Below are 144,179 nucleotides of genomic sequence, written 5' to 3'. Positions count from 1 at the left end.
ATATTATGCCTGCGCCACTTCCTGTTTTATTGGAGGATCCATCCACATAGAGTTCCCAGGTAGTCGGTTTGTCCTCTTTGTCTCCTGCATATTCTGCAATGAAGTCGGCGAGGCACTGGGCTTTAATTGCCGTCCGAGTCTCGTACTTCAAGTCGAACTCGGAGAGCTCTATTGCCTACTGGACCATTCTTCCTGCAACATCCGTTTTTTGGAGGATTTGCTTCATGGGTTGGTTTGTGCGGACTCTTATTGTGTGAGCTTGAAAGTAAGGCCGTAGCCTTCGAGAGGCTACTACTAAGGAGTAGGCAAACTTTTCTAATTTGTGATACCTTAGCTCAGGGCCCTGTAGAACTTTACTGATGAAGTAGATTGGGTGTTGACTGACCTCGTCTTCTCTTATCAAGGCTGCTGAGACGGCCTTGTCTGCCACGGATAGGTATAGGACGAGGTCTTTTCCGGCTATAGGTCGGGTCAATATAGGAGGTTGGCTTAAGAATCTTTTGAACTCCTGGAACGCCTCCTCGCATTCGGGAGTCCACTCAAACTGGTGCCCCTTTTTCAGCAGGGAGAACAGTGGAAGGGATCTTAATGCTGATCCTGCCAGAAATCTGGAGAGAGCTGCTAGTCGGCCGTTCAGCTGTTGGACCTCTCTCAAACAAGTCGGGCTTTTCATCTCTAGGATAGCTCTACACTTGTCGGGATTGGCTTCGATCCCTCTTTGTGTTAGCATGAATCCTAGAAATTTTCCTGCCTCCACTGCGAAGGCGCACTTTGCAGGATTTAGTCTCATCCCGTGCAACCTTATGGTGTCAAAGACTTGCGAGAGGTCGGATAGGAGGTCGACCTTCTCCTTGGTTTTTACTAACATATCGTCGACATATGCTTCCATTAAGCTCCCTAAGTGGGGGGCAAACACCTTATTCATCAGCCTCTGATATGTGGCCCCTGCATTTTTCAACCCAAATGGCATGACCACGTAGCAATAGTTGGCTCTGGGCGTGATGAATGATGTTTTTTCCTGGTCTGGTTCATACATCGGGATTTGGTTATATCCTGAGTAGGCGTCCATGAATGATAGGTATTGATACCCCGAGCTAGAGTCCACTAGGGCGTCAATACTTGGTAGTGGATAAGGGTCCTTGGGACATGCCTTATTTAAGTCGGTGTAGTCGACGCACATTCTCCATTTACCATTTTGTTTTTTGACTAGCACTATATTGGCTAGCCATGTTGGATATTTGACTTCTCTGATGAAGCCGGCTTCTAGGAGCGCCTGCACTTGCTCTTCTACTACTAGGGCTCGCTCTGGGCCGAGCTTGCGTCTTCTTTGTTGCACAGGTCGGGACCCTGAGCAGACCGAGAGCTTGTGGGACATGAGCTCGGGATCTATCCCAGGCATGTCGGAGGCCTTCCAGGCGAAGAGATCTGAGTTATCTCTTAGGAGCTTAATCAACCCTTGTCTTAGGGTTTCCCCTAGGTTGGCTCCTATGTGAGTGTTTTTTCCTTCCTCTTCGCCGACCTGAATCTCCTCAGTTTTTCCCCCGGGCTGTGGTCGCAGTTCTTCTTTAACCCTTGCTCCCCCGAGTTCTATTGTGTGAACTTCTTTACCTTTTCCTCTCAGGTTTAGGCTTTCATTGTAGCACTTTCTTGCCAACTTCTGATCTCCCCTCACCGTTGCTGTCCCCGACGAGGTCGGGAACTTCAAGCAGAGGTGGGGTGTCGATACCACCGCTCCGAGTCGGTTAAGGGTAGCTCTGCCGATTAAAGCATTATAGGCCGATCCCACGTCGATGACTATGAAGTCTATACTCAGAGTCTTTGATTTTTCCCCCTTTCCAAAGGTGGTGTGGAGGGGCAAAAATCCTAGTGGCTTTATCGGCGTGTCCCCTAATCCGTACAAGGTGTCGGGGTAAGCTCTTAACTCTTTCTCATCTAAGCCTAGTTTGTCGAAAGCGGGCTTGAAGAGGATGTCTGCTGAGCTTCCTTTGTCTACTAGTGTTCTGTGTAGATGGGCATTTGCCAGGATCATGGTAATTACCACTGGGTCATCGTGCCCAGGGATTACTCCTCGTCCGTCTTCCTTTGTGAATGAAATGGTCGGAAGGTCGGAGGACCCCTCTTCGACCTGATAAACTCTCTTGAGATGTCTTTTACGAGAGGATTTTGTGAGTCCCCCTCCCGCAAACCCTCCTGAGATCATATGGATATGTCTCTCCGGAGTTTGTGGTGGTGGGTCTCCTCTATCCGTATCTTCTCGCTTTCTTTTTCCATGACTGTCCGACCTTTCTATGAGATATCTGTCAAGCCGACCCTCTCTGGCCAGCTTTTCTATCACATTTTTAAGGTCGTAACAGTCGTTTGTAGAGTGCCCATATATCTTATGGTACTCACAGTAATCACCGCGGCTCCCCCCTTTTTTATTTTTAATGGGTCTGGGGGGAGGCAGCCTTTCAGTATTGCAAATTTCTCTGTATACATCCACTACAGGAACTTTCAATGGAGTATAAGAGTGATATTTTCTTGGCCTATCGAGGCCGAGCTCTTCCTTCTTCTTCGCTTCCCTCTCCTTCTCTTTCGTCGAGGGAGGGTGCCCGAGTCGCAAACTCGGGTCTCTTAGCCTAGCGTTTTCTTCCATATTGATGTACTTTTCAGCTCTTTCCTGTACATCATTTAAAGAGGCGGGGTGTCTTTTTGATATGGACTGTGAGAAGGGACCTTCTCTAAGACCATTGACTAGCCCCATGATGACTGTTTCGGTGGGCAGGTCTTGAATCTCCAAACATGCTTTGTTGAACCTTTCCATATAGGCCCGTAAGGACTCCCCGACCTCCTGTTTTATTCCCAGGAGACTTGGTGCATGCTTTACTTTGTCCTTCTGGATGGAAAACCTCATTAAGAATTTTCTTGAGAGATCTTCAAAACTGGTAATTGACCTCGGAGGGAGGCTGTCGAACCACTTCATCGCTGCTTTTGACAAGGTTGTCGGGAAAGCTTTGCACCGCGTAGCGTCAGAAGCGTCGGTCAGATACATCCGACTTTTAAAGTTGCTCAGATGATGCTTTGGATCGGTGGTTCCATCGTAGAGGTCCATATCGGGGCTTCTAAAGTTTCTCGGAACCTTTGCCCTCATTATGTCCTCGCTAAACGGATCTTTCTCTCCTAAGGGAGAATGTTCTCTATCGTCGTGGGAATTCCGACCTTTGAGGGAGGATTCTAACTTTAAGAGTTTTCTTTCTAACTCTTTTCGTCGCTCCATCTCCTCTTTTAGGTTCTTTTCAGCTTCCCTTTGTCGTTCCCGCTCCTGTTCTAGCTGCTCGAGGCGGCTATGGATTAATCCCATAAGCTCACTAGCGTGGGAGGGTCCTTCTTTATCTGATTCGCGCCCCTCCGAGGAGTTCACCTTCGGATTTTTGATTCCGGAGGTGCCTTCCCTATGTTGATCATTGGCTTCCTGGTGGAGGGTCTGATCTGCCTCATTGTTTCCAGTGTTCAAATTCTCTTGTTCGGAATCTGTCTCCACATGACCCTCTTCAGGGGATCTTTCCGCCATCACTGGTTGATCTCTCGGGTCCCCGGCAACGGCGCCAATGTTACGGTGGGTAACCAGAGATTAGTGGGCCGGATGGCGTTGGTTGGCCCAAACGTGTGAGGGAGGTGACTATCGAGTGAACCTGAAACTCGGTGTTCCTCCGTCCGACTTGTACGTGTGAAAGAATGGGGGGTGGTACCTGCAAAGACACTCCGATGCCTAAGTTAGCAAGAGTGTGAGCAAGTTTAGAATGTATTGGACTTAGTGATACCTGAGGGATGTCAGGGTATTTATAGTGGTAAACCAATAACCACTGCTGAAGTAGTGCCACCTTTTTAGGTGGATAACCGTTCCCATATCTTAGGGAGGTTAAGATATGGCTCTATGAAGTGGTTGGAGAGTTTCTAGGGGCAGTTACTCATTCGAATGAGTGTTATCTGCCAGCTAACCCTCGTATCCGACTTCTTTGGAGCAGGCCGTGCTCAGTACCGACTTCTGGGGATGAAGGCTGGTACTGGGTGAGGGCCAACCCTTTGGGTTGGGCCTTTTTGCTTGGATCCTGGACCTTTATTATTGGGCCAGGGTAGGAACAACGTTATTACTAGGATTATTTGTTGAAATTATCAGTACGTACTACAAGTGGCAATTCAATAACTTAATTAAAGGAGTGAAAGACATGTATTTATTCGAAGTTCAAAAATAAGAAAAACGTTACGGAATAATATTTTTTATTAATATTAACTAATATTTTTTGTCAATACCTTACTTATATATTATTAGGATGAGGATTTAAAATTTAAGATTTGAAACGAAAATGCTATTCATATATTAAAATTAATAATTAAAATTAGCTATCAATGTAGTTATATATAAATATATATATGATTAATTTATTTTTTATGTGTATTTATATTTTAATAACATGTATTTTAAATTAGTGACCGATTTTAATGATTAATTTTAATGTATACGTAGCATAATCAAATTTTAAGTATTGACTAAATAACTAAAAATAATAAATTTTATTTATCATAAAACATTCTTTGAGAAATAATGTTCTCACTACTGTATTAGTAGTAGAATTACAAGGAAGTTAGATCATTTACCGATTAAGTAGACAAAAGCTAATTGGCAACTTAAATTTGGATGAAAATTAAGAGATTTGATTTATTTATTTGAAATTTTGTAAGCTATACTGCAGAGTGCAGAGTAGTCAGCAGTAGTGAATCATCCTGTTAACTTGTTAGACTTGAGGTTCCCTTAAGGGTAGTTAGAAGAGTGTTAGGAAATTAGCAGATTTTGTGAGTTGTAATTATTAATTAGTTATCAATAATATTTTTAATGGTGTGAGATTTTATCTAATAATAGAGAATTATTCATTTTTTTTTATTAAATAAGTGCTAACCAAATTTTAATAAAAGTGCTGACTCCCTAAATTTTCTCTATTTAAATAATTCAAGTATGAGTGAGGTGAGACACACTTTTATTAGTTCCCTGCCTGTTTCTGTTCCCTTTTTTATTAAACTAACTTAGGGTGTACATGGCTCGGGCTACACTGAATTTGGTTTAACTCAGATCCGATCTGAAATATAGATTGGGCCTAATTTTTAGATCCTAATCCGATTCTAGACTCGATGAAATCTATACATCTTCGTATCGAGTAAAAATCGGATGAAAATCGGGTCTTTAGCATGTAAAAATTACCTAATTTTCAACCATTATTTCACAATTTACATAGTAAAATTCACTTAAAAAAATATAACAAGAATCAACCATTTTCTAAAATTAAAACATAACCATAATCAATACTAATATTGTCTAATAACACCAAATATTTAAATCAATACAAATAAAACAATATTATGCATTAGTCTAAAGTCTTATGCATTTTAAATATAAAACATTAATTTATAATCTTATAATGACTAATAACACAAAATATTAATATTTACAATATTTAAATTCCAGATAAAAATAGCCATCATCCATCACTAATAAAACAAAATATTAATTGTTTATGATGATCGGGCCACCGAATTGAGTTCGGGTGACCCGAGCCATGGCCCGGACCTAACTTAAACTAATGACCGGATCTATTTTTGAGACCCTTATCCAATCCTAAACCCGATAAAATCACACTAAATTAGCTTATAAAGTGTTCGAAGTCGAGTCGAACCTTCGAATCGGACCATATACACCCCTAAACTAACTAACTAAAAGATACAATTACTTTCATCCGAAGAAGGAAAATGATTAGAACGTCATGAAATATTCTCAGATTACAGCAACTCCTACCTCAGAGTCTAGCTACTACGTATCATAAAGTTTCAATATTATATTCTATATAAGTATATAACCATACTATATATACTAAAATCATTTATTAGTATATATTAAAATATAAAATATATATTAAAAATAAATAAAATAATATATATTTATATATAAATATATAATAATTAATCTTAGTAATTAATTTTAGTATATAGATAATAATTTTAATTACCATAACCTGTTCAAATTTTCAACATCGATCGACATTTATATAATCCAAAATATTTCTGTCTGGAAAAGGCCATGACGTAGGTATATCAACTCTTTTTGTTATGGTTAGTTTATATCTTTCGACACATTCCTTCATTTTCTATGTTTTAAATAGTATTGAGCCGCTTTCGGCTTTCTGATATAAGCTTGGTTTGGCATTTTCAGATATTTCTAGTAGATTGTGAATATATGAATACATATACTAAAATCAGTTATCATATATAAATATATATATTATTTAATTAATTTTTAATATATATTTTATATTAATAAACAATTTTAGTATTGATTTTAGTATTCATATATCTATTTTATAATCGAAAATATTTTATAATAAAAAAAATCAGTCAAAAATAGTCATAACTACTTATTTTATTTAACATTTATTAATTGTTGTGGTTGTTTTTTTTATTTTCCTAACATTATTCTTTTATAATATACTGTATATATTATTATTATTTTTTTTTTAATTACCGGGTCAGCCTCTGATCCTTCTTTACGAAACGTAGTCGCCTAAACTATTAGATATCCCCAACGTAAAAAGAAATTAAAATAAGATATTCTACAACTTTTAAAAGTCCCCCCTGAAACTACGATGAAATATTATACGACTACTTTGGGTATGAAGGGAAGTAGGAAACTAATCTCCATTCTTCCTTTTTGGACTTTGGTCAAAGATCGTCATATTATAAACCACGATATGAGAAACGCTTCATTTCCGATTAAATTACCAAGGAATGGAATAATCTGTGTACTAAAGTATTAAACTACTCCTTTCCCGGAAAGAGAGAAAAAATTCTGTTCGTGCATCAATCAGTTCATAGGCATCCACAGTTACACACAATAGTGTTCCAATTTAAAATTATGGCGTGTGTATAGGACTAATAGAAATGTTAGGGGATCATTAAAATGTATTATTTTTGTTCATTACTTTTAGTAATCGATCCAATTCTTTTAGTTTACTAATTTAACAATATACTTTAATCTACATTTTTAAACATTAATAGTTAACTGATAATTAAAAATAATAAATTTTAATAACTCTCTAACATTTTTTTAAGATTCATATAAATTTTATTCAACTTCTTTATGTAAAGCCAATGTAATTATATTCTGATTAACATTTTAGATGCAAATGAAAAACAATAATGGCATGAAGGCATATCAAATATTTTGGTAAAATTAAACCCATTACATGATCAATATAATGACTAGAATCTTTTTATTTAAATATTTTTTATATATCATATTGTGTGAACTCTGGAAAATTTTTTCAAATTTTATTTTATTAGGTATCTCATATAGTCATATTCAAGAACGAATACTAATTTGTACCTACTATTCCGTTGCCCCCGTCAACTAAACAAGTGAAAATTACATTCACAAGGCTACTTTGGCCACTTGGCCCTATTTTATTGTCTTTATCACAAGTGCATATATGATTTTTTCCTTATCTCATAGACAATGTCAATAAGATAGAGACAAATTAGTCTCCGTTTCACTGTCAACAATATACCTAATAAAATTCAAGTGGCTAAAATTACCTAACTGTTTTTAACTATAACCAATTTTATGTGAATAGTTAAAAAAAAAAAAAAAAAGTTTGCCAATGACTATTGCGAAGACTGAGGACTAGACTTTACTTTGTTAGTTATATACACTAAGTATATACGCGTCACAACACGCAGCCAATACCTTTTCAAACATGAATTTCATATTTTCATTGGTTTGTCAGACTCAGAGCTAAAAACTCGTTTGACGCGATAATGCAATCATTCGGTCGATTCTACACTCTAATTTCTGAAAGTGGTTTGTGCTTTTATCAGCCTTTCACGTACGCTTCGCTTCACTTCCAAACTCAATTCTTCATTTGCTTGTTGGTAAGAAAGGAAACTAAGAAAATCAATGAGTCATGCCGAAATGTTTTGTTTTGTATGACAACATGCATTAATAATCCTTTGATTATTTCAACGCTATTTTTCTTACTTTTTAGTTTTTACTAAATAGTATTACTTAAAGGATTAGCTAATTTGTTTTCTAAAAGGGACGTTAAGGTTACAAATTAATTTTTTTTATTGAACATAAAATTTTTTTAAGTTTTTAATATTTTTATTTTGTATTTATTAAAAAAATATTTAAAAGCTTCTACTAATAATAATCTTATTATATACTTTTAGGCACATGTTAACCAAATCTTTATTTAAATTAAGTAGATAGATTTCATAGCTCTAGAATTAATTTTTGTCATCGATAGGATCTATCATTATTTAATAATCTAATTTGTTTTACAATTCTGTCCCCATCTTCAATCCCATACCTAACAAAACTGTATAGAGTAAACTCAAGGACGAAAGGCTTTGAGAAATGTTTCAAAGTTTCACTTCTTTTACTATTATTGAAATGGACTACTTCCGATGCGTCTTCAGGGGTTTGATTTTAGAGAATTTTGAAGGAGAAGAAAAGATTTTAAAAGATTAGACTCCTCTATGCATGAATTATGATTTTGAAAGAAAGAAAAAGATTTTAGAGGATTAAACTCCGTTATTATTCAGAAGATGAGGAATTTGAAAGTTCTTGTAGTTTTTCAAATCTTCCAAACTATCATTTTCAAGTTTTCTCGTAGAAGTTTTTAATTATCTGCAATGGTACTTGGTAAGTAATGACAAGCAAATATTATCATTTTAGATTAGTATTTGACTAACAATTATATACACCCATATTTACAAAAATGCACACACATAAAATATATAATTTATACACATAAATTAATACAGTTTGTATTTATATTTATCAAAATTTGTGTAGTCAAAATTACTAAAATTTTTTGATTAGCTAGCGTGGTAGGCAAAAACATAACGTACCCTTAAAAAATTAACCACTAAAATAATTATCATATATTTTATACAAATAACTAATTTTTAGTAGACATATAAGCATATCCTCTAACATAACTTTCCCGTTTTAAACAATTTCATGTAAAATTGAACTGTAAAAAAATAACCTATAAGCAACCATTTTCCTCAGCATCAAGCCCAAATCCCAATGAATATAATTCATATGAAGTTTATGAAGTTCTATATACACTGTGTGTGTGTGCAATTCCTTAATTGTCCATATCCGGATAATCCAACAAGGAATGCTTGACCTTGATGGAGATTTTGCCATCTTGTACACAGAGCCTGGCTCCAGTGACCATCCAATGTCCAGGCATGTCTTCTGGACCCCTGACAACTTCCTTGGTGTCCACAAACCTCAACATCTTAGGAGGCTTTGTCGGCACAGGTTGGTCGGTATTAGACTCACCATGATAACCTACTGCGTTAGATGCATCATCTTTTAGCGGCTTTGGATCTGTCTCAATCTGATGCAACCCCTTACTAAGCCTTGTGCTCAACAATGTTGAAAAGAACCCAGATTTTCTTACTATCGATGAAGTACCACTCCATTCCCCTCTGCGACTTATCGACGACGATAAAATTGAATATTCAAGCCTCAAAAAAAGAACTTTCTTTCTTTTAATAAGCCTAACCTCAAACCAGGCCTTTGTCACGATGCATGCATAGCCTCCAGTATGAGAATTGCATTCTACTGGGGCAGTGCACACATGTGAAAACATTTTGGAGCTAACTGGTTCAAAGTAGGCTTTGTCAAGTGAATCATCTGCATACTCAAGGTCGTGGTTGTCGAAGATTTGAATAATGCTGGGAAGATTGGCAAGATGTTGCAGATGGATTCCCAGGTGGTCACTCTTTCTGCCTTCCAAAAACAAGCGAATACCTGTTACGGGCCTACGTCCACTGTTAACCTGCAATGCATGTCTTAAACTTACAATGTAATGGTAAAAGCAGTGATGGACCAATGATCCCTGTTCATCAAAGACAGGGATTTAAGTTCAAAGGTACAAAGTACAATTTGATATGCATCTTTTGAGTCTTTGAGAGCACTTCAACTAAATTATATCCATTTTTACTGTCACTCACATCACATCATAAGCATACGTACTTTACCTTTGCAGTATTAACATAAAGCTTTGAACCCATGAATGAGAATTGGAGAGCTGGAGATTTGCCTTTTCTACGCCTGGGACCAACTCCAAGAGCCCATTCCCGAGGCAGCTGAAATTGTAGAAATTGATGAAGTTCCTCTGTAGGCGGTTTATCTGCAGGGTACATTAATTGATTGACACTTGAGAGTTTGACACTAGGTCCAGAAAAAGAACTGTTCCTATATTACAATCCATAAATCAATACAATTATATCTTATATAATGACTTCCCATGTATACAGGCATAAACTTTACTCACGAAAGAGATGAACATCAGTATCTAATTTCCAAATTAAATTTCCAAAATATCATCCTGCCTCAACTAAATGAATATCCTAGAAAACCCTTTACTACCTTGCCAATTAAATAGTAAATACTAATGATAAGCAACAATGCTATCTTTATAGCAATTATGCAGACTTTGTGGAATTTGCTCAGGAAATATGGACCTATAAATGCAAAAATACTGGAGTCTAAATTTCAAATTTCTTCTCCTTTATACCCTAATAGGAAAACATCAAAACTTTCATGGTCCTCCAATTCTATAAGCTCACTGTCGCATGTCTAAACTGCTTCCGATCCAGATAAGTTATATACATGGTTGTTCCTTTTAGACAGACTACTATCAATGCCTAACATTATTTCCTTGTATTGCACAAAATTAACCATGGTAACTACAAGCAAGTAGCAACAACCTTATCGACCTAAATTATAAATAACCAATAAACTACTAGAGAAAGGCCCAACAACTGTTCAAGGAAACATGCTTTCTCACATGTAATATATAAATTCACCGCATGCCTTAGAAATCCATAGCCTCGATCAGAAGGCAATAATGATGTAATAGGCACTAATGACATTGATATGACATTAGGTGACTCAGATATTGTCGATATCCACTGATTATGGTGTTGCCCAATGCCAACAATACCTCCCCTTCGAACTGAGATGCTTATGATATCCTGTTTGAATAGAAATTTTAATAACCAAAGTAGTTTAGTGTAAGAAGATACAGGGTGATTATACTGTGCGCAAAGAAACCATTTTCAAACTGTCATAAATATAACACTAACCTCATTGTTGGAGTGGCTTGTTACATTTGGTCGAACAGAAGCAGCGAGAGCTAAATGCTGTTCCCAGGGCATATACTGATCATCCTGCAAACAAATGAGACAGTTGAAAACTTAGACTTCCTTGCATATTGTAAAATGGTATTGTTTAATCACATTATTATTTTAACCAAAAAGCGGGTAATTGTTCAAGCAGACTTGTCATTCCAGTAACTTTTGCTTCTTTTCATAAATGATCAACACAAGGAAACTTTACATGTGATACAACTACAAATACAATTATGTCAAATTGATTGCTTCTTTATTGATTGAAAAGGTGGCCTAAAATTTGATAAAGTAGATTTATGAAAACACTGACTATATTACATACCTAAACAGAAACAAATTCAGACTACAACTATTCTATGCTATGTTGGTGACATAGTTTCCATTAACAAATTATACCACTCAAGGACATCTCACTAAAGAATTTCAAACCAAGGATGTGACCAAGATAAGTTGGTTGATCAGGCAAAAGGTGTCTTCAGGTCACAAAATATCTCTGAAAGAGATTAGTCACTAGAATTCAAACCAGCAAAAAAAACTAATGTTGGAAGTAAAATGGAAGAACTGGTTTATGTTGTGGGATAACAAAAAACATTGTCACTAGTGGACCTTTCTGAATTTACTTTTTAGAGAGTAGAGCCTACCGTGGACTAGTAAATTTGACAACTCTCATAATGACCCTACTGTTAATTAACAAAACAAATGGCAAGAATAACACATTTTTCAAGATTACATGTAGCTATTTAAAAGTTTAAAATGTGGGAGATGCATTTGATCCTCTGCACCTGTAGTTTTCCTGATATTTTAACAGTTTTTCCATTAGAACTTCTATTTAAATCTTCCAAGAATCTCTCATTAGCTAGTTGCTGAAGCAATGTCTCCATCTCATTGGGGCCAGCATCTGAAGTTTTTAACTGCTTAATGTGAACCACATCCATTCCTCCCATTTTTATGCCAACCACTATATGAGTACCATATTTCTGAATGAACCTGAAAAATCATGTCTGACTTAGTGCACACCCAGGTTCAAGGCAACAAATAACACAAACTGAGGCTGTTCAATTAAGCACAAATACAGTTAAAAATTTCATGTGTAATCACAAAACAGGAATCAGCTTGCCCAATATATTGAAGAGGAAAGAATGATAACTTTCAAGGTAGCTAATTGACAGACAGAATCTGCTTTACATAAAATCAACAGGAAAGTTCAAGAAAAAGAAAGCTAAGACATGTTTCCAAATTAGATTCTTGTTTATAAATGAATACATTACACAAATTAATCATTGTTCGTCATCAAAATCGGCAACTTGTAGAAGGCCACAGTTACTAATAAATCAGGACATCTAATAAGAGTTTATTCATAAATTCATCATTTGTTTATTCCTCCCTAGTCCCTTTCACAAATATAAATCTTCCATATTATTATAAGTTGTCAGTCTTGGAAATCAAAATCATCTGGTTTTAGAATCTTAGAACTTCAACTCGTGAGGGCATCAAAGTGCTACTGCTACTTCCACGATTATTGAACCAAAGATATGTTGTCTTTTAAAATTTTTATATTTCGATTTCTGCTAGCGAGGAAGTGTGGCTGCAAACAACATTTTAGTCAAATAGATTCCATTATCTTAACAATAACAACTTTATATTACCCGTATAGAGAACAATAACAGCAATAGCAACAATAATAGAAAATTGAGGGGGGAGCAAGAAGAAGGAGAATTGTACTTACTCAGCAAGGGCAGCAGGGTTCCATGAAGTAGGCACTGCTCGTTTAACATCTTGAGAAAGAGTTAAGTGGGTTCTATTATTTGTATCCAACTCAACGTTATACAAAGTTATGAAGCAGCCATCAAAGGCTAGGCTTTTAGTGGAAGCTGCATCTTTCTTCCAGCTGTTTCTCATGTCAAACATAGCATTGAATAGGCCTGATGGGATCTTCCCAGATAAAGAGAGTTTTTCATTAAAAAACTCAGACATCTGCAAAATGAGCAAGCTTTTAGGACATTGCTTGACTTCAGAATTTTATCTACTTAAGTAATTGCCTAGAGGATGTTATTTTCTTCAATACAACGCAATCAAACCCTAACTAGTATGGCTTGAATTGGAGTGCTAATTGAAGCATTGGTAATAGGCGTCATCAAGTAGTAACTTCAATTTAAGAAGTAGTGAACCTGTTGGAAGGAGAGGAGGCCAGAGGAAGCTCTGAATCGGTCGCCTTGGTGGCACTTGACGGAGGTGGGAACGTCGGGAACGATAACGCCGGCAGGGAACAGCAGGTCCCTGGTGTGGTTGTGGTCAAGTTGCAGGAGCCTGTCCTTGCAAGCACTAAAACGGATGTCCCTGCACACGTCATATCCAAGTCCAATTGCCTGCACGGCTTTCTCGGCGGCCGATTGCGGCGACAGAGTCCCTAACAGTGCAGCATGATCCGAGCTTACAGGCATTCCTCAATGATGGCTATGCTGATTAAGTAATTATGGTTATGAGTTCGTTCATTTAATAGCTTCAGCATCACTCTTGCAGGTTCCTTCATTGCATTTGCTACAAAGTTTCAACAAAGTCAACGTGCCTATCCATTTGTCAAACATCCGGAACGCTGCTGGAAATTGTCCTCCCTCCCTCCCCCCTTGGCCCCTGCATTTCAATTCTCACTTCCACACACACACACTTCTGCTTGCTAACTTTGACGCGTCACGCGTGGAATAATAGCCTTTTTTTAAGCAAATATTTTTTTCATCTTTTATTAATTATTTTTAATAAAAATTATATTCATTCTTCCGTAATACTAGGGGTGTTTAAATCCAAACTGATCCAAATTAAACCGCACATCTAATCCGATCCGATCCAAACCGAAAACCGATTAAAACCGCACTGATTCGGATTTGATTGGATTCTATTTTTTGTAAATCGTTGGATTGGATCGAATTTCGGATCTACTTTTTATAATCGATCCAATCCAATCCAAACCGCACAATGTGCTATAATATTATTATTTTATTATTATATTTACAATTATACTTATAATATGTTCAATTTGTTATACATTTTTCTATTATTCATGTATTATTATTATTTAATAAATATTTTATGTTGAAAATGTTATTTATTTATTTTAACTAACTTATAATTTTATTTCTATTGTTATGTTATCGTTAGTTTTTTAAGATATTGTTAAGACTTGTTATGTCATTTTTTATTATTTAAAATTTGATGTTGAAACTTGTTATATGTATTTAATTTTTTTTATTTAAAAAACCGTAAATTTAAACCGATCTAAACCACTTGTAATCGGATCGGATTGGTTTTTTTTTTTTTTGAGATAATACAAAAAAATTCATAAAAAAATGCAAAAATTTATTAATATAATACCGAAATTTTTGTATCTAACAAAAAAAAAATTATACATAACACATAAACATGTAGATATAATGCAAAAATTTTTACACATGATAAAAATTTTTGTACATAATATCTAAATTTATTGGTACAGTATAAAAATATTTTACACAACTCAAAATTACTTCTATTGTCACTATTTTAAATTCTTTATTCATAAATTATTTTGTTGTTATTGTTCTGAGTTTTATATTGTATGTAAAAATTTATATACAATACATCAAAATTATTATACTCAGTTATTTTGTTATATACATATATATGAGAAGAAAAAAAAGAAGATAACGACAATAATACTAATAATAAAAAAGGATTAAAATTGAATAGATTAGTAGAAAAAATCAAATGCAAAGGCATAAAAAAAAGAGGATGAAGATAAAAAAAATATTAAAGATGATGACAACTACGAAAATAATATAAAAGAAGAGACGTAAAAAGAGAAGAGAAAAATATGTAAAAATAAAAAAATAAAAAAAAATAAAAGAAGAAGGAGAATACAGAAGACGAAAAAGGTAACAAGAGACATGCTTAGATTATTTTCCATACTTAGTTAGACTTTAGTCACCAAAAAAAAAATACTTAGTTAGACTTTGTTGCATAAAATGTTTGGCTATCTAATATTTTTATTAAGCTAATTTTTTAGTAGATAAATATAGTTGTAATCCATTGGTATGAATAAGTTGGGTGCTTTTATTTTAATGTGAAAGTAAAAGATTTGAGGGCCAGATTTTCTGAAAGAATTTTATAGGTACACAAATCTCATCTGATCCCTTATTTGTGATTTTAAAATAATAAAAATTTATATACACAAATCTAAATCTCATATTTCTGATTTTGAAAAAATAAAAAATATAACCATAAATTTTATCTTCAAATTTTTTGTATCTAAATTTGGCTCTCAAATTTTTTTAATTTTTTTATATACCTCTCATCTTTATAATACTGCAAAATACATTTTTTTAAATATTAAAAAAATATTTTTATTAATCTTAATATAAAAATAGAATATACATAAAAATATTCACAAAAGAATCTATCATAAATGGATGAGTTTAACTTTTTTTTTTCTGTTATCTTTAAGACAGATCAAATAGTTGGATAATTTTTTAAATAGATTAAATATAGAGTAATTACCTAAATCAGTTACTGAGGATTTTAGAATCGGACATTTTAGTCTTCAAGAAAAATTAATACACGGATCAGTCCCCAAGGTTTTACTCCGGGAGACAAATCAGTCCTCAGTTCATTTTCCGGCAGAGTAATTACCCAGATCAGTCCCCAAAGATTTTAAAAACGGACATTTTAGTCCAAAAAAAAAACTAATGTACAAATCAATCCCCAACTTTCTCTCTGTTAGACATAATAGTCCCCCGTCCAAAATTAATAAAATTATTATTATTATTATTAATTGCACAATAATATTGTACTATATTTTTTATATTTTTTAGACAAAAATAATGATAAATTTATTCATTAAATTCTTATAATAATAATAATAATAATAATAATAATAATAATAATAATAATAATAATAATAATAATAATAATAATAATAATAATAATAATTATTATTATTATTATTATTATTATTATTATTATTAGAGATTATTTTACAAAAAAATCAAGGTTAAAATCATTTGATATTTTTGTATTTAATATAATCAAAAGATGTACTATTTTAAAAAATATGTTTGTATTAAAAAAATATGTATTTAATATAAATTCAAATTAAAATATTTTGTTTTAATACATATTTTTTTAATATAAACATATATAATTTTTTTTACATAGAACATCTTTTGATTATATTAAATACAAAAATATCAAATGATTTTAACTTTGAATTTCTTGTAAAATAATAATAATAATAATAATAATAATAATAATAATAATAATAATAATAATAATTTTATTATTATTATTATTATTATTATTATTATTATTATTGAGTGACTATATATATATATATAAGAATTTAATGAATAAATTTATTATTATTTTTGTCTAAAAAATATAAAAAATATAGTACAATATTATTGTGCAATTAATAATAATAATAATAATAATTTTATTAATTTTGGACGGAGGACTATTATGTCTAACAGAGAGAAAATTGGGGATTGATTTGTACATTAGTTTTTTTTTTGACTAAAATGTCCGTTTTTAAAATCTTTGGGGACTGATCTGGGTAATTACTCTGCCGGAAAATGAACTTGGGACTGATTTGTCTGCCGGAGTAAAACCTTGGAGACTGATCTGTGTATTAATTTTCTTTGGGGACTAAAATGTCTGATTCTAAAATCTTCAGGGACTGATTTGGGTAATTACTCTTAAATATATGTAGTACGTTTTATTGGAAATCTTATTCTTTGTATATAGAGTTTTTTTAAATTGATATTAATCAAATCGGACCGTCTAATATTAAAATTTTTTTAATTTTTAAAAATGTAAAATGAATAGCCTAATCTATGATTTTTTTTTCAAAAAAAATTAAATAATATAAATTGATAAATATGATTTTCAAACATCACTGTATACCACAAAAGAAATCTGTGTCTCCAATCTCTTAAATTATATAACTTTAGAAATTGCATCTTTATTCTGAGGCATTTTACTCAAATAAAATGTTTGAAAGGATTTTTTATTTAAATACAACATTTGCCATTTCTTTATATGAGTGTCCTGTTTTTATTATTACGTAAACGTGGTAGGTAACTATAGTTTCCAATTTAAATATAAACCGTGGGAGGTAGGGACGGTTTACTTGTAGGAAACGTTGAGCATAAACTGCGGTTGCTATAAGAAAACATTGTGAGCATAATTTAAAAAATTATGTGACAAACGAATAATAGTAAATTAATTAATATTTTTGCAATATAATTTAAAAAATTAATAAATGTCAAATCAAGTACTCTATATAATTAAATATCAAATTCAATACTCTACGTATAATTAATAGTTTAGATAGTTTAGAAAATTAATATATTAATGTTTTTAAACGAACTTTCTTGCGTCTTATATATATGCCAATCAAATAAATTGGCCAATATTTTGAAACAAATAATATTGTAGTAGACAAAATTAATAATTTAATTTAATTTTAAAGTAAATATTTATGTACTCAAATATCAAATATAATACTCTACATAATCATGATTTTAAAAAATAAAAAAATTATTACAAAGCAATTTAAAAAGAATAAGTTAACAAAATATTTATAGGACTTTTTTTATTCAATCGTTAATAGGTAAAGACATATCAAAAAATAAAAATATATATCAAATAAAAATATCGTTTTAATAAATGGTTTGTTATAAGGTTAATATAGTCCAAAAAAATTGGACACTAAGAAAACGATATTTTTATTTGATATATACTTTTATTTTTTTATATGTCTTTACCTATTAATGATTGAATGAAAAAAGTCCCATAAATATTTTGTTAACTTATTTTTTTCTTTTTAAATTGCTTTGTAATAATTTTTTTTATTTTCTAAAATATTGATTATGTAGAGTATTATATTTGATATTTAGTACATAAATATTTGGGTAAAAAACAAGAATAAGCCATGGGGAGAAAGAAATTACGTGAATCAACCAAAACAAAATTCGTTTCACCAATCAACTAATGCACAAATATATGTAGTTCGAATTGAGGCAATTCGAATTACTATGAAACGTCAGACAAGCAACGTTGACGGAATGCAACAGGGTGTATGTTGGAGTTCCCGTCCTGTGCAATAGCGACAAGCAACGTTCCCCCATACTTGCCATACAGATGGGTGCCGTCAATACTAACCAGCGGCTTGTAATGACGGAATGCCTCGATACACGGTGGAAACGTCCAGAACAGTCTGTGAAAATAAGCTCGAGACTCGTTCAACTGTCCACCAACTCGAACAGGGCTCGTCCTAAGGACTGCAACAGTACCAGGCATCGTCAATTGGACTCCTAACACCCACCTAGGGAGCTCGTTGTACGACTCATCCCAGTCACCATAGATGAGGGCAACAGCCTTCTGCTTCGCCAACCAGATCCTCCTGTACGTGGGCCTAAACCCAAAGTGTGAGGCCGTGGCATTTAGGAGCACCTTGATGCTGACGGATGCATCAGCCCTAACCATTGGTATAATGAATACCGATATCACATGATAATCCAAACTCCTGTGGTCGCTGGAGATAGAGGTGGCCAGACACGTATGAGGTCCCTTGTACCGTTTGACCTCCCAAATGCCCTTGCGCTGCCGGAGACTCAGCCGAATCAACCATGTGCACCCATTCCCGAACTCAGAACACTTGCCCACATACCGGTGATAGTCAGACTCCACTACCTTGTACTGTACCCCTCGGCGGATGCTGTAAGTCTTCACACTTAACAGGGCCTCATCTTTGTCCTGAAATTGCTGACCAACCTGGAACTCTGTCAGACATGCAGACCCGTCCGCATCTCTGGCGCCAAACCCAGTAGGCTGCCGCTAAACCCCCTCCTGCCTCATGGCATCCAAGTCCAAGGATGAAAAATGTGGAGGGTACTGCTGTGTGCCAGAGCTAGAACCACCTCCCGCCCCAGCAGGCTCACTCGCTCCAATATCATCGCCACTGTCATCAGCAATCATATCAGGCTTGACATCATCGTCCTCTGGATCATCCAAAAATTACTCTCCAACCCCAGCCGGTGCAGCACACTGTAAAGAGGTCGGCCGAAATTCCCCTGTTCCAACCTTGTCGCCTACACTGCCGTTGAGATCGGCAGCGAAGGAAGGGGAGGCGACAGGCTGGATGGGTGGCTCGTACGCAGGGACGGAGGTAGAAGCAATGACAGGTTTGGAGCTAGAACTGGCTATCGTGGCTAAAGTGGTGGTATTCCGGTTTGAACCCCCCGAGCTGGATACCACATCAACCAACTTTGCCAACAGCTCTGGTGTCCTCACTTCCGGAAACTGCCGGCGACATTGAAACATGACCTGCAAGTCCTCATCACTCCCGATCGTGAAACAATCATACTTCACGGTTTCTTGGAGCACCGTGATCGGAATGCGATAGAAGAACTTCTTAACCCGTTTCACACCATCCAGACCCAATTTCATCAGCACAGAGCTAACAAGGTCATCGTACCTTAGCGTAGGCCTCACGATAATACAGAGAGGATCCTTATCAGTGAACTTCACACCGGAACGTGTCTTCTTCTTAATCGATTCTCTGTGGTGAACCAACACCACAAAACTCTCCTCACTAGCCATTCTACCCCTCTAATTAGAGCAACTCACGTCCACAACATATATATACAACTCTGCTCCTTTATAGTTTGAACCAGCCTGGTTCGAATTAGACTTGGAGTAATTCGAATTAAGCCAGTTCAAATTACGTTGCATGGCGTGCATGAGAGGAATTCGAATCAGCTTGATTCGAATTAGATAGGAGTAATTCGAACCAGCTCAATTCGAACTACATTCAATCCAGGTTCGAAACGGATTGATTCAAACTACATATATTTGTGCATTGGTTGATTGGTGAAACATATTTTGTTTTGGCTGATTCACGTTATTTCTTTCTCCCCATGGCTTATTCTTATTTTTTTACCCTAAATATTTACTTTGAAACTAAATTAAATTATTAATTTTGTCTATTACAATATTATTTGTTTTGAATATTGGCCAATTTATTTGATTGGCATATATATAAGACGCAAAAAAGTTCGTTTAAAAACATTAATATATTAATTTCCTAAACTATTAATTATGTAGAGTATTGAATTTGATATTTAATTATATAGAATACTTGATTTGACATTTATTAATTTTTTAATTTATATAGCAAAAAATTAATTAATTTACTATTATTCGTTTGTCACATAATTTTATATTACTCAAAGCATAAACCTTGGTAGCCAACAGGGTTTTATGCTCACAATGTTTCCTCATAAACCGTGGTGACCACCCACGGTTTCTACCAAATTTTTCCATGCATATTCTATGGTAAGCAACCGCGGTTTATGCTCAACGTTTCCTACAAGTAAACCGTCCCTACCTCTCACGATTTATGTTTAAATTAGAAACCGTGGTTACCTACCACGGTTTACATAATAATAAAACAGGACACTCATATAAATGAATGGCAAATATTGTATTTAAGTAAATAATCATTTCAAATATTATAAAATAACTAAATAAATAAATAAAGAAGAGGTAACAAATATAAAATAAAAAAATATAAAGAGAGAGAGAAAGAAGTATTGAACGTAAAGAGAGAGAGAATTGTTTATTGCTTTTGTGTGTGTATCTCCTCTTTGCCTCAGTACATGTATTTATAGGCACACAAAGTTTACATTTCAAACTTCATTTATTTCTTTTAACATAGGAAAAATGTGCCCTCATAAATGGGCATCCATCATCCTTATCCATCCTCGTCACAACACTCTCCTTGGATGACCATTTAGGATTATTGCCTCGTTAAAACCTTACTAAAGAAAAACCCAGTGGGAAAAAACCTTAGTGAAGGAAAAAGAGTACAATATCCTTTAGTGATGTGGACTGTCTCATTAAAAACCTTGTCAAGAAAAACCCAATGGAAAAAAATCTTACCAAGGAAAAAAGAGTACAGTCTCCCCCTCTTGTCGACATCAGTTGATGTCTCGAAATCGGCGCATCCCAATCTCATGTACCAATCTTTCAAAGGAGGATTTTGGGAGTGACTTTGTAAATAAATCTGCTAGATTGTCACTTGAGCGGATCTGTTGGACATCAATTGTCCCTTGATTTTGAAGATCATGAGTGAAGAAGAATTTGGGAGAAATATGCTTTGTTCTATCACCTTTGATATATCCGCCTTTAAGTTGAGCAATATTTGCTATATTATCTTCAAACAGGATAGTTGGAGCTATCTTCTGATTAATCAGTCCACATGATGACAGAATATATTAGATCACACTCCTGAGCCAAAAACACTCGCGACTTGCTTCGTGTATCGCTAGTATTTCAGCATGATCAGAGGAGGTTGCTGCTATCGTCTGTTTCGTGGACCTCCATGATATAGCTGTACCACCATATGTGAATATGTATCCTGTTTGAGATCTCCCTTTATGTGGATCAGACAAATATCCAGCATCTGCATAGCCAACTAATTGTGACTTGGATCCATAGGGATAAAACAATCCCATATCAACCGTTCCATGAAGATATCGAAAGATCTGTTTGATTCCACTCCAATGTCTTCTGGTTGGAGAGGAACTATATCTTGCTAGTAAATTCACCACGAATAATATGTCAGGTCGCGTATTATTGGCAAGATATATTAGCGCTCCAATGGCACTAAGATATGGTACTTCAAGACCAAGGATATCTTCATTCTCTTCTTTAGGACGGAATTGATTCTTTTCCATATCCAAATATCTTACAATCATTGGGGTACTCAAAGGATGTGACTTATCCATATAAAATCTTTTCAAGATCTTCTCTGTGTATGTCGCTTGATGAATAAAGATCCCATTTTTTGTATGCTCGATCTGCAAGCCGAGACAAAATTTAGTCCTTTCAAGATCTTCCATCTCAAACTCTTCTTTCAGAGTTTTTATAATTGTTGGAATCTCTTCAAGAGTCCCAATGATATTTAAATTATCAACATACACAGCAATTATAATGAATCCAGATGCGGTTTTCTTTATGAAAACACATGGACAGATATCATCATTCTTGAATTCGTTTTTGGCCAGATACTCAGTAAGACAATTATACCACATTCGTCTAGATTGCTTTAAACCATATAATGATCTTTGCAATTTAACTGAGTATAACCCTTGCGAATATTCACTGGATGGTTTAGATATCTTTAGTCCTTCAGGGACTTTCATATAGATATTCCGATCTAATGAGCCGTACAAATAGGTTGTTACCACATCCATTAAATGCATATGCATTTTATGATATGCAGATAAACTGACCAAATAATGCAATGTTATCGCATCCACTACAGGGAAATACGTTTCTTCATAATCTATACCGGGCCTTTGTGAAAAATCTTGTGCCACAAGTCAGGCTTTGTAGCGCACAACTTCATTTTTCTCATTTCGTTTTCTCACAAATACCCATCGGTATCCAACAGGTTTTACATCTTCAGGTGTACGGACTACAGGTCCAAAGACTTCACGTTTTACAAGTGAGTCTAATTCAGCCTTCATGGCTTCTTTCCATTTTGGCCAATCATTCCTTTGTCGACATTCTTCGACTGATCTTGGCTCAAGATCCTTACTTTCATGCATGATATTTAATGCCACATTATATGCAAATATTTCATTGACAATTGTCTTATTTCGGTCCTATTTCTCTCCTGTAAAGACATAATTTATCGAGATCTCATCATTTTTACAATTTTCAGGTACCTGAACGTCTTCTGGCATTAAAATTATATCAGAATTTTGGACAACTGCAGGTGTCTTTACTATGTCTTTTTCAACAGTAATAGTATTTACCTCTTTTCTCTTTTGAGGATTTTTATCTTTGGAACCAACAGGCCTGCCACGCTTCTGGCGTGTATTTGCTTCAGTGGCTATTTGTCCTACTGGGACATCAATTTGAATTGGGGCATTTTCCGCCCTGCCACGCTTTTGGCGTGAATTTGCTTCAGTGGCTACTTGTCCTACTGGGACATCAATTCGAATTGGGGCATTTTTCGCTGGTATATAAGATTTGGTTATCCTCTTTGTATCGGAAAATGCATCAGGCAATTCATTTTCTATTCTTTGCAAATGTATAATCTTTTGAACTTCTAGTTCACATTGCCCTGATCGAGGATCTAAATGCATCAACGATGATGCATTCCAATTAACTTCCTTTTCAGGAAGCTTATTCTCTCCCCCTAATGTTGGAAATTTTAATTCATCAAAATGATAATCCGCAAACCGGGCTTTAAATACATCTCCCGTTTGTATCTCAAGATACCTCACTATAGAAGGAGAATCATATCCAACATATATCCCCAATTTTCTTTAGGGTCCCATTTTAGTGTGATTAGGTGGTGCAATGTGAACATATATCGCACACTCAAATATTCTTAAATGGGAGACATTTGGCTGCTGACCAAAAGCTAATTGCATAGGAGAGAACTGATGGTAACTCGTTGGCCTCAAACGAATAAGTGCTACGGCATGTAAAATAGCATGTCCCAAACCGAGGTTGGGAGATTTGTTCTCATAAGCAAGGGTCTAGCAATCAATTGGAGGCGTTTAATAAGTGATTCTGCTAACCCATTTTGTGTGTGAACATAAGCTACTGGATGTTCAACACTTATTCCATTAGCCATACAATAAGCATCAAAAGCTTGGGAAGTAAATTCACCAGCATTATCAAGGCGAATTACTTTGATTGGATTTTCTAGAAATTGTGCTTTTAATCGAATAATTTGAGCCAGTAATCTCGCAAACGCCAGGTTGCGAGAAGACAATAAACACACATGTGACCATCTCGAAGATGCGTCTATTAGGACCATAAAATATCTGAAAGATCCACATGGTGGATGAATAAGTCCACATATATCACCTTGAATCCTTTCTAGGAATTCAGGGGACTCAAATCCAATCTTTACTGGTGATGGCCTTAAAATTAACTTCCCTTGAGAACATGCAACACAACAAAATTCACTAGATTTAAGAATCTTCTGGTTCTTTAATGAATGTCCATGGGAGTTTTCAATAATTCTCCTCATCATGGTTGTTCCCGGATGACCCAATCTATCATGCCAAGTTATGAATTTATTTGGGCTAGTAAACTTCTGGTTTACAATGGCATGTGATTCAATTGCACTAATCTTTGTATAATATAACCCAGATGAAAGTGAGGACAACTTTTCTAATATAACTTTCTTATTTGAATCATGAGTTGTGATACATAAGTACTCATGATTTTCCTCATTCATAGTCTCAATATGATATCCATTTCGACGAATATCTTTAAAGCTCAACAAGTTTCTTCGAGACTTGGTAGACAATAGTGCATTATTTATTATAAATTTTGTTCCTCCATGAAACAAATTTATAGCTCTTCCGGAACCTTCTATCACATTGCCTGAGCCAATAATAGTATTAACGTTTTCTTCTTTTGGCACAAGATGAGTAAAATATATATTACTTTTAAGAATAGTGTGCGAACTTGCACTATCCGCAAGACAAATATCTTCAGAATATGTCTTTGCCATTTTTCTTCAAAAATAAATAATAATAATAATAATAATAATAATAATAATAAAATGAGTAAAAGTACATGCACAATAAAATTATTCATATGAATAGTTAGCAAACACACATATTAAACTATTCCATCATTGATCAAATAGCCAATATTTCCTTTAGAATCCTTAAAAAAATTAGATACATCATAATGAGTGGTGGAATTTTCATTATTTGAAACAAAAATTATTTCCTTTCCTTTGTCATCCCTTTTCAAGGATGCTTGATAAAGATCAACTAGGTGCCTTGGGGTACGACAGGTACGTGACCAATGGCCCTTTCCACCACAACGGAAGTATTTATCCTCAATTGATTTACTTTGCCTATTATTTCTTTCTTTATCCCACTTCTGGTGAGATCCTTTGTGAACATAATTCATTTTCCTTCCATAATTTTTCTCGCTACTAAAACTTTGTCATTTACCATTTCTGGGGTAATGATTTGCCGCATTTACTTCAGGAAATGGGGCGGCGCCAACTTGGCGCGCTTCATGATTTTTTAAGAGTAACTCATTGTTGCGTTCAGCAACAATAAAGCAAGAAATAAACTCAGAATATTTTTAAATTCTGTTTCTCAATACTGCTGCTGCAGGAGCACATTCGAGACATGGAAGGTCGAGAAAATTTTCTCTAACATATCAGGCTTGAGAAAGTATCATCGTCTTTTGATAATTGTACCTTTCTTCAAGGTCTTTCCACATATCTGCAGGATCTTTTAATGTGGGATATTCATTTTTCAATTCTACGTCAAGATGATGACGAAGAAAAATCATGGTTTTGGCTTTTATCCTTCTAGGATGTATTATTTTCATCATCAATGGTATCTCCAAGATCCATGAAATCAAGATAGATTTTAGCATATAATATCCATGGTAAATAATTATTTTCAGATATATCAAAAGTATTATATTCAAGATGAAAGAGATTCGACATAATAAAAATTTGTTACCTGATGTCTTCCTAATAATTTCGTTAGAGTTTCGTGCTGATAACGTGTTATAAAATAACTAAATAGATAAATAAAGAAATATAAAGAGAGAGAGAATTATTTATTGCTTTTGTGTGTGTATCCCCTCTTTGCTTCAGTACATGTATTTATAGGCACACAGTTTACATTTCAAACTTCATTTATTTCTTTCAACATAGGAAAAATGTACCCTCATAAATGGGCATCCATCATCCTTATCCATTCTCGTCACAACATCAAACATTTTATTTGAGTAAAATGTCCTTTTAGCTCTGTTTAGTTAGAAAGAAAAAAATAAAAAAAGAAGTAAAAAGAAAAGAAATTAAGTAATTTTTTTTTCTTTAGATATATTTAGATGAAAGAAAAATAAAAAAATATTATAAAAAATAATTTTATTTTTGTATTATAAAATATATTTAAAAAAATAATATTAAAAATAAAAAGATAAAATTTTTCATTTCTTTTTCTTTTAATATTAAAAAAAAATTAATAAATCCCATCAATTTTGTTATTCTCTTTAATTTTTCTTTTCAACTAAACAATAAACAATAATCATTTTTCTTCTAATTTTCTTTTCTCTTTTTTACACCTGCACATGTTTTTAGAAAGTTAAATAATATATTTTTTAGACACTACCAGTTTACCAAAACAGAAATCGGTGTCTTTAATCTCTTAAATTCTATAGCTTTAAAAATTACATCCTCTATTTCATTTTTTTGTGATACTCATGTAGCACAAGAAAAATAATAAGCACAAATAATTACCCTGAGAGATAAAAAAAAAAATGAGAACAACCAATTATTTAAACTCACCATTTTTCTTAAATACGATATATATCAATCATTATAAAACTAGTAGGGGGCCAACGGCCTTTTGCTTTCTTTCTTGCCTATATATAGGCACGTTTTAAAAGAAAGAAAAATATGTTTGTATCATTTGTAGATATGATATAAACAAAATTTTATTAATCAATTTTTTAATATTTAAAAATAAAAAATATATAAAATGGGACCCTAAGCCCATCTCATCAGCTGAGCCCAACGATGGAGGAAGAAGAGATTAGTGAGACTGGCCCAATTGTTAGAAAGAGAGAGAGGAAAGTGCCATATTGGGCTAGGAATGAGAAAGTTGCACAAGAACCATGGCTATCCCAATTTGTATTTGTAGTGACATGGAAATGGAGGAATAAGGAGATCTTTGACCCTTTAGAAGACCAAACAATGCACAGATATGGATCAAAGAATACTTACAGAGGATCAACAAGTGCCTTTGAAAAAGTGAATCTACTTACGGGAACAAGGAAGAAAAAAGAGATACATATTCTCCTGAAGATGGATAGCTAAAAATCAACACAGATGGAGCTTTCTCTCAGGAAATGTGGAGGCTTGGGGAATCCTTCATGGATTGAAGCTAGCCTGGGATTTGGGATTCAAAAAAATCTTTCAATGTTTCGTGCGTGGCAATTGCCCGTTTTCATTAGGGCACGCAGCTACATGGCTACAAGTTATCAATAATAATTCAACATTATTATATTAATTACCCAGTTATATATAACTCCAGGTATCATATATGCCTTTAGTTTTCGATGCCAATAAAGCTTTATTTTGGTTGCCACTCCGTGCGTGCTCGAGTTTGGCGCCGCATCAAGCATTTATATTACAGATTCATAATAATGACACTAATCATTAGCACGTTGTAGCATTCAGCGTTCTAGGAGCCAATATATAATGCAATGCGACCTAACACGATTAATCATCTAACTCATAAAGTTCTTCATTCTTAATCTGCTTAAAATTTGTGTCGACCTTGGGTTCCTCATGAGATAGAATATATAATCCCCTCAAGAGTAGTATGAAGTAACTCCTTGTCGTTTTTCTCACCTCGATCTAATGACTAATGATAAAAAATTCACATGCGCATGCCTCACTACAGTTTAATTTATGTATTGACTGCACCTTTGGTTTGTCTTTTTATCTGTTGTATCAATCATCGCTGCCAGTGGTGGCACCAACTAGTTACCTTATTATTATAGTTGCTATACATAAATTATGAAAAATTCTAAACATACAAGTAACCTTAATGTTGTAAAATATGTACTGTGTATATGAGTTTAGTTGGCAATATAATGGGCGGACACTTTGACATTTTTAATCACTCATATAATAATATATATCCAATTAATTGGTTAGAATGTGAAGATCGCCGACCATCTTAATTGATTTTATAATCGCTACTTCTTTGTCACTGATTTGGCTTTCTGTGATACCAGGATGCAAATTTCTGTAGCTGAAGCGTTCAACTGATGCATGTGAATCAGGCAGGTACTGATGCATGTGTACGTATGCATAAGAGTAATGCCATTTTTACTGTTTAAAATTGTTTAATAATTTTGACAGCCACTTCCACACATTTTATGTAGCTCCAATACACTACTACAATTTAAATATTGTGTACATAATTTTTTATCAAATAATACCCAGAAATTTGATCATGGAGTTTACATAACTCTAGTGAAATACATACAAGTTAAATCGTCTAAACTAGTTTACCTACACAAGCTGTAAATGTCCAAAACTATGGGCCTAAATTGCCACGACAGAGTTCCTTTATTGTCATTGATTAGAAATTAGAAATTCTAGCAAACTCATGGGACAGAGCTGTCTCGCTCTGGCTTTCTGGCTAGTTTTGTTGTATTTTCTATTTTGTCTTCTGTACTTGGTAATAGAAAAAATGTCCCATACATTTCAGAAGGGATAAGGAATTAATTAAGAGAGTAATCAACTAGAGTAAATTAGTTGAAAAACAAAACATCTGTTATAAAAAAAAAAAAAATCTTCTACTACCTTAATTTATCGAATTTTAAAATAAAAAATATAAAAGATTAGCTTGAATTAATTTAAGTTGTAATTTGCTCCCTATATTTTTTTTTAACGAAGGAAAAGTAAAAAAATGTAAGGTTAACTATCCAATTTCTTTTCTCTTCACAAATATTTATTTCTAGCAATCTTAGGCTAATAAATATTAGTTTTTGCATCAACATTTAATCAACAATAAATTATATTTATATTTATATTTATATGTATCAAAATTTATACAATAAATCAGTTAAGTTTATTTATTAAAAATATTTTAATTATTTATATTGATTAAATATTAACTAAAATTACTAAAAAAGGTTGGTTTTCAAAATCTGTTGATTCATTTTTATGTTAACATAATTAACTTTACATATATTTAAATCGGTGAAAATTCAGTTACCATTAATTTCGCATAAAATTTATAAGTGAAAATCGTTAAATAATTAAATTAATTTGATTAAATTTTTATCTAATATCTCTGAATTATCAACTTTCTCGTAGAATTAACTGCACTTAAATTTGCACTAACACACGAAAATTAAGCAACCTTAAAGAAAGATGAAAGAAGTATGGTTAAAGAGAAGTTAAGAAAAAATGGGTGCGCCGCCGCTGTGATTGATATCATGGACACCACACCACGCACCACCACAAAACAAAAAACAGCGAAAATGACAGATACCAAAGACCAAAGGCCAACGTTCTCCTTTCCCACTATTTTTCTTTTGGTTTCCATATTTTTTATTTTTTACTTTTTTGTTATCCAAAATCAAAAGTTGCGCGATTTTGTTTGGGCGTAATGTCGGAGACCGCACCACCCCCGCGTCGTGATGTACGTGTCTATTGCCTACGAATCTGCTGCTCATCACTGGCGAGGGGCCTTCTCACTCGAATCTTCCCACGTTTATTTTTCTGCCGTCTATATTCCTTGAATAATAATTAATCATCATTTCGGAGAAAAATTTTGTTTCTCAAATAAGGATACTTTGGTATGTAAATGAACATATTTTGGATGCAGTATCTGCCCCATATTTACGTTGAATACTCATTTATAATCGTTAGATAATTTAACGAATTTAATTAAACTGACATTTTTAACTATTGACTTCATAAGATGGTTTAATATATTTGATTAAATAATTATTTAAATAATTTTTAATTATCAATTTTATATAAAAATAATTCGGTTCTGTTACGTTACCAACAATATTTTTACCAATTTCTGCCAACTCTTAGTAATAACTGTGTTTAATGGAAGTGTCTTCGTGATGTGTCTAATAAAAATATCTTTTTTATGGCTGTATTTAATAAAAGTGTCTTTATAGATATATTTTCTGGATGTGTCTCTTTATATATGTGTTTAAAATATAATAATTAATTATTATTAATAATAAATTGGCAGATAATATGTTGGTACCCTATACTTTTCTAAAATAATTATATATAAATTTTTATTTGTATTTATCTAATATATTTTTTTTTTGTTTCACGATTTTTAATTAAAAAAAATAAAAAACATGTTTAAACATATTAAAATTTTAGATATCATTTCCGTATTGTTAAAAATAAAATGTGTTTAGAAATCATATATCTTATGAGAAATGATAACAAATTAATACTATTATAATAAAAAAATGGAGAATTGACCCGTTAGTATTTACTCAAATTTAAAGGTCGTAGATTAAAAAAAAATATTATTAGTCACCAAATATTTTTATATGTTATTATTTTTTAAAACAAAAAATTATCTTAAATTTTATATAATTAAAAAATTAAAATATTTAAAAAATTAATTCAGATTTTGATATCAATAAAATATCAAAGTATTATTAAAATAAATATTTTATATATGTCATGCTTCATATATCACAAAAAAATGAAATTAATGTATCAATGTGTCCCATATTATTAATGTCTTTACTTTATAATTCGTTACCAATAAAATATTAAAATAACATAAAAAATTTAATCATTGATAAAAAATAATTTAAAAGAATATATATGAAGGACAAATAATTTGTCAAAAAATTTAAAAAGTGACAAAAAGTGATTAGATAGATATATCTAAATACACTAGATATAGTTATTTTTAAGCATAATTAGATACTAGAAAGATAATATTTTTTATATCTGAAATTTGGTGATTTTACGCATTTTTTTGTGAATGACCAAAAGTATTTTTAAAAAGAGGAGTGCTATACATACAAGTCTTTTTGACTTACAAGTCTTACAAGTTATTAGGCCTTTTAATGCGTTATTCAACGTTTCCTATTTTTAAAGCGCTACACTCAGAACGGTTCCTCCTCCTCCTCCTCCTCCTCCTCCTCCTCCTCTTCTTCTTCGTTTTTTTTTTTTTCGATTTTCATAGTTTCTGAAATCAAGCTTTGAAATCGTTTTGAAGAAGAAGAAGCAGCAGAAGATGAGGAGAAAGAGAAAGAGTTCTGAATTATGCAACGAATTTTGGGTGTATTTCTTAAATACTTTGGGTGTATTTTTCGTAATCTTTTGGGTGTATTTCTGTAATCCTTTTGAAGATAATGGAACTTCAGAAATACACCCAAAATGATTACAAAAATACACCCAAACGGTTACAGGAATGTACCCAAACGATTATAGAAATACACCCAAAGCATTACAGAAAATACACCCAAAAGATTTAAAGAAATACACCCAAAATTTGTTAAAATACATCTTATGCATAATTCAGAACTCTTTTTCTTTCTCCTCCTCGTTTTTTACTGCTTCTTCTTCTTCAAAAACGATTTCACCATGAAAAATCGAAAAAAAAAAGAAGATAAAACAGAGAGAAAGAACGTAAATGAAGAAGAAGAGGAAGACGATGAAGAAGAACGTGCAGAAACGAAAGAAAAGGAGAAGAAGAAGAGTAAGAGGAAGAAGAACGTGCAGCAAGAAGAAAAAGGCAAGAAACGAAAGAAAAGAAGAAGGAGAAGACGAAGAGGAAGAAGAATGGTTCGAAGCGTGTTTTGAGCGTTAGTTTTAATTGAACTTGTAAGGCTTACAAGCCTTAATCGCTTGTATGCCAAGAATTACTCTTTTAAAAATGAAAAAAATAGTTGTAAAGATTGAACTTTACCTTCGATTTTTTGCATGATGCAAGCATCATTCAAATGTTATCATTTAAATGCATATCAAACACATGCATAAATCATGGGTTATGCTATGCGTACACCAAAATTAGCTACTAAAGTCAGCCATCAGTATAAAATATATGTTGAAATATAAATACACATTGAAAATAAATTAAACCACACATATATTTATAAATACATTGGTGACTGATTTTAGTGGCTGATTTTGGTGTACAAATAACATTTTTCATAAATCATTTTCCATTTATAAAAAAGTTTTATTTTTTGGATTTTTGAATATTTTCTAAAAATATTTTTCTTAATACTGTTAGAGTAATTATTTATACCAAAAAAATTATAAGCATAAAATGATAAGTCATATTATCAGTATTATGCTAGTCATAATTCATGACATGTACGTGATAACAATTTCTTAATTTTCATCACCTTTAATTTAGTAATTACTATATGATATATGATATGATTTTATAACAATGTATATACTTCCCCAATTGGTTTGTGTTTACCCTAATATGAAATAGAAATATTAGGACATCATAAGAATTTATCATTTAGTTATTAATTTAATTTTTTTAGTTTATAATAATTTAATATCACATTTTATCTTATACTTTTTAATATTAATAATTAATTGATGATTAAAAATAATAAATTTTAATGATTTTTTAATATTTTTTTTTATGAAAATGTTCATGAAATCACAAAAGTACTATGAGCAATTTATTGGGTTGGTAGAGCAATAAAAATGAAAATAGTTTTTAACGTAAAATATACAAATAAATATTGTACTTAATTATTATATGATAAAATATAATTTATGTGGATAATTAAATTAAAGAAGATTATCTTGGGAGATTTGATATGGGCATATAGAGCAATAATGCGACTGATGCAAAATCCAAAATTCTAGTCAAACTAAGAGGGGTAGGCTACTTTGCATGAATATGCAAAGTGGTCCCATCTTACACTTTCACTATACAAACCACACCGTCCACCAGTACCGGCCCCTAAACCATTAACAAAAACACGCGCCTTGAATTGGAAGCGGGTGTAAGGATGGAGCAACACACGGTGCAAAAATTCAAAACAATCCAATCCATTTCCACTCTCCATTGCATGGCGCGTGCTACCACACAATCACACCATTCCTTAATATAATCCTCCTTAGCCGACCAAAACCCGCGATTAAAGATACAAGAAACTATCACCTAGCTTTTCTCTGTTTTCTTTTATTTGTAAGTTACGATTTTCCCTGCATGAGCACCTAATTACACTTACCTAAAAAGCTATCACTCATGAGTCATGACTACTAAATACTGCCTTCAAGATAATAACATAATAATAAGTTCATAATTCTAACAAACCTCGAAGCAACAGTTGAAGTTGGCTCCGTCAAGAATTTAAACAAAGAAGGAAATATGAAATAGCAAGCCGCAATTAATTAAGTTTGGTACAGACATTGTGGAACACATGAATAATATACATGAGATTTCTGATATAATCTAAGTCTAGATGTTAGATAGATAGAGAGATAGAAATAACTCCCATGAGAATGGAAGACACAATGGAGTGCAAAAAAGACGTCATCCGAAGCCTAAAATATTACTCACCCACACGTTGACACGTAGGCACGCACGCTCACAGCCACAAAGGTGGAGGCTCGTTCAGATCCACGGGAAGACCGCGCCCAGTCACTCCCAAAAACGACGTCATCTCAGAACTCTCCAGTACATGGTGGGATCCGCCCTCACTCACAGCCACTGCCGGCAGTGTCTGAGCAGCAGCAGCAGGAGGAGGTGGTGGTGGACGATGATCACGGAGGATGCTAGTTTGGAGAAACTCACGGAGCGCCACACGGCGTGATGGGACGGGGGGCCAGCACGTTCCTATGCTGAGATCGAGGGCGGTGGCCAGCGGCGGCGACGGGGGAAAGTTGGTCTTGGCCTTTGGTCCACGGAGGGAACGAGCGGCGCCGTCGTAGGCCATGGCTGCCTCCTCGGGTGTGTCGAAGGTGCCGAGCCAAACCCTAGTTTTCTTCCAAGGGTCGCGTATCTCGGCGGCATAGCGACCCCATGGTCTCTTTCTGACCCCTCTGTAGTGTCCCTCGCGAGAGCCACAAGAAGAGGAAGACGCCATGGACATGACAAACGTCAAGTTTAAAGCAGACTCAAGCTTCCTTTAATTTATTTTTGCAGGCTGATTATTGTTTCACTTTCCCTCAACCAAAAAGAACTACATTACCATCAAAGTGATAAAGTTAATATATGAGAGAAGTGGATATATATATATATATATATATATACTGAATTTTATATATAAAGGTAATAAAAAAAACTTATTTAATTTAGTTATACACATAAAAATAAAGACATAAAATTATTCTTTATTTTTTGAAAATGAAAACAAAATATGTTTATTTTTGTTTCTCTTTCTCTATTTCGTTTCCTAAACTCTATACTTTTTATCTCTAAAAGAGTATCTAAACTCAGTTTTTTAATTATCTTATCAATAAGTTACGAAAAAAAATGTAGTATGTATGATATTGTTTATTTTATTTGTTAATTTGAAACAATGTCACAGTAATGTAACTTCCTATTTTTTTAACTAACGTTATGATAATCTATAGAATATGGAAAGCCAATGATCCTAGTTAGTATCAAGATTTGACATATTTAACTGTTAAAAATTCAACTAATCCGCCAGCTTCTTTCCTCGAGAGAATAACAATAATCTCAAAAATAAACACCTGTAGCTTATCAATTTGCTGTTGGAGTTCATGAAAACATACACTAAATTTCTAATTAATTTGGACAGTAGTTTATTAAAAGAAAAGGTCATTGGTGTGGCTGAAATAATTCAACACTAAAGTAGAGTGAAAATGTGCAGGACCCACAAAGCACTCTCTCCAGTCTCCACCTAGCTCGCGTAATCGTCGGTTGGACGGCACGGCTCTTTTGTATTGGGTGCTAGCGACAACACAGTCCTCATGTGGACCGTGTGATTGTTGTTTTGGTTCCACACTGTTGATCTAACGGCTGAGGAGGAGGTGGGGCCCAATAACAATAAGAGGTGGTTAAGTAGGGAGGCAGAGCCGCCTCCTGAGTGCTGAGCGCAGGGTGGAGCTAAACTGGGGAGCGTGACGTATGCCCTATTCACTTGTACTGCATATATATAGCTGAGCGGCGCCTGACACCGTAATTGTTACCATAAATGTTAGCAGCAAATCAAATTTGAGTTCTACTAGTATTCCCCCTCATTCAAACCGTAACTTTTAATTAGAGAGGCGTGAAGAAGTGAATTAAAGTGGAGGAGAAGATGGTGGTGTTGTGAGGTGAATGAATGAATGAATGGAGAAGGAACCCCACGTGGAAACGTGTCTGAGTTGCAGGGAACAGGCGAAAAAAATAGGGTTAGTCTGGTTGGCGTGTTTGACTCAGTTGGATTGGATTTTTGAGGTGTTACATAATACACATCTCTTTCTCTTTCTCACATCACAAGCACAGGCCCCTTCCCTCATTTTGTGAAGTTGAATGAAAGGGGAATAAATTCCGAGCGGAGAACTGCGGGGACTCTGCACATTCAGAGTAGTGAGTGCAGAGAGGAACACAGTGTATTTGCAGCCGGTTTCGTATAATGACAATTGACAACGGGGACCCTCTAATAATGTTCCCGTGAATTCCCATTTACCTCTCCCTTTCTACTCTTTTCACCTTTCTTCTTTTTATTAACAACACACTCTTCATTTATCAAAGATGTGCCTCAAGTCCACTTGAGGCCCAATCCAAGTAGGAGCCCAGTTTCTTTGATGGACAAAACTTTGCTGATTTACACAAAATACACATAAGAAAAGATCATGAAAGTAATATAGGGCCATTCTCAACAGCAGTGTGGGTATGAGTATGATGATGCCTTGTCATCTGGATGTCCCGTGAATAATGAGTCCTGGCTTTTGCATATGCTGCTGACTTTCCTGCAATTTGTTGAGCTCTCAGAATGTTGTTGCGCCTTCTCCACCAGCAAACTGATCCTCCCACAAGTGCCACCGCCATGAAACTAACACCTAATCCAATGCCCGCTCTATCACCCCCAGAGAGACCACGTCCACAGCTAGGTAAACCAGGTATACCACACAGTCCTCTGTTATCCGTAAAACTGCGTGCACCCAAAACAATATCAACATTACATTGCGTTTTGCGTATTCTTTATTCTCAACATTAATCATTCATTCATAATAACATAACATACTTGAAGCTAGCTCTGTGCAATAGTCTTCCTCCTAGACTTGCTGGAACACTTCCAGACAGCCTATTCCCATTTAGGTTCCTGCATCCACACAACTTTAGTACTGATTTCTCATTGTCTTATAAGTTTCATTTTTTCAACTCTAGACAATCTTACAGTCTCTGTAATGATGTCAACTCTCCAAGACTTTCTGGGATTGCTCCTTCCAAAAAGTTATAGGACAGATCACTGCATCATTGATTATTATGCCATTTAGAAACTGCATTACTATGATAAACAAACCAAGACGATTATAATGAGAACATGTCACTTACAGTACTTGCAGGCTAGTTAATTTACTTAGTGAGGATGGGATTTCTCCATGGATGCTGTTTGTACTCAAGTTTCTGCGATTCACATGCCATAATAATAAGCAAAGGAATGGGCATATGAACTTACGGATGGTGATATATATTTTATTAGAGAACAATAGTATAAAGTAGGAAAAATGGAAAGTTGGGAACTTGGGACTATTTATTTTGATCAACTTACATACACATAAGGCATAAATTGATGAACTCACAGGGTTTGTAGATTTCGCAGTCTGGATATGTCATTTGGCAAGAAACCCTTGAGTCCTTGATTGTCAAGACCACTGTTTTCATCAACAGATCAAGCACTACTTAATCAAGATATTGAGATCAAATAATATTCATTATTCAATACAAGCACACATTTTAATGCTTTAGTGGTACCAAGAATCCCTTTGCTAATCAAGTAGTACAGGTAAGGACAAAAGAAATTACATTCCATCAATGACCCATCTGCTGCTACTTTTGTCTAATTGGCAATCCACTCCACTCCATGGATGTTGTTGAGGAACACAGGGATCACCATTCCATCCAAGCCTGGGTGGAAGCCCCAACGCCTTCTTCAATGTTTGCAATGCACTTACTAGATTAAATAACAACAGTTACCAACTTTCAGAAGTTGCTATGCATTCACATTTCACAGTACAATAAACTAAACTAACAATAGTAAGGACCAGGGATGTGCATGAATACCTTCCTCCGGTAAAGTTTTTGACTCAGCCATTATAACTTCAAATATCTCAATGGCACTGATCATAGCTCTACCTTGCTTTGGGGTCAATGTTATTGTCAGTATCCTACCATCAACACTAACAGTTTTATTCAGCACTAGTGCAGTATATCGATCCCCACTCATTTTCACAATGTCAACATCTCTGAAGGCAACATCACCATTCAGCACAATGTCAAACACCCTTTGCCCTGCATCAGTCACCAAGTTCTCAATCTCTGCGAAATGCAACCAAATAGAATAGTTTCTGTTGGGATCCACCTCCAATGTGTATGTTAAATCAGGCTGAGTATCAGTACTAACAACCGCCGACTGATAAAGCGCGGCAGGGTAGAAGTTTGGTGGCAATGTAGCCTGTTTGATTCTGGTTTCAACGGATCTAGGCTCGTCTGAATACTGACCAAAGCCCTTACTGTGTTGCCAAAACCTGTCTCCTCCCCTTGGATCCCCATTATAGTCCACGCCAAACCGTGACTGGCCATAACCACAACTCAGTCTCTTAACAGTTCTAAGCATAACTCCTTCACTCCACCCTGGGACAAAATAATAGGCCTTATCATCAATCCGAAGAATCTCAATGGAAAGAATGGCCGGATCGCCGTGACCTGTGCTGTGAAAACAGATTGAGATAGAATCATTGGTGAGGAACACAATGGCCTCAGCAAACACTTGATCATCCTGAGTGCTCCAACCAGGGTTCAATGAATGTGTTTGAGTGCCTTCAATGGAGATGTCAAATAAGGGCTCAGTGCTATTCCCAAGCTCATCAATTAGTCCAAAGAAGATTCTGATTGAGTAGTGACCCTTTGGGACTCCATCAAAGTTGTAACAATTTTGAGGGCCCTGGGACAAAGGGAAATAGCGGAGAGTTGGGAGTGGTGGAGTAATGTAACTAGGATGAGTTGCATTGGTGGATATTCCTCCGCTGTATCCAAAATCTTTGTGCCAAATGGTGCTGGTTGGTCTTGTTTCAACATTCTGTTCTGCCCCACAGCTTAAGCGCAAAGCATATGGGGCTGCCCAGTAAAATTGAAATTTGATTGCATAAGGCTACATAGTTCAACTTCAACATAAGTAATTCTAAATTCTAAATGGGAACATGGAAAATAAAGCATATAAAAGAGGTGGTAGTTGAGTACACAACAATGGGGTAGAAAGCTGACCTTGGTTAGCTGAAGAGGAGAGAGAAGCGAAACAGAGGAGGAAGAAGCAGAAGAGCATCCATGGCACAAGAAATCTAAGGAGCATTGTGGTGGTGTGCGTTAGTGTAGTGTTATCTCTCTCTCTCTCTCTCTCTACAAGATGCTGCGCTCTTTTTCTTTTCTTTTGTTTTCTTTAATTCAAATCAAGTGTATGTAATCATAGCTACTTGCTTTTTTGAGAAGAAAAATAAAGAGAAAAGAGAACGTGCAGCGTGGTCTTTGCCGCATTGTTGTTTAGTATTGTCTTCTGTTCTGTTATACACTAATTCTTGTTCTTCATATAGTTGACTTGCGCGCCACAATCTATGATTAACTCTATACACTATACAAGGTGCTACTCACGCGCATATTACTAGCTAATTATATCTTTTATTTGCATAACCGTGATGCCTTTCAATTATGTGGAAACTATATCTATTACAACTCATACTATAAGTAATATTTACGTTGTTATGATTATGATTCGCAACTCTTTATGCATGCATAATTTACTTGAGCATTTTGCATTGGTTACATATCATTAGTTGCAATTAATAGCGGCCTATATATCCAGCTAAGAAAATCTACCGTAATTAATTGGTTTAATTTCATTAATTGAATAGATGGGACCTTATGGTAGTAGAATGGTTGAGAGATGCGTTGGCTGAACTTTTTAGACATTTGACCAACTTGCAGGACGGCAGGACACATTAGCGCGCAATCGTCGGAGGACATAATGGAGGATTTTGGGACCCACCACCTTCTTCTTCTTCTTCAGTTCTTCTTCACTGGATGTGGCCAACTAGTTAGGTTTATTGGAGGAATACTATCTTGTATGTACACTTTTAATAAAGAGTAGAGATTATTAATTTTAAGATAAAACATTCAAAAAACAATTATCATATACAATGCACGAGGTTTCATAAATTTTGTTTGTTACCAAATTTTACTATTCACAAAAAAAAAGTGAGTTCTATGGTGCTCTTGTTATGGTGTTTAAATTGTCTAACTTCCTTTTTAAAATAAAAAATAAAATGTTTAAAATAAAAAATAAATCAAATAAAATTTATTAAATATTATTTATTTATCTTTTTTGATAACTTAAGTACAAAGTGATAAGTATCATAACATTCACAAAAAAAAACTCTCACTTTCTTTTTTTTTTCAAACTTTATAGATTTTTGTGCATTGATTAAAACTTTTTACATTAAATTTTTTTAGTTACTGCTATAGTATTTTATAAAAATTTAAATTTTTTAAATTTTGAATGATTTTTCTCTTATATTTTCTTTTAGTACCACTTATGAAATAAATAATGAGAAATCACATTTTATCTTTTAAAATAAAATTCAAAATTTAGAGAATTCAAATTCGTTTTATAAATGATACTTAATTTGTCAAAATAGGTAATTAGTTAATATTTAATTTTTTACTTTAAAAAATAATTTAGACAATTTAGAGGCTGATTTTTTTGCTTATAGAAAGAAGCCATGTGTATCACCGTAAAATGGAAGGAATGCAAAATATTGCACTGCTATGGGTCAGAGACAAAACGTGACTTACGTTTTATATTTGTTAAATATTTTTTAATTTTGAAATAAAATAAACGTAGCTTACGTTTTGGCTTTTAAAATTTTTTTTTTAATTTCTTTTTAGTTGGCTTTTAAAAAAACGCACCTTGCGTTTTTGCACCTGAAAATGTTGAATTTTTTTTGAAACCCACAAAACGCAAGTTGCGTTTTGTTAGTGTCAGAAACTTTTTCTTGGAATTCCAAAAACGCAGCCTGCGTTTTGTGCACATAATAATATTTAAATCCACAAGTTTGCCTATAAATACAAAGTCCGGTTTCGTTTTTCTTCATCTTCACTTCTCCTCTTGGTTTTTCTTTCATAAAGTCCTCAATAGGGTGTTTTTTTGGCAGATAACTGTGTCAAAAAAATAGAGTTAGTTGAGGCTGAAGTTATGGAAGGTATTGCAAACTTGCGAGTATATTATAACGGTGAGGTTATAACAAACACACATGAAGGAGTGACCTTTGTTTGTGAATGTCCATTGTCATTTGCCATTCCATGTACCATGAGTTTTGTCGAGTTATAAAATGGTCTTTGTAATAACATTCAAAGCCACATTTTAAAAAGGGTGAGCAATCTTTTATACAGAAGTCCTGTGCAAGTATTTGGTGGGCTAATACAGTTTCAAATAATACCCATCACTGACGATACCAGTATGCAGCAGATGTTTTATATTTATCAACAAACCCGATCTCAAGTGCCGATGATAGAGCTGTACATTGAGTTTGAACAGCAGTCGGGGATGAGTACGGTCGGCGAGGAGGTCAATGTTGATGAGCTCGGGGATATAGATTGGGAAGAAGATAATAATGATAGCGAAGAGGAATTCGAAGCAAACTATGAAGTCGATGACGGAGACTTGGCAGGCAATCCGGCAGTTCAAAATGAAGCGAATGCCGTTGTAAGCCAACACCCGTTTGGTGTTCCGTCTTTTATGCCGACTCTAGATCTCGAAGCCATGCATGCCCCAAAATTTCCTGAGTATGCGAATACGGGTATGTTATGATTATTAACTCAAGTTTCCTGTAGTGCTTAAATAATTTGCCTTGTCTGAAACTGATGCTAGTGCGCACGTCGTAGGTGAAGGCAACATTGCGGCGGAAGATGGCGAGTTTAGTGTCGGAATGGAATTTGGTTCGAGAGAGTCAGTGATGTCTGCAATCAAAAGCTACACCATCTCTAGAGGAGTTGATTACACTGTGTATGAGTCTGAGCCACAGACATTCTATGCGAAATGCAAGGGATATGGTGCAGGGTGCGACTGGCTTATCCGAGCTAGCTTGATTCGAAAAAAAGCTTGTTGGGAGATCAGGAGATACAATGGGAAGCACACGTGCACCATGAGCACGATTTCACAAGATCATGCCAAGTTGGACTCAGACAAAATTGCAGATGCCATTAGGCCGTTGGTCGAAGCAGACCCTTCGATAAAGGTGAAGTCCGTTATTGCAGAAGTTCAAGGCAGGTTCAACTACACTGTGAGTTACCGCAAGGCTTAGTTGGCAAAGCAGAAAGCTGTCGCAAAAGTTTTTGGTGATTGGGAAGTTTCTTACCAGACTCTGCCAGTGTGGTTGAAAGCAATGACAGTGAAGATGCCAAGGTCTCGTGTTGAGGAGGTTCAAGGTGTAAGAGTTCTGCACCGCGTTTTTTGGAGCTTCTATCCGTGTATTGTAGCATTCAGACACTGCAAGCCACTGGTGAAGGTTGATGGCACGCACCTGTACGGAAAATATAAAGGTGCACTTCTGGTACCTGTTGCACAGGATGGGAATCAAAACATTGTACCTATTGCATTTGCGATTGTCGAGGGCGAGACAGCAGACACGTGAGAGTTTTTCTTAACCAATTTGCGGAGATATGTTTGTTACCATTAATGGTGTGGGTATTATTTCTGACCGCCATACCTCCATCGACGCTGCAATAGATCGCGGTGCATGGTCACCACCAAAGGTGTGGCACATGTACTGCATCAGGCACATCGGGTCCAACTTCTTAAGGAGGTTCAAGGCTCTATATTTGCATAAACTCGTGGTCAACACAGGTATTTCAACTTGCTATTATGGTTCTATTCATAGTAAATTTGTGGCACCTACTTATGATTAAATGGTTTGTTCAACAGGCTATTCTAGGACGGAGCAGGAGTACAACAAAAACTACCAAAGGCTTAAAGAGTGGGGTGAGGCATATACTCAATGGTGCGATGAGATCGGAGTTGAGAGATGGGTGTTGGCATTCGATGGTGGTCATCGTTGGAGACATATGACAACAAACTTGGTAGAGTGTATAAATTCTGTCCTGAAGGGTGCACGCAACCTTCCTGTGACTGCCCTTGTCCGGTCAACTTTCTATCGGCTGAATGAGTTGTTCACTCGGAAGAGTACTGAGGCTCATGACCGTCTCCGCAACGGATTCACGTATTCAGAATTTGCAACGAAGAGAGTTGAAGAAAGCTTCCGACGTGCAGGAAACATTGTGGTCAACCGGTTCGACACGCGCAACGAGATGTTTGAGGTCCGCGAAATGCAAGATGGTACCATTTAAACTGTTAATCTTGCGCAACGACACTGCGACTGTGGCCACTTCCAGGTTGAGCGACTTCCATGTCGCCACGTGCTTGCATGTTGCGCCAACCAGCGTCTTGATTGGCAAGTGTACGTGCACGATGTGTACAAGATGTCTCAAATTTGCAAGGTGTACAGAGGCGAGTTTGTTCCGATGGGTGACCCATCTATGTGGGATAGATACGAAGGAGCGAAGGTGATCGCCAACTGGACATAGAGGCGCGCGACAAAGGGAAGACCGAAGTCAACCCGCTACTTGAATGAGATGGATTCGCGGGATATGCGTGGTCCTCGCCGGTGTACGGTTTGTGGACGTGAGGGACATAGCCGCAGCCGGTGTCCTCAGCGCGCAGGTCCAGGCTCCGCTGGAGGACATTAGTGGCTAAGCTTTTGTGTAACTTTATTATCCCCTACTTCACAGTTGTATGTGGCTTTTATGTAACCTGATCCTCTATTTTAAATTAGTTAACACTTATTAAATCAATAAATATTTTAAACTTGTCATGTAACTTTCTTTGTTGTTAACTTTCATTCTACACGGTAAACACTGAATAATAATTAAGCAGGATAATCTGGGACGTCTTTTATGCGAGCACAAAGCTAAATATATAACAACAATAATACTTAACACTACCAAGTCATAATACAATACTGAATAAAACACTGAATACAAAATATGACAATGAAAACAAAACTAAACTCTAGCAGTACAACATAAACTGCAACTGACTACTTCCTCGGCGCCTTCTTCGAATACAACGACGGTGTGTATTTGTCCGGAGGCGCAGTCTGTGTCCGTAAGTTATACGGATGACCCTGAGACACACCGGCATCCAGATCCCCGAAATCTGTCATGCTCGAACTGCCAGTGTCACATATCCAGGAACCAGTCACCCCCGGAGCACTCGTTCCACCAAGGTCATAATAGTGGTGAACGTCATCCCCCAAAACATCCTCTTCCTCCTGAGGGCATTCATTCAAGTCAAACAACTGGGTGCGCGGTGGTGCGGAAGGACCGACATGATGTACATGCCCCGTAGAGGTGTCCACGTCGAAGTCACTAGCATGACCTAATGAGGCGCGACGACCAGCAGACTGCACAGTTGGAGCAGGCGCTTCCTGCTCTCGTGTCGGAAATAGATGTGCTGTATCTATATCTCTCAGGACCTGAGACAGGCTGAGGCTGTCCGCTGGAACCAAGGGACTAAACTGCTCGCCGGGTGGAACTACCAAATACTGCTGGTCAAATGTCGGCATCTGAAACTGCTGCTCGTACACCGGCATCTGAAATTGCGGCTCATATGCCGCAGCAGCTACCTCGTTAAAGGTATCTAGCGGATCAAGTTTTCTGGACAACAAATTTCTGATACCCTACAACAAAAAAATTGATAACTATTAAAATTCTAAATAATATCAGTTAATAATTTATTCAAAAAAAGAGTTAGCAATAATAATTATTAAGTATTATTATTACTATCTTAAAAAATAATAATAAATTATTAAAAATTCATAAATATTGATTACTCATAATAACCAGTATTGTAAACAAATAACAATAAACTAATCATAATAATAACAACAAATCACTAAAAAATAATAATAACTTAATACACTACACAGTATTACCACAAATAATAAACAGTATTCTGTTATTAAATAATATTATTTATTATTACAATATACTACCTAACTATTAAAATTAGTAAAAAAAAATTTTCAAACAGTGTTAAAAAAAAACCTTTTACTAAACAGTAGTATTATAAGTTATTCTCACTATCATAACCAGTATTATAAACAAATAATAATATACTGATCATAATAATAATTACTCAAATATAACAATAATAACCATAACAATAACTATTTATTATATTGATTTTTTTTAATGACAATAACAATAACAATTAATATTTTTTTTTAATTAAACAAACATTGTTAAAAAAAAATCGTTGAGTACAGCATTATTATCATTATCATGAAAAATAACAACAAATCACTAATAAATAATAATAACTTAGTACACTAACATAACAAACCAGCATTATAAACAAATAATAATATACCAATCATAATAATAATTACTCAAATATAACACTAATAACCATAACAATAACTATTTATTATATTGATTTTTTTAATAACAATAACAATAACAATTAATAATTTTTTTAATTAAACATACATCGTTTAAAAAAACCGTTGAGTACAGCATTATTATCATTATTATGAAAAATAACAACAAATCACTAACAAATAATAATAACTTAGTACACTATCTGATTTATTATTAAAAAATATTATTAAATTATTCTCATTGTCATACCCACTATTATAAACAACTAATAATGTAATATTAATAATAATAATAACAATAATAATAATAACATAATAATAACACTACCAAAAAAAATTAACGGTTATGAGAAATAAATAATAACATAATATTAGTAATAGTAATATTACTAACCACAGTACTAATTACAAACAAAATTTAAATAAATATATATTAAAATAAAAAATTTACTTACCCATTGATGATGATCCAAATATTCAATAATGTGATCTTCAGGTTTAGTAAAATCACGAACCATTTTTCAAATGATGGTCTTCACTCTAACCAGCCCCGTTTTGCTCTTCTTCTTCCTCACTAAACCACTCAGCAAGTCTCCAAGGGTACCCCTCACCATTGCCCCTCTCTCTCAACAAACCTTTCACTTTACAAAATTTTCTTCCTGCGTTTTACATTGCACTCGCGTTTATAGCACCTGGAACTGATGTCCTGAACACGTGTCGTGCATGCAGCAGGGAGCCTTCAAAAAGCAACCTGCATTTTTCCCTGACAGCTTCAAAACACATCTTCCGTTTTGCTTCTCCAATGCTGTAAAAAAAGCAGTCTTGGTCTGCATGCAGGGGGAACAGGGACACGTTTCGCTTGTTGGAGCTACTCCCCTTCAAAACGCATCCTGCGTTTTGCAGCATGCTAATAGCTTTCAGAATTCCTCATGCAGGCAAAACGTTTCCTGCATTTTGCTTTTCCTGCCACTTGCAGGTCCACATTCCAGTATTACACGCCATGCAACAATATACTTGAACATCACCATTTTTTCCCCATTCATTAATTAATTTCTGCAATTTAGATACTAAAACAAAAAATATCTAAGTTTTTTTTTCTACGGTCTCCCCCAACCCGACAAGTTAAGGACTAATCCGGTACTGAACTCCATTTAAGGGTTTGCCGCTTGCCAATGGGTTGCTGCATGCACAAAGCGGGATTCGAACCCCCGACACTTGTTTAAGCGGACTAGTGAGCTAACCACTAGACCAACCCAACTTGGTTAGAATTTATTTTTTTTAATCAGGTCTCAGAAACTCTGAAACTGGATTTCAATAACACCAAAGCCCAAATGTTACTGGAAGATTATATGACCCAAATTACACAAAGCCCACACCAGGGACAGACAAAGTCACAACTCACAAAGCTCTTATTAGTGCGTTTGTTTCACAAGTTCGTTTTTTTATTTCATCAATAATTCAACACCATAAAACCAGAAATTATTTTTAATATGGAAATGGAGATGGTGTTTTGGTTGAATATTGATATTTGAAGTGTATTACAGTATTGTGGAACTCATTCAACACGCCCCCACGTGTTGGCCAATATGCTGCCACGTGTTGCACCACGCCCCCACGTGTTGGCTAGGATGTTGCCACGTGTCCAACACGCCCCCACGTGTTGGCCAAGATGTTGCCACGTGTCCAACACGCCCCCACGTGTTGCACCACGCCCCCACGTGTTGACCTTTTATCTACAAAATCCACCCATCTGTAATTACACTAAATAATCCCATTTCCCAAAAAAACACTAATATTTCTTCCATATACAAAAAAATCAGCCCCATAAAACCAGTACAATTTTTTCTTTGGCAAGTACTTAAGCATTGGCTTATTTAATTATTTTTATTAGCTAAAATTAAGAAAAAGACTCTAAATATATACACCGGTAGAATATGTGCATTGACTAAAATTACTGGCCAATATCAATAAACGTTACTAACATGAACTTTTTCCTTTTTGAAAATGGTATTTTCAAGAATAACTTATAAGTAAACCATTTTCTTGTGTATGTCTAGTTGGTAAAATACTTGTATTTGAAAGGGTATAGTTAAGCACAGAAACGATTAGAAACTGTTAGCATAAGTCAAGCATATATAATCTCTTATAACAGCTCATTTTGAGCACTGAAATAAATCATAATCAATCTCTCTCAAAATCTCAAACGCTCTCATCCTCTCATCTTCTTCATGGTATCCGAGCTGCAGATCCAAAATGATAACTCCACCAGTTCAAACCAGTAACAATAACAACAAAGAGGTTCATAACTTCTCAAACACGATAGCGATCAAATTAGACTGTAAAAATTTTCTGCCATGGAAGGAGTAGGGTGAATCAACAATCGAAGAGTATGAATTAGATGATCACATTAATGGAGTCAATATTCCACGCCAATTCAATTCACCAGAAGATGAGAAAGCTGGACGAAACTCAGCAGAGTACAAAACCTGAAAGAGACAAGATGCGCTGTTGAAATCTTGGCTCTTAGCATCGATGAATGACACTTTCACTACCAGAATGGTAGGTTGCATGTTCTCGCATCAAATTTGGGCGCGATTACAGGTATTTTTCACTTCATAAATTAAAGCCAAGGTTCATCAATTAAGGAGCAAATTGACCAACACAAAGAAAGAGGGATCCATGAACGAGTATCTGCTAGAAATTAAGAAAACGGTCGATGCGTTAATCTCAGTTGGAGAACCAATCGATGAGGCAGCACATGTTGAAGCAATCTTGGAAGGATTAATCGAAGAGTACTATTCATTCATCACGTCAATTAATGCAAGAGACAACCCTCTCTTTGTCAACGCATTGGAAGCACTACTACTTGCTCAAGAGGAGTGGCTTGAAAAGTTTAAAAAGATCGATCCAATTCATGCCAATCTTGCTCAAGCTGAAAATCAGAGAAGGTTCAAACAAAGCAAAAACAATTATGGTTACAATAATCATGCAGGTAGAGGAATTGGAAGAGGATATAGCTATCGAGGAGGCCATAATAATCGAGGTAGATGTAGATTCAATTCAGGTTCAAGTTCTGGACGAGGAAGAGGCCAAAATGGTTCAAGATTCATCTGCCAAGTATGTGGCAAGTCAGGACACATAGCAATCAATTGCTGGCACAGATTTAACAAAGAATTTGGAGGAACTCATAGCAGACCTCAAGCCAACATAGCGGTGGGAAATCTTGCAGCAACACCATCAACAGTGTATGATCCAAATTCGTACCCTGATTCGGAAGTCACTCATCACATGACACCTGAGGCATCCAACTTCTCTGAGTATGAGAACTACAATGGTAATGAGCAAGTGATTGTAGGTAATAGAAATTCTTTACAGATTTCTAAAGTTGGCTGTTCATTTCTAAAACCGTTTTCATCAAATCATTGCTTTAAACTACAAAGACTGTTGCATGTTCCTGCTATCAAGAAAATTTTGCTTAGCGTTCACAAATTCGTGTGTGATAATAATGTTTGGGTTGAGTTTCATCCTAACAAATGCTTGGTAAAATCACAGGATTCCAAGGTGACTCTTCTCCAAGGAACAGTTAGGAAGGGTCTGTACTCCTTTAGTCCAGCTTGCATAAAGAATTCAGTAAATAGTGTTGCTGTGTATAACACAAGTGTGATCAAATCCTCTAATTTTCAGCTATGGCACCTCAGATTGGGCCATCCCTCCACTAATATAGTGTCCAGAGTTCTTAGAAGTCACAATATTCCCTTTACTCCTATTAAGGCCCAATTTGGGTAAATAACTTAAATAAGTTCTTTTGGAAAAAGAGCTTAAAGTATAATGACTTTTATTAATAGCAGCTTATAAATAAGGTATTTTTTGTTTGGATTTTTAACTATAGAAGTACTTATTTTAAAGTTGTAGCGTTTGGATAAATAACTCAAAAAATATAATTTCTTTTACACAAGAGAATGGATATTAAAATAACGATGATAACAAATACCTTCCATTATTGAAGGTTGATTTTACATAACCAAATCACTAATATTATAATCGATCAAGCAATTGATTCTTTATTTCTTCTCTAATTAGTTCTATTTTTCTAGCGCTTTCAGCATTCGGTTCTTTCCACGTAATATCATTAGAAACTGATTATTCTACTTTCCCTTCACCTCTACCCATAAGATCAAAATTTTCATGAAATTCTTCAAATTATTCATCACTTGTGTCATTCCGTCAAATAAAATTGTGTGAAACCATACAAGCACCAATAATTCTAACTTGTGTGTCTAAGGAAAACGATGGCATGGCACCTAAAATTTTTCATCTTGCTTTACAACATCCAAATGAGCGTTCGATTGTACATCTAAGGCTAGAATGATAGTACATAGTAGTTGAATACTTCATTTCTTCCTCTTACTCTGGGACCCAATCTAAAATGCAAAAGATGGTATCTGTGACCTTTATAAGGACCTAAGAACCCCATAAAACACGGATAGCCAAAATCTACCAAGTAGTACTTATCTAGCAAAAATTTAGTGCACCACAAAATCAGTTAATAAAAATAAAGAGTTTAATCTAATATAAATAATATTAGTCTCAAATATGCTAACCTTTAGGAGGAAGAGGGAAATGAAGACTTTATCTACGCACAGCTTGATTGAAAATTTTAGTATCGTGTGCAGACCCCTCCCAACCTGCCCATACAAATGTGAAACACATATTAAAATCACATACTACCATCACATTTGTAGTTGTGATTTTCTTTCTACCAATGTATAGAATTTTCTTGTCGGCAGGAACAACAACAGGTATATGAGTTCCATCTATTGCACCAATGCAATTTTTAAAATATGGATAATATCTTTCATCATTTTTAATTTCCACTGGTCTATTTGTGAATTGTGGATCAATTGGTTGAATAATATGTTGAGCAAGCTTGCAAACAGTATCCAATACACAATGAAATTGTCTAGAAATAGTTTTCCTGAATGTTGGAATCTCTCTTCTGCATTACGTATTGAACCTGGTTGTCTAATGATATTAAAAATATACCTACTTGTTCATGAATTCCAATCCCTTTTGTTGTCTTCAGATTGCAAGTATTTTGTAAAACATCACAGAGATAAAGGAACACAATCTTTTTCATCATAAATTGCTGGTAGTAACGAATAGGATGCCTATTTAAAAGTTCATTTACCCAACTACTTCCTGTCAACCTTGAAATTCTTCGTGGATTTTTCATAACGTACTTTAGAAAATAATCAACACAAGTTACGATTATTATTAAAGTCATTGTCTTCTTCTTACGTTTGGCTGCGACTTTTTGTTTGTTTTCAAATTCTTTGTCTGACACATTTGTATTTGATATCAAACTTTCAGTTGACAAACTTTCAGTTGAGCTGTTAGATATCTTGTTATACAAATATTTTAAACTAATATCAAATAATAAACACTAATCACACTTGTGTGTCAACCACAATCTTCAAATAAACACTAGTTCACATCTTAAATATAAAATAGCAAACAACCATAGAAAATAATAAAAAAATATAATCATAGAAAATATTTTTTGAATAACACATAATTATATTAAAAAGAGACATTTTAGCAAAAAAACTTTAAGAACCAGACACATCTGCTAAACTATGTGTCTTCAACCAACCAAGTTGTAAGGCAGAATCTTCTAGCCCCATAAAAATCTCTCTATTTGACTTTTTTGCTATTAGTCTTGTAGCTATAAAGAATATATCACTCCCCACTTCTAGCCCAGGTAATTGTTTGAGAACAGCTAAACAAGTAGATATACTTGGTACGTTATTTCTATGAGCTATTTCGTAGGCCTTTTCTTCTTCAAACACATTAATTATACGTTCTAGCTGAGTTGAAAGTTGAGAGGCTCCAGACCCTTTTCCAACCTTTCTTCTCTTTTGTCTCATTGCACTAGGAGGCATTGATTCATCATTTAACTCATCTTCTAAACCTGCTTCCTCATTACCATTATCTTCGTTATTATATCTATCGTTATAACTATCATTTATATCTTCAGAAGGTGCCCATGCACCTACGCCAGTAGCTACAACATCTTCAAAAAGGAACTCTATTTCATCAAGATGTTTGGACCTTCCTTTCTAAATTTTGTCACATCAGAATTTTCCTATGAGACGATAAAATGACAATTAAAAATCTCTCGATAAAATTGATATTTCTGAAATAGTTTTAAAAAATGCAACATACCTGAATCTTAGCATCCCACCAATCATTACTTGCTTGTATGGTCTTCTTAATAGAATCCTAACCAAGACCGGTCTCCTTTCCTTTTAGTTTAGCCCGTAGTCCCCATTCTCTTTTTATACCCTCTCACTTATTTTTAAATTATTTAGACTCATAATTTAAACCAGTCTCTTTCAAGAATTTTGTTTTCAAATTTGCCCAACCAACTTTATTAAAATGTGTTCCAGGTCTATTTTCAGCCACCATCTCTTCTTTACATATTTTCATGAATATAACAGTATTTCGTTCATTTCAATCGGCTTTAAATATTCTTCTGGACTTGCCACTTTTATGCATTTGTTGGGGAAGAACATAAAAAAAAAAGAAATCAAACAAACATTTCGTACATGAAGAGATACATAAAAGTGGAGAGATACATAAAAAAAATTATTACTGTTTTTTATTTTTTTACTCTTATTAGAACTCTCTTCTCCTTTATTGGAGTCAAGAACTTGCTATAATTAATTATAAAAATAATAGCAAGTTGTATAAAAATAAAATTACATATAAAAAAATAAAATTAAAATTGAGATTTCATAGCATACACAATGTTCAATACAAATTTAATAATAAAAATAGAATGATAAAAAAAATACATGTAAGGAATATATGCTGGTTCAGATGGAACAGAAAATGGTGGTGGAGGGTCAATACTTCCAGCAGATGAATCATTACGTGAAAATGGTGGTGGAGGGCCAGCACTTCCAATAGATGGAACATTGCGTGAAGATGATGGTGGAAGGCTAGTGCTTCTAGAAGATGGAACCTTGCGTGAAAATGGTGGTGGAGGGTCAGTATTTTCAGCAGAAATAGGAAACATTTTTTCACAGAATCAAGAATGAAAGTAGATTTTTTTTTGTTTTGAAATCAATTTTTTTCACGGAAGTGATAAAATGACTTATCGAGAAGGAGAGAAGTCATATATTTCTACTTCTTCAAAAAGCTGTAAATTAACTTTTCGGGAAGTTAAAAGCTTTTCTTTAAAATGGTGCCAAACACGCGTATCGTGACTTTTCATAATTCAAAAATAAAAAAAAAAAGTAGCTTCTGTCACTTCCCAAATGGGATCTAATTCTCTTTGTAATTCTTGTTGTTTAGGAAAATCATGTTAGCTTCCATTTCCAATGTCTAAAACTGTAATCAAAGCTCCTTTAGAGTTGGTGTACACTGACATATGGGGTCCAGCTCCAGTGTCTTCAATAAATGGTTCTAAATACTACTTGCATTTCATTGATGCATTCTCCAAATTCACTTGGATTTATCTACTACACAATAGATCTCAATTGCATACAGTCTTTGTTCATTTTAAGACAATAGTTGAACGCCAATTCAATGCAAAAATAAAATCTGTACAATGTGATAATGCAAAAGAATATGTAGCTTTGGCCAAGTACAGGCAGACAGAAGGAATTGTTCCCAGATTTTCTTGTCCTCATGTGCACCAACAAAATGGAGGCGCTGAGTGCAAACATAAACACATTACAACGATGGGATTGACATTATTGGCAGAAGCAGCCTTGCCAATGAAATTTTGGAGTGATGCGTTTGTCACAGCCACTCATCTCATCAACTTGCTCCCAACTCCAGTGTTAAACTATCAGTCACCCTTTGAAAAGCTGATGCAGAAGGTTCCTTCACTTGACATGCTAAAGGTCTTTGGATGCTTAAGTTATCCACACACCAGACGCTACAACAAACATAAACTTCAATTTTGATCTAAGCCGTATGTGTATCTTGACCCGCAATCAACTACAAAGGTTTCAAATGACTTAATAAAGCTGGTAAGATAATCATTGCAAGAGATGTTAGGTTTCAGGAAGACACCTTTCCTTACAAGTCTTCTGCCTTTGGTTTCATCAATCCTCAAGCATCACACCCTCAACTAGTAAACTTAACCACACCCTCCATATCAATTCTCACTCTTCCTTCAAATCAAACATCCATTCACACTGATAACACTTTCTCAAACCCATATCACTCTCAACCCACCTCAGCCTCAATCGAATCATCTCACCCTTCACCCAATCCAATACCTCAACCTTTACCCTCATCCACCGCACATCAACATCAAACATCTCAACCTCCTACAATTCAAATTCCACAGCCACAGTCACAAAATTAGCATTCCATGATCACTAGGGCCAAGAATGGTATCACCAAATCAAGAATATTTCAAGCAACTCTTTCTCAAGATCTGGGGCCAAAAACCGCAAGACAAGCACTTGAAATCTCTCATTGGAGACAAGCAATGAATGAGGAGTATGCTGCCTTAATGAGAAACAAAACATGGGTGCTCACTGAACTGCCAAAGGAAAGATTTGCTGTTGGAAGTCGTTGGATTTTTCGCATCAAGAGAAATCCCGATGGCTCAATTAACAAATATAAAGCGCGCCTCGTAGCTCAGGGATTCAGTCAACGACCAGGCATCGATTTTAAAGAAATCTTCAGTCCCGTAATTAAACCAGCAAGTGTGCGGATCATTTTGACATTGGCACTCTCCAGAGGTTGAGACATAAGGCAATTAGATGTGAACAACGCGTTCTTAAATGGTGACCTTCTGAACAAGTATACATGACGCAACCTCAAAGATTCCAAATCGGTGGTTCACAGGTGGTGTGCAAGCTTACTCGCTCTCCATATGGACTGAAACAAGCTTCGAGGGACTGATTTACCAAGCTATCCACTGTACTCATTAGTCTCGGATTCCAAGCAACTAGATCAGATACCTCCCTCTTTGTCAAACAATCCAATGGTGCAGTGCTCTTTCTCTTGGTGTATGTTGACGACATAATCCTCACTGACTCTTCCTCACAGGCCAGCCATTTATGATGTCACCCAACAATTAAACAAAACTTTTGCACTTAAAGACATGGTCCCCTTTATTTTTTTTCTTGAAATTGAAGTAAATCGATTAGAGAATGGTAATTTGGTGCTTACACAGACCAAATATATTAGTGATATCCTGAAAAAGGCTGATATGGAGAATTGTAAGACTGCTCCCACACCTATGACTACAAATCTAAAACTTCTCAAGATGGTGAGTTGTTTCACAATCCCAACTTCTATCGATTCATTGTCGGCAGCTTGCAATATCTAACAGTAACTCGAGCTGAGTTGTCCTTCCCTGTCAACAAAGTTTGTCAATTTATGCAGGCACCAAGGGATTCTCATTGGAAAGCGGTCAAACACATTCTAAGGTATCTGCAGGGCACAAAATTCTTTGGCTTACACTCGTGCACTGAACTTAACATCACATGATACTCTGACTCTGATTGGGCATCGGACATTGAGGATAGGAAGTCTACAGCAGGTTATTATGTTTATATGGGAAGAACTTGATGATCTCTTGGAGCTCTAAGAAATAGCAATGCGTATCCAAGTCCAGTACTGAGACAGAGTATAAAGACATTGGTGCAGTTGTGGCTGAGTTGCTTTGGGTAAGAAAGTTCTTAGCTGAAATTCATCTTGTCACTCAACCGAAAATGTATTGTGATAACTTAGGTGCGGTCCAACTTTCTGCTAATTCAATTTGGCACTCTAGATCGAAGCATTTTAAAGTTGATCTAGCATTTGTGAGGGACCATGTGGCAAAAAGAGATATTCAGGTTCATCATATTCCAGATGACGCGCAAGTGGCTGACGTGATGACTAATGCTGTTTCATCCACTAAGTTTCATGATTTTTGCAGCAAATTCAGGATTCGAGAAGCTCCAATCCTTCGTTTGAAGGGGAATGAAAGGGTATAGTTAAGCAACAGAAACTGGTAGAAACTGTTAGGGTAAGTCAAGCATATATAATCTCTTGTAACAGCTCACTTTGAGCACTAAAATAAACCATAATCAATCTCTCTCAAAATCTCAAATGCTCTCATCCTCTCTTCTTCTTCATCATCATCTGTTAGCCACTGATACCTTTCGGTATTAAAATAATAATTAACGATGACATTGATATTCTGTGCTGAATTTATTAAAAAGTAATCCATATTTCTAATGATTATTGATGGCAAATGTTGTAATAATAATTATCAGAGATTAGAGAGTTAAGAAGAAATGTCTACACAGATTCAGTTAGCGAAGAAACAAAAAATTAGATAACTGGATGGGTAATAACTAATAACCAATGTAACGGTGATCAATCGAGCATGTCCTTGATAACACGAAACATAACACATATTATCTTTGTAGTTTTGAGAAACCAAATATATAATAAAGGAGAATAGTATGGATCTTAAGATTTACTAGTTATTCGAACGGTACGTAATTATGATCGATTATGCATGCATGCAACAATAACATTTACTCGCCATATTTTGAAACTTGGGGGGTCTTGGAATATTTATTAACTGCACTTGCTTGAATGGCCTTGCAATCGCGGCACGGTGATATAAAAGACCTCAACGCTTTCTTCCCAAACGATTTCTTCTTCTTCTTTTTCTTATCATCATCATCATCATAATCATAATCATCCCCTTCATCATAATGCTTCCTTGCTTTGCCAAGTGCTTCATAATGATATTTCCTTGGGTTCCCTCTTTGTCCACTTGGCATGCTGCTACTCAAGTGATGATGACGTGGACGAGGACGCTGCTGCTGCTGCTGATGATGATGATCATCATCATCAGTTGCTAGATATGTCCCTAAGGTACCTTGAGGAATTTGGTTCAAAGGTGATCGATTTGGTTGTGATGATTGTGGTACGAGTTGACCATTGGAAATCAACACAGCAGCAGCAGAATTCTTAGGCTCTGAAGAAGCTTTGTTGGTGGTGAATTCAAAGTCTGGTTCTGGAAGCTTATAGCTGCTTAGGTTATGGTTATGGTGATTGTGCATGTGATGTTCATTTTGATTATTATTAACAGTGGGAGTTGGTTGTTGCTGCTTCTGCTGGTCTTGGATAGAAACAAGACCAGCAAAAGAGAGTGAGATTGAGTCAAGGGAAAAATCTGAAATTCTATGATGATCGGCTACCTTATGATTGTTGTTTCCTTGACGAGTACCCATTTTATTTTGATCAAATTGGTTATGTGGCTGCAATTTATATATATATGAGGTTGGATGTAGTGTTTTGCCGCCCTCAAGAGTTGTTTGTTTTTTTGTCTTGTCTTTCCTCCTTTTGGGATAGCCATCTTCTATTGTCTTACAATAATGGGAGAGTGATACACGTGTGCTAGAAAAGACACAAAAACCAACAAATATAGTGGTAATTTATTATAAATTGTTCATATCATTTTCAAATAATCTCAAACTGTTCTATATATATATTGTGCCCCTATAGTTCTATCAAGAAGTAGCTCAGCCGATCCTTCCAGGCTGGAAAGTGTGTCGGTTATTTCTCTAATTACGCTGAAATTTTGATTGCATCATCATACATTGATACTACTCATCACCGTTTTTTCCTCTTCTAGTTTCTTGCATGCATGGTTCCATTGCTTAACCTTATTGTTTATCAACCATGATAATATACTAGCTAGGCCGTGGCCTGCATTATTTATATATTGTGATTTGACTTTTAACTTTAATTCCATTTCTAATGAAATCGGTTCAATCGTTGTTGTTGTTAGTTGTTACTATTATTATTATTATCTTGCATACTTTTTCATGGGGAGTTTGAGGCCTAACCTAACTGATGAGCGACCCTTCACATTTCCTAAGATTGGATTAATTCAACTTTTGCATTTTTTTTTTTAAGTAACTATAACTACAAGATGTCAACACTTTATCTTAGACAATGTAAAATTCTCACTCCCTCGTGCTTAAAAGTGGAACAAGCTAAGGATTTTAAGCATGAAATTTGGCTCATTAATAATGTGTAGAGTGGTGATATCAACCAATGACTACTTACTATCTATATAGTATAAGAATAACTGAACTGTGACTAAATTAATTAGCTTACTAAAACCAAGGTTCTGAAAATAGGATCAGAGCGGCCGGTCAAACCGGTTTAACCGGAAACCGGCGATGTAAACGGTCCAATCCTTCACCTATAACCGTTCGAAATAAAACCGTTGAAAAATTGTTGAATCGGTCGGTTGGGTCGGACCGGTAATCGGTCGGTTCAGAAAAAATGACGCCGTTTTTTAATTAAAAAAAAAGAAGAAGAAAGAAACGGACGCACTCCACCCAACCCCCCTCTTCCCCCAATCATTCAATTCATTCATTTCACTACTCACTCCCTGGAGAACTCGGAAGCAAAGGAACCCTAGCCCTCCATCGTCACCGCCGTTCCCAGTTCCTCAGCGCCGCTGCCGTCTCCAGTTCCTCAGCACCGCCGCTTCTTCCTCTTCCCCATGTCCGGAACCCAGTAAGCCGGCAGGTCCTCTTCGCCTCTTCATCTTAACTCACCAAACCAAAACCTAGGCTCTCTCTGCATTTTGCAATGGTTCTGCCGTAGTGCTGCCGCCGTCCGTGCTGTCGGCGCCGTCCGTGGCCTGGCCCTCTCTTGTAGCTCGGCGTTCTGCTTTCCCGTCATCCGTCTGACCTCCGTGGCTTCTCTGTTTTGTTGGCTTGAAGCAATTTGCTGCCGTATCGCCAGTAGCCGTCGTCTCCCCGGTAGCCGTCATCTCCCTTGTCGCCGTCCATACCTCCATCGAAGGTTAGTGTCTTTGTCTGTTTTGTTCTTGTCTCCATCTTCTCTCCTGAGAGCCTCAGTTTGTTGATTTTTAATGTGAAATTGTCAAATTGATAATTTTTGCTGATTTTGTGCTGCTGCTCTTTCTTTGATTTCTGAAATTTTGGTTAAAATTTTCTTGTTGCTGCTAAAAATGAAAATGAAATCATTATTGGAAATTTTGTTTAGGGATTAGGGATTACTTGTTGCTGTTTGAAATGTTTGTTGAAATTTCAGGTTTAGTGTGATTAGGGATTACTTGTTGCTGTTTGGTACTTGCTGCTACTATTTTAGTGTTTTTTAACTTTTGAATCAACTGTTTTTGAATTTTTGTTGATAGATTTATCGATTTTAGTATTTAGGATGATTATTTGTTGCTGTATTTTAATTTTAGTTGCTGATTGTTCTTGATTTCTGGCTCTTTTTAGTATATTGTGCTGATTGTTCTTAATTTCTATCTGTGTGAATGTTCTGATTTCTGGCTCTGTGAGTGTTGTTTTGTTTTTGTTTTAAGGCCCTATTTTGTGCTCAGTTTTCATTTTGTAGGAAATTGTTTGAGGTATATAAGAATTAAGAAGGAAGATTATCCCAACAGCTACTCTGTTGATTGATTCTAGTCCCCCACAAGCTTGAAGAGAGGAACCCTTTATCATTGGTTTGTTTATGGCATTGCATAATGCATATTATTGTAGTTTGTTTGTTTATTCATTGAACTTCCACAAAATCAGTTGTTTATGATCCCCTTTTGTTCAGAATAAACAATTCTTGAGTCCTTGCTTAGCTTTATGTCAGGTGGATTATGTGCTGTTAAGTTGTACAAGCATAAGATTTCTCATTGAATATAGTATATGCAATCTAATTTTGAATTGGTATAATTATACCACAAAGCTATAATTATACCACAAAGCTATACCAAAAGAACTGGATTGGTAGGAAGATCTTTATCAAAAGCTATAATTATATTTTAGGATATATATTTAAAATTTATATATTATTTTATTCTAAAACGATTTTTTCGATTAGACCACAATTGGATCGGTTGAACTAATAAACCAGTAAATCAGTGACTAAAACGGTTCGATGACCGGTCCGGTTCTCCGAACCTTGACTAAAACAACTCACTAACCGCTATCATCTTACTATGATTAAGTTAACTAGCCCTGTTTCAACAGGGTCTAGTTGCAGATGGCGATTGAATGAGTTAAATCATGCACTAGAATCAATTACACACCAATGTCATTTTTGGTGACTGAACATAACACAAAGAAAAAAGACCTAAGAAAAAGAGTAGTACTCCTCTCTAATAATAATGTCTAAATTATTAGGAGGCAGTAACCACTCTAGATACACCTGCTTGTTTAAAATAGCAGTCTTAGCCATTAAATCAGCCGCTCTGTCTGCTGTTCGCTGGATGAGCACTAAAGTAGCTGTCCAATTGCGCTGGAGCATCTCTTTGATTTTGTCAAGCAGATCAGAGTCATTCCTAATCATGCTGGTTGTGCCTCGCGAAACAAGAAGAAACGCATCAAGATTATCAGTTTCACATATGACCTCTTTGCACTCACAATCCCAAGCCATAACAAGCCCTCTCCAAATAGCATGAAGCTCACAACAGAGAACACTAGAAAGAGGTATACTGGCAGAACAACCTTTTATCCAGATTCCCATGCTGTCTCTAATAATACATCCAAAGCCAGCTAATTGCTCATTTTCAAAAACGCTTGCATCGCAGTTCACTTTACAGACATTCATTGGAGGTGATTCCCAGTTATATTTCAAAGAAAAAGGAATAATATGTTTTTGGTTGATAACAACATTAGAGAAATCTCGAGCAGCATGTTTAACTAAGTGAACAATTTTCTCCTTACTCCATGGATCATCTTGGTGGAAGATGTTATTGTTCCTATCCCTCCAAATCCACCAAAAGGCCGCTGCAAAGAGAAACTCATTTTTGTTGAGGTTAGAACGAATCCAAGACACAAAATCCAAATTAGAGTCCTCAACGGTCATTCCCAAATTTAAGCTAATCCAAATCTGACGAGCTTTTTGGCAAGTCCTAAAGCAGTGGTTAATATCCTCTAGAGCAAGATAACATCTCTGACAAAAATCAGAAGTAGAAATACCTCTTTGAAACCGGTAACTAGCTGTGGGAACTCCGTTGTTGAGGCAAAGGCAGAGCAGACACTTTATCTTCTCCGGTATTCTCAAGCGCCAAAGCCGAAGCCAATTTTCATTATCATTCCATCCAAATTTCTTCTTCAATAGCCATTCATACTCGCTTTTAGTCGAGTAGGTGAGAGTATTTGAGTTTGTCCAAAACCAACCTGTTTTATCTCATGCCTGCTTGATAGGATCAAAGAGCATCAAATCTAGTTTAACTTCTTCCGGAATCATTGTGCAAAGAATATTCCACCGCCAATGCCCAAGGTGCCAGACATCTTCTAACTTCAAGTGAGAATCAGAAATGTGCACAAAAGGAACCAAAGGAGCTAGCGTTCCACATGGTCGCCAAGCATGATACCAAAAGGATTGAGACATCCTGCCTGTACACCAATCAAAACCATCACGAAGTTTTTCTATTGTCTTATAAATCGCTCGCCAAGTGCTTGAAACATTATTAGAAAATTTGGGTGAAAAGCAAAAACTCCCAGATAAATATTTTGCCAACATAATTCTTACCCAAAGCTTATCTTTATTATGCAATAATTGCCAAACAAGCTTTCTGAGTAAAGCAAAATTTACGCATTGAGTATCTCTAATTTCCAAGCCTCCATATTTTCTTGGAGTGACAACTTTGCTCCACTTGACCAAATTTAAGCAACGCTCCCCTACCTTTCCCTTCCACAAGAATTGTCTAAGCACAGAATCAATCTTTTGACAAACCGAAGTAGGAAAAAGAGTCACTTGCATCTGATAAATAGGAAGAGAAGAAGCAACAGATTTAATTAAGCAAAGCCTGCCTGCTCTGTTAAGGAGCCGACCTTTCCAACTAGCCAGCCTATTCATGATCTTCTCTAAAGAGTCCGAAAAAATAGATCTAGCAGCTCGAGGATGATTAAGGTTCACCCCCAAGTATTTGCCTAGGTCACTAGTAAAAGGAATATGAGAAACACCAGACAACATTTCCTTCCTTCTATTAGAGATATTTCTAGAACAAATAGCTTTAGATTTTTCAATGTTAACCTTCATACCTGAAGCTTTACAGAACAACTCCAAGGTGTGCACAACATTCTGAACTTGATTTTTCTTCGCTTTACAAAAAAGGAGGAGGTCATCTGCAAACATCAAGTGAGAAACTCTAGGTCCCCCTCTAGAAACAGCCACACCATCCCAAATACCCTCGTCAACTTGTTTGGAAATGAAGCACGCCAATCTCTCCATGCACAAAACAAATAAATACGGAGAAATTGGATCTCCTTGCCTGAGCCCTCTGCGAGGTTGGAAGCTGTCCAATCTATTCCCATTCCAAAAGATGGAAAGATTTGAGGCCTGAACACAATTCATTACAAGCCGAATAATTAGAGAAGAAAAGCCAAAAGATTCAAGAGCGTGCTCAAGAAAATTTCAATCAACTCTATCATAAGCCTTTTCTAAATCAATCTTAAAAGCCATAGCTCCTTTTCTAGACTTTGTCCGCTTAAGAAAGTGAAGAACTTCTTGGGTGACAATAATATTATCAGGTGCTCCTCTACCATGAATAAATCCTCCCTGAGTTGGGCTAACAATCTCATCCAAAAATGGTCGTAATCTATTAACCAGCACTTTAGTCACTAGCTTATAAATTACATTACAAAGGCTTATTGGCCGAAAACCCTTCAATCTAGTTGGAGAGTCGCACTTAGGGATAAGAACAATCAAAGTTTTTAACAAAAAATGGCTTAACGTCTCCCCTAAGAATGCTTTCTGAACAGTACGCCATACCTCATGACCTACCATATCCCAATATTCTTTGAAGAAAAAAACTTGAAAACCATCCGGCACAGGAGCTTTGACGCACCAATGTCATTGCGTTAACCAATGTAATTATCATTGTATATAAGCAAGAACTCTCCAACTTAATCTTAATTTTAAGTGATTATTTACCGTTGAAGCCGAAATAGTTTTGTCACTTTGCGTCTGTTTTGGGTGGATTTGAATTGGCTTACAAAAAAATGCTTATTTTTGTTATCTATTTTTAAAAAATAAAAAAATTAACAGTAATGATAAAAAGAAAAAGAAAAAACAGTTTAAACTTGCTTTATTTAAAGTTTAGTATTTATGATTTAGACTTATTAATAAATATTAAATAAAACAAATTTAAATTATTTTAATTAATTTGTTTTGTCTTATAAATATTATTAAATTTTTTAATAATAAAAATACTTCTAATTTTATTTAAATAAAAAATTACTTTTAAATTAAATTACATTAAAAAACATATCAAAAACATCTATCTAATCAATATTTTGTCTTTGTTCTGAAATTTATTTTCTTGTTTTAATAAGCTCGTAAATACTTTTTAGAGCATCTCCGGTGTTTTGTTTTTCTTCAATTTTATTGAGTCCTATAAGATAGCATATAAGCATTTGTATAATTATTTATTATAAAAATTAATTTTAGATTCAATATGAAATTTATCCTCCAATATTTGGTCTTAATTCAATTTAAACTTTATATAATTTTTAATTATTTTATTTAATGTGTTATATAAATAACAGTATTGGATTGATCTTTTTTTAAAATGATACGATCTCTTTTTACTGATACTGTCTTATTTTAGATATTATATCCAATGTAAATTTTAATTTTAAACTAATTCAATTATTGTATATGTCAAAAATAATACCAAAAAAACATCTCATTAAAATTGATCTTATATTCTTTATGATGAGAAATATAATAAATATGTGAAAAAATAAATAATATTCTTTATCTCAAGAAAAAAAGAAATAATTGAAAAACATAAAAAGAAAAACTAGGAAATAATTGTAATTATTGATGATGATAAAAGATAATTTTTATAAAGAAAATAATTTAAAAACTTCCCTTTTTTTAAAAAATAAAGTATTATTGATTTTATAAAAAATAAAAAATTTATTATTTTAATAAAAATAGTTTTTAAAAACATATCTAAACATATTTAAAATTTAAGAAAACTATTTTTTTTATCAAAAGAAATTAATCCAACCAAATCTGAATCATACTGTAGTTTTTTTTTTTTTTTTTTTGGTTTTCTAGTGTAGATTTATCTAAACGCATGAAATGGAGTAGGCCCATGGATTTTTTTGTCTGTGGGCGACTAGATCTAGTAACCATGATTTTAATCTGATGTTTCTTATGGTATCTAAAAACTTGGTGTCTAATTGCTAAAAAATATTTAATAATTAATATTTAATTTAAAAATATAAAAATTAATAAATTTAAAATATTTAAAATTTATTATAAAGATGAGTTAAATAAAAAATTAAAAACTTCATTTTTTAATTTTTAGTGTACATATATTAATTAAAGAAAAAGTCTAGGAGACAGTAACTTTTTTAAATTTTGGTCAGTATGTAACCGTAAGAAAAAATGAACCATTGAATAAAATTTCACATCAATCTTCCACTATTAAAATCATCATTAATAACTATTTAATGGTTACAAATACCAAAAGTCTTAATTAAAAATTATTAGATATTTACTACTTGGTAGTTGGTATTTGCTACCAGATCGCAAAATAAAAGTGTGGGTGGGCCTTGGGGGGCTAAAAAGTAATTTGCCACCGGAATAGGACAAATGAGAAACTAAAATTACATCTTACCCACTCTTCATCCTTATCCACTTTCTTCTCCTTCATCCCCTCTAACTATTCTCAGTATAGTCAGTACAGTACTATCATTATTCATTCCATATCCCGACAAAACAATATTACAATTGTCACCGATACGAAGCATTAAAATAAATAAAATTGTAGAATAAATTTAAAAAAAATGTTAAATAATTAATATTCACTTTTATTTTATTAAAAATATTAATCTCCTAATATTATTTTTATATATTTATGTCGGACTGTAGTATAAGAGTAATTTGAGATATTTTAAGTGGCAGAGTGTTGTTGGCATATATAATAGTGGAAAATCCGCAGAGAGAGAGAGAGAGAGGAGATTGAGAGTAGTGAAGATGGTTCTGTTAGAGAAGCTGTGGGATGACGTGGTGGCAGGGCCGCAACCAGATCGCGGGCTGGGGAAGCTGAGGAAGATCACCACCTCCCAGCCCTTGAACATCAAAGCCATAACATCTGAAACTGATAACAAGTACCAGAGATCCATGTCTATGCCCGCCACACCTACAACCCCTGGGACCCCAACAACACCGCTCTCTGCCACGCCGCGTAAACCTGACAACGTTTGGAGGAGCGTCTTCCATCCTGGCAGCAACTCCGCCACTAAGACCATCGGTTCTGATTACTTTGACAAACCACTCCCCAATTCTCCTACTGTCTATGACTGGTAATAATACCCTAAGCTAACTGCTATATTATTATTTCTCAACTTTCCAACTGATTTGATTTTCATGTGTCCATGGCATGCAGGCTCTACAGTGGTGAGACAAGGAGCAAGCACCGCTAAGGAGTGGATCAGCGTCTTCCGTGGTCAAGGTCTTGCATGTAAATAGCGTCCTTTGCTTTTTAGTCTGCTTGTTTGGTCTGTGGTCTTAATCTATCTAGTTTTTTATGCTGATTATGATGAGTGCACTGTTATGTCTTGTTTTAAGTGGTATTTAACTTTACCTACTACTTAATAATCTCCTCTGTTTTAGCCAGATCTAGCCACCCTCATCATCAACTTGCTTATGAGTTGAAATAATGTTTATCTATCTATCTTATATGTTAATAAACGTGTGTTTCCTTTTAATTTATCTCCGATCTCTTCTTCCAACTGCGTAAGAATAATTGAATATGTAACTCTACTGCAAAATGAAGCTTCAGATCTTCTTCTGAATATCTGATTTCTTAGTCAACAATTACTCTCATAATTATCCTAATTGCATATTATCACAATAATTGAAGCTTATGGCCCACCGGGTTCCTCTTTTTATATTATATTATATATGTACAACCCATTTCTTTCTTTAATCTTTATTAAAAAGGAGGTTGAATAAGTCATTGTAATTATCAAAATCCTGACTAATGTTATGCAGTACTATTTATTTAATTTGATTTTTCACACATTGATTTGGCGTATTCGGACCTGCCTCTTCTATAGTTTATCCATAGCACTAACAAAAAGACAAAAGCAGATAAGAACGAATGCTTTATTTAGAATTAAATATTATCCTTGTCTTTATCTTTGGGACACTGCCTAATCTAACCGCTAGAATTAATTATGGATGGTTTATATCTTCGGGCGATAAATAATTTACTCTGAACTCGTCAACTTCATGCAATACTTTTCCCGGTAACACCAAGGAACGCGCAAGAAAAATCACATCTAAATATTTTATCATTATTTCAGTAACATTAATAATATATAGAAAAATATTTATAAATATTGGGGAAATAATTAATATACTTTAATAATTATTTTGTTAGCTAGCTTGTAGTAAGTTGTAAGGAATTTGCTAAGAATCTTGATTCTTTAGCTTTGTAACAAAGAACCTAGAACAGGAATCTTGTGTAAATAAAAATGCTGTCCGATTCTCTGTTGCTATCGCTAGATGGGCACATGATATATAGCAGTCTCAATCGCAAGAACACTTACGTGTATCTTTGGGATTTTAATGAACACTATTCACGAACCCAAATCTGCATACGGAGAAGGGGACATATATATAGCAGATTCCTCTTCTTGCACACCATATATGAAGCAAAAATTTTTTCACAATCCATAAATCCAGATTTAGAATTTTTGTCCTAATTAAATTTTAGCATAATCAAAAATAAAATTTTTACCATAGCATAATCAGTTAATTACAAACAAAATACATAATCAGAATTCATAATAAAAATTTGTTAGTAGAATTAAAATTTTTTGGCATGATTAGTGAACAAAAGCAGAACCAATTTAAAAGCAAAATCAAACAAAGCAGAAATAGAACACTAAAAACAAAATCGAAACAAAGCAAAAATAGAACGTACATACTAGAAATAAGGAGAACTAGTCCATAATCCAAAGGCAACGAGTAACGGAGGTCGAATATATCTTTCACTCACTTCTATCATTTCTCTCTTTTTCTCTCTCTCTTTGCATTCTCTCTTTGCATTCTGCGACTTTTTTTCTCTCTTTTGTGAGGTCCAAATCCAAATTTTTGGGGTATATTCTTGCACCTTTATATCTTTATCCTAATCAAGTTTTGATGCCAATTTTTGAGGTAGAGAGTATAGCTATCAAAGTAAGAGAGAAGAGGGAGAACATAATTCTCGTTTTTATGCAAAGAAGCAAACTTCAAATAGTAGTTTCTCATTCGTTCATCGTTGGATTGGCTTGAAATTTGAACTGCGTGTTTCTATCATCTTGTTCTTCATTTTGGACGGTGAAAATATTGATTGGAAGTCTGCAGCGGGAGAAATTGGCTTTGCAAGAGAGAAAATAGGTTTTTCGGTTTTACACAGAGCAGCAATCTTTGAACAAAAGTTTCTCATTCTTACACCGTTGGATCGATGAAAAATTTGGACTGCAGATTTTTCTCATCTTGTTCTTCATTCTGGACGGTGAAGATTTTTATTGGAAGTCTGCAGAGGGAGAAATAGGCTTCGAACAGAAGCTCTGTTTTTTGGGTATTTTTCATCTTCTTGCTTCTCATTTATAAGCTTTGGTGCTTTGATGTTTTGGCTGGTTATATGCACGATTTGTGCTTTGTTTGAAACTCTCTTGTACCTCATTTGATTATAGTGAAGCTATTTCATTGGTTTGGATGACTTGTGATTTTTACCTCTCACATTGAGGGGATTTTCCACGTTAAAATCTCGGTGTGTTCTTGTTATTGCTTTACTTGCTATATTTATTTGTTTCTAGTTGCTGTCATATTGTGTTGTGGGTGCTTCCATATTGTTCTTGTGTTGGATATTTGTGTTGTTTCCGTTACTAGGCTCTTTTATATTGGCATCAGAGCTTGTTCGTATTTTTTAGGCTTGTGATTTTATGAACAATGGAAGCTAACACTAATACTAGTAGGATGATTACTCTGAATGGTCCTAATTATGATTTGTGGAAGTCAAAGATGAAAGATTTGCTTTATGTTAAGAATTTTTGTCAACTAATTTTTGGTACAGAGAAGCCTAATGATAAATCTGATGATGATTGGACTTTGTTGCATAGACAAGTTTGTGGATATATTAGGCAATGGATTGACGATAATGTGTTGAACCATATTATTGGAGAGACACATGCTCGAACTCTTTGGATTAAACTTGAATAGTTCTATGCTTGAAAAACTGGGAATAACAAGATATTTTTTATCATGCAGTTGTTGGCTTTGAAATATACAGATGAGATATCAATGACAGATCACTTGAATAACTTCCAAAGAATTATGAACTAGTTATCTTTCATGGATATCAAGTTTGATGAAAAGGTTCAAGGATTGTTACTTCTTAACTCCTTATCAAACTCGTGAAAAATTCTCAGAATGTTATTGTCCAATTCTACTCCTGATAGTGTAATCTCTATGGATCTTGCCAATAAGAATGTTTTGAATGAAGAATTTGTTGGTCATCAAATTTTATCAAAAGAATTTGTTGGTCATCTTTCAGTATTTATGATGCTGGAAATGATTAAATGACCGAGGTTTTGTGTTTTTTGAAAAGTGGGCATTTCTTTTAACAAAATGTTTGTTATTACTGTTTTTTTTTTTTTTTTGCAAACGCATTCAGACCAAAATTTTTGTAAGCAAACTTCTTGAATGAGGAGTTCTTTCGTGAAATTGTGAGTTTTCAAAAGCAATCTCATTTTTGGATACATAGCCTAAACCCGACTTGTTTGATGCAGGTTCAGTCTTTGAAGTTGATGCAGTTTCATAAAATAATATTTTTCAAATTCCTCTTCATAGGAGAGAACGTGTACCAGACCAAATTTATTCATGATAGATTTTGTTTTTGAAGAAGAGGTTATAAATTTTGTTGAAAGATTATCAAAAACTACATTATCTTTTGTCACATATCCTAACCCATATTTTTCAAACAATGGTATTTGATTTGCAAGTAATTTGTCCAAGTTGCTGGAACTTTGAGCAAATTTTGCTAAATCATTATTCAATCTTTTAATCATTTTCATTTAATCTTTCATCTTCAGCAATAAGCTCTTATGAAGGATCCATAATGTGCTTTCCTTTTAGTTTCTCAAGTTCAAATTTCAGAAATATGTTTTCTTCAATAATGTCTAAAGCACATTCAGTTTCCTTCACCTTTTCTCTCAAAAAATTATTTTCAGCTTTTAGTATTTATTTTTTAGATTTGCATTTATTGTATTTGTTCAGCAGTTTTTTTAGAATTTAGAGTGAGATCATCTATGATAAGATGTAAATTATCTATGGACAAGTCATAGTAATTTACCTCATCAAGTTGATCCTCACTAGCCATAAAATAGATTTGAGCTTCGCATTCATAGTCTTCTTCCTCATTCGAATCGTTCTCAAGGTCCTCCGAATATGCCATGAGCACTCTCTTCTTTTCTTTCTTTTCTTTGTCCTCCTTTTTGAGTTTCGGACAGTTGTACTTGAGATGCCTAGCCTCCTTGCAGTTGTGAAAAATTACTTTGCTCATGTCCTTCTTGTACTCCTTTGAGCTTGAGCCATTGTACTTGCCTTTGTTCCTCATTAGTCTTCTAAGTCTCCTAGCAAAAAATACAAGTTCATCATCTGAAAAAATGGTCACTAGACTCACTTTCTTTTGATTCAACTCTTAACTTAAGGGCTATTCCCTTTTTTTTTAAGTCTTGGTTTGTGTGTGTGGTTTCATAGGCAAGGAGTTTCCCTTTCAGCTCATCATATGTTATGGGACTTAGATTATTACTTTCGGCTAGGACAGTGGCCTTTGTTTCCCATTCCTTTGTGAGGCTTCTAAGGATTTTTCTCACTAGGGTTTGTTCTGAGTAGGTTGTGCCCATAGCATCGAGGTTGTTGATTATGATTGAGAATCTCTCAAATACTTTATCAATACTTTCTCCATCCTTCATGTTAAACATCTCGTATTCTTTTCGCAGCATATCAATCCTTGTTTCTTTGACTTGTTTAGTGCCTTCGTGTGTAACCTAGAGTTTTTCTCAAATTTCTTTGGCTGTCTTGCATCTAGACACATTTCGGTACTCTTCAAAGCTGATAGCACAATGAAGTAGGTTGATGGCTTTAGCATTCAGCTCCACTTTCTTCTTGTCATCATCTGTCTATTCAGTTTCTTCTTTTAGAGTCACCACTCCATTAGCACTTGTCTTTATTGGAATCTTGGGGCCGCTTACAACAATTTTTCATATGTTGTAATCAATGGATTGGATGAAGATCCACATCCTCTCTTTTCAGTAGGCATAGTTCTTCCCGTTGAAGAAGGGAGGCCTGTTGTTTGGCTGGCCTTCTGTTAGAGTGTAGGCAGCTGTGATTATGCTTAAGTTGTTCGCCATTGGACCTTTGCTCCAGGCGGTGAAGCTTAATTCTTGAGACCTTGGCTCTGATTACCAATTGAAGGTTGTAGAAGGCTTAGAGAAGAGGGGTTGAATCTATGGCCTTCTTTTACTTTAATGAATTTTGCCTTTGCTTGCAAACTTTTACTTAGAATCAGTTTGAACTGTGCAGCAAAAATTTTATGAGACAATTTAGTTTTGTCTCATAAATAGCAGAAAACAAAATATTGAGAAAGAGAAGAAGAATGGCACCAGCATGTATCCTGGTTCAATTGCCTTGTGCAATGCAACCTATATCCAGTCTCTACCACAACTGTGGTGAAATTTTCACTATAGTTAAAGTATTACATACACCAATTCATAGGATTCACACAATCATTTCTCTCTCAAGTTCTAACCTAACTTGACTTAGTTATGCTAATACCTAACTCTTCACTCTAAGTGCTAACCCAACTTAGAAAGGGGTACCTCACAGGTACAAGACACAAGACTTAATAAACAACCTAAAGAAATCTGAAATCACTTTAGACTTTTCTCTCAAGTGTATCACTCAGTCTTTTATCACTCATAGGCTTTTTCTTGATTCCTCTCTTTCAGCCTTTTTCCACTCAAGAAATTACAGAAAGATATACATTGAAAATGAAATGCACACTGTAAAACATGAAGGAGATTGATTCTCCAACAGCCTCTGTTGCTATAAGTTGAACCGAATTCAGTTAACTCTGATTAAGTTCTTCATCTTGGCAGAATGCTTCTTTTACTAGAAAATACTATCCAAAGTTGATGAACTCTTCATAGAGAAACTCTTCAGAACAAACTCAAAATTTGGTTCTCTCTCCTTGTCTTCAGAAAGAAGAAAAATTTTCTTTTGTACCTCTTTCAATGTTGTTGAGTTGCCTTCTTCCAAGTCAACTCCTCGAGCTGTGTGCTTCACCAACTTACCATTTCACTATTTTCAATCAATTCCTAAATTAGAAATTTTGAATCTGAGCCTTTTTGCTTGACCGAAAACCTCAGGGTAGCAATAAAAAAGTTGTTTAGTGGTAAACACAGATCTGAACCCTTGAGCTAGAGCTTTGTCCCCAAAAAACTATTTTGGCCTTTGAATCACAGCAGTGATTATCAGAAATCACTTTCTCTATTTATCCCAAATTGGAGTAGTAGAGAGTTGGAGGAGTGAAGAAAGTAAATTGCATGCAAATGGAAATAAATCAGCTTTAACTTCTGACATAGCTTAAATGGGTTTGATTTGGGTGATTAGACCTTTGCTTTCTTTAATTAAGCTTTCTATTTCTTTTTTCTTTGATGAAATGAGCAAGAAGAAGAACGGAGCTTTCTCTCTCTTTTTCTCTAAGGTTCTGATCGAAGCAAACTTGTGAGGTGTATTGGAAGGCTTAGCTTGAATGGAGTTATCTTGGGCTTGTGTTGGATTTGTTTCATTTAGCCCAGCTGAATTCTTTGCTTTGAATTCTTTGGGCTTTCTTTGTTTAGACAACCCACCAGCAATGGTTTTTGTTTTCTTGCATTTGGGCTGTTGTTTCTTTTAATTTTGGCCCGCATCACTTTATCAAACATAATTAAAAACTAATTGGATGATTAACCCAATAAAATAATGTTTGTCATCATCAATTGAAATTAGTTAATTTCTTAACTCAACAATTATTGTGGTCAAAAGGGACATGTGAAAAAATTTTGTTGGTAGCTAAAGAAGGAGAAAGCCAAGGCAAGTAAAGACAAGAGCACAAATAAAGATGGTGGTAGCAATGAAGACAAGGTCAATGTAACTCATGATGATTTTCTTCTTGTTGAGGAGTTTGAATCTGTTAATATTGTTGATAATAGCACTAGTTGGATGATTGATAATGGTTCTTCTATTCATGTTACATCTAGGAGAGATTTGTTTACATCTTATACTCTTGGTGATTTTGGTGATATGAAAATGGCTCATCAAGGTGTTGCAAAATGTGCCGGTATTGGACAGGTTTGCTTAGAAACCTCCAACGGTACCAAGTTGACTTTGAAATGTGTGAAGCATATTCCAAATATTCGGTTGAACTTACTTTCTGTTGGTAAGTTGTGTGATGAAGACTTGGATAGCTCATTCTCTCGTGATAGTTGGAAGCTCACTAAGGATTCCATGGTTGTTGCTAGAGGTATATGATACTCTACTCTTTATTTAACTCAAGCAAATATTGTGAAAGATGTTGTTAATGCTGCTGAGTTTGTTGATGAAACTAATTTACGGCATAAGAGATTATGTCATATGAGTGAGAAAGGCATGAATATGTTATTCAAGAGGAATCTTTTATCTGGTTGCAAGGTTGCTTTGTAAAAGTGCAACCATTGCTTTGCTGGAAAATAAAACAGGGTTTTTTCCAAGAGCAATCCACCTTCAAGGAAGCCGGAGATACTTGACTTGGTGCATTCTGATGTATGTGGGCCGATGAAGACAAGAACACTTGGAGGATCTATTTATTTTGTAAACTTTATTGATGATCATTCTAGGAAATTATGGGTTTACACTTTGAAGACCAAAGATCAAATTTTGAATGTATTCAAGCAATTTCAAGCTTCTGTTGAAAGAGAAACTGGAAAGAAGTTGAAATGCATTCGTACCGATAATGGTGGTGAGTACTCAGGTCCATTTGATGCTTATTGTAAAGAGCATGGTATAAGACATCAGAAGACTCCTCCGAAGACTCCTCAGTTGAATGGCTTGGCTGAAAGGATGAACAGAAGATTAGTTGAAAGAGCTAGGTGCTTATTGTCACAATCTGGATTGACAAAATCCTTTTGGGGTGAAGCTTTGAGCATTGTTGTTCATGTCTTGAACCGGATTTGAAGTGCCAGCGAAGGTATGGTCAGGTAAAGATGTTTCTTATGATCATTAAGAGTCTTTGGATGTAAAGCCTTTATTCATATTCCTAAAGATGAGAGATCCAAGCTTTATGTAAAGACTAAGCAGTGTATTTTTATTGGCTATGGCATGGATGAATTTGGTTACAGGTTTTATGATTCTATTAGTAAGAAGGTGATTCGGAGTATAAATGTTGTCTTTATTGAAGACCAAACATTGAAGGATGTTGATAATGCAGAGAAGCCAATGGTTCAGCCTAGTGATGATTTTTCTGACTTGGATATTACTCCCTCTATGGCTATGGTGAAAGATGGTAGAGTTGAAATTCAAAATAATGAGCATAATACAAGTGCAGATGAAGATGGAACAGTTGATCTGATACTTCATGAAGTTGGTGATGATGATCAAGATGAACAACCAGCTTTAGAAATTCAAAATAATGAGCATGATACAAGTGCAGGTGAAGATGGAACAGTTGATCTGATACTTCATGAAGTTGGTGATGATGATCAAGATGAACAACCAGCTTTAGAAATTCCTGCAAATGCACTTAGAAGGTCTACAAGAGAGAGGAAGCCTTCGTCAAGGTATTCTCCACATGAGTTTATTTTGTTGACTGATGGGAGAGAACCTGAATATTTCGGAGAGGCTGTTGAAGATGAAAGCAAAACTCAATGGCTTGAAGTTATGCAAGAAGAAATAAAGTCTTTGCTTGAGAATGATACCTATGAGTTGGTGAAGCTAGCGAAGGGTATGCGAGTTTTGAAGAACAAATAGTTATTCAAAATCAAGAATGAAGAACACAATTCTAAGCCTCGATATAAAGCCAAATTGGTTGTTGGAGGCTTTAGTCAGAGAAAAGGTGTTGATTATGAGGAGATTTTTTCTCCTGTTGTGAGGATGTCATCCAATCGTACTGTGCTTGGATTAGCAGCTTCTCTTGATCTGGAGATTGAGCAAATGGATGTGAAGACAGCTTTTCTTCATGTTGATTTGGATAGAAAAATCTACATGGAGCAACCGGAGGGCTTTGTTGTTAAAGGAAAGGAAGATTTTATATGCAAGTTTAAGAAGAGTCTTTATGGGATGAAGCAAGCTCCAAGACATCGGTACAAGAAATTTGGATCTGTTATGGGGAGCATAGTTATCGTAAGACAACTTCAGATCATTGTGTATTTGTGCAAAAATTTTCTGATGATGATTTTATCATCCTTTTGCTTTATGTGGATGATATTTTGATTGTGGGCAATAATGATTTGAGGATTAATGAGTTGAAGAAACAGTAGAGCAAGTTCTTTGCTATGAAGGATTTGGGTCCTGCCAAACAGATTTTGGGCATGACTATTCCTCGTTATAAAGATTCCAAGAAGCTTTATTTGTCATAGGAGAAGTACATAAAGAAGGTGCTTCAAAGGTTCGGTATGAATGATGCCAAATATTTTGCTAGTTCTTTTGCACATGATTTTAAGTTGAGTGACAAGTAGTGTCCAACCACTGATGAGGAGAAGCAAGCAATGGATGAAATTCCTTATGCCTCAGTTGTTGGAAGCTTGATGTATGCTATGGTGTATACTAAACCAGACATTGCTCATGCGGTTGGTACTGTGAGTTGTTTTCTCTCTAATCTAGGTAAAGAACATTGGAATGCTGTTAAATGGATTATGAGATATCTCAAAGGTACAACTAACTTGATTTTGAGTTTTCGTAGTGAGAAATCTTTGCTAGTTAGCTTTATTGATGTAGATATAGCAGGAGATATTGATTCTCGAAAGTCTTCTTCAGGTTATTTGGTCAAGTTTGTAGGGGGAACTATTTCATGGCAGTCAAGATTACAGAAGTGTGTTGTACTTTCTACTACAGATGCAGAGTTTATTGCAGCAACTGAAGCATGTAAAGAATTGTTGTGGATGAAGAAGTTTCTTGTAGTACTTGTTTTAAAGCAAGACCGTTATGTGTTGTTGTGTGATAGTCAAAGAGCTATTCATCTTGCCAAGAATTCTATTTTTCATGCAAGATCTAAACATATTGATGTTAGGTATCACTGGATACGAGATGTGTTAGACTCCAAGTCGTTGAAACTTGAGAAAGGTCACACTGATGATAATTGTGCTGATATGATGATGAAAGCATTGTCAAGAGATAAGATTGAAACATGTTGTTTTGATCGCCGGAATGGCGAGGGCCTCCACCTAGTCGAGAAGGGGGGATTTGTTGGGCTTTTTTCTCTCCTTTGTGAGGCCCAAGTCCAAATTTTTGGGGGTATATTCTTGCACCCTTATCTCTCTACCCTAATCAGGTTTTGGTGTCAATTTTGAAGTAGAGAGTATAGCCACCAAAGTGAGAGAGAAGAGAAAAAATAGAATTCCCGTTTTTATGCAGAGCAGCAAATTTTAAATAGCAGTTTCTTATTCGTTCACCGTTGGATTGACTTGAAATTTAAAATGCGTGTTCCTATCATTTTGTTCTTTATTATGGAGGGTGCAAATGTTGAATAGAAGTTTGCAGTGGGAAAAATTGGCTTCGCAAGAGAGAAAATAGGTTTCCCAGTTTTACACAAAGCATCAATCTTTGAACAGGAGTTTCTCATTCTTTCACCGTTGGATCGATGTAAAATTTAAATTGCATATTTTTCTCATCTTGTTCTTTATTATGGACGGTGAAGCTTTTTATTGAAAGTCTTCAGAAGGAGAAATAGGCTTCGAACAGCAGCTCTGTTTTTTGGGTATTTTTCATCTTCTTGCTTCTCATTTGTAAGCTTTGGTGCTTTGATATTTTGGCTGGTTATATGCACGATTTGTGCTTTGTTTGAGACTCTCTTGTACCTTATTTAATTATAGTAGAGCTATTTTATTGGTCTGGACAACTCGTGGTTTTTATCTCTCACATTGAAAGGGTTTTCCACGTTATAATTTCGGTGTGTTCTTGTTATTGCTTTACTTGCTATATTTACTTGTTCTTAATTGCTGCCATATTGTGTTGTGAGTGCTTTCATATTATTCTTGTGTTGAATATTTGTGTTGTTTCCGTTGCTAGTCTCTTTTAGAATCGGTGAGGCTAGAGGTGAGACGAGGGAAACTAGATGCGAGGCAGAAGAGGCAGCGGCGAGCTGGAGCTAAATGAGGCTAGAGGTGAGAGAAACTGGATGCAAGGCAAAGAGGGATGGATGAGAGCAAGATGCTGGAGACGAGAAGGGAAAAGAGTAGATTGAGGGTTCTTTTTGGAATTTAAAAAGTAAGGGCCAGGCGTTGTCATTGAGGTTTTTGACTTTATGTGTGTTGTTATTGAAATTTTTGTTGTCATTGAGGTTTTTGACTTTATGTGTGTTGTTATTGAAAATTTTTTTTTGTAGACTTAATTATAAAATTCAGTATGTTATAAAAATTTAATTAAAAAAAATATAGAAACTCAATTAAAAATTTGATAAAATTATAAGTAAGGATAGAGGAATTAAACTTTATTGTTGTGATACAAGAAGATTCCCATAATAAACAATTTAGGTTTCTTATAGAATTTTGTAAGTTATTTTTGCCTTTAAATTTCATCAAGGAATTTAGTTATTGAAAAAGCTAATTTAAAATGAAAAACGCTTACAATAAAATCTTGTCCTGTTGAGTGAATTCAACTAAAGTGTGAGACATGAGCTCTTAACGAATGTTAACCGATGATGGATTCTAGAATCTGACAAATAAACATACACTAAGCACATTTCTTTTCTTTGGATTTATAACCTCATTTATGCAATAAAAGAAGTTGCTTAGTCTAACTTAATCTAATACCGTATGAGGTAAGATAGCTGATTACCGTGTCTTGCACTTATACATCTTAACAAATTAAAGGCATGTATTTACTTTTATCTATATTAAGTATATATTAAAATTAATTATTAATATAAAATATATATTAAAATATAAAATATATATTAAAAATAAATTAAATTATATAATAACTAATTTTAACGTACAGATAATATTTTTATTGGCTGTTGCTCTGACACTATGAACTCTCCAAAATGAATATTTACCAAACCTAATTGCTAAAAATCACAGCGGTAGCTAGATCAAATAAAGGAGGTTTCATCTATCAAAAGTTTTATCTTCCTCGTCAAGTTGTCAGATTTAATAACATAATAATATTAACCTTGAGGCATTATAGACTAATAATATTAGCTAGAAGTCAGGAACTTTGCATATAATCCAAAAAGCATAAAAATAAATAAATAAAGCTTAGTAGATTAGCATGAAGAGTATACATGTATGGTATGCGTATGCATCCTAATAATAATAATAATAAGTCCTAACCATATCTGCGGTGCTGCCAAATTCCAGGACCCCCGGCGGCCAGTGCTTCTAACTCAACTGGTTTCATAATACAATGTTGCCCATTATACCCCTGCTGCATCTCCATTGCTATCTTTCTCTCCAACTCATGATGCCTCTCGAATCTTCTCCTCATTAGATTCTCCCTCCGACTCATCATCGTCAACTTGTTCTTTTCTCTCTTCTTATTATCGTCCGTTCTTCTTCTGCTTCCACCAATTGGAACCGGTATTGCTTCCAAACCCATTAACTTCGCTACAACCCCTGGCTTGCACCACACGACACTCTCTCCAGCCACCGTTGTTGGCAAACACATCTCCCTTTCAAAATCATTGATCTCTTCTTCCATCAACATTCCCCCTAAACTCCTCTCGCTGCAAACCGATCTTCTTCCTTCCACTGTTCCGAAAGAGGATCGGTACATAGCATCTCTACCGTCAAGCGAAAACCTTGGATACTGGTTCAACGCGTTCCTCGCAGACCTCAAGATGTCGCTGTTGTTCACACAAGACATCCTTCCCCTTCGTATGGAACTGTATTCGTTGAGCTTGGCCTTCCTCGCCATCTCTTCCTCCATTTCAAGTTGCAGTATCAGATCCTCCAGTGTTGGAGAGCTTTGCTTTGAAGGGGAGCTTATGTTGTTGTGTTGGTTGAGTGTGGAGGTGGAACCGTCGTTGTTGCACAAGGTTCTGAAACCTTTCTTCATCTTGGCACCAAAGGAGTTCTTGAGGAGAAAGAAGGGCATGTCCTTCATGAGAGAAAGAGAAAGAGAAAGAAAAAGAGAACAAGTGGTGCATGGTTGTCAAAAAGAGTTGGTTATAGAGAGGAGAGGATGCTACAGGAATGCATTGAAACTGAAACGTGAATGGAGTGAATAAGAGCGGTGTGGCGTGAATGGAGCAACAAGTGCAATTAGATATGAGACTTAATAGCAGTCACATGATAGATAGGGAAGTTAAGGGCTTCAATTCACGTTCATTCACAGATTCTTCAAAAAAGCATTATAGTATTGTGTGTTTATAGCAGAGTATGTGAAAGATTACCTAATGCATGCCTTCTCAGATACCATTTTTTCTTCTACTCTACAATTGGTTGGGAGAAATCAAGGCCATTTATTAAACAGAAACTATTGAACAGCCACCCTCTCCATCTTTGCATCTATTTTTAGCTTACTACTATAAAATATGTCGGCAATTTTATAAAGGAGTATTAGGGTTAGCAAGTTTTATAATTTGTAGTCATCAATTAGTTATTATTAGTATTTTTAATGGTATAAGATTATATCTAATAGTGTAGAATAACTCATTTTTCTTTTGCTGATTAAATACTCTGACCAAATTTTAATAAACTGCTTGTCCTTTAGACTTTTTCATTTTATAATTCTTATATAATGCATATCCTCCATAATGTATTTTAACTACAAACAAATTTATGCTCATTCATTGCATAACTTAATAGAGTAGGGTAGATGTAAATTCTGGAGTAAGTAGTTTCTCCTAATCCTCCATAAATGATTTGAAGATTTTCTCTACTATTTTTACAGGGTATTCATATATACCAAGACGAATTTATCCAGTATCTTTCCCCTTTTTAACGCTGCGGTTTAAAAGGAGACCGAGATTAATTGACAGAAACTAAGAAATCAAAGTCCCAATATTATATTTGGTGTAAAGTGTATATAATTGAATTATATTATAATATCTTTTTTTTTTGGTGACTATTATAATATCTTGTTTAGTTTAAAATAAATATAAAGATAAAATAAAAATATTTATTAAAATATATTTAGTTATTAAAGAAAATATTGTTAGTTTTAATGTCTCTAAAAATTTCAGTATTTTATGTTTTTGTTTTCAAAGTTTTTTTGTAAATGTAAATGGAATTCAACTAACGGCACTGAATTCTATTTTTAAACGGGATATCATGATTGAAATCCAAAACTCTCGTTTAAACCGTCCATCTAATTATGCTAGTAACGACTTTCAATTGCATTTTGCATTATCTAGTTGCTCCATATCAAGAGCATGCATAAAATTGATCAATATGTCTTCGGTACATTTCGATATTTGAAAAAAAAAAAATAATAAACCACATTTGTAATGAAAAAAACAAACCGTAGTGTTTTACCACACACAAACACAAACTGACGGACAAACTTACCATAGCCACCGATGTGACATGAATGGCCACTGAATGCAACTTAGTAACATATTTATGTGAAGATTTACGAAACGTCGAAACCTGTTGTGTATCAAAATACCCTCTACCTGTGGTTTTTCTTTACTGTATTATTTACAAACTAAGATCAGCCCCCTTCGGCTTATAATATGAGGAAGGCACTTACTAGATAAATGTTGAAAACTATCTATGATTTCTCCGTGTTCCGTATAATTATATGTTTGTGCACTTAGCAAAGAATGGTTCAGATGACTGTTCATCATTCAGTTCGAGCGAACTGAATTCTACAACTTCCTCTTATAAGCCATGAGCTGTGGGAGAGAAGAATAGCAATGTAACAGTGGTAAGAATAAAATGTTGGAATAAAAAGGTTTATTACCCATGGAACATAGTCACTTTAGAGAATTTACCAGATAACCACGGATGAGGTTACAACTTTTCAGTTCAGCCAACGTTTCTTGTTCTCCTAGAGCACGTACCTTATCTTTTTTTGGATCAACTGTTCTTTCACCTCTTATAATATTGACTTGCGGCTCTCCCGGCTCTTCTACCAAGCATAACTCAACATCATCTGGCTGCTGTGCAGTCTTAACTGCAACATACTGCAGAAAAAAACAGTGAGTGACGATATGTGATACAAAACATTTGAGTATCACTTGATCTGAAAAAAGATATAACCTTGCTCAGTGAACTGACTGACAATGTAGGCTTGCACTGAAGGTATGGCTCCTGCAAATTTGGTCCTCTTTGTTTATCCATAGAGACAACCACAAGAAAGATATCCGACTGAAACAATATAGGCCAAATGTCGGATCTTATCATATAGTTGCAGTATCAAGTGCCCACGCAAAGAATGATTATAAGAAGGAAAAGAAAAATAATTATAAAACATGAACTTAGCAGCCTTAACATTAATCTGAATCTGAGCCCTGGTTTAAAAGCTGTCAGATTGAAACCTCAAACAGGTGACCATGTGACCATGAAGCCAAGCATATAGTCTGGTACTAGAAACAATCAAAATACTAAAAGAATAAATTACCCTGTCATCATTTTCTTCAGAGCTGTGAAGACGATCAACCAACTTGGAGATGCGACTGTTTTTGGAATTTTTCCCATTGGCAGAATTCTTGCCATTTCCTCGGGTGTGACTCCGCTGTCCATTCTTCCCCCAGGCAAGTGTACTACCAGATGAAGTTATGACATCTCTATCCCCTTCAGGAGTATTTTCCTCTCCGGCTACATCAGCCTCAGTAGAGGCAGAATGCTGAGGAAACTGTGTTTCTCCGCCTCTTTTGCATCTTTTTGGTCTGTTTTCAGTCTGCTCATCACAGGAAGATGAGCCCTTCCCCCCTTCATTATCATTCACACCCTCATTGTCATCGGATACTTCTTGTTCACCTGCATTTCTGAAGCGTTTTCTTCTCCTCATATTTGAGGTTCGATAGTTACCTTGTGACCTCCTTACAAAAGCCACTGCTGCTGATTTAGCATTCCGTTTCTTACCCAATGCTTCTGTCTGTCGTCTAAGAGTCTGAGCAATGGAAGCTTGAATCTTCTTAAAAAATATAAACACTTGAATTATTAATAATACAAGCTGGTGTAAAAAACATAAAAAATAAAAACTTGCAAACAAAACATAACACAGATGAGCAACTTTAATTTCTTGATCTTGCTAACAAACTCGACAATGCCAAAGCACAACTGCTGCTAGAATAAGAAAAGGTACAGTTGCCATAAAATTTATAAACATCCATATTTCAAGAAAAGGCGAGTCAAATCCCACCTGTTTATTGTGAGTCACCTCGTCTTCATGTAATGCCAATTCCTAGTACATAACCTTGTTAGTGAGTTATTCTTTCAGAGACATTTTTCAATCATAGATACAGTATGTCGACATTACCTCCTCCTCATACTTATCAATATCTGGATAGAGAGCAGCAATCAAGGCATCATAATTTGGATCATCCCTGAGTGAGCGTCGGCTAGCACAATGTGTACGGCAAGCGGGGCATTCATTGTTACTGTAGCAAATCCAATCCAGACATACTCAAAAGATGAAATATAAAACTTTTGCTGCAAAATCAACGTAGACCATTCCATATATGTGTGTTGTGTGTGTATGGGTGTGAAATAATAAAGTAATGGTGGCAGTTTGAGGACGAACCCAAGACGCATAGATTTGTCTATGCACTCTCTGCAAAAGCGATGCAGGCATTCCATTACAGTTCTTGTTTTCCGAATGATGCCTACACATAAAATAAAAATCTATAATCAAATTCAAAAAGTTTAGGATTCTGCATCCAGGATATCTTGTTAAAAGTTAAAACTCAGTCTTAAAGCAAATTGTGCATGCAAAAGTATAAAAAGGCAAAATCTATCATTTTTCTAAATAAAAGAACCTTTTCATTTTGGTAAATGAATTAAAGATGTAGTTAATCCAATATTACTACATGAATAACTTATTTAAGCACATACTATAAAATTATGAATAAGTCAAATATCTAACGTCCATACATCATTATTTGCAGAATACATACGTATGTCCACTGTAAGCACATTTTTAACGTCTCATACAATTCCGTCGTGCTGGATAACTGTCCTAGTTAAAGATCCAATTGAATGCAACAAACTTTCTACAGATGTAATGAATAAAATCACAAATATAATGGAACAAATATCTATCCCAACTTCCTAAGATAATCTAACGGTTAATTGTCCAATTATATTATGTACTGTAAAGCATAAGCCCTCCTTCTGATTTGTCCTTTCTTTATCTCCTGTCAGTTCATCTACATTAACATCTGAGCTCGGTGTTACCACATTAAAACTTAAAGCGTCAAAATGTTGAAGGAAAACTGAGGAAACAGAACAATTACCTCTTTACATTGCTAGAATTATAACAAATATCTTGCCAAGTAAGCATGCTAGACTAATTGATGCCTTACATTACCAAAAAACTATCCAGCGAAGAAGGTTCATACTGACATCCAATTCTAGAAGAACATCAATCATATATAATTACGCAGTCTAGCATATGTTAAAAATTACAAACCTAGGCAGATGGGGCACTGAACTTCCTTGCGTACATCTGCCAATTTTATAACCACATATCTGTAAATAAAAGCCAATACAGAGGTATTAGCATGTCTCTTTTTTCAACGATAGAAGAATATTATTACGAGATAGGAGGATAAGATTCCCTCCATACAAAAACAAAACACAAATAAAAGATCAATGAAATGTCGTTTTCCGATATCTCAACATGAAGAAGGATCGTTCTTACAGACCAAAATCTCATGTCTTTACTCTAGGAAGGATCATTTGTATGATAACAGGAAACACAAGTAGTTAGCTTCATCTTAATTCTTGTCAGTTAGAACGGCATGTTATCTGATGCATGCATGCAAGCATTTCACACCATTGTCTTAGCAAAGTAGCATGTCCATGAAAATATCATTACATTCTGATTTCAAATGGGTAAGATAGAAATCCTAGGTGCCAATGAAAACTAGCATTCAGTTTTTAATTGCAGAAGACTCTACATAGATTTAAGTATTGCCTCTCATGGCACCATGTTACAGTCACATACAACCAAACCAAGAATAATTGAAACGTTCAAATTATTCTTGTCTAATCTGAAATCTAATACTCGAACGATCTATCTCTACTACCAAACTCAATCGAACTTTGACCACGTAAACAAGTGGGAAAATGTAACAACAATTCCAAACAGAATAAACACACATAAAATCGTATTAAAAGTCACCAAAGTAATCAAACGATTCAACGTCGAACTTGGGAGCAACCAAACCATCCAACGCCAGAGAAGCAAGACCGAAAAGCATCACTAACAAATCAGCTAAACTATGGTAGCACACTCAGAGAGACGAGACACGGGAACCGTAAAACAAAGGCATAAGAGAATCAAATCCACATTGAAAATTCAAGCTGCAACAAAATCGATCGAGAAAACAGAAAAAGCAAACGAAAAGAAAGCAATGAAAGACAAATCGATAAGTAAAGCGACGGAATAAATGAGAAAAAAAAATCAGCTCAACATACTCCTCCTTGTCGCCGTTGCTCAAAGAGTTGCTTCGATCGGATTCTAGAGATGAAAACAAGGAAGCAGAAGAGACAAAAAAAATGATAAGCAACAGCACGAGTTATGCAAATCCGGATGAGAATGAATTTAGGGAATCGAAGCGCAAAAATCGAGATGAAAACGACACGTACCGACTTCATCTTCTTGCTTCTCGACGCTGTTGGCGCGCAGAGCATCCTCGTGCTCCTCCAGAGACCCATGCAACCGCTTCTGTGCTGGCATTGTTTACTGTTGCGACCACAGCCTATCGACGAATGAAAGACCGTAACGCTTCGCCGCCGGAGGAAGCGGCTGCGGTAGCGGTGGGGAACGGAGAAAAGAGACGGGGACAAAGTGTGACTTCAACGCCTTGACCAGAGAGAGAAAGAGAGAGGGTGGTGGGGGCAGAGGGTGAAGGATGAAGCTCGTGATTTGTGTCATTCAGAAGTAGCGTTATATAGTTGAGTAGTTGACACTGTCAACGGAGTATTGGAGGAACTTCCAATAAGAGTTAGACACGTAGGTGTGTAGGTAGTATCGTATTTGACCAAATTGGGAGATGGACGTAAAAGATCGTGGTGTTATCCTGGTCCATTTGTTGTTATTATGAGCCATGATGCAGCTGATCATTACTCTATTTTTTACTTTTTAAGATTATTTATAGGGCTGCACACCGAATCGAATCGGATATAGCCTAAAATTCTATCTGATCCGCCCTGTACTTATCAGATCGGATACGATATCCGCATTTTTTGGGTCAGATCCGATCCGATCCGTATATCGGGTATATCCGCATAATTCAAAAAAGAACTATTTTAAGATTCTATTTGGCTATTTTTACAAAAAAATATCCATAAAATTCATTTTTCACCTGTTTAAGCCTATTTACTCCTAAAATATTATCAATAAAAGTTCTCTTGAATAACAAAAAAAATAATAACACAAGATTTAAGTTTAATTATTCTAAGTTGAAGTACAACATAAAAAATTAAAAACAAGATATCATAAAATTCATAAAACAACACACTAAAATTCATATCACATTAGGGTTTACTTTCTTAAATTATACTATTTATATGAGACGTGCGGATATGCGGATTTGCGAATTGGATCCACGGATATCACTGCTAAATTCACAATATGATCCTACCATAGTGCACATCGGATCTGATCCGATCCGATGACTTTGCGGATTGGATAATATTCGCAAAATTCGGATTGGATGTAGATAATTACCGCAAATATATGGATATTATCCGATCTATGTGCAGCCATAATTATTTGGTTGGGCAGGCCTTAGTGTATGAAATTTCTTCCTGAGTTACCGGCAAATATTAATGCGGCATGAAAAAAAATTGTTATTTAAAGTATCAAAAATGAAAATAAAATATTTTAAATTCTAATTTTTTAATTTTAAATTTGAATTATTAATATAAAATATAATAAATATTGACAGACGAAGATATGGACACGGTAAAATAAATAAATAGAGCAATGACAAACGACGAGTCAACGGGTTCGAGTCTCATATAAAAAAATTTTAAAAAAAAAACGAGTCAATTGAGAAGTAAGAGAGAGAGAGAGAAAAATAGGATCTGTTTTTAGTAAGCTCAAGCCTTTTGAACTTTTTTAATAGACACAAAATATAAATTATAAATATACCCCACATGGAAGTTTAATAGTAATTATTATTTTTTTATGATTACCATAAATATTTTTTAAATTCAACTAATAAAACCCTAAATTCACCAAACTCTGAATTCAGCCCCACCCCCAAACTCACCACACGGTAAATAAACTCAATGTCACCCTAATTTCTAATTCCTTTTCCTGTTAACTCACCACCACCTACTCTACTCTCTGTTGGTCTTAGCCGAGCCATCGTCGTTGCCGTCCAATCCATCTCCCAGCGTCGTTCGTAGGCTCTCCCTCCCCGTCTCCTCTTCTCTCGTCAAGTGGTCATCAGCGCCGTAGTGCTCCGTCTCCTCTTTCATCCTCCACTTCCAGAGTAACAATGGAGTCTCAGACTCAGATATGAAATTGCTTCATTGATTTTATTTTTTTGTTCCTTTTATGTTCTTGTTGTATTCCTCCACTCCTTTGTATGAATCTGTTGTATTCCTTTCTTTCATTGATTTCATTCAATTTTTTTGTTCTGTTTATTTGTGATTCGAGAGTTGTATGCTATATTCATGTCAGAGGGACAAAGTGACATAAAACAGAATTATAGAAGAAGCCCTAACCTTCAATTTCACATAGCAATATGTTGTAGGAGCCTGCTACACATACAAGTAAAAAGGCCGTACAAGTTTTACAAGTTATCAGCCCAAACTTCATTAACACGCGCATTAACTCATTTTAAATGGAGCGTAACTACACGCGCCCCACTCAAACGGTTCCTCTTCTTCTTCTTCTCTTCTTCTTCTTCTTCGTCTTCGTCTTCTTCCTCTTCCTCTTCCTCTTCTTCTTCTTCTTCTTCTTCTTCTTCTTCTTATTCTTCTTCTTCTTCGTTTTTTTTTTCGATTTTCATGGTTTCTAAAATTCTTTTTCTTCTTCTTGCTGCACGTTCTTCTTCCTCTTACTCTTCTTCTTCTCCTTTTCTTTCGTTTCTGCACGTTCTTCTTCCTCGTTTTCCTCTTTTTCTTCTTCTTCATTTACGTCTTTTCTCTCTGTTTTCTCTTTTTTTTCGATTTTTTATGGTAAAATCGTTTTTGAAGAAGAAGAAGCAGCAGAAGATGAGGAGGAGAAAGAGAAAGAGTTCTGAATTATGCATAAGATGTACTTCAACGAATTTTGGTTTGGGTGAATTCTTGTAACCGTTTGGGTGTATTTTCTGTAATCCTTTAGGTGTATTTCTGTAATCATTTGGGTGTATTTGAGTGATATCTGACTGATATCTATGGGTGTATCTGACTCATATCTATGGGTGTATCTGACTCATATCTATGGGTGTATTTTTCATTTCAGAAAAAATGGCAGGCAGAAACCAAGCTGAAAAAAATGTAAGAACAAATATATGTCTTCGATCAAATCAGTTTTTCATAATAGAAATATATCTAACTCTAATTTTGCTTTGTTTACAGCAAATCAAGGACCTAAAGTGTACAAACCCATCTGTTGAGTGAGAAATTCAGAAATATGAGCGAGGAGAAGTGATGCAATAAGACTGTCCAGGCCATCCTCATTGTTATTGAGTCCATTTTGTCAGATAGATTCTAATGATATTGTCACTGATTAATGTAACTGTTATATACTCTTGTAAGAAATTGAACACATGGTGTAAATATATTTGATCCAATTATAAGTAAATTTTTTTTTCATAATTAAACTCTCTCTGGTGTATTCAAAATGTCTGATTTACAGGTACTATAATATGAAGTGGTGATCCAGATAGATTGGAACCCATATATGACGGTCTGCATAGAGATCTGCATAATACACCCAAACACAGACTATAAATACACCCGATAAAAAATTAAATTTACACCTCTACTGCAGATTTTAACCCAACACTACCTGAAAGCCACTTGTTGTCCACAAGACCAAAATTAATTAAACTCTCTCTGGTGTATTCAAAATGTCTGATTTACAGGTACTATAATATGAAGTGGTGATCCAGATAGATTGGAACCCATATATGACGGTCTGCATAGAGATCTGCATAATACACCCAAACACAAACTATAAATACACCCGATAAAAAATTAAATTTACACCTCTGCTGCAGATTTTAACCCAACACTACCAGAAAGCCACTTGTTGTCCACAAGACCAAAATTAATTAAACTCTCTCTGGTGTATTCAAAATGTCTGATTTATAGGTACTATAATATGAAGTGGTGATCCAGATAGATTGGAACCCATATATGACAGTCTGCATAGAGATCTGCATAATACACCCAAACACAGACTATAAATACACCCGATAAAAATTAAATTTACACCTCTGCTGCAGATTTTAACCCAACACTACCTGAAGGCCACTTGTTGTCCACAAGACCAAAATTAATTAAACTCTCTCTGGTGTATTCAAAATGTCTGATTTACAGGTACTATAATATGAAGTGGTGATCCAGAATTCCAAATAGATTGGAACCCATATATGACGGTCTGCATAGAGATCTGCATAATACACCCAAACACAGACTATAAATACACCCGATAAAAAATTAAATTTACACCTCTGCTGCAGATTTTAACCCAACACTACCTGAAAGCCACTTGTTGTCCACAAGACCAAAATTTAGCAGAAAATCATTCTAATTCCTATCAAATGAGTCTTTGCTATGAGGGTTTTATTTTTCCTCTTTGCTACATGTAATCAATTGATTCTGAATCTCGTTTTCCTTCCTATTTGTGCTCCACTTCGCCCTGATTCAGCTGACAATCTGAGGTTGAATCATCTATTATCTTCAAAACGAGTTCAAACTTTGATTTCAGAAACCAGAAAATCGAAAAGAAAACGAAGCTGGAGTTACAGAGAGAAGAACTAACGTCAATGACGAAGAACAAACCAATGAGAAAGGAGAAGAAAAGAACGATCGAAAAACCAGGGGAAGACGCGCGAGAAGAAGAACGATGAAATTTGGAAAGAAGGAAAACAAAGAAGGAAACAAATCTTTTAAATTTGGTAGTTATACAAACGCGGGATCTTTGTATAGCGCGTGTAAGTGACGTAGGAGTTGCAACGCGTTTTAGTGGATTAGGCGTTAATGAACTTGTAATAGTTACAAGCCCTAATCGCTTGTATACTGAGCTTTTCCCTATGTTGTATGCATCGCTAACATAGTTATTTATGATATGAAAGTAGTTTCCTATAGCTTCTTATTGTGGTGATCCATGACATAAGAATGAAGTGCTATGCTACAAGCATGTTGGTGTAGTTAAGATTCATGCCAATTTGGTAATTATATGCAGCAATTGCAATTCTCCATTATTGTTCTATTGGTATCTAACATAGTGAGACATGAAACTTCATGGATTTTACAAACAATGCTATGAGTAATGGCGGAGCTTTGTGTGGGCAAGGGGGCCATGGCCCCCAAAGTTTTTGTAAAAATATCAGCAATTCTACTTTAAAGAAAATAAAATTAGCTTGTTTGATTAAATTGATATACTTTCAACTTATGTATCTGAGTTTTATGTCTATCTTCACCATTCTTTCAAACTTTTTATTCTATCATATTTGACATAACAAATAGCATATTTTTAAATCAACAACAAGTGGCATATCTTTAAATCAACGTTACAAATTCAATATCATTATAGAATTAACACTAAATTATATTTAGCTTCTCATATAGTTTTATGCATTATTTTATTTTTAGAATAATAAAAATTATAATATATCTAGTAGTAATATCAGTTATTAATAAAAAGTTATTATTTTATTTTTAAATCAACTTTATAAATTTAATGCCATTATAGTATAACACTGTTTATATTAATAAATTTTGATATTTTTATTTTATTAGAAATTTAAGACTTTATTTTGTTGTATTATATTATTTAATTTGTAATAAAATAATAAAAATAATTAATCTTGAGACTTTTAAGAGATAAATATTATCAAAAATAAAATTAATTTTTTAAAATATTAAACAAATTTTATAAGTTATAATTGATTTTATATAATTTAAATAAAAAAATTAATTTAAAAAAAATCAGTTTTTAGATAAAAAATTAATTTTCTAAATAAAAATAGATTTTTATGCAAGAACTAATTTTTTTCATATAAAAACTAATTTTTTTAATTAATTTTTTATTTAAAATCAAATTGGCTTATTAACTTAAACAAAATTTTTTATTAATTAAAATCAAAATTTTTTTTGTTAATTTTAACTATATATAATCCTACATATTAATAATAAATTTAAAAATAAAATTATTATATTTATAAATTTTATTTTAATATAAATACTATTATATAATTTTTTATTAAGATTTCTGGTCCTCCAAAAAAAATTTTCAAGCTCCGCCATTGGCTATAAAAATTGTGTAATTCGTTTGTATTTTACAGGTTTACAATTTTAATTTATGTTTCCAAAAAAATCAACCATTTTTTATTTTGTCTATCAAATATGCTCAGTTGAACATATTCAAATCACTGTATAGTGCATGTTTGAGGCAGATAGTCCTATTAGATAATTAGAAGAGGAAATAAATAGGAAGATAGAGTTTTGAAAACAAGCTTTGGAAGCAGTTTTTTTTTTATCTTTTATCATTTATATTTTATATTAATAGAAGTAAAACAAAACATACAAAATTTAAAGCTTCACAGGTAGCTTATGATTCCTAGCTTAGAGGTGCAAATTGGGAAGATATAATAACATCACAATTCAAACAGTGGGTGTTTCTTGGTTTTTATCTACTTCTACTATATTTAAAAGGAAAAGAATAGTGTTGGTGGCCATGTTTTCTTCCTAAGATACCTGTTTTCCTTATTCTTCTCTTAAAGAAAATATCATAAAATATGTTTTATGTAGAATGTGAATGCGTCATTAAAGGAGATGAAACGTTGTAATTACCTGACAGCGCATGCATCATGACGATGATGAGTTGCTGCATCGTCATCGCCATCTTCCACGCCGGCTTTTTCTATGGTTGCGGTGCTTTTCATTTCTCCTTCTATTCTCGCATCAATTATTAAAGATCTTGGACATGATCTATTTTGTCTTCACGTTTTTTAAGTTTCTTCTATAAGAGTGAGAGGCTCTATTTAGTAATTAGATTTTATTCTTTGCTGGGTCCTTGACCCCCAAAATAAAATGAAATAAGCAAATAAAACTAATTTTGATAGAGAGATTATGCCATTTGAGCTATAACTCGTGGCAACGTAATGTTATTTATTATCAATAAATTTGCATCATTTAATCCTTTGATTTTCCATATTTGTAATTATCATTATAGATTAATAATAAATAAAATTATATCAATATTTTAAAGATCAAACGTTTTAAAAAAATTTTATAACTTTCTATTTATAACTTCTTTCCTAAATACAAGTACTTTTGTATTTATTTCAACAATACTTATACTTAAAACTTCTTAATTTAACAAAAAAATAAATATTTATACTACTGACCTAGTAGATGACTCGTGTACATTTTCATGGTGTACTGTAAAAGCGTGCGGATTACATTGATAAGTTCGGACTAATAGCTCTAAAAATTTGATAATTAAAGTTAGAAGTAATTCAAGCTAAGTTAGTCCAGACCAAACTCAACTTTAACTTATTAAAAGCTCACAATATAAGTCGATTGCTTGGACATGAAAGACTAATAATAAAGGTTGTATTAGGCTAAGTAAGTAAAGTTAAGCCGAACCAAACCAAGAACAAGTTCGACTTAGTGAAAGCTCAAAAGTTGCTTCGAGCTCATGAGCTTAGCGTCGAGTTGTTAACGACTTACTAGTTGTTTAAATAGTTAGATGAACTTCTAGTGTTTTTTTTTTAAATACAATTTTTTAAACTTTTTTGGACATTAAGCAAATATTTTTTATTTTAATGACTAACTCATTAATTTAATTTTATTATATAATTATATATTATATGTATTTTTTCAAAAAATAATATTAATAAATATCGTATAGTGATAAAATTAATTACTATAGTGTAATTGATAAAAATATTTGATATTTGTTATTTATATATGTTTAATAAAATTTATGTTTATGTTAATAATCATTAATAAAAATATATTATATAATTTTACTATATAACTAATAATTAGCACATAGAATAGTATGAACCAGTAAAATTATATAACTAATATACTATATAGTTTTACTAATTTATTGGTTTAACCGATGACTTATTAGTTGAACTCGTAGAACCGTTCTCACGTAAATAAGTTGGTTGTTGTTGAGTAGTTAGATAAACTTCTAGTATTCTTTTAACATTAAACATAGGGGTGTTCATGGATCGGATCGGAACCGCATATCCACGGTATTTATCCGAATTCGATCCGAAAATTACGGATATGGATCCGATTCGCAAGGCTATCGGATCGGATCTGACCTGCACACTTATATGATAAGATTACGGATTTTATGTAGGTATCTACATATTCGCGGATCTACAAAAATAAATAAATAAATAAATAATTTTCTTATATTTTATTTTAAGAATAAATATATTTAAAAGAGAAAAAAACATTTTTTTAATATTTTTTAATAAAAATAAACTTTTAAAAATATTTTTGGAAACATTTATTATATCATGGGCATAATATGTCATTAGCATGTTATCACTTTTGAAAACATTTAATGTATGTTCTTAGAACATTTATAATGCCTAACAGTTATATTAAGAATGAACATTAGTTTGTCTTAGGTAGGAAGTTACTTAGAATGGGAAAATATCTTTTCTGTTAATAATCATAAGGTGATGATATCTCAATTCTCCTTGTTTAATAATCAATTCTCCTTGTTTAATAAATATTTATTGAATATAGGAATTTTTCTTTTGTAAGTCACAATTATGTATATGCTTTTTTTTTTTTTTTTTGTAAAATTCTGTCATTTTGTTACAAATCCTGATAAGTTTGAGATAGTCTCAAGTCCAACAAAACAACCATCCACGTAATATATAAAATAACCATCCGGTTACACAGAGAACTGAAAATCCCGCATTTGTTAACTGTTTATACTTAAACCAAATCCAATAAAATAACTATCCAATTATTAATTAAAACAATCATCTGCACACCTAGTAAATTGAACATTTAATATATTTTACATGTGGTTACTTAAATAACCATCCATGTATGAATAAAAATAATCATCTATCAACATAGTGAAATGAACATCTGAAATATTCGTCATTGACCACAACTTGTAACGCTTTTGGGTTAAACTTCTCCTTAATCACATATTCATGATACTAACGGCATATATTTTATAAATGAAAAAAATTTACACTTTGTGATAAATTTACATTATGGAATATAACATAATTAAGTAGGATTTAGCGACGTATAACATGTCTGTTATAACTTAATCACTTATATTTAACTGCAACAACTCCAAGCATACTTAAATTAAGTGAATGGTAAACTAAATCCAATCTAACAATATGACCAAGTTCCATCTCATCAATTTCTAACTCAGTCACGTCCTTCACTTCCACGACCTACAATCGAACACAAACAAAAAAAGCCAACCAAAGAAACTAAGTGAGATATAGTACTATGATATAAATATCAGCAATATAAATCCCTAAGATACGACCAACAAAAATCAAATAAACACAAAATAAGACAGACTGAATCATATAGAAGAATCAAACAACAAACAACTATCCTAAAATATTTATTATTAAATCTCCTAAACGTTACCTTCAAATCAAAATATTTAACCAATTGTAACGGTTTTCAATTCAAACAAAAAAATTATTGTTACTGTATAACTTTCATCAAAATTGTTACTACTCTCAATTTATATTAACCATCAATGCTACAAAAAAATCAATAAGCAAAGACAAATTCTACATTAATTTAAAATATAATTTAAGATCTCAACACAACAAACAAAGAAGCATAAAAATATGGCTTGATTTAGTAGTGATAAGAGCTAATAATTTACTAAAATATAATAAAATAATCCATTTGTACCAAAAATAACCATCCCATCCATTTGAAACTAAACATCCGCATTTAAAATAAACCTTTTTTCTCCTTACCTGGTTGGACTGTTATCCAGTACAGTGCACTTACTATTAGAAAGAGTAGAGTTGTCAATGATTAATGATGATGGTGTAGTACCAATTATTTCACCCATAGCGGCAACCATCAACGATTACGCGAAGTTTCGGTGGTATCAGCAAAAGCCAGCGTCGGCGTCGACACGGTCCGGAAGGGGGTTACAATACGCAGGTGATGCTGCGGCAGTGCGGGATGCAACGACAAGGGGAGAAGCATGTAACTGAGTCTGTTGGAAACCGCCTCGGCTACGGATGCATAGCTGCACGAAATGATGCTTCGGTGGTGTCGGAACAGTCAACAGGGGTGCAACGACGCTAGTGATGTTGCGGCAGTACGGGTGCAGCGACAAGGGGAGAGCCACATATGTGGATTTGTTTGAATTCGCCTAGTCTACGGGGTGCAGCGACAGCGGCACAAGGTGCTGCTTCGGTGGTGTCGACGGCGGCGGCACGGTCGGCGGGTGGGGTTGGAATAGTGCAGCTGAGGCTGCAGCAGTGAGAGAAAGACCGGATATTAGAAGGTTACGATGAGATTAGAAGTAACCGTAATTAGTGTGAATAGATTTAATTACTACTTCTAATTTTTTAAATTTTAAAATTTTAAATTAAATAATTAATTAATAATTTAATTTTTAATTATAATTATACTTTTTTTTAATCGATTGTTCACATTATTCATAAATTATTTTCCTCTTTTTTTTTGTTCGTTAAATTTAATTAGAAATCATTGTGGAATTTTATAGTATATAAATCTATTTTTGTGTAAAAGATGATAGTTGTTACTTTTATAGGATTAAATATGTCAATCAAATGTAAAGACTCGTGAAATACAGATTGGGGCATTGGACTATGGACAGGCACAGATTCAAGAACAAGACAGGGGCACTTGCCCTCACAAACATCTTGAAAAAAATTAAAACTATAGATAGATATTTTTATTAAAAAAATTATAATTATCTTGTTAAATTTAATTTTTGGTATAAAAACTAAAAATGAATAAATAAATCAATTCAATAAAAATAATAAATAGTTATAATTAATTGCAGCAATTAAACGATAATCAAAATTTATTAATGAACTAATTTTTTTATTGATAATCACTTACAAAAATTCCAAGAACAGAGAGGTGAGAACGAAAAAAAATGAAACCAGCGACAACGTAATCAAAAAGAAAAGAAAATAGAAACATCGACAATAAAATATAATCAAAATAAAACACATTAAAGCAATAATAAAAAAATAAAAATAATGTCGCAGGAGAAGAAAAACACCGCTACTACAACAAAGGCTGATATTTTTTTTGGAAATGAGATTATTTGGTGTAATTATAGATGGGTGGATTTTGTAGAAAAAAATTAATACGTGGGCGCGTATTGTAACACGTGGGGACGTGTTGAACACGTGACAGTATCTTAACCAACATATAAAAGCGTGTTAGACATGTGGCAATATATTAGCCAACACGTGAAACGTATTACAACACGTAGAGCGTATTAAATGATTTCCACAATACTCTAATATATTTTAAATATTAAAATTCAACCAAAATACTATCTCTATTTTTATATTAAAAATAATTTCTGCACAACAAAAATTAGAAGAAGAACACAAATACCATATCCCCAACTCAGAGAAGGTACTAGGACAAATACAAAGAGTAAAATTATATGGAGTAAAAATAATAAATTCAAACTCAATAAATAATTATATTATATATAAACTAAAATTAATCACTAAATTAATTATTTATATATAATATATATTAAAATTAATTTTTGTGTATACATAATATATAAAATAATATAAATACATAATAATTAATTTAATAATTAATTTTTGTGTACACACAATATATTTAATACAATTTATATTCTCGTCATCTTAAATTAATTAAATTTTCTTAAATCTTAATGTTGTAATTTTTATTAGATAAATAAATTTTAATTTTTTATTTATTATATTTTCTATTAATAATTTAAATTTATTTTATAATTTATAATTTAAGATATATAATTTTTTATTAAAAATTTAAAACAAATAAAATAATTTTTTAAAATTAACTGATAAAAAAGTTAATTACTTAACATTGTTCTCTTAACAAAAATAGTGAGAACATCAATAATTGTGAGTGGTTCTCAAAGCGGGGAGCCGGGGACTAATGCTTAGGGAGAAGAGAGGCATCCATCAAGCTCTGTGGTCGGCGTCCAAACCTTAACGTCTCACCGACGACCGCCGCGCCGCCCCTCCTTAACGCCTTACACACTGTGGCAGTCAGTCGAGGATTCCGACAATCAAGACGATGGATTGCGTACACTAATTGACTACACGGCATGATAGTTCGTAACACGTAGCTCACAAATCCACATCAGGTTAGAGAGAAATGGAGGAGATTTCAACTTCAACCACAACTTCAACTTCAGCTTCAGGGTACAAGGAATATGTGGCAGGTTTGATCGCTGGCGTTGCCACTGTTGCCATTGGCCATCCATTTGACACCGTCAAGGTTTCTTTTTATTATTTATTTATTTTGTGTGCTTGTGGTGCCTGGTTTCAATTTGAATGCATAATCAATATCGAAAGATTTTCAATTCATCAACTGTTTGTGGTAATTACAGTAGAATGTGTGTGTGTATTTTGGTGGTTTTTTTTTTGGGGGGGGGGGGGGGGGTTCTCATTTTCAACCATCCATTATTAAGCAAGCTGCAGGCACCTAATGTTGGGTAGTGTTAAATAGTTTAAGAATGTGTTCATCGTTGATAATGCTGGCTTTTTAACTGACAATTTCTGAAATTTGCTTAAGAATAGTTACTGATCTTGCTATCTAGGGATGATATTGTATTCGAATGCATTACTTATTTGCTCGTTACTGCTTTACAATTAACCTTTTTCAAATTATGTCAGAATGTATAAGTTGAATGATAACAAGTAATGAAGAAATTAGTGACAATTTTGAAAACTGTTTGTTTTGGAGGGTTTAATTAATCTAAGAGGTGCTTCCATGGAAGAAAATGATAAGGATTTTCCTTTCTCCTTGGTGCATGCATTGTTGTTGTACTGCTTTCCTGTGTCAAACTCTTTGCATTTCTATTGGACAGTGAGCAACATGCATGTATCTTCAAATAAAGTCATGTACCCGACAAGAGGTTAATAAATCCTCACACTAGGAATAATAAAGCTCTTTAAATGGGGTTATGATGAAACGGTTTGTCCCTTTTTTTTTTTGGATCCAGATTGTGGTATACTTGTAATAATCAGAAAAAGAGGCAACGTTGAACTTTTCTTATATGATTAAAATCAACAGGAATAAGATTACAGTATGACTTGGAGTTGAAAAGGGAGTGGAACAACATGTATGGTTATTAGACCAGCAATTGCTCATTTTTCAGCTATAGAACATAACCTGCATATCCAGAAATTTAAGTGGCTTAATATTTTATGACAGTAGTCTCTCTGTTGATCACAATCCTTACAATTGTAAATTTAATTATAGTAATTAGATCGTTATTAAGACTTATGTCAAACACAAGCATTTGTTTTAAGTCTTCCTTGCTTGTTTGTTGGTGATTTCAGCATGAAGTTTATTGTGTTTTAGTAGAGTTTTAATTATTCTCTTTTCTCTTTTTTGAAATTTTAGCATATTTATGAACTTTTTTCTCTTCCATTTATTAGGTGAAACTGCAAAAGCACAACACAGGACAACATGTGGTTCGCTATAGAAGTGGATTGCATTGCACCACTAGGATATTGAAGACTGAAGGAGTATGGCTCTAGAACTTTAACTTTCAGAGGAAAAATTAATTGGTTATACATTCCATCTCATGTCTAAATAAGAGTGACAAAGTAACATATAACTGCCAACCTAATTAAGGCTAGTTAATGTTTTGATCATTGTTGTAATGATTTTGTTGTGCCTCAACCTTATTAACACCCCTTAACCTACTAAGGCAGAACCAATTATGTCCAATTGTCATGTTTTCTATTCTTTCATGTTTTGGTGCTTTCCTCTTGAGCAAATTGTTTCTTTTTTTCTCCCAGCAGATTGCACCTTTGAATTTCGATTGATGAGATAGATTAGTACAATAATTACCCTAAACTTTTAAATTTTTTCACCTTCAACGTGTTTCTTTTTACTATTAGTTCTGCCTCCAAGATTTAGAAGCAAGAGAGTGAAGGTTTTAGGAATTGGTTATATCCTATAAACATATTTTGCCACTGGAGTTGAGAAGTAAAGACATGGATGATAGGTGAGGCATGACTAAATGTAGTCTTATCTCATCTCAGAATCAATATTGATAGTATTATCCATTCGCCGATGTGTCAAAGACTAGCTTACCCCAAAGCTGTTTGGTAGAGACCTATGAATGATTTTACATCTCTAACAAAGTCCTTTACCCAAGAGTCTGTTAGCTTCAGACAAGGTCAATGGCTAGGGCCATTTTTCCTAGTGGTGAAATTCATTTTAATTATAAAAATGAGAATGGAAATGTTTGATCTCCTAGCTTCTTATCATGTAGACTCTAAAGGCAAATTGCTAAGTGCTTTGGCTGCTATGTGTCTGCTCATGAATAATTTTATGTTTCTAACAATATGAACAGCAGTGATGTATGCATGATTTTTCTTTTTTTTTCAAATAGATATTTTGAGGGGATTGATTTTTTGAGATTTCAAAATGTAATTTAGCAATAAGTATGTTTCAGATCAAAGGACTATATAGAGGAGCAACATCATCTTTTCTCGGGATGGCTTTTGAAAGTTCACTTCTTTTTGGCATATATTCCCAGACAAAATTGGCCCTTCAGGTGGGCATGAAAGTTACTTAAATGTGGTTTATTTAGATTTGTCCTTGCACTGATCAGAAAATGCTGTAATGTGACAGAGTATTACAATAACTTTAATGGTTTGGTGGATTTATTTGTCTTGTATCTCTTAGTTTGCTCTGGTTTCTGTTAAATGATCTAGGGAGGTGTTCAAAGTGGTGAACCGCAGCCTCAAGTGATAATACCATCTGCAGCTTATGGTGGTGCCATCATCAGTTTTGTGTTATGTCCGACGGAGCTGGTAAAGGTAAAATGAAAAGAAAGTTTATTTCCTGCAGTGTCATTGGTGGTAGCTCTATAATCTCTAACCATGCCATGATGCCAATATAACTTTGAACTTGTACAGTGTAGGATGCAGATTCAAGGGACTGACTCTTTGGTTCCGAAGTCCAGTAGATACAGTAGTCCTCTTGATTGTGCCCTTAAAACCGTGAAAAGTGAAGGGGTGAGAAATTCTAAAACATTGTGCTATGTCCTATTTAATGATTAATGTGTTATAGCTGATGCAATACCTTTCAGGTGACAGGAATTTTTCGTGGAGGCTTTACAACATTGCTTAGAGAATCAATAGGGAATGCTGTCTTTTTCAGCACATATGAATATGTACGCTATCACCTGCATTCACATGCCAAAGCTGTTCGTTCCAATTACAATAACCTGGTTGATATTGGAATTGGGATAATTACCGGAGGTCTTGGTGGTGTGTCTGTAAGCATCATGATAACTAATCATACTCTTTCTGATGCGGCAACTAAATATATGCTATTAACTCTATTAGTCTCTTTTAATTAAGGTTTCTCTATATTGTTATACTAGTTTTGGTTGGCGGTTCTGCCCCTTGATGTAGCAAAGACTTTAATTCAGACAAACCCGGAAAAAAACTGTTCACGAAATCCTTTTCAGGTGCTGAGTTTGGTAAGAGTTCTTAAAACCTTTCTACATTTGTTTCCTTAATAGCTAATCTTTCTTTATACCAAATATAGAGATCCAATATGGGTTTTCTTTTTTTTTTTTTGGAAGGTTTACAGGAGCGGTGGATTGAAGGGGTGTTATACAGGTCTGGGGCCTACAGTAACCCGAGCATTTCCTGCTAATGCAGCAGCAATTGTGACCTGGGAGCTAGCAATGAAAATGTTAGGCATTAGGCACGACTGAGGTTGGTTCCTTTCAAGTGTTAATGTGTGATAAAATAATCATGACTTTTCATTATTAGACTCATCAATTGGTCTTTTTCTATTGTACCATTTTGGTAGATTCTACATGGCACAAGTTCCACAAGAGGCTCCAACTCCAATATGCATTCATGAATACGCCGCTGGGTGAAGAACAAGTTTAGTTTACCGTACTTTCCTCTGGAAGATTTACATTTTTCAAAATTCTTTTATTTAGAGTTAGTGACTTGATTAAAGAAATTATCGAGGGGCGTTGTTTGACTTGTTTCTAGCTGCCCTTTGCCTGTTTTCATTTCTCCAGTTTTATGGGAGGAATGTCTATATAATTGGAACGAAATTGTATTTTTAATTCATTACAAGATAATTGCATGGCCATGCAATGGTGCAAGTATGCAAGTTAACATTTTGCAAATGAAAAGCGGCATTTACGATTCACAAATGATATTTGCATAACTTTTGGTGTACGTTTCTTTTGTGTATATATATTTTTTATGGTATAAAAACTTATTTATTTTTAAAATTATAAAATATATAAGAGACTAAGAGAGATAACATTTCTCTTTACGACCTTGTCACATACCATATTTTCAGCTTGTGACACCTTTTATGACCCCTCTCCTAACTTGTTATACTTCGGTATCTTGCAAAGAAATTTTGGCTTTCGAAAAATTTAAGAAATAAACTTGGGATTTTCCATAATTGAGGAACATTCTAGTAATTATCTTTTTGGGTGAACAAAGAGGAGGTTGTCTCTGGGCTGTTGGGCCGGGATTGATTTAAAACTTGATATGGGCGTAGCCCACAAAAAGAGTATGTGTATGATCAAATCAGATGGTGGATACTTTTTGGTACCTTTGGTCAGTCTGCCTTGTGTTCAATACTTCAATCATACTCTATGAGATGATGAGATCGTTATCGTAATAGAAATATAAAAAGAAGAATGCTAGGGCAGCAATTTTGTGATTTGTAGTCAATAAATAGTCATCAATAATGATTTTAATGGTGTGAGATGAGTGTGAGATTTCATCTAATGACTCACTTTTTTTGTTAGTTACATGCTGGTCAGAATTTAATAAAGTTGCTGGCCTCTAGACTTTTCCATATAAAAATAAACAAATATGGTTGGTCTTTTTGTTAATGCAATTTACAATAAGGATGAGGTTAATGCAATTTACAATAAGGATGAGAGATAAGAAGCGGAAGATCCAAGGGCATGCAGTAGTACGTAACACGTGGAGATGGCATAAAGGCCAGGACTTGTTAAATCAATGCATCAACTCTTTTCCTATCAATAATGCAGCAGATAGAGACACATTGCACACACTCGTTGAGTATGGAATTCCGGCCCCCACCACACACCACATCTTCTCTTCTCACCTTCTTCTCACCCAAAAGAACTGTCACGTCATCCAAGTGATATTGCATGACCCAGTTAAAAGTAGGAAAAAAACTTCCACTCCTTTCTAAATTCTTACCACTTGATTAATAAGTGTTTTTTTTTAAGTATATATATTTTTTTATTTTTTTTTTGTTAATAATCAATAATATTTTTAAAAATCATAAAAAAATATTTATTTAATAAAAAATTATCAAATTTTAAGAATAATAATATTTTATTTTTTAATTATATTTATAAAAATTATATTAAAATTTAATCTCTAATATATTTTTTGATAAATACATATTTAATATTAGATTTTTTGTTAGATTATCTAATATTAAATATGTATTTTCAAAAAATATATTAAAATTGAATTTCGATACAATTTTTGTAAGTAAGATTAGAAAAATGAGATATTATTATCCTTAAAATTCGGTGATTTTTTATCAAGTATATTTTTTTAATAATTTTTTGTTAACATCTAATAATACTTTTAAAAAATCACAAAAAATATATATATACTTAACAAAAAAGTCACCAAAATTTAAGAATAACAATATTTCATTTTTCTAATCATTCTTACAAAAAATTGTATCAAAATTCAATCTCTAAGATCTTTTTTGAAAATATATATTTACTGTTGGATATTTTTATCGCGTTTTTAAATTATTTGAAAACATTTTTGTCGTTTGTGGGTAACCCGATTAATAATGTAAACTTATTCATTATAGTAATGACATAGGTGACAAAATTGACTAAACTCGCCGTCTATCCGTCAAATTCGCCAAAAAAAGTAGACCGGATTAAGATTTAGAATTTGCTAAATAAAAAAAACTGTGAAACTCGCCCTAAAGAAATTATTTTATTTTTTATTAAATAAAATAATAATTAATATTATAAAAATTAATAATTATCTAATTTTTAAATATAATTTTTATTTTTATTCTTTTAATTATTAATTTTATTTATTTATTTTACACTTTTTTATATATATATATATATATATATATATATAATTAAATTATGTAATTTATTTTTTAAAATAAAAATTATTTTATTCATGAACTAGCATTTTAAACCTACTTTAAAAATAAGACTGTCTGTTTTATTTTTAGAACAGGACTACCCGCTTTACCACTCTTTTTGTGGTTTAGAATTTTTCAAAGAAAAAATTAATATTATTAGGTTAAAAATGTAAATAAAAGAAATAATAGATTTTTAGTCAATATATATCTAGCTAACATAAATTTTCAATGAATCATTTTTTATTTTAATTATATAAGTTTAGGTTTTTAAATATATAACTATTTGTTAATTATTAACCAATTTTTATTATCTCCTAATCAATACCGCGAGCTAGTTAAAAAAGTTGTACCTCATGGTTAATTCATTCAGTAACTGACAATTTTAGCCGGATGCGAAAAGTTGTACCCATTGACGACAAGATACTCATTATTGGTTCTTTGCTATGTATTTACTTGCTTGTTTGGTTTTATTTTATTTTTTGTCTTCAACATCATTGGATAATGGTAGGGAACCATCTTTTATGTCTTCAATCCTTTCCTTTTTTTTAACTTTTCCCAGAAATTGACAAGGGTTGCTAAGAAAGTCAATAACATAAATTAAAATAAAATAAAATTCAATTAAAAGAATTATGATATCCTTGGTCAAGGAAGGTATTCACTTCGAAATTTGCTTCTCTGCATTATGAATTATTACGATTAATAATAACATTATTAAAAGTTTAAAGTTTAAACCAGAATATTTTACAGCATTTGGTAAGAGATTTCTTAAACTGAAAAAAGAAAGACTATGTTGACCGTTGATTAGTTTCATTACTTATTTCAAGATGATTGCGATACAGTCTCATCAATGGACGAATTTAGAGAAAATGACAAATAAGTCCCTGACTTTTTGTCGGGCGGATATTTTCGTCTCTAATTATTGAAAAATACTTTTAAGTCGTCTATGACCTTCATAAAATTTGGACGGATCAGTCTCTCTATCCAAATGCCTCCGTCAGGGACTGATCCGTCCAAATGCCTCCATCAGAGACTGATCCGTCCAAATTTTGTGAAGGTCAGAGACTTAAAAATATTTTTCAATGATCAGGACAAAAATGTCCACGGAGCAAAAGGTCAGGGACCTATTTGTCCTTTTCTCTAAATCTCACAAAGACGATTAAAAATATAAAAATATTGTCTACACATAAAAATATAATAAATTAATTATATATTTATATACAAATATATATTAAGATAAATCATATTTTTAAATTGATTAAAATCTAATATTATCATATTGTCCTGTTTTAATATTCATTTTAAAATTATCTCTATATAAATTGATGTAACTTAAATTGATTTGCTAGGAAAACCCAAAAAATGGTTTTAAGTTAAATTGATTTAGTATATTCAACTAAATTGTTCTAACATAAATTAATTTAGTAGAAAAATAATTTTTTATAGTAAATCAGTTTATTTTAAATCGATTTATTAGGACCAAAAATATGGATAAAAATCAACTCAACTTAAATTGATTTATTAGGAAGATTAACATCTATATAAATTAATGTATGTTAAAATAATTTATCCTAAGGAGATATTATAAAATTCGTTTTTACTCATTTTGATTTATCATTCTAACTTCTACCATCTACCTTTCTTGAGAGAATCCGGCGAGGACCAAGGCAATCCAACGAGAATTCAGAGAATTTTCGACGAGTGAAGTATTAGCGATGGAAAATAGGAATAAAAGAGATCGTCTTTACCGATTGGATGGTGTTACTCATGTTGTTGGACCTATACATGAATAGATTAGTATTTCAAATTCGTAGTTTCATCATATTAGATTAAAAATTAATTGTTAACGTATTAGTTTTAGAGTGATTGTGATATTATTGATGACATAGATAAGGCTAGATAGAGTAGGATTTGTGGTCTATGTTATACAAAACTATTGATCGGAATGAATTTGTTATAAATAAGGATGAATTTGTCTTATATTAGTTTAGAGTTATTATAGATAATGTATACTTTGAATTAGAATTTGCAATTAAATAAGTATTTATCGAATTAGATTATTTTTAAATTTAATGGTCGAATGAAACAAATTTTTATGATTTGAATGCTTGTTGTAATTAGTTACGTATGACATACTCATTGTGGAATAATTATTGTGTGACGTAGCCAACTTGTTGTATTAAGACCATTAATAGGCAGCAGGGTATGCATCTTCATGACCACGCCATTTCCTATTTAGAGGCTGCGGGATTGTACCACCTAACTAGATTCAACGACCATTAGTTTAAACTTGATGATCTCCTTATTAGTCCATTCATTGAGCGGTGGTGTCTTGAGATGCATAATTTCATATGTCGCTATTACACTACAAGATGTGATCTACCAGCTCCAGCTTCGGAATGATAGTGATTATGTTAGTGGGTGTCTCACAAATTTTGAGCAGCATATTCCTGGTGGGAAGCCAACATAAGTTTGGTTCTAGTAGCTTTTTGGAAAACTTCCTCCGACTGAGTATATTGACAAGTTCACTGTCACAAACACGTGGTTTTATGAGAGGTTTGTGGTGCTCCTTCCCGATGCGAGTGAGGATACCATTAGAGTGTATGTTTGAGCATACGTTATGATGTTGCTATCCTCTTAACTGTTTGGAGACAACTATGAGGCACGAGCATACATTAGGTGATTGCCTTATGTAGCCAGACTTTAGAATCTAGGGAGATACAGTGGGGGTCGGCAATACTTTCATGGTTGTATCGATACATGTGTTGAGTAGTGAACCGATATGTTGTACAGCTTGCTGATCCACTGCAGCTACTCCAATCGTGAATATTTTGATGGTTTTCTACGCTGAGGCCGCATGGCTATAATACATTGATGTGACCCTTCGTATATAGGTTATAATTTCATTAGTGTTATTTTTAATTATTTGTATTTATCAATATTCGTGCAATATTTGAAATTTTATATATGTAATTGTAAGTGGGCAGGATATAGAGGGATCCAAACTCATCCAAGCAAAGTTGAGGCTTGATTTGCTTTAAAATACTGATGCAAGTCTTAAACTTTATTCTATTGTATTTTTTAGGCGAGATATTAAAATTTTATATAAGTTTTTGTGAATATTTTAAACTTATATATATTTTTGTGTTATTTTTTTATGTAGTTTATGTAAATGCCTTATGCCATACCTCAGGTGGCGGCGGTTGTGTATCCTGAGATACTGGAAGTCTGGAACACAAACTTCAGATGTTGGGATGACCTTATATGGCCGCTTCTTGAAAAGATCGGGGATGATAGTAAGACCATCGTATGGTGGCCAAAAATTCTCTAGAATTGGAGGGCTAAATTCCATTCTGTAGACATTAAAGACTGTGCTCCTGCGATAGACATCATCAACATATGTAGCCCAATTTAGGGCACAAGTGTGCCCAATGAGTCATGGCACGATGACATGAATAATGAATCACCTGAAAGTACCCACAATCACAAGTACGCTCCCTCAGCGACACTCTGTAAGACTCAAGTAAAAAAAGTGTCTATTAAAATTATCTTAGCCACTATAAACTCATAATTAGACCTGTTATACAAGGTCACAGTGATGAACCTATAAGCCTTTCTGTTGGCCTCTATTTCTTTGATTAGACGTTGGTGAAACTAGTTACTCGTCCTAACTATGCCTTAGCATCTCTATCTCTACACATAAATAGCTAATCCAACCTACAGTGTGTTAACTTGACCAATGAGGTGAACGAAGGATTCCTTGTCCCTTTCAAAACGAAGTTAAGACACTTTGAGATGTTTGTGTTCATATGTCCAAATCTCCTCCCACTATTCCGGTGTTGGATCCACTAGTCATATTCGATTGTGTTGGCCCAATCACATATCACTGGGTCTTTAGTTTGCAAAATATCAAACCAATAGTCAAACTCTATCTCAATCACAATCAGCAATGTTTCACCATACTTACCATATAGATGAGTCCCAACAATACTCATGAGTGGCTTGCAGTGTCTAAAACATTCAACACATGGCGGGAATGTCCAAAAAAGACGGTGAAAATACGCTATATTGACTCATTAACTTGGCCGCCAACTCTAAAAGGAGACATCTTCAGAATCGTAACACTGCCTGACATAATCACCTACACATCTAATGCCCACCTTGGTAACTTGTTGTACGACTCCTTCTAATCTCCATAAATCTATGCCACTGCCTTTTATTTTGCCAATCAAACTTTCCTATAACTTGATTTGAAGTCATAACTACTATCTGATGCATTTTGTAGCACCTTTATCGAGACAATATATAGCATCTGCCCTAACCATAAAAAAATATGAACGAATATATCACATGGTGGTCTGTCTGTGATCGCTTGACACATATGTTGCCAAGCATGTGTGAGGTCTATTATACCTCATAACTTCGCAAGTACTTTTTTTTTTGCCAATGGGTAATCCGAATCAACCAATTGTAGCATTTTCCAAATTCTTTGCGCTTTTTATGGTACGTGATGTGATATGACTCTAACAAACGATATTCAACCCCATGACGAATCCTATAATTCTTCACACTTAACATAACTTCCTCTTTACTAGAGAATGATTGACCAAGATGGAACTCATTTAGATTTGACACATCTTGCGGATCCACGCACCCTAAACCAGACTCCATGTCTAGAAATTCTTGTTGTGTTATTGCCTCCAAGTCCAGCGTTGAAAAGTGAGATGGGTATTGCTGTGTTCCGAAACTTGACGGACCCTCTCGCCTTGCTAGAATGCCACTTAATTCATCATCACCTATCATGGCAAGCTCCTCGTCCTCATCATGATCCTACATAGCATCTTCTCTATGATCTGTTTTTACGACATCAACAATGACGAGGTGGTATTAGGAGTAGCTATTATCGCAATTGCAAGCTCAGCAAACATACGATTGTTTTCGATATCACAACCATCATCGTTATCGTGGTTTAAGTCAACAGCTAAGGATGAGGATTCCACTAACACTACATCCGGTGCAATCACAAGCCTTAAAAGTATAAGCTCCACCCAAAGTAATAGATTAAGAATTTGGAGTTGATCTTTCAGAACTTCCAATGACATCAACAAGCTTCACATACAACTTAGGACTCCCACCATAAAAAAATTTATGTGACAGTAAAACAACACTCGAAGGTCATCATCATTTTCTGTCATGAAAAAATTATGTTTTACAAAATCTTTACGGATCGTAACAGGAATCATGTAATACAAATTTTTCACTCGCTCTACTGCACACACCCCAAGCGTATGTATAATGGTATTTTGTAATTCTGCAAAATCGATAGATGGATCTTTCCTACTAAACTTAATTCCCTATTGAGATTTTTTCTTATTTTTTCCTATTTTTTCCCTTATAATAAACTAGTACTAAGAATCTCTCCTCAGCCATTTTGAAATCACACACATTATACATAATGCAATTTCACTTATTTATAAGACGAGTGGTACTTGTAAATCGTTTTAAGTAAAAATGATTTATGCAAAAGCGATGATTCATAGTAAATCGATTTAAGTAAAATTGAATTATACAAGTGTAAATTTTTTAGTAAATCAATTTAAGACAAATTAGATTATTAGGTTTCCTGATAAATTGTTTTAAGTTATATTGATTTACAAAAAAATATTTTGAAAACAAAAATTAAACAGGACAATCTAGTAATACTGGAAGCCAATCAATTTAAAAGTGTGATTTACTTTATGTAAATAAAAATTTCATTTTTAATATGTATTTTATATTTTAAGGCATATTCTTTATATATAACTAATTTAGTGACCGATATTTTATATCCACATAATATAGTTATTAAAATAAATAGGTCTAATTGAAATTTAAAAGTGAATTTATATAGTAAAAGATCTCTAATAAAACAAAAAAGTAAACTAAACTCTAATATTACATATAATAATTGATCAAAAAAATATTACACATATTAAAGTTACGATTTTTCTAATAAGGAACTAATTTTTTTTATAAACAATAATCAATTAATAAAATAATAAATGACCAAATGTTAAGGGTTTAAATTATAATAAGAAGAAAAAGAAAAACTTGACGAATTGTTAGTTGAAAATAATTAATTCTCAGTATTTTTTTCCTACTTATGTGAACCAAGCTCAGTCCTAATAAAAGTTAACTACTTCCCCCTTTCCTATAAGATAGAGATTGCACAACTTTTATATAATAACTATATGGGCATACCTTCAATAATGTAAAACTTTTAGGAGTTTGAGTTTAATTTTTTATTTTTGTTATAAAGGCCATTTTAATGAGTGATTAAGTTCTTGCGGTAGAAACAAAAAAAAGAGACATGCTTTAATTCTAACAGGATTAGAAGTGTTAAAGCTTAAAAATGCTTAAACTTTTCTTGGTAATTACTTCCGAAAAATGTTTGATGAGAACTATTGTTTAGAGCCCATAAAGACTAAAGAGGGATAACTTACTTTTTTAGGATTTATTTAATGTACTTGTTTCTTTTTTTTTTTGGTATTATTTAACTTAATTATTATTAAAACAAATGAATAAATTTAGATATAATAAATATATAATTATAAATATTACATATATTAAAGTATAGATATTAAGTTAAATAAAATAATTTTGTACTATTATTTTTCTAGCATTACTTTTACTTGTACTCTCACAAAAATTAAAGAATAAATTACTATCTATTATATATTATCATATAATAATAAATCTAAATATACATATATTTAACACATAAATATATTTTTTACATATTTTACAGTATATTTAATGTGTTCTAAAATTTATTATAATTTAACTATATATTAAATTAGTTAAATACGTAATTATTTTATATTAAAAATAGCCAAAATATACTTTCTCTATTATATAATAACACATAAAAGAAAAATTAACCTCTAGCTTCTGTAAAGATACCGAACCAATGGCCACTTTTATTTTTCAAGAAAAAGAAGCTTTAATTATTTCAGGATTTGTTTATTTTGACAATGATTTGAGAGGAAGCCGCCATGAATGGAAATTTTAATTTACACAAATATACGACATGCCTTGAAAATAGCTGAGTTGGATGGTTGAGAAGCAGCCACTAAATACGGTAACAACATTTTGTAAGCAAAAGGAATCAGTGCCGAGCTGATCCACTTATTACTTGGCTATCGTTATTATTAATTTTGGAAAGGAAAAAATAAATTATTGTCCAAGAAAAGTCCAAGAAGGGAAAAGAAAAAGAGCCACGAGCAAGGGTTTGAATGTTTGATAGATTTTAAGTCTTCGCTAGGTCTTCTTGAGATATAGCTGTACACAGTACATACCTAGCTATGGCCAAGTCACGTAGCCAACTACTACTCCTTTTATTTTAGAACTTTTTTTTTGTATGAAGTATGATTAATGAATCGTATTCCTAATTAATATACCAAAATTTACTTTTTTATTTTACACTAAAAAATTCTCTACATGATTGTTTATTCTCCGTGTCCATTTTTGGGTACAAAAGGAGTTACTTTTGACTGTTTATCCTCTGGTTGACCACCAAAAAATGGAGACCTAGCTAGACCCTTATTATGTGGTCCTCACTCCTCACCCATTCTCTCATCCTATTTACCCCTTCTTTTCTGGTTTAATTTCCTTCATTTATTTATTTTTATTTTATTCTATTTATATCAACGTTTTCATTTATATATATAGTCATAGCTACTTGGCCCCTTGTTGACTCATAGTTACTCACCATAGACCTCCTCTTTCTGGATCTTTCTCTTTGTTTCAGTTGGTTCCTATGGACACTAGCAGGGCTGAAGGGAAGAGAACCTTGCTGAGGTACAAAGAGGAGGAGGAGGACGACGACGAGGAGGAGACTGAGGAGGAAGAGGAAGAAGACACGGTGGGTTATGGAGAAGAATATGGTGGTGGTGGGAGGAGGAAGAGGGCAATGACAGATCTCATGAGCAGCAAGAGAGGCTTCAAAGGTGGAGGAGGCTCGTCAATGGCACCGTCATGTCAGGTGGACGGCTGTGACTCTGATCTGAGCGAGGCAAAGCAGTATCATCGAAGACATAAGGTTTGTGAGTTCCATGCCAAGGCTCCTTCCGTACACATTTCAGGCCAACAACAAAGGTTTTGCCAACAATGCAGCAGGTTCACTTCACCAAAACCCTAATCCATATCTTTATTCCAAATATCCTTTATTCTCTGACTCTCATATATATATTTTTATATGTATGTGTGTGTGCTTTTTCTGTTGTGTTATATATGGCTGAGGGGAAGAGATCTATTCTCATATTTTGGTTTTCTTGTGTTTTGCTTTGTTGTGAAGGCTTAGAGGGAAAGAAGACCCTCTCTTTGTTCATTTGTCAATTGGTTACAGTGAAATACTCAGACATACACATTCATCTTAGTTAGTAGTTTCTATTATCTTGAGTGTTGCGTCTATTATCTTGAGTGTTGCGCCCAAGGCTCACTGCTAGTTTATTTTGTTTAATTCTTTCTTACTCTATATGGTTAAGTTCTTTCTCACCAGCTACTTTGGGATTTTCACTTCTAATGGAATAAATTTTAATTATTAACCAGGGACAAGTTTCTATTTACTGATAAATTAAACTATTTCACTGATTGTGAGTTGTGAGTTGTGACTTAATAATTTTGTTGGAAAGATTTTACAGCTGCCAAAATCAGAGACTTTTAACACTACCACTAGTGCTTAGATTTGGCCATTATTGTTTATTATTGCATATTTTGAATAACTTATATTATATAAAACTTTAACGATATAAGTTCCTATTATTTCCACAGTTAACATTTTTTTTTTCTAAGATACAAAATACAGGTAAGTTGTACCAGTCAAGATAAGGCCTTGTCTATCCAGGAAAAATAAAGATACACTATGATCTAAATAGCACATCTATGTTATTCATCCATTATTAGATTTAGAATAATATGTTCAATTGGAAGATATATGCATCTAGATCATCATAATCATTTAGGGTATAAGAGAGAAGCATGATCTTATGGTTATTAATGAGTACATTTTTCTCCACTAATTAAAAAGATAAGATTTAAGAAAAATTCTCACGAAAACTAACTTCAACATCTTATTTAAAGATTTCATGAGCTTTCGGAGTTTGATGACTCAAAACGAAGCTGTAGGAGACGGTTGGCGGGTCATAATGAGAGGCGTCGCAAAAATGCAACTGAGTACCATGGAGAATGAAGTGTACTCTTTGGAGAATGAAGTGTACTCTTTCACTGAATGAGGCAAGCATATGATGATTATAATAAAAATTGCCATGAACCCTTCCTAATTAATCTAATTATTGATTTTGATCGGTGTCTCTCTGAATTTTGGAAGCTCTCTATCTTCTGTCAAAGATTATTGCCAGAGGTTATTCTGGTCCATGATAACATTTCGGTTTATGATAACATTTTGAAATAAGGATTTGAAGTTCTTTGATGTTGTCTATTATTTTAGTATTATTTATTAGCACTGAATTCTCTCTTGAGGGAATTAATCCAAGTCAAATAATATTAGCATTGAGTTGTCTATCACATCATTAATTAATCAAATAAAATAAATATAGCTGTAAAAATGAATTAAAAGGATATATACTTAACAATAAAATAAAAAAATAAACTTCATTTATTTTTATTTAAGAATTTTAACATACAATAGAGTACATCCTAATTATTCCTATTAGATTATTGCCAATTATACATACATGTGTCTACGTAATTAAAATTTTGTTGAGAATTCTGCTTGATATTTTCTTTACTTCTTAATATGCTCACCTCATTCTATATAATTAGCAAGCTAATATAAAGGTTTCAAATGAATCATGTGCTACTAAAATGGTTTACTTGTACTAAAGAAAAAAAAATTGAAATAAATGAATTAATATAATTTAATTTTGACTAAAGTATTATTTTAATCTCTAACATTTTAGTCAAATTCTAATTTAAGATTTTTAAATATTTTATTTCTGTTTTAAACAGATTTAATGTGATCTTATCGATGAATTTGACAGTAATAATGAATGGTATTAACGTACTAGACTTTTATGTATTAGAAAAATAACAAAAAATCTTTTTGTAAAACTTGTTTACTTCAATTTTCTTTTTGTACAACGTTCTAAAATAAAAAAAGAAATTTGTATATTAATAATAGTTGGTGGTCGATTTTAATTTACATACTGAAATCGTCAATATGTGAATTGTTTTGGTCAAATTTATTTAACTTTAAGAAATCGCTAAAAATTTTTTTAGGACTGAAATATGATTAAAAATTTTTAAGGCTGAAATAAAATATTTAAAATATTAGAAATTAAATTAAAATTTAACTCAAATATCAGGACTAAAATAATATTTTATCTTTCAAAGTTTAAACTAATAAAATTTATAGTATAACAGTAATAATTGAACGATGAATAGTAAAAATTACTTTCTCTAATATATCAATTGAGATTAAAAACTTTATTATTGTTGATGCGTATGTACACAAAAAAAAATCTTAGACTCAAACTATTAAGAATTATTTAATAATAAGTAGTTTAGGAGTGTACATAAACTTTGAAATTCAAACTCACTTATGTAAACGAAAAAAAGGCCACAACTTTTCTAATCCACTAATATTAAAGATTTATATATGAGATAATACATTTCTATGCTAATAACTCACTAAAAGGAGTATAAAATAATTATCTACAGCCAATGAATAATAACTCAAATGGCATAATCTTCTCATACTTAATTAAGAGGTTGTCGGGTTCGAATCTCCTATCTTTAATAAAAAAAAATAATTATCTATAATAATTATATAATATGAAATGACGAATTATTCAAATAAAAATATTATAAAATTAGTAAAATAATCAATTTCGATTTATAACAATATCTTTTAAAATAGTAATTCATCTTGAATATTCCACAAATATAATTAATGTCACCTAAATCAAAACAAGAAACTTTTAAGAGTTATGTTTTTAAATGAGGCTTGCTACACGTAAAGTCTTCTTGACTTACAAGTCTTACAAGTTGGCACAAGTCTAACAAAACACACGCATTATACTCCCATATTCAAGAGTAAATAAACGCACGTTATTCAATTTCCAAAGCGCGCTACTCACCATGCATTATGAACGACTCTTCTTCTTCTTCCTCCATGAAAATGAATTTCTTGCCAAATTTGAAGATAATGGAACTTCAGAAATACACCCAAACGATTATAGAAATACACCTAAAGGATTACAGAAATACACCCAAATGATTTAAGAAATACACCCAAAATTCGTTGAAATACACCTTATGCATAATTCAGAACTCTTTCTCTTTCGCCTCCTCATCTTCTGCTGCTTCTTCTTCTTCAAAAACGATTTCATAGCTTGATGTAAAAAAATAATGGAAAATTGAGAATAACGAAAAAAGAAAATAGAGAGAAAAGCATGTAAATAAAGAAGGAGAAAGAGAAGACAAAAAACAAAAGAAAAGAAGAAGAAGAAGATGAAAAGGAAGAAGAACTTGCAGTAAGAAGAAGAAGGTGCAGTGAAAACGTGTAGAAACGGTTCAAAGCGCGTTAATACAAATGACTTGTAAAGACTTGTATAAAAAAACGCTTGTATGTGAAGAATTAATATAGTTAATTATCAAAATCCAAAAGGTACTTAGTACTCTAATAAGTAGTAATAAGTGACCGTTATAGTAAATTAAGAATAACCATAATACATCGAATTCACCTTACAAGTTTCACCATCATTATATTGAATAGTTGATTAATTTGAGTGTCGATTATCTTTACCTGATTGCACAAATAGTGTCCACATTACTATTCTAGTAATAAGTAATAACAAGTATATAGCTCCACCTAAATTGAAGTTACTATATATAATTATATATACGGCCTTGTTTTTATTAGTTTTCCTTAATGTGTTTGTCCCCAGTTGTACTAGGAAAAGTGAATATTGTGTTTGTTTTATTAGAAAGACAAAGATATGCGACCACTCATCATTACTCATAGTTACTAACATGAAACTGTTAATATGGAGGCGCAACTTTGAACTCTTTGAAAGATAGATTATGCATTTTTGATGTGTTGGCAAATCAAATAATCCACTTGATGAAGGACCTTTTTTTCTTGCCGTTGCTTTATCATCAACAGTAGAATTAATCAATACAGAGAATATGTTCGTGAGCAAAGTTAAGACGAGAGTAGAACACCTACCTAATGGAATAAATACCGATCAGCTCATGTATGTCACTCACATCGCATGTGATGTAACGACTTTGAATAATCCAACATGGTTTCCTTATGCTTGTCTCTTTCTTTTTCACCATTTCCTACAAATGTCCTTTTTATTCCAATTTCCACAGTTTTGATATCTAAATTAAAAGCTCACAGAATCATTACCTCTAGGAGTAGTGAGTCTTTTTCTAACATATGCCTGTCTCGGTAAAGCAAAAGATAATGCAATGAAAAATAAAAATCTCAACTATATCAAAATAAGATAAATTAATTTTTAAATATTTTTTATTAGTATAATTCAACAAAAATAGGTGATTTGGGGATGTAATGGGCTGACCAGCAAAGAAGCAGCCATGTGTCACAGAAAACAAAAAAAACTTTTCGCAACTTAAGAAGGGAGTGGATCTTATCCAGTGAAAAAAAAAAAACTGGATGCTATACAGTGTTGAATCTAACCTTTCATTGCTTTATCTTTTTTATTTAATTTTGGTTCTACTTAGAGAATTAAAGGTAAAAGATCACACTTTATTCTCTCAAGTATTTTTTTTCCTGGAGAGGATCCATTTTCCTTACAAAATGCAAAAGAGAAAAAAATAGTTGTTTTTCGTAACTTATGAAAAACTTGGGCCAATATTCTTAAAATTAACCTGTATAGCCTATTTTAAAGAAATTTGAATTTTTTAAAATGATATACAAATTATTTAGCCTCAAATAGATCCCTCAAGGGAGATTTTAATTTATTAGTCTCTATAAAGAAATGTTTAAAACCATTTTTATTAATATATTTATTAAAGAAATAAAAGTAAATTCAGCTATTTTTTAATGTAATTTTAAAATATCTTGATTTACCTTTATCCTTAAACATACTTTTATATATATATATATATATATATATATATATAACTTCTCAGAAAAAGTGTCATCTTTTCTCTTTTATTAATTTTTTTTGTTGCACACGGTATTTTCTAACTCAACAGGTTAAGAACTAATCTGTCGCAGATCTGAACTCCATTTAAGGGTCGCTGGTCAATGGGTCAAACTCCCAACACTTGCTTAAGTGGACGTTTAAGTGGACGAGTGAGCTGACCACTCAACCAACCTAAATTGGTTTATTAATTTTATTTTTAGAGAAAAGAACAAATAGGTCCCTGACCTTTTGTCCCGCGTACATTTTTGTCCCTGACCATTGAAAAATACTTTTAAGTCCCTGACCTTCACAAAACTTGGACGGATCAGTCCTTGACGAAGGCATTTGAACGGATCAGTCCCTAACGGAGACATTTAGACGGAGGGACTGATCCGTCCAAGTTTTGTGAAGGTCAGGGACTTAAAAGTATTTTTCAATGGTCAGGGACAAAAATGTACGCGGGACAAAAGGTCAGGGTCATTTTTATTAAAGGAAACTACTAGCTGCTAAGTTTTTGACAAGATAAAGAGCAAGAACCTACAAGGAATAACATTAGGCCCATGCAATTCCAAACAGCAGATGGATATAGAAAAATAGTTCAAAATTGGCCCAATTATACGAACGTGAACCAACCTAATATAGTTTTTGGACGGGCAACCGATTGATTTTATTTTAAAAATTAAGTAGTTACCTTTTTGGGCCAATAACATTAAGCTATTAAAATGACAATGCAGACAGAAACCCAAGAAGAAAATCACAACGAGGCCAGCTAGTTGGCCAATAAGTTTACTGGAAAAATAATGTTCTATTTTAGATTATGAGTGCCTAGAAAAAAGTATTAATTAGAAATTTCCCTTTGACCTAAGAAAAACAAAGCCCATAATATGCCTCTTCATTCTAAAAAATGATTAAAAAAAGGGAGAAGGTAGCTTCTTTTCTTAATTCCTTACTGTATTGAATCCTTAATTTTGATATTAAAAAAAAAACTCAAACAAATATGAAATATTTTTAAAATATTCATTTTTATATTTGATGTCAGATGAATTATAAAATAATTTATGAGCAAATATCCTATGATCATTGCATTTTTTTACAGATAACTATTAGTAAAGATATATTAAAAATTTTATCGAGTAATAGAACTCAATTATAAATGTTTAAACAGTATGAATTAATTAGGAATTTGATAGGGTTATACAGACTAATAAAGTAATTAAATATTTAAAAAAAAAATAGTCGGCCATGTATGAGGGTGACCACTTTAGAGGAATACTAATTATATTGGTTAGCCAAAATGATTGACGCGGCTCAGTTAGTGGCTTTCATAGATATAGAATATATTAACCAAACTAAATTGTGAGGCTAGCTGCATATAAATAATTAATTTAACGAATACAGTTACAGCTTACTATATAGGACTGAATTATTATTGGTCCGACATTCTCTTATTTCTTTGAAGCTAAGCATAGCCGCCAACCTCTTCCAACATTGCCTATTTTTATTGGTACCCAAATGTCACGTTGCTGTTTGCCCCATAATTTAAAAATTGGCTACCTGCTACTATATACACATCAAGTTGGAAAATTCTATATATTGAGGTGTTGTTAGGAATTTGGATAGGGCTACCTATGTTTCCTAATAAGAATTGACATTGGCAAAACAAGATCCCCACTATCATTGTCGTTATGATATATAAATAATATAACGTGACAAATTAATATTAATTATGTACCTATTAAAAACAGAGATTGGTGGCCTGGCTTGGTGGTTGATTGAGAAGTCAATCCCTAATGCACGAGAAACCGGCAAATTATGTCACAAGGTAACTATCATGGGATAGACATATATATATATATTTTTTGGTCAAGAAATCAAAATATATATAGCTGACAAAAGAACACCCATATAGTTTCCAAACTAGCATAGTTTAAACACAGGGTAAATAAATCTACCTAAACACTTGGAAGATTTAAGATTTAATTATATGATGTTTTCTTTTTTATTATCTACAAGTCGAGAATTAATCTACCGCAGATTTGAATTTTATTTAAAAATTTGTTATTGGCCTATAGGTTATTGTATGTACAAGGTAAAATTTCGACCCTTACTTAAGCAAACGAATAAGTTGGCCACTCGGTCAATCCAAATTAGTTAATTATGTGATGTTTATCCTTAAAAAAATGTTAGTCTTTGGTCCGCCTTTAATATTATTTAATTATTTTTTAATTAAAATATATTTTTATTTTGTAAATACATGCATTGGTAATTAAGATTAATTTAAATTTTAAACTCTAAAATTTCTTTAACTTCCTACCCACTTCAAAATTAATTATTATTTCCTTCTTTTACGTTTCTATTATCACCAACAACCAGATATCCAAAACTAACATTCATCACGCCACCCTTAGCAATCTAGTTAGCCTAAAACTCGTAGTCCATTTTTCTGAGCTTTTCTCCTCCTCAAGCTTTTCTAGAAGCAGCATCGTGAGGTCAACGCGGTAAAAGTCTCTTAAAGTCAATTCAAAGATAAAAAGGGTTCCATTTCTCGTAGTATTTACTACGTTAAATTTATATTTTATTATTATTATTCTTTATCCTATTGTTTATGTGATTATCTATTTTATATTTTTCTTTAATTACTTTACCTTAGTATATTAAGAAATATCATGATCGACATCTTTAATTATGTTTAAAAATAAACATAATATTCTATTTTATTTAATTAGAACTAGGTTGATCTTATTTGATTCTAATAATAGAGTTGGTACAAATAAAATAATTCATACTTAATTAGTTTGATTAAAGATGCACACAAAATTAAAAGTTTAAGTAAAAAGATGTAGATGCATGGTATGTTCATAAAAATTATTTTTTTTCAATTATAACACATCTAAAAATATGATGTTATATATAAATTATTTTGAAACATGTCCAAAATTATAAATTCTAGCATTTAAATATAAACGCTAAAAATACAATTAATCTTTTGATATTTGATTTGGTAAAATGCATCTAATATTTATTATTTTATTATTAGTTAGATTTTTTTCATTACTTATTTGAACATTAACGTTTTCAAAATTATTAAAATCAATAATTAAGTTAAATTTTTTAGATCTTATGAATAAAAATATATCTAACATGTATTATCATAGTATTAGTTGAAATTTTTATTATTTATTTGAGCATTAGTATTTATTCATTTTAATTTTTTTAGCGTTGTTATTGTTTGGAGTTTTAGCTAGCAATCCCGTTACGTTACCAATAGTATTTCTGTCAATTTTTTCCAACTCTTATCTATAACTGTGTTTAATGGAAGTATCTTTGTGGATGTGTCTAATAAAAATATCTTTTTATGATTGTGTTTAATAGAAGTGTCTTTATAGATATATTTTTTTGGATGTGTCTCTTTATATATGTGTTTAAAATATAATAATTAATTATTGTTGGCAATAAATTGACAGATAATATGTTGGTACCATATACTTTTCTTTTAGCTAATGTTTAAAATTAGTTTATTTCATAAGTTTATTTCACATACAAACTAATACAATCGTACTCAAGATATTTTTAGAACACATCCAAAAATCTATCAAACAAATATAAAATTCTATAATAAAATGCTATATCTCATTTCATTATTACTTGACATAACAAGTATCAACATGCATATGTTCGGTGCGGTGAAGAGACACATATCCTTTCTTATTTCAATGCTATAAGCACAAGTAAATAATTTAGAGATAAATATAGTTTTATTGTATTAAAACTAGCTGCTGACCAGCCGGAGTACGCTTTTTAATTGGCATTATGATTCTAGACTACACATTGTTCATATCATAAGGTTAAACATAAAGTTTTAATCGAAAACACTTGTAGAATTGAGGAAACAACATAAATACATCCCGAATCATAATAATTCACGCTAATTACTTCATTAACATATCCGAAACTCAGCTACCTATGATAAGATTACAAATTCACATTTATAAAATTATACATCCAAAATTTATATCTATTACATATCCAAAATTGATAATATTACACATCCAAAATTATACATTTACACAACTCAAATCATCAAATAATTGATAGCTAAAAAAAACACGATTTGCATATTCAAAGTTAATAATCACTTAGTAATCACTAGAACTCTCTGCCATCATCAAAGTATTTAAAAGAATAATGTCTCAATGATTAAACATTTGATTACTGGTATTCTATTTAAAACTACTCAAATTTTATAAGAAGAAAATGATTAGTTGTATAATACGTAAATTAATAAATAATTGATGATAAGTTAATTAATTGCTTTTTGGCTAAAGATTGAAATTTTGAAGGAGAAATTCACAACAAAAAAATTACCAGTAAAAACAAATAAATCTTTTAACATAAGTAAACACATCCAAACTTAGCAAAAATTGTAAACACGTTTAAAATACAGAAATTACACATACAAAAATATTTTAACATTATAATATATATAAAAATCTCTTTAGTCCATTTTATTCAATTTTTAATTTTTTAAAAAATAAAAAATTTATACAAAATAATAAATCACATTCAAATTAATTCATGTATTTAGGATTTTTAAAATCACGTTCATAAGCCACTCAGCTATTAGTTGGATACAGGCATATTCATAAATATTTTCACTATAATGATGCTGTTATGGTCTGGCCCAAACCATTTGCAGGTCGACCCGACTCGAGCATCACCCGACTCGGACGGTCAGGAGCGAAGTGGTCAGTAGCCGACCCGGACACGCGTCCCTGACAGCTTTGCTACAGCTGTGCGAAGGAAGCATCGAAGAAGGTGGGCCTGTCCTTGCAGGGCCCACCTCTGACACGGTATATATGGGGAAGGTCCTATCCTTCCCCCAAGGTACGTTACATACCATTTACCCCTTTTTCGCCTGCACAATTTGCTGACTAGAGCGTCGGAGTCTCTTTGCAGGTGACACCCCCCTCACACCAAGTGCTCGGGATATCGTCTACTCCAACCCGTTAACTTACCCCCTCATCAACCAGGATACTAATCCGATCCGTCCGGTACCCGACCTACCGAACATTGGCGCCGTCTGTGGGGATAACACGCCTGAATGGAAGTTGTACTAGGCCCTGGAGGAGCAGGGCGAGAAGCCGGGCACAGAGAGGAAGCCTCCGTGGCATCCTCGGGGGAGCGCACAAGATCCCCTCCTCGACGAACCACACGATCCCAAGAAAGACGCCCCTTCGGGGGAACAGGCGACAACAGCGCCAGAATAATGCAGGAACTGCGTCACAGGATGCAGGACCTGGAGCGCCGGCTGGCAGACTGAGAACATCGCCAGCAAACTCCCGAATCAAGTTACTCCCGTCCCCCCCCCCCCCGAGAAGTCACTCCCGACGCACAACTAGCCCAAGGTCTAAGCCCGAGAGCGCTAGGGAGGAAGGACGCACAAGGAGACGCCGCGACCCCATTACATATGCCAGACGCGGGAGGAGACGCACCACAGATCGTGACCGGGAAGACGGTCGACGAGAAGACGACGAAGGAAGAACAAGGAGAACGCACGGGCCAGTCATAATAGGCGCGACCTCATTTTATCGTTCCATCCTCGAAGTCCGGCTGCCAAAACACTTTGACAAGCCAACGGACATGAGGTACGATGGAACCCAAGACCCACAGGAGCACCTTACGACCTTCGAGGCCAGGATGAACCTGGAGGGAGTGGGGGACGAGGTAAGGTGCCGCGCTTTCCCAGTCATCCTCGCGGGACTTGCAATACGGTGGTTTAATAACCTCCCGCAGGGCTCGGTGGCCCAGTTTTCGGATATTAGCCATGCCTTCCTAGCCCAATTTACTACCAGAATAGCAAAAGCCAAAGCACCCGATCAATCTGCTCGGAGTGACGCAGAGGTCCGGAGAACCGACAAGAAAATATTTAGACCGGTTCAACGATGAGTGCTTGGAGATCGACGGGCTGACCGATTCCGTTGCTAGCGTATGCCTAACGAACGGACTCCTAAACGAGGACTTCAGAAAGCACCTCACCACGAAGCCGGTCTGGACAACGCAGGAGATCCAGTGTGTAGCAAGGGAGTACATCAACGATGAGGAAGTCAGCCAAGTCGTGGCTGCCAATAAACGGCAGCCCTCTTACAATCAAACCCGGCAACACGAGAGCGGAGAAAGACAGAAGGAACACGCCAGGGACGGCGGTCCGAGCAAGGCACCCAGGCCGTTTCCTCGAGTCGGGAAGTTCACTAATTACACTCTCCTCACCGCACCAATCATGGAAGTTTACCAACAAATAGCCGAGAAGGGGATCTTGTCGAAGCGCTGACCACTGAAGGAACGAACAGGGGGGAACCAGAGCCTCTACTGTAATTACCACAAGGGCTATGGGCACAAGACACAGGACTGCTTCGACCTGAAGGACGCACTGGAGCAAGCGATCAGGGATGGAAAGCTAGCCGAGTTCTCCCACCTCATTAGGGTGCCGAGGAGACGGAACCGCGACCACGAGGGCGAAGACAAGACCCGGGCAGCAAAGCGATGCCAAGAGCTGGAGGACAACAACCACGACCTTACCATAGTGAACGTGGTAACAGCGAGAAACGCGACGCCTAGGTCGAAGTCGTCACATAAGAAAGACGCCAAAGTCCTTGTGGTTTCCACATCCTCTGTGCGAAGCCCCAAAAATCTTCCATTCATTTCATTCGGCCTGGAGGACCAATGGTTCGACGAGGTCGCGGAAAGCCCTCCCATGGTCATTACGGCCAGAGTGGGAACTGGCCTCATCAAGCGGATCCTTGTAGATACGGGGGCAGATTCGAACATCATGTTCTGCAATGTGTTCGACGCCTTGGGCCTAAGGGACGCCGACTTAAAGACTCACCAGCACAGCGTTGTAGGGCTCGGCGACCACTTCATCAAGTCGGACGGGATAATCTCCCTGCCGACCTCCGTGGGACAAGGCAAAAGGAGAAGAACGGTAATGGCAGAGTTCTTGATCCTACGAGACTCCACGGCCTACAACATCATCCTAGGGAGGAAGACCATCAACGACCTAGGGGCAGTCATCAGCACAAGGATGCTGATAATGAAGTTCATAACTGAAGAAGGATCATTAGGGTCTATAAGGGGAGACATGGAAATGGCAGTCGCTTGCGACAACGCCAGTCTCTCGTTAAGAAAGAAATCCAAAGAAGCATCAGGAGTGTTCCTCGCTGACTTGGACGCCAGAGTCAGTGACAAGCCGAGACCCGAACCAGAAGGGAACCTGGAGAAGTTTATAGTCGGCGACACGGAGGAGAAATTCACCTTCGTGAACAGAAATCTCCCTCACGAGCTGAAAGAACCTTTAATGGAAATGATCAAGGCCAATAGTGACCTATTTGCCTGGACACCGGCTAACATGCCGGGGATAGACCCCCAACTCATGTCGCACCATTTGGCCGTCAAGCCAGAAGCCAGAACGGTGGCCTAGAGGAGGAGGAAAATGTCACAGGAAAGAGCAGAAGAGGTGGCCAAGCAGACGGCCAGCCTCCTCGAAGCAGGATTCATCCGGGAACTTGACTACTCGACCTGGCTGTCGAACGTAGTCCTAGTAAGAAAGCACAATGGGAAATGGAGGATGTGCGTGGATTATTCTGATCTCAACAAAGCATGCCCCAAGGATTGCTACCCCCTACCCAACATTGATGCACTCGTCGGTGTGGCGGCGGGGTACCGGTATCTGAGCTTTATGGATGCTTATTCCGGCTACAATCAGATACCAATGCACCGGCCAGACGAAGAAAAAACGGCATTCATAACGCCAGGAGGAATCTATTGCTACAAGGTAATGCCCTTTGGCCTGAAGAACGCAGGGGCCACATACCAAAGGTTGATGAACAAGATATTCAGCGACATCATTGGCAAAACGGTGGAAGTCTACGTGGACGACATCCTTGCCAAGACCACCCGACCCGAAGACCTTCTAAGCGACCTGGGAAACGTGTTCGTGGCCCTCTGATGACACGGCATGAGGCTCAACCTTCTCAAGTGCGCCTTTGCCATGTAGGCCGGGAAGTTCCTAGGATTCATGATAACCCAAAGGGGGGGGGGTGGAAGCCAATCCTGAAAAATGTCAAGCAATACTCCAAATGAAGAGCCTGGGCTGCGTCAAAGACGTCCAGAGACTGGCGGGAAGGCTCACCGTGCTATCTCGCTTCCTTGGGGCGTCGGCAGCAAATGCCCTACCTTTCTTCAACCTAATGAGAAAGGGAATAGTATTTGAATGGACCCCGGCATGCGAAGAAGCGTTCAACCATTTCAAAAAGATCCTTGCAACACCACCTGTGCTCGGTAAACCCGTGGTCGGAGAACTGCTCTACCTATACCTAGCTATAACGGAGGAAGCGCTGGCGGCAGTCTTGGTGCGGGAAGAAGGGAAAGTTCAACAACCAATTTACTTTGTGAGTAAAGCACTGCAAGGAGCAGAACTTAGGTACAGCAAGTTGGAGAAACTGGCACTAGCACTCCTAACCTCTTCCCGCAGACTACGGCAATACTTCCAAGGTCACCAAGTGGTCGTAAGAACGGACCAGGGAATTCGTCAAGTGCTCCAGAAACCCGACCTAGCGGGAAGGATGATGACCTGGGCCATCGAGCTATCCCAATACGATTTAAGATATGAGCCTCGACATGCAATTAAGGCGCAAGCAATGGCAGACTTCCTGGTGGCAGTAACTAGAGACCCAACCGAGGACTCGGACACACGGTGGAAGCTCTATGTAGACGGAGCCTCCAACCAGACGTCCGGAGGTGCCGGGATCATCTTAGAAAGCCCAACCGGGGTCATCTACGAATAATAGGTCAAGTTTGAGTTTCCCGTATCGAACAACCAAGCAGAATATGAAGCCCTTCTAGGCGGCTTGATCTTAGCCCAGGAAGTCGGGGCTACGAGGCTAGAAGTATGTAGCGACTCACAGATCGTCACGTCGCAAATAAATGGAAGCTACCAAGCCAGAGATTCGCTGTTGCAGAAGTACTTGGAGAGGGTCAAAGAATTGAGCAAACAGTTTGAGGAGGTCACGGTCCAACACGTTTCGGGAGAGAGGAACACACGGGCAGATCTCCTATCCAAGCTAGCGAGCACGAAACCTGGAACTGGCAACCGATCCCTCATTCAAGGCATCACGAAAGAACCAGCAGTTGTCCTCCACCTGACCAAGATAAGCCCCTCCTGGATGGACTCCATCACCGATTTCTTGCAAAACGGCAAACTCCCTGGAGGTGAGAAGGAAGCTAAAGCGTTGAGAAGGGAGGCTGCCAAATACACGGTCATACAAGGCCAACTGTTCAAAAAGGGACTTAGACAACCCTTGCTGAAGTGCCTACACCCCGACCAGACGGACTACGTGCTCAGAGAAGTCTACGAGGGGTGCTGTGGTCACCACATCGGGGGCAAAGCCCTAGCGAGAAAGCTCATCTGAGCTGGATATTACTGGCCGTCAATGATGGAGGACTCCAAGGAGTTCGTGAAAAAATGCGTTAAGTGCCAAGAGAACGCTAACTTCCACAGAGCACCGGCCACCGAACTGAGCATGATGACGTCCTCCCAGCCCTTCGCACAGTGGGAAGTCGACCTCTTGGGACCTTTCCCGGTTGGCCCAGGGCAAGTCAAATATCTCATAGTCGCCGTCGACTATTACACCAAATGGATAGAGGCCGAGCCACTGGCCACCATCTCCTCGTCCAATTGTAGAAAGTTCATGTGGAGGCAGGTGATAACTCGGTTCGGCATCCCTGAGGTCGTCATCTCAGACAACGGGACGCAATTCACCGATAAGAAGTTTGTAGAGTTCCTCGTCGGCTTGGGCATCAAACAGAAATTCTCCTTGGTAGAGCACCCCCAGACAAACGGACAAGTCGAGTCCGCAAATAAGGTCACTTGCTGGGCCTCAAGAAGCGGCTAGACAACAAGAAAGGGGCATGGGCTGACGAGCTCGCCTCGGTCCTTTGGTCTTACCGTACAACCGAGCAGTCCACAACGGGAGAAACCTCCTTCCGCCTGACGTATGGGGTAGACGCAATGATACCCGTAGAGATCGGCGAGCCGAGCCCACGGTTACTTCTCAAGGGGGTGGAAGAAGCTGTAGAGAAGGACCTAGTAGATGAGACCAGGGAGAAGGCTCACCTGTCAGAAGTAGGACTAAAGCAAAGATTGGCCCTGCGCTACAACACCAAAGTGCTCAAGAGGGATTTCGAGCAAAACAACCTCGTCCTATGGCGCAATGACATCGGCCTACCAACCCAGGGAGAAGGCAAACTGGCGGCAAACTGGGAAGGCCCCTACAGGGTCAAAGAAGTGATTGGCAAGGGCGCCTACAAATTGGAGAAGCTCGATGGAAGGGAGGTCCCGAGAACTTGGAATGCGGGTAACCTGAGAAGTTTTTCCCCTAGGTCAAGCATGCCGGCCAGGCGATCTAACGAGCTTAACCACTTAGCTTTGTATCCGCCATGGTAACAAACTTGTTTAATTACCGGTTAATGTTTACTTGTCATTTCTACCAATTTTACTTTTATTGTTCTTTTTCCTACTTACACATCACACGACAACAAGTTTCACGATGCATTAAATGGAACCATGATACGGCACCCCGAGACTGATCACCCCGGGAGCCACCCAAACTGAAGCCATAACAAACGGCTACAACGATAGCAAAAGGCCACGACCTGGCTTCGCCGAATTACCAACACAACGGTAAATAAACACGAGCAGAAAGCTCATACTAACAAAACAGTAACAAAACAAAATGAAAATGCTATCAGACAGGCAAAAGATAATAATCACCAGCCGACCAAGCGACTCTTAATGTATAACGAAGTAAGCTTCAAAATTTCTACAACAAAACCACAAATCCATACAAAAGCACAAGGTGCAAGAGCTCATTTCTTGGGCATGTCAACAATCTTGCCATCCTTGATCGTTTTGAAAACCCCAATTGCCGACGTGTCGAAGTCAGGAGCCATGATCTTCACCTGGGCCTTAAGAGCCTCCTCAGTCATGAAGATCGTGTTCTTCCCTTGCTCTCTAGTCACCTTATGTTTCTTCTTAAGCTCCTCAACCTCAGCTTGAGCGGCCTTAGCCGACGAGACGGCCACGTCACGCTCTTTCTCCAAAGCCACCACCCGACCTTGCGCGGCATTAAGTTGGCTCTCTAGAGTCATCTCCCGCTCGGTTAAACGAGACACGGTGTCGTCGGAGGCCTTCAGCTTCTCCTCGGCAGACGCGGCTTTCTCCTCAGCGGCCTTCAGTTTTTTCCCCTACTCGGACAGTTGCTCCCGAAGAGTTTCCACTTGAGCTTTGAATTCGTTATTGGCCGTGACAGCCAATTCAAGCTTCCTGCGTAACGACTGCATCCCCGACAACTCGAATTCAGCCTTCCGAGCTATTGCGGCACCGTAGAGAAGGGTACGGTACATCCACCTCGCCTTCCCCGCAAGCTCAGTGCCAAGAAAATGATCCTCTGTGTCGGGGAGCAGTTGCAAATTTATGAAGGTTCCGACATCAAAGTTTCGCTCCATTACGGTAAGAACCCCTTCCGGGCTGGAGGATGCCCTCTGCCTTTTGGGGGTAGGGATATGCTTCAAGTCGTCATCCTCTTGTTGAGCGGAGGTCGAGTGCTCGGGGCCGGCCGTCTCCTCACGGACTGGAGAAACGCGCGCCACGTCAGAGTTCATACTCGTCATCTCGGTGTCATGGGGTGACGGGGTAGCCTGATCTTTATCCTCAGAAGGGTCCTCCGGTTTTCCGTCAACCTTCTCTGCTTTCTCCTCATCGTTGTCCGCCAAGAAAGTCTTGAACAAGTCCTCAAGCCCTGTCACAGAAGCAGACATTTTCACTGCAACAAAAAAGTAAACAAGTTAGTCGTGAAACCGGCACAACCAAGCGAATGAATGGAAACGCAAAAACACAAGGCAAAACAGCTCACAAACATAATTCCTGGCGACCTCCCGGTCACCCATCAAAAGGTGGGGATTCACATGGTTCTTCCCAAAAACTGCCAACAACACGTCGGCGACCCTCTTGTCTACAGCGGACATCCCCTTATAAGACACCTTAATGAATGTGTTGGATCCCGCCCCAAAGCTCCAGTACGTCAGAATGAGGCGCTCCCCTTCTAACGACAACCAAAAGGGGTGACGACCTTTGACCGGACGCACCTTGAAATATTTATCTTTAAACCCATGATAAGAGTCCTCGAACAAGCCGAAGATCCTCTGACCCTGGGCAGATCGGAAGGACATGAACCCTTTCCTCGCCTTTCCCTCCTTGGAAGGATTCGTGAGGTTGAAGAAAAAAAGGAAGACGTCAACAGATACCGGCAACTCCAGATATTCGCATACCATCTCGAAACAACGGATAGAAGCCCAACTGTTCAAATGCAGTTGCGACGGCGCCACGGAGATCCGCTTAAGAAGCTCCATTTGGAAAGGAGAAAACGGGATACGAACCCCCACCTGAGTGAACATGTATTTATAGAACCAGATCCAGTCGGGGACCCGAGGGGAATGGAAGTTAAGCTCATATAGCCGTTCGTTGCGGGCGGGAACAAAGACGTCATAATTGGCTTCCTCGTCTGTCCCTCCGCACAAGTACTCGCCTTGTCGGAACTCCGTCAACTCCCCCTCGTCCATCTGATTTGGCGAGTCCTTCACGTCGGAAGTCACCCAGGCGTAGGGGTCGTAATTCGCGGCGGAGGGAGAGGCCCGAGAAACGACGCGAGGCATACCTACAGTGGGGGTACCACTCCGTTAGTCTATGAGGTCGGGAGCCCGGAAAAAGCCTAGAAACTACATTTGTCCTACTCAACAGCTAGGATCAAGCATGGCTAAAAGCAAAAAACCAAACAAAAGCCTACCCTGAAATGGTAACCCCCCTAACACACCTATTTAACACTAAAAGGCCACCTATCATACAAAACCAAACAAACAGCATGCATGCAGAAGAACAACAAAATAAACACGAAGCAAGGAATGAAGAAGAATGCTTACCTGGACTGATTACGGAGATTCAAAGGAGGAGGAAGAGGAGCGAATGCGCGAAAGTGCAAAAGTGACACTCTGGGAACTCAGAAGGAGGAGATGATGAAGATGGTGGGAGTGAGGATATGAAAGGAGAATGAATACAAAACTGTTAAAAATTGCCACTGAAGAAGCGTGAAAGACTTGGGGATAAAATAGTCTTTACACGCGGAGTTTTTAACCCATTATGAGCATTTAATGCTCCGCGCGAGGAACGAGGTGACAAACGGTCATCTCAGCAACGAACAGACACGCGCGCATGGGGCACGTCCCCTCCACGGGCGGCCGACCTAGCGACAACGCACGAAATAAGAGATAACACGCCACCAACTAACAACCCTCACGACTATTGCTGGCGTGTTGGGGGAACTGTTACGGCCTGGCCCAAACCATTTGCGGGCCGGCCCGACCCGAACACCACCCGACCCGGACGGTCAGGAGCGAAGCGCTCAGTAGCCGACCCGGACACGCATCCCTGACAGCTTTGCTACAGCTGTGCCAAGGAAGCATCAAAGAAGGTGGGTCTGTCCTTGCAAGGCCCACCTCTAACACGGTATATATGGGGAAGGTCCTACCCTTCCCCCAAGGTGCGTCACATACCATTTACCCCTTTTTCGCCTGCACACTTTGCTGACTAGAGCGTCGGAGTGTCTTTGCAGGTGACACCCCCTCACACCAAGTGCTCGGGAATATCGTCAACTCCAACCCGTTAACTTACAACCAAGCGAGACCTCCCCCTCATCAACCATGATACTAATCCGATCCGTTCGGTACCCGACCTACCAAACAGATGCTAAATATTTTCAATTTTTGATACCTTTAAATATATCCACTTATTAATTTGAACTTCAACATAATTTCTGGCCCAATTGCCTAGTAATAGTCACATTGATGTAATGCAAAGCAGCAAGTATGAACGGACCAAAAAATAGCGATTACTGCAAGCCAACCAAAAACAAAAGAATCGATCAAAAAATGTAAACACTTTTAAAATACAAAAATTGTACATGTAAAAATAATTTAACATTATAATATATATGAAAATTTTTTCTAGTCATTTTATTTGATTTTTATTTAAAAAAAATTATACAGAATAATAAAGAAATTAATGGTGTCAGAGACCTATCCAAACCTTATATAAGTTTTCAGCGTGGACGAACGACGACGTTGATGCGGATGAACGGTAACGAGATTGAGGACGTCGGCGAGAAAGATGAGCTTGAAAAGAGAGGAATGCGACGTTGTGGATGAGTGCCGAGGAGGAGGAAGGCAGCATCGAGGATGAGCGCCGAGGAGAAAAGTGGCGCGGATGAACGGCGGCGGAGGATGACTTCTCTGATTTTCAATGTGTGCCGCTGAGTTTTAGATGTACGCCTCTGGTGTTTGGATGTGGGCCAAATGTGACTTCTCTGCTTCTATGAGGGTTTTGTATGAGGTTAATTAATAATTGAATCCCGCCAGGGAGCCAATGAAATATTTGTATCATGTGTACAATGGGCTATGAGTGAAAAAATGAACATCACCCATACTATCCAGAATAACCATCCGGGTACCAAACCACTCATTCCAAAAGTTTAAGTTTACCAAAGATCGAACTCTTGACCTTTTGGATTTAGAGCTCTGATACCATGTCATGAAACCACCTATCCCAAAAGTTTAAGCTAATAGGAAAAGGTAACACTAATGGTTATATCTCTAATACTGAATCGGATATCCCTAAACCTCCATTGTACACATTGTACAGATATTCCATTGGCTCTCTATACTTTCTCTTAATAATTAGATGGTTTAAAGTTTATTTTAGAATTTTAAAATCAAAATTTTGAATTTTGAATAATTTGATTTTTAGATGTGTATTTAAATTATAATAGTTAAATCTGAAATAGAAATTTAAAATTTAAATTTTAAATTTCAGTTTTATTTAATTTATACTTTTAAATGTGTATTAATTAATTTTAAAAAGATATTAAACCTTTCATAATTTTTAGATGTATTTATTTTATTTTTTTAATTATTATAATAAAAATCTAAATATTATACCATTTTTAAAAAATACTTAATTGAACTGTTATCCTTATTACTACTTGTATTGTAATGTTTTTTTTTTTTATGATTCATTGTTTTTTTTTAATGATTCATTATTAAAACAGGATAAGTTATGGTCGTACCGTAACAATTTAACAAAACAGGATAAGACAAATTTTTGTTCCAAATACACTAGGGATGAAAAATATTACGCATAAGTTAATTAGAAAAGTAAGTTTTAATTAGTTAATGTAGATTATTGATATTGAAAAAAATAGTTAAAAGTGTAAATACGAGAAAATTGCTTTTGGTTCGCAGCAACAGTGTATATTACTACATACAAATGAAGGAAATATATAAGGCATGATGAGCAGAGAGTTATGAAGGCATTATCACTAATAAAGTAATGATTCATAGGGTTTATTCATACATCCAGCTATGACAATCCCTACTATATCCGCAAATATGACCTGTAGTCTGCTAGAAAGCTTCATTTGATTATTTCCTGCCACAATACCATTCTTTTCTAGTTTACTTTTTCTTGTGTATATATGTATAATGAATTAATGATAAAAGAAATAAATAACTACTTTAATAAACATATTAAAAATATTTTTTATGATGATTTTAGTTTAAAAAATATGATTTATTTATTTTGTTTTATTTTAAATAAAGATAATATTTTTATAATATATAAAAATTAAATTTTAAAATTTATTACTTAATAATCAAAATAAAATATTTATATATGATGATAATTAAATTTTTTTATAAAAATATAAAAAAAATTTAAAGTGGAAGAATCCCAAACCAAATTGATTTCTACCGCTTAGTTCTGAGACTTACCTATTGGGGGAAGGAAGAAAATAGTCTATACAGTCAAAAGAGTATAAAAAATACTAAAAAATTGGCCGGCATATATAGAGGAATATTATTTAAACATTAAAAAGTTAATATTTATAGGAATTATGATTTTTATAAAAAAATATAAATCTTAAAATAAAAGTCATGTCAAAATTTAAAGGAAAAAAAAAAGGTGTGATGAAGAGAATAAACATAAACTAACAGCATGTTTAAATTAAGTGTATGTGGAAACATTGTTTATATGAGACACTTGATATAATAATGTGTCCCCAACATTCTGTAGGGCCCACAGGAATGAAGATGCATGAAACTTCCATAAGCAACAGTCCAAGGCACAAGGGAGAGGTAGATTCTTCTATGAAAGACCGTGTATGACCGGTTTCTTACTGGAATTTTCTATGCTTTCTGATCTCCTACTTATTATTATGGTCTCACCGCACTGCTCACTATTTCCTTCACATTTCTCCCCACTATCATCAAGTGGTCCATTTTTATATTATTATTGTCCTCTAATAGTCTAATACAAACATTATTATTATTATTATAATCAATTTGCTTCAAAAATTAATTGTTATTATAATCAGAACCTAGCTAGCTTCGGGCAATAATATTTCAAACCTTCTCATGCATCTTATTATGATGGCGATCTAATAAAATTAATATATTTATATAAAAGCATGTCGTAAGAATATTCTGAAGTGGGAAAATCATGGATGCAGCGGTTAATTGGTGAATTATTGATGCGCAATACAAAGTGGATAGCATCAATATATTCTCTATTATTGCAGCTAGGATTAGATTAATTAAGACTTTTACTTTAATTTAAACTTAATATATATACCAAGCTTAGTCCTGGTGAATTGGTGCCAAAGTCTTCCTATATATGGAGTATTTTGTATTTACTTGCATCGCAACCATACTAGAACTATTATTCCTTTATAGTTAATTAATTATTTTAAAACGGTTAATTGTCAAAGTGTTGAACTACATGGTGGTTGAGAGAGGACCATCCATTTTCGTTAATTACCATCAAACATACATCCAAGTTGCCGAATAAGCTAGCCATCATGAGTCATGGCATGTGTGGTTTTAATAGATATTTTGGATTATTATAATAAACTAGATTTAGAACAACGCGCAGAATTTGAATGGATATCTAAATTAAAAAGAAATGTTAAACTTATTTTTGATAATGTTATTTGTTACATAGGTTTTTTTTATTGTATTTGGTATGAATTTGTATAGTAATATTTTTAGATACAATGCAAATGAGGGTATAATATTTCAATAACTGAAAATAACATTTAGTTTTTTAATTTTAATTTTCATGAATTACAGCACCATATACTTTTAATATTATTATTATAATTAAATAATATTAAAAATATAAAATATTTAAATGGTAAAAAAATATATCGAACAAAGATAATATATGACCAATAAATACAATTAGACAAAATAAAACAAAAATTATAAAAATATACATTTTAGTATTTTTGAAAATTCATTCTAATACATAACGAGTCAATTGTTTAACAAAACGAGGAAAAAAACTTTAATTATAAAAATAATTGTGCAAATATTAGCAAAAATGAAGAGAAGTTAGAATAAGAGGCATGAGATTATGTAAAAAAGATAAAAAAAATATAAAGTAGATATTAATTTATATAATAAATATGAGTAGAAGTGAGCATAAAGATGAGAGAATAAATTTAGTGATTATGATTCGAAAATGAGTGAATAAGAGAAAATATATAGTGTGTAATTAATAATAGTAATGAGCGTGAGAGTTAGTGATTGTAATGGTTTTTAGAATATTATAGATAGAAATCAAATTTGGATAGTAATATAAGAAAAGGATAGACACTTATAGAGTAATATTTATGTGACAAAATTATAAAATGGTAGAATGTTAAGCTGTTAACTTTTTTATTGCGTGACAATATTGATATTAGTTTTTATATAGATAAAAACCTACATACAGTTATATTTATGTAAAATTAATAATTAAAATTTATATTATTAAATAATAGTTTTATATGAACACAATTATATATAAATTTTAATTTTGTATATAATATAAATAGATGTGTATCGGTGCATATATAAGTACAACAGGTACACGCATGATGTCTGAATCTACATATATGTGGAATATTATTAGGCTACGGAAAAATCCATTCACATTCATCTTTGGACTATCATCAATTTTAATCCTTTTAGCATAAAAAAAATACATGCATAGTGATAACTGAGAAAACAACAAGCAAGAGTGATTTGATGAGCAGCGTATAAGAAGCATCCAACTGTTCAAATATCATAGAGAAATACGAGACATAACAAATAAAGCAAAGGAAGCAGACAATGCAAGGAGGACATCAAAGTCTTTCCACATGAAAAATCTCTCAAGCAAACAAATTAAAGTGGAAGTGGTGGTCACAAATAAAAACAATTGAGACATTATTGAGTTTAAATTAAATTGAATATATTTAAGTGAAAAAATGAAGTAACATTTCTCTTTCTATTTATGTTTGCATAGGGACATTAAAATGGATTGAATTATGGTTACGAATTATGCTAAAGGAGGAAATGGAGAGTGGAGAGTGGGATGATGTATGTGTGGTCACGTTTTGGTGTGTAGAGTTGGCATGGATTTGATGGTTTGGTCCCCATAATATACATAGCTTCATTCTCTCTCCCTTTAACGTGCGCGTTGGGTTTCTTTCATGTCTGGTGGTGATGCATAAGGTGGGCCCCACCTCCACCTTCAACCTCTAACGTTGACCAATCTCACAACCTCTTCCTCTCGCGTGCTTCTTTATTTTCTTCTACTTACCCACATATTTGTACTAATAATCATAATCACACTACCACCACTCATCACCTTTTACAACAACTGATCAATGATGCCGATTGTTCTACATCAAACCTAATCAATTGTTTTATCTTCTATTGCACCCATCTTTATCTTTTTCACAATATATGTATGTTATGTTAACCATAGAGTATTATTTTTCCAATTTTCCTTCACATGAAAATAGTACTACTTAATCATGGCCCATATAGTGTGACTCAATAGAAGAATTATTGAAGAGATATAGTATATAGTAGTGGTAGGCAACAATTAAAATCCACTTCCTATCATCGTGTTTGTATGCATAAACATTTATCTTTTAGTGCTGTGTACTTATTGTAGCTAGAAACATATTACATTTTTTATAGATAACTAAAAATTTGTCACCTATCATATATATGTTGTACGTGATAAGTGAATGTTTAGCTTTCATTTTTTTTTTAATATAATGAACAATCCTAATAGTATACATGTTAAGTAATAAAAAAAAAATTAAATAAAACGAAGAGTGTATAGTGTATAGTATGTTAGCAAGTAGCAAGATCTAAGATGGAGTTGAAGTGGGAAAGAATAATGATGTTGGTAGGGAAGAAGAGAAGATCCCTTGGGGGACTACAAAATCCTCTTGTTCCCTTTATCTCTGCTTTATTTGCTTTTTTCTTTCTTTTTTTAATTTTTGGCCTTGCGAGCTGAGTTGCTCACCACATGGTTATGCATGGTTCCTCCCTTGATCACTACTTTCTGACAAATCTCACATTCCATTAACGGTTTACTGTCAACAAATCTCAACCATTTCAAAAGCAAATTAAGATAGAATAAAAAAGGGGGCAAGATCAAGAGAGAATAAAGAACAACAATGCAAGAGTATATATATATAGGTATATAGCTAGAGGCTCTTAACTGCAAAGCGTGGTCTATTTATGTTCGAGTGTTGTGACATAAATATCTACCATAGTGTAGTGGCTTTTTGTCCCTTTCAATTCTTTGCAACTTTTTTGTTTAGTCCCTAATGCAAATACACATATATATGCAGGTCTAGATCTCTCCTTTTATATATATAAATCCCGGCAGAAAACAGAAAGCATCTTATATATGCTTGTGTAGTACTCTAACTCTAGCTATTCTCTGCCTTATCTGTAACTATAAATAGTTCATACAATACCATCAATATGTCTCTTGCTTACTTTTCTTCAGGATAAGATTTGATATTACAAGGAGAAATTTGTGACATTAAACTTAAATTTGTTACTATATGCTATACTAATTAATTAATTATTTAAGCAAATTGTAAGTGGGATTTTCTCTAATTAATAATGCTTTGGGCATTGAGCCCTTAGGGATTCCCTCTACATATATTTGTAGTTATCTGATTCTCTCTCTCTGTGCACAAAAGAATGTTATGTAGTGATGGGCTGGATTATTAGCTATTCTCTATAGTCTATACCGACTATACACATACATAATTATAAAAGTACTTGTTATTAAATATAAATTATATATATATATATAGAGAGAGAGAGAGTAGGGGTTGAGGCACTCGAGATTCATCCTGATATTTGTGCTTTTACCTGTATGTCCTGTAGTTGGATTTCGAATGTCCTTTATTTTCCAATATTCCATTGCATTAAATTAATGATAGAAGGTTTATCTTAGACCAAACTCATCAGCACGTGAAACTAGGCACAATTGAGGGTAGAGACTAGAGAGAGATAATAAATTATTATTATTATTCGGTGATTAAATAATAGTAATGAATTATGTACATAGATACATGTGATGATGATGGTGAGATAGATGAGGCGACCATCCATTTCTGTTATGGTGTATAAGCATAGGCATATTGAAATCCAGCAAGCTAGTCCCCATATTTGTTTGAAGTAACGATTCAGATTCCAAAATGTTGGTTAATATCATGGCTCCATCAACGACTAACGAATGGACACAGGTCTTTAATTTCTCTCTCTCTCTCACTCACTCAATTATTTGACAAATACATGACCACCCCAATTTTGTTGTTTTCCTTTTGGAAGAGAATATAGCCCACTGTCTTGTTATTTTTACCCACCTTCTTTCTTCATTATTGTTTAATTAATTTCTCTCATGTAGACTCAAATGATAGATGATCAAGATCACAAGACCAAAGCTGAAGCTCCATCATCATCATCTGCTAGGGTTATGGAAAAACAAGGTCAAGAACATGTTCAGCAGCAGCAGCAGCAGCAGCAACAAGCTCTCAAGTGCCCTCGCTGCGATTCATCCAACACCAAATTCTGCTACTACAACAACTACAGCTTATCGCAGCCCAGACACTTCTGCAAAGCCTGCAAGCGATACTGGACAAGAGGTGGAACCCTCCGCAACGTCCCCGTCGGCGGTGGCTGCAGAAAGAACACCAAGCGTCTCAAGCGCCAATCATCTTCTTCCATCGATGCCACTCCTTCTCCTTCTTCTTCTTCCACTCATCCTCCAACTTCTAATATCAACCCTTTGTTTTATGGGGTACCAAGTAGTAGTAATAATAATAGCAACTGTGATTTGTTGAACCTACCTTCTTTCCCTGGGTTCAGAGTGAGTTCTGGGTATGATAATGATGTTCAGCCTCACCTAAGTGGGTTAGGTTTTTCATCAGGGATCATGTCCAATATTGAAGCTACTGGATTTGGTTCAAATGAGAGTAACTCCTTTCTTTCGGCTTACAATTCCATCTTCGGTTCGTGTTCTTCATCAGCTTCTACTACCTTGCTGAGTTCCACTCTACTGCAGCATAAATTCATGAATGGTGGTGGATTCCAAGGGCTAGCTACTCCTGAGGTTGAGGGAGAAAGAGGAGGAGTCATGGGTTGTTCTTCTTTGAAAGAAGTGAAAGGTGAATTATTGGGAGAAGAGAGAGGGAGAGAGAGGTTGGAGTGGCAGAATCAGATGATGGAACATACGATGGGCTATTCTGATCCCTCTTCTTCGCTTTATTGGAGCACATCATCATCACCCATGGCTGCTTCTTCTTGGAATGATCAACCCAATATTGGTCCTTCTGTCACTTCACTCATCTAGAAAAACGGAAAACCTCCCATGAACCATCCTTTTCAAATCTCTTTCTCTTTGTTTAAGCTCTTTCTTTTTTTCTTTTTAATTTCTCTTTTGGGTTTTGCTTACTACATTGGAACCGAAAAAAAGAAGGGTATTAGATAGTACTAATAATTAGTAATTAAATGGGAAGGGGTAATTAGAGATGAGAGGAGTTTGGGATCGGAGCGATCATGTCAGCTGCAAAATATTACATCATCATCTTCTTCTTCTTCTTCAGCTTTGTTAGTTTTAATGTGTCAAGGTTGAATGAAGATTTGCTTCTATTGCGCTGAGAGGAACCTCGGATCCTCTTCTCTCATCAACATAAGAGGAGATATATATCCCAATTTGGTGCAAGTCTACTGTGTTCTTCATAAAGTTGAGTAAGTTGGTTATTTTCATTAATTACTGTTGTTATGTAATGTATGTGTATATATTGCAATGACATGTACTTTAATTAGTCTATGCTTTGCTAATGTATTGTGATTAGTTAGATAGGGTGGGGGTGGGGTTTAATTACTTGCTGCATATCTCCTTAATCAAAGGAACTAATTAATATTGGTTTCACTTTTGTTAACTTTTCCAAACTTGGATTTATCTTGGGGATCAGTTATGTATAATGATTAATGGTATAGATGGAAGAGAGGGAGATTATTATTATTATCATTTATTTTGGATTCGGATTACTTTTGTGTGTATGTTGAGTTTATGGACTAGTTTGGTTGAATTTGATTGATATGTTCAACATTGTGGTTCGAAATTTGGTTCATGCAAAGAAAGAACATTATATTGCATTATTACTACTGAAATTTTTATGTATCCACTTTAGACAATTAAGGTTGAAACTAACCCTACCAAACATATCCAGAAATGGTGTGGGCTAGGAAGTGTTGCGCAAAATAGGAATTAAATTGCAGTGCTCTAACTCACATATTGTCTTTTAGTGACAGTGGGAATTTCGTCAACATGTCATTTCAGGTGCCTAGAGTCAAGCAATAGCTATAGCTGACAGGGATAACTACTGCATTATTATTTTTATGCATTCAGAGATAAATAGTGCTTTTCTAGATATAAAGTATCGCTTTTAAATTTACTTATTCAGTAATTTTATCACCATTATTGATTTATTGGTATATATGCATTTTTAGTTACATACTATATATATTACCAAAAAAAATTATAGGTAACTAATTAGAGGTTAAGTAAATTTGAGTCAACTTTTTAAATTTTTAAAAAACTTTTAAATGTTAAAAAACGCATTCCCATTATGTATATTCGTCTTCTCCTTCCTCCTTTTTATAATTCACCTTAAATCGTTTTTCTTTTTCTTTTTTTTTTTTTTTTACATATTTTCATTTTATTAGTATATATACATTGTTACACACACTATATATAATATTACAAAAAAAGTAATTAATTAGAGTTGCAGCAAATTCGAGTCAACTTTTTAAATTTTAAAAAACGTATTTCCAATATTTGCGATATGTGTGTTCGTCTTCTCCTCCTCTTCCTCACCATTTCACCTTGAATAGTTTCCTGTACATATTTTCACTTCCATCACCCTGACCATCTTATAAGTTCTTATTTACATTTGAAACTTTTTTTTCCTGCTACTTATTTTATCATTTGATTTACATAATTTGATGAGTTCCTGTTGCAGTGATGAGTCCACTAACGCGCTTAAGCATGCATGAGATATATATTCTTTGGTAGTTTGGTACCCGGTACCCCTAAATTAAGAGAGTTTTGAAGTGATTAATTTGAACTTATGATGATATATACTAGGTGAATGCTACCCAACCTCTTCTAAAATAACATGTAAGTTACCCTTTATTATGTGTCACATTGTAATTGGTCCTTATCTTAACCATAGTTGGGGCGCCAACGTCATCGCCATCTACTGCCCTCCTACACAACCTCTCTTCCCAGTATAGCCAGCGCAACCTCTCTTCCCAGTATAGCCAGCGCCTCTTTTTGCCATGGATCACTTCTTACCCACATAATTAATGGTTAATTTGGTTATTAAATTTTTTATTAAAAAAATATATCTTTATTTAATTACGTGATGGAACATATATTTATATGTAAAATATAATATAATAAAATAAATCTATTCATAGTATTTAAAAGTATAATTAAAATCATGAACATACAAATATAATAATAAAATTTGTACTCCAAACAAATAAACATATTTTTTATCATACATATATTATTTAAAAAATAAATATATTATTAAAATTAATAATAAAAATTTAAAATGATAAAATTCTACTTTTTTTACCGTATTTTTATAGTATTTTTATTTTTTTAATTTATTAGTATTTTATTATTTAATTAATAATTAAACAAATTATTTTTATAAAAATTTATTTTTTGTATTATATTAGAGAAGAGACCAATATAACAGTTTAAAAAATAAATTGTATAAATATTTAAGAGATAAATATGAAATACATACCTAAGTAATGTTTAGTTTGGTTATTAAATTTTTTTATTAAAACAAATATTTATTTAATTACACGATAGAACATATATTTATATGTAAAATATAATATAATAACTCTATTTAGAGTACTTAAAAGTATAATTAAAATCAGAAAAAAATATATTTTTTATCGTACATAAATTATTTTTAAAAAAAATAAATTGTTAAAATTAATAACACAAGTTTAAAATGATAAAATCTAACTTTCTTACAAGTATTTTTTATAGTATTTTTATTCTTTTAATTTTTAATTTATTCGTACTTTATTATTTAATTATACTTTACATATAAATATATGTTCCATCACGTAATTAAATAAAGATATATTTTTTTAATAAAAAAATTTAATAACCAAATTAACCATTAATTATGTGGATAAGAAGTGATCCATGGTAAAAAAAATTGGGAAGAGAGGTTGTGTGGGAGGGTAGTAGATGGCGATGACATTGGCGCCCCAACTATAGTTAAGATAAGAACCAATCACAATGTAACACATAATGAAGGGTAACTTACATGTTATTTTAGAAGGAGTTGGGTAGCATTCACCTATATACTATAGTCTATATAAATAAATAAACTTTAAATAAGTTTTAGAAAATTCCCATTCTTTTTTATTTTGGTCATACAATTTTGTTTTATTAGGTTGTGTTCAATTTGTCATGTAACCATCCTTTCAAAAATGGCCTTTATTACCATATTAAGTAGACATTAGTAAAAATATGTAATTTACTCTATTTAGATATAGTATAATAGAGACCTTATCTCTAAACTAAGTTGAGATTTCTATAATATATATATATATAATAACTAAAACAATTATGATTTAGAAGTTAATTCGGGACAAGTGTTCAAATCTATTATGACATAATATATAGATACTCAACGAATCTTTTTGAATTTTCTAAAATTTTGTCTGAATTTTGAATTTCAATTCAATAATTTTTTTGTGCAATATAAGTTAGGGGATTCAGATTTAAATTTAAAATTTAAAGATAGAATTTATTTCATTTTATATCTTATTAAATAATTTAATAACATATATATATATAGTACGGCTATGAATGAAAAGAATAATAAGATATGGTATTTTTTATTTTGATAGATTAAAAATTAATTTATTATGGATTTAAATTTTATTTAAAAATTTGTTATTAATTAATAAATGGTTGTATATATAAAACCACTCAAATAGTGAAGATGTGAATATGTGCATGCAAAGAAGTCTTCTTCATAATTAGACTGTAAATCTAGTATATAGTCAGGATAAAATTATAAATGAGAAATATTAGAATGTTATTAAAATTTATTATTTTTTATTATTAATTAGTTATTAATATGTAAAAATATAAACCAAAATATGTTGTTAAATTATTAAATTTAATAACTTTATAATATTTTTTAATTATAAATTTAACGTACTAAATATGTTAACATGGAGTATATGTTCAATTGGAATTTAATAACAAGACATTCAAATAAATCAGAGACAGGTCGTTTTTATTGGTTTGAAAAATAATAGAAAAAACCGTGGACATGCATTAGGGGATGATCAATTAATTAATTTAAATTTTAAAAGCTTGCTGCGGTAATAAAACTGATCCGTTCTTTTCCTTGAAAATAACTACAGAGAAAAATAGAATTTGAGACGCGTGTCTGCCTCCCATCAAAGAAGCAACCTTCTACCTTAAAAATGCTTTACCATGCCTAGTTCTGGTCATATCTGCAAACACCATAAATAATGCAAACGCTGCTCTTGAAAAATCAAGATAGACAAAAAAAAAGACATTATTATTATTATTATTATTATTATTATTATTATTATTATTATTATTATTATTATACATACAAAATTACTTATCGATAGATTATTCATATAAAATATATGTTAAAAATAAATTAAAATATATAAATATACATCAATATATAATAACTTAATTATTTGTTATAATTATATAACTTTTTTTGTTGTTATTATTAGGCAAATATTTTGATGAAGTAGACTACAAATATTTTTAAATAAAATATTATAATCAAATAATAAAAAACATGACTAAACCATATGAATTAACCATTTTTTTTAAACAAAATAAAATAAAATAGTAACTGAAATAAACACATATTCTTAATAACCAATATTAATTTCAAAGGGGTTTGTCGTCTTAACCGTGAACTTGTCCTTAACAATTTAAAAAAAAATTGATTAGTTTGGTTAGTTTAGTAATTTTGATTTTAATTACTTTTAATTTAACTAAAAAGTCAATTTTAATTGGTAATGAAATTCTGTAATATGCCATGTTTCATCATTTAAATATATTACTTTATCCAAAATAGTTATGCTACACATTTAAGTTTTTTTGGTAACTAAGTTCAACTAGGTTGATATAAGTCTAACAAAAATCAATTTCATTAGTGAAGTATAAATATACGCTCTAACAACTACGTGAAACGGTTCCGCATTCCTCTTATTCTCCTCCTTTTTCTTCGGGTTTCTTTTCCTTCTTCCTCCTTCTTTTTTGAGTTCCTCCTTTTTTTTCGAGTTTCTTCTTCTTCGCAAGGTTTTTTTTTTCATCGTCGTTCTTTTATTGTTGTTGTTGCTTTTTTTTCTTTTCCTCCTCTTTCTTTTGATTTTGCATCATTATACGTTTCTTTTTCTTCTTTGTTTGATTTTTTCTTGTTTTTATTTTTGTTATGAAAGTAAATGAGAAGGTTAAACAAAAAGAAAAAATAACAAGAAAAGAAGAAGAAGATGATAATGATGAAGCAGAAGAAAGAAAAGGAGGAGTTTTGAGTTATCATTAAATAATTTTGGTGCATTCAGGATTTAAATAAGGTAAATTTTTAGTTTGTACTTGTTTTGAATTGAATTTGTTTATGTCTCGTCATCATTAGGTAATTTCGATGCAATTTAAATTTGAATTTTAGTGCATTCTGAATTTAAATAAGGTGCACTTTGGCTTGAACTTGTTTTGAAGTGAGTTTATTTGTGTGTCGTCATTATTAAGTAATTGCAGTGCATTCTGAATTTAAATAAAGTGTATTTGAACTTGTTTTAAACTGAGTTTGTTTATGTGTCATTATTGTTAAGAAATTTTGATGCATTCTAATTTAGACTTTTATACATATAAAATAAAGGAAGATAATGATGATGACAATAATAATAATAATAAAAGAGAAAAATGAAAAAAAATGAGAAGAAGAAAAAACAGCAGCAATTTCTTTTTCAAGTATGTTAAAAATTATCCCAACCTTTGGGATAAACAGATAAAAAAAAAACACCGAAAATTTATAAGTACGACACCAAAAACAGTACTAAATTGTGTTTTAAAATACACTGAAAGTACCATTAAACGTAACATAAATAGATTAATAAAAAAAACAATTCAAAATTCTAACATTCCATTCAAATTCAAACATTCAGTCATGAACACATCTTTACAAAGAAAAATGAAATTATTCAACTCGTAAACAAAACAATTATACCAACATCAACTACTAACGAACTATATTAACGAGATTCGAATCAAACTTCATCCACTTGATTCGTTTCAAAACAATAATCCTGATTCAATTGACAGTGTGAACTTACGTCATTCATTGTCTTCGGAAACGAAATATCTGTTTAAATTTCATTTTATAGTTTGATTTCAAAAAAATTTGATCCATATCTTTAAATTAGATCAAAAAACATTAATCGTGAACAAATAAAATATATAAAAAGAAGAGAACGTAGAGAACACAAAAAATATAGAGAAGGAAGAGAACGCAGATAACATTGAAAAAATTAAAAAATAAAATAAAATCTATATAAAAAAGATAATTATATATAGTCGTGTGTTAAGTTAAAAAATTATTAAAAATAATGACGCGTAAAATTGAATTAAATTATAGCAATTTAGTTAGACTTAATTGATTAAATGACTTCAACGTAGAGTTTGAAAAAAATATTTGTCTCCTACTTAATTTAAAAATCTTTTCATCATTATTGTTATTTTGTACGAGGGGAAAGTGTTAGGGGGAGGGAATTGGAGTAATCCGACGGTGCCATGCATCTGGTTAAGATCATGAAATTTGATTGGTCAAAGGGGTTTGCCACCACGCATGAAATAGCGAAACACAATTTGAGTTCCAATTCTAACACGTATTATTTTGAGCCTTTTTTCCCCTCTTGATTGGTTGTAGAAGATAAAATCAAAAGGAAAAAGAATTCTTAATGATGTCAGAAGAGATATGTCTTTTAGTGTACTTAATTAAACATTAGACGATAATATCAAGAGAGAAATATTATATTAGTTGATTAATATTCTTATGTTTATTTTATACTTGAATTAATACTATTTAATTTCTAATTTTTTTCTATTAAAACTATTATCTCTTTAGCATCTAAAAATTTTTTTGAAAAAATTTAAAAGTTTGAAATTCAGATTTACATTAATTGGTTTTTGTCAATTTTGTTTTCATGTTTTAAGTTGGGCCAGTCTTCTAACCTTTCCTAACGTTTAATCGTCCCACCAAAACCCATAGAGTAAGCTTACCAAAAAAAAAAAGAAAGAATATTACCTGAAAAAAGTATAGAATAAATTATTATTTTTTACCATAAAAATTTAAAATATTAATAAATTTATTTATAAACAAATAAAATTAACTTTGTATTTATAAAAAAATTATCATTTCTATTATAAAATTCGAAATATTAACAAATATATACATGAATAAAATTTATATTTAAGTATTTTTGTCACATAAAAATTATTTTTTATGAATATAAAATTAATTTTATTGATTCATAATTAAATTTATTAATATTTTAAAATTTTATAGCTAAAAATAATAATTTATTTAAAAAACCTTCGGATAACAGAACTGTTGGAATAAATTATTTTAATAACCCAGATCATCCATATTGAATCACCAAAAATATATATATGATAATGCGGAAGCGTACCTGAATTCATAAACATGAATTATGATTGGAAGAGTTTGGATCTTGTGGTTCTTTCGATCTTCCTCAACCAAAGCCTTCTGTATTCCTAGGAGGCTGAACTGCAACTCTTTTGATGGGGAAAGAGTAACAAAGGCGGCTTTGGTATATTGGGGACCGAAACCCTGAAGGTCTATTTATATTTGAGCATGGCACCCATTAAACCCTTAAGCCCAAATAAAATAGTATCTAAAGCCCAAAAGATAATATATCTAAAATCCAAAAAGATAATTATCTAAGGAACAAAAGATAATATCCGGTTTTATTCTCATTTAATTCCAAATCAAAAGTAATAATGACTTATTCAATTTAGCATTTATAACAATAAATGAGATCATCATTATATAAGTCATTTAATTTGAAATAGCATAATTTGTGATTATAATTAATATATGTATTGCCCACAAATAAGTTAGGAAATCAAATAATTTCCTAACAATCTCCCACTTGGGCTATACATATATTATTTCTTGACATAATCACATCTTTATAAACTTTATGCGCGCATCTGAATGCTATTTCTCTCATTACTTTAACAATCTGGTCCGTCTCATACATTAGATATGGAACTACCGCAGCTTTTATCACATTAATGTCGCGACTAAACCACGCCAATCACCATCCTAATATACTTAACGACATAGATCAAATTTGGATGAGTAATATGGAAATTACATGCTAAGTGATCTCATGCATGTCTATTTCCAGCTGGTCCAACTTTATTGAGATCAAACACAATACAAATATTGCAAAATGAACATTTCATATAACATGAAATAAACCATCAACTTAATTCTGCAGAAAAATAACTTAATATCTGTCACAGGACATATAGTATAAAATAAACTCCCACTAGACCAAAGTATCACAAATATTGACACCCATCCGAGCAGTGTGCTCTTGAAAGACTTTAGGGATCAATTCCTTGGTTAATGAGTGTGCTAGCATATACTCTGTTCCTATATGTCCTATGGAAATCTGTTTTTCTTAAACTTTCTCCTTAACAACTAAGAAACTTGATGTCTGTATGCTTCGATTTTGTCAAGCTCTTATTGTTATTGGAGTATAGTACTATTGACTTATTGTCACAAAATATCTTTAATGGCCTTTCAATGTCATCTACTATATGAAGTTTAGTGACAAAGTTTCGCAACCATATGCCATGAAATCGGAATCAGAGTACCTAATGATCTCCAAATTTTCTGATCTCCGATAAGTAAGCATGTAATCCTTTGTTCTCTTTAG

General features: G+C 34.1%; 10 protein-coding genes and 1 pseudogene across 13 annotated transcripts; 5 read left to right on the top strand and 6 right to left on the bottom strand.

Moving 5' to 3' along the window:
• Positions 1–8,931: 8,931 nt before the first annotated feature.
• On the bottom strand, positions 8,932–13,922 carry LOC107631212 (MACPF domain-containing protein NSL1). Of its 2 annotated transcripts, none has more exons than XM_016334578.3 (7): positions 13,404–13,922; positions 12,962–13,209; positions 12,018–12,222; positions 11,191–11,274; positions 10,893–11,079; positions 10,081–10,232; positions 8,932–9,878 (listed from the first exon to the last, which is right to left on the bottom strand). In XM_016334578.3, the coding sequence occupies exons 1-7, from the start codon at positions 13,674–13,676 to the stop codon at positions 9,177–9,179; spliced, it is 1,851 nt and encodes a 616-aa protein (XP_016190064.1). In that variant the 5' UTR covers positions 13,677–13,922; the 3' UTR covers positions 8,932–9,176. The 2 variants fall into 2 exon arrangements, with proteins under 2 accessions (XP_016190064.1, XP_088365106.1); XM_088508980.1 differs by having other exon boundaries at positions 9,074–9,938; positions 13,404–13,920.
• A 19,248-nt stretch (positions 13,923–33,170) lies between these two features.
• Positions 33,171–34,020, bottom strand: LOC107634679 (ethylene-responsive transcription factor 12). Its single transcript, XM_016338106.3, has one exon. The coding sequence runs from the start codon at positions 33,913–33,915 to the stop codon at positions 33,412–33,414; it is 504 nt and encodes a 167-aa protein (XP_016193592.1). The 5' UTR covers positions 33,916–34,020; the 3' UTR covers positions 33,171–33,411.
• A 1,464-nt stretch (positions 34,021–35,484) lies between these two features.
• Positions 35,485–38,468, bottom strand: LOC107631214 (receptor-like protein 4). Its single transcript, XM_016334580.3, has 8 exons — positions 38,259–38,468; positions 37,059–38,111; positions 36,801–36,948; positions 36,578–36,649; positions 36,330–36,401; positions 36,172–36,243; positions 36,019–36,096; positions 35,485–35,925 (listed from the first exon to the last, which is right to left on the bottom strand). Exons 1-8 carry the CDS (start codon positions 38,341–38,343, stop codon positions 35,625–35,627), a joined length of 1,881 nt encoding a protein of 626 aa, XP_016190066.1. The 5' UTR covers positions 38,344–38,468; the 3' UTR covers positions 35,485–35,624.
• A 10,230-nt stretch (positions 38,469–48,698) lies between these two features.
• LOC148572495 (uncharacterized) lies at positions 48,699–51,563 on the bottom strand (annotated as a pseudogene).
• An 11,630-nt stretch (positions 51,564–63,193) lies between these two features.
• LOC107631215 (dormancy-associated protein 1) lies at positions 63,194–64,228 on the top strand. Its single transcript, XM_016334581.3, has 2 exons — positions 63,194–63,819; positions 63,903–64,228. The coding sequence occupies exons 1-2, from the start codon at positions 63,491–63,493 to the stop codon at positions 63,937–63,939; spliced, it is 366 nt and encodes a 121-aa protein (XP_016190067.1). The 5' UTR covers positions 63,194–63,490; the 3' UTR covers positions 63,940–64,228.
• An 11,667-nt stretch (positions 64,229–75,895) lies between these two features.
• LOC110270347 (uncharacterized) lies at positions 75,896–77,221 on the bottom strand. Its single transcript, XM_021119479.2, has one exon. The coding sequence runs from the start codon at positions 76,844–76,846 to the stop codon at positions 76,070–76,072; it is 777 nt and encodes a 258-aa protein (XP_020975138.1). The 5' UTR covers positions 76,847–77,221; the 3' UTR covers positions 75,896–76,069.
• Positions 77,222–78,083: 862 nt separating this feature from the next.
• LOC148572494 (putative E3 ubiquitin-protein ligase RING1a) lies at positions 78,084–82,780 on the bottom strand. 2 transcript variants are annotated; one of them, XM_088508311.1, is made up of 10 exons: positions 82,504–82,780; positions 82,333–82,375; positions 81,323–81,381; positions 80,435–80,516; positions 80,171–80,291; positions 80,054–80,095; positions 79,310–79,825; positions 78,949–79,056; positions 78,681–78,872; positions 78,084–78,581 (listed from the first exon to the last, which is right to left on the bottom strand). In XM_088508311.1, exons 1-10 carry the CDS (start codon positions 82,592–82,594, stop codon positions 78,555–78,557), a joined length of 1,281 nt encoding a protein of 426 aa, XP_088364437.1. In that variant the 5' UTR covers positions 82,595–82,780; the 3' UTR covers positions 78,084–78,554. The 2 variants fall into 2 exon arrangements, with proteins under 2 accessions (XP_088364437.1, XP_088364439.1); XM_088508313.1 differs by having other exon boundaries at positions 79,310–79,822.
• Positions 82,781–94,156: 11,376 nt separating this feature from the next.
• On the top strand, positions 94,157–98,479 carry MBAC1 (Mitochondrial substrate carrier family protein). Of its 2 annotated transcripts, XM_016334582.3 has the most exons (9): positions 94,157–94,554; positions 95,721–95,810; positions 96,749–96,850; positions 97,011–97,115; positions 97,215–97,313; positions 97,388–97,576; positions 97,685–97,783; positions 97,889–98,024; positions 98,122–98,479. In XM_016334582.3, the coding sequence occupies exons 1-8, from the start codon at positions 94,432–94,434 to the stop codon at positions 98,021–98,023; spliced, it is 942 nt and encodes a 313-aa protein (XP_016190068.1). In that variant the 5' UTR covers positions 94,157–94,431; the 3' UTR covers position 98,024; positions 98,122–98,479. The 2 variants fall into 2 exon arrangements, with proteins under 2 accessions (XP_016190068.1, XP_020975137.1); XM_021119478.2 differs by lacking the exon at positions 96,749–96,850 and having other exon boundaries at positions 94,160–94,554.
• A 9,672-nt stretch (positions 98,480–108,151) lies between these two features.
• On the top strand, positions 108,152–110,002 carry LOC107631217 (squamosa promoter-binding-like protein 3). Its single transcript, XM_016334584.3, has 2 exons — positions 108,152–108,600; positions 109,564–110,002. The coding sequence occupies exons 1-2, from the start codon at positions 108,242–108,244 to the stop codon at positions 109,670–109,672; spliced, it is 468 nt and encodes a 155-aa protein (XP_016190070.1). The 5' UTR covers positions 108,152–108,241; the 3' UTR covers positions 109,673–110,002.
• Positions 110,003–121,732: 11,730 nt separating this feature from the next.
• On the top strand, positions 121,733–123,064 carry LOC148572493 (uncharacterized). The gene is made up of 2 exons (XM_088507547.1): positions 121,733–122,393; positions 122,481–123,064. The coding sequence occupies exons 1-2, from the start codon at positions 121,733–121,735 to the stop codon at positions 123,062–123,064; spliced, it is 1,245 nt and encodes a 414-aa protein (XP_088363673.1).
• A 10,421-nt stretch (positions 123,065–133,485) lies between these two features.
• Positions 133,486–136,129, top strand: LOC107631218 (dof zinc finger protein DOF1.4). Its single transcript, XM_016334585.3, has 2 exons — positions 133,486–134,347; positions 134,509–136,129. The coding sequence occupies exons 1-2, from the start codon at positions 134,300–134,302 to the stop codon at positions 135,451–135,453; spliced, it is 993 nt and encodes a 330-aa protein (XP_016190071.1). The 5' UTR covers positions 133,486–134,299; the 3' UTR covers positions 135,454–136,129.
• The last annotated feature ends 8,050 nt before the right edge of the window (positions 136,130–144,179 follow it).

The sequence above is a fragment of the Arachis ipaensis genome, chromosome B3 (genome assembly GCF_059453495.1).
Source record: "Arachis ipaensis isolate K30076 ecotype BB chromosome B3, ASM5945349v1, whole genome shotgun sequence".
Classification (NCBI taxonomy): domain Eukaryota; kingdom Viridiplantae; phylum Streptophyta; class Magnoliopsida; order Fabales; family Fabaceae; genus Arachis; species Arachis ipaensis.
Note: the sequence above shows the minus strand (reverse complement) of the source record. Positions and strands in the feature narration are given on the sequence as shown.

Bases quoted from the DNA above. Each gene is read 5' to 3' on its own strand.
- LOC107631215 (XM_016334581.3), top strand. From the start codon at position 63,491: ATGGTTCTGTTAGAGAAGCTGTGGGATGACGTGGTGGCAGGGCCGCAA. The intron at 63,820-63,902 runs GTAATAATACCC...CATGGCATGCAG, and splicing joins TCTCCTACTGTCTATGACTG to GCTCTACAGTGGTGAGACAA.
- MBAC1 (XM_016334582.3), top strand. From the start codon at position 94,432: ATGGAGGAGATTTCAACTTCAACCACAACTTCAACTTCAGCTTCAGGG. The intron at 95,811-96,748 runs GTATGGCTCTAG...AGTATGTTTCAG, and splicing joins GGATATTGAAGACTGAAGGA to ATCAAAGGACTATATAGAGG. The intron at 96,851-97,010 runs GTGGGCATGAAA...TAAATGATCTAG, and splicing joins AGACAAAATTGGCCCTTCAG to GGAGGTGTTCAAAGTGGTGA.
- LOC107631214 (XM_016334580.3), bottom strand. From the start codon at position 38,343: ATGCTCCTTAGATTTCTTGTGCCATGGATGCTCTTCTGCTTCTTCCTC. The intron at 36,949-37,058 runs GTATTCATGCAC...TATTTAATCTAG, and splicing joins AAAAACTTTACCGGAGGAAG to TAAGTGCATTGCAAACATTG. The intron at 35,926-36,018 runs GTATGTTATGTT...GGGTGCACGCAG, and splicing joins TTGCACAGAGCTAGCTTCAA to TTTTACGGATAACAGAGGAC.
- LOC107631217 (XM_016334584.3), top strand. From the start codon at position 108,242: ATGGACACTAGCAGGGCTGAAGGGAAGAGAACCTTGCTGAGGTACAAA. The intron at 108,601-109,563 runs GTTCACTTCACC...TCTTATTTAAAG, and splicing joins TTTTGCCAACAATGCAGCAG to ATTTCATGAGCTTTCGGAGT.
- LOC107631218 (XM_016334585.3), top strand. From the start codon at position 134,300: ATGTTGGTTAATATCATGGCTCCATCAACGACTAACGAATGGACACAG. The intron at 134,348-134,508 runs GTCTTTAATTTC...TCTCTCATGTAG, and splicing joins CGACTAACGAATGGACACAG to ACTCAAATGATAGATGATCA.
- LOC148572493 (XM_088507547.1), top strand. From the start codon at position 121,733: ATGAAGAGCCTGGGCTGCGTCAAAGACGTCCAGAGACTGGCGGGAAGG. The intron at 122,394-122,480 runs GTGCCGGGATCA...ACAACCAAGCAG, and splicing joins CTCCAACCAGACGTCCGGAG to AATATGAAGCCCTTCTAGGC.
- LOC148572494 (XM_088508311.1), bottom strand. From the start codon at position 82,594: ATGCCAGCACAGAAGCGGTTGCATGGGTCTCTGGAGGAGCACGAGGAT. The intron at 80,096-80,170 runs GTAATGTCGACA...GTTATGTACTAG, and splicing joins TTGATAAGTATGAGGAGGAG to GAATTGGCATTACATGAAGA. The intron at 79,057-79,309 runs GTAATTTATTCT...ATATTGTTTCAG, and splicing joins CTGAAGAAAATGATGACAGG to TCGGATATCTTTCTTGTGGT.
- LOC107631212 (XM_088508980.1), bottom strand. From the start codon at position 13,676: ATGCCTGTAAGCTCGGATCATGCTGCACTGTTAGGGACTCTGTCGCCG. The intron at 13,210-13,403 runs GTTCACTACTTC...CTCATTTTGCAG, and splicing joins GCCTCCTCTCCTTCCAACAG to ATGTCTGAGTTTTTTAATGA. The intron at 10,233-10,892 runs GTGAGAAAGCAT...TGTACCCTGCAG, and splicing joins GGTGAATTTATATATTACAT to ATAAACCGCCTACAGAGGAA.
- LOC107634679 (XM_016338106.3), bottom strand. From the start codon at position 33,915: ATGTCCATGGCGTCTTCCTCTTCTTGTGGCTCTCGCGAGGGACACTAC.
- LOC110270347 (XM_021119479.2), bottom strand. From the start codon at position 76,846: ATGAAGGACATGCCCTTCTTTCTCCTCAAGAACTCCTTTGGTGCCAAG.